This window comes from Sorex fumeus, unplaced genomic scaffold (genome assembly GCF_029834395.1).
Source record: "Sorex fumeus unplaced genomic scaffold, SorFum_2.1 ptg000098l, whole genome shotgun sequence".
In the NCBI taxonomy this organism is placed as follows: Eukaryota; Metazoa; Chordata; class Mammalia; order Eulipotyphla; family Soricidae; genus Sorex; species Sorex fumeus.
Genome location: NW_026606155.1, coordinates 63,816,879 through 63,961,057, shown reverse-complemented (window position 1 = coordinate 63,961,057; position 144,179 = coordinate 63,816,879). Strand labels below are relative to the sequence as shown.

General features: G+C 40.5%; 1 protein-coding gene and 2 pseudogenes across 3 annotated transcripts; 1 reads left to right on the top strand and 2 right to left on the bottom strand.

Moving 5' to 3' along the window:
- Positions 1 to 28,437: 28,437 nt before the first annotated feature.
- On the bottom strand, positions 28,438 to 124,154 carry HEATR5A (HEAT repeat containing 5A). Of its 3 annotated transcripts, none has more exons than XM_056133816.1 (36): positions 123,978 to 124,154; positions 121,967 to 122,178; positions 118,909 to 119,017; positions 114,135 to 114,284; positions 112,038 to 112,212; positions 107,625 to 107,785; positions 105,405 to 105,660; positions 104,523 to 104,678; positions 101,689 to 101,939; positions 98,653 to 98,764; positions 94,187 to 94,339; positions 90,420 to 90,519; positions 88,803 to 88,912; positions 85,229 to 85,392; positions 84,956 to 85,131; positions 79,584 to 79,689; positions 78,707 to 78,897; positions 76,331 to 76,487; positions 74,525 to 74,708; positions 72,559 to 72,728; positions 68,778 to 68,804; positions 66,444 to 66,582; positions 61,672 to 61,851; positions 59,489 to 59,728; positions 56,284 to 56,465; positions 53,205 to 53,273; positions 52,587 to 52,766; positions 48,175 to 48,397; positions 45,444 to 45,692; positions 39,955 to 40,082; positions 37,310 to 37,457; positions 35,347 to 35,619; positions 32,488 to 32,712; positions 30,813 to 30,964; positions 30,182 to 30,395; positions 28,438 to 29,882 (listed from the first exon to the last, which is right to left on the bottom strand). In XM_056133816.1, the coding sequence occupies exons 1-36, from the start codon at positions 124,101 to 124,103 to the stop codon at positions 29,578 to 29,580; spliced, it is 6,153 nt and encodes a 2,050-aa protein (XP_055989791.1). In that variant the 5' UTR covers positions 124,104 to 124,154; the 3' UTR covers positions 28,438 to 29,577. The 3 variants fall into 3 exon arrangements, with proteins under 3 accessions (XP_055989791.1, XP_055989793.1, XP_055989792.1); XM_056133818.1 differs by having other exon boundaries at positions 124,012 to 124,112; XM_056133817.1 differs by lacking the exon at positions 68,778 to 68,804.
- LOC130041565 (complex III assembly factor LYRM7-like) lies at positions 38,565 to 39,096 on the top strand (annotated as a pseudogene).
- On the bottom strand, positions 66,223 to 66,341 carry LOC130042207 (uncharacterized; annotated as a pseudogene).
- Positions 124,155 to 144,179: the final 20,025 nt, after the last annotated feature.

Below are 144,179 nucleotides of genomic sequence, written 5' to 3'. Positions count from 1 at the left end.
AATAGTCTGATTTTTTTTTTTTTTTGGTCTGTTTGCTACATTAGTATTACATTACATTAGTAACAGAATTCTGTCTATATCAAAGGTGGTGAGAAAGTTGTTTGAGAGAGAAAAAATAAACTTCTAAATTCCCTTATTCAATAATCCAACAGATTGGGGCCCTTTGTGAGCCTGTGCAGCTAGTCTGGAGGCTTGAGAGATAAACGTTTTGGGGAAACTTCCCTAAGTAGATAAGAGTCAGGTCCTAGTATTACTAAGAAGAACAGGATATCCTGACTTTAATAAGAAAGGGAGCAACAGGAGGCCTCCAGATGGGGGTTAACAGCTTTTCCTGTTACTTGATTTTAGTACTCTGTTCAAAGGCAAAACCCAGGGGCAGGAGGAATAGTGCTAGGGTAAAGTTTGCTTTGCATGCAGCTAATCCTAGTTAAATCCCCAGCACTCCATATGTTCTGCCCCCCAGTCTCGTCAGGAATGATCCCCTACTGCAGAGCCAGAAGTAAGCCCTAAGCACAGCTAGGTGTGACCTAAAAACAAAACAAAAAACAAAACAAAAAACAAAACAAAACAAACAAACAAACAAAAAAACCCAAAACAATCCAAAGCCAGAGGTAGGGAGGATGGAACACTCAGTGGATCAATGGATGGGAGTCACTGCCTGATACCCTGGAGCAGAGTGACCTCCACCTCTGAGCATAACCGAGTGAACCTCAAACACCCCTGGATGTGGTTCAATAACGAAACCAGAAAAAAAAAAATAACAGGATCCAGGACCTGGGAAGCAGCTCAGTGGTAGAGCACTTGCTTTGCATGTGTCAAATCCCAACACTGGAAAACAATAGCAGCAATAACAATAACCAGCACATCCAGACTGGAATTCTCAGAACATAAATCCCACAGTTGAGCTGATTTGATCAAGGCCACTGGCCCCGTGTTCCCTTCCCCTGAAGCTCAAAGCCCTGTGGCTTGCTTGGCACCTCCCCACGGCATGGTGGTTTCCATAGCTCTGTGTGTGCTTTTGTCACATCCTACTGTGGGGTTTTGCCCAGAGGCCTCTGTGACCTGAGGCAGGGCAAGAGCTAGTTGCTGCTGGACATCTTTCTCTCTTATGAGCTGTGAGTGTGTGCCCAGCTCTACTCCCTGGGACTCTGAATACGCGTCCCTAGGCGGCTGGGGGCAGCGTCTTCCCCTGACGGTGATAGCTCTTATATCAACAAGATTCCTCGGGACCAGTGAACACATCATAATACAAATAATTATCTTTATACAAGTAACCAGTGATAAAAACATCCCAAGGGGGCAACGACAGAACTCAGTGCCTTGGAAATAAGATTTCCCTAAGAGATTCAGCAAGGGCCAGGGTGCTAGGAGCTCAGTGCTGGACTGCGTGCTTGGCTCCCAGGACACCCTGGCTTCTCAGACAGAAGCGCCCGCCTCCTTTGATTCTTTCTCTCTCAGGGGCTGCTTCAAAGGGAGGCTGAGAGCTGATTAGGAAAGTCCCCTCGGACCTGTCTCCTTCCTCTAAGAAACAGAAAGGCAGAAGGACCTTCTCGCTTGGTAACCCTGTGGGACTAGAGCCTGAAGACACCTAAACACAAAACCACACAGTGTGTGTGTGGGGGGGGGGAAGGGCCACAGAGAGCTGCTGGTTTGTCATAGCCCAGGGATGCAAGTGAATGGGAGGATTATACCTATTTCTTCCCATCTAGAAGTCACTACAAGGGCTTAAAGCACTAATGCTTCTCATTCAGTCCCCTGAAGATTAATGAGAACACCTGAAGTCTGTGCTCTACCACTGAGCAACAACCCTGGTCGATAGTCATTTTAAGGTAAAAAATAATAATGACTATTATGCTGACCTATCAAAAGGACATGTGGTCGCCCACCTATGAGTGGTCAGACTTCTTCGTCAAAACCCTGAACAGTTTGAGGCTCTTTGTGTTCCTGGAGTGAGCAGATGCCATTGGGCTACACTGACCACACAACAGAGATGCATGGAGACGTTACTGGTGCCCACTCGAGCAAATCGATGATCAACAGGGTAATTGACAAGTGATACAGGTGATGCTGACCTAGTATTTCAGGGTTCATTGAATGTGATTTCTCAGAGCCAGAAAGGACAATCACTATATGTAGAGAGATGCTTGGGGCGTGAAGCCCACCCATGTTTCCTGGGCTCTGAGTGCAAAGCCCCATGCAACATCACCAGTGGGTCGGGAAGGTGTCTCTGAAGAAATCTGACAGAGCCATTTCCACACAGGTTCTTTTCCCTCAAGACAGAAGAGAACACTGAACATTCTGGGAGCCAGCAGGGGCTGGGCCCGGTCTTGCAAGTCTGGCTCACCTGTCAGGATCCCCATTCTGAGCTTGTAGAGGGGCTTGCCAGTGGTACCTTCAGAAAGGGAACTAAAACCCGTTGCTCTCCTTCTGCGGGACATTTTTATCTGCTTTTTCCACTCTTCTCCCCTCTTCTCCCATTTGTAACTTCTTGGCTTCTCTTTCATTCAGTGAAAGACAGTTAGCTGGATTGTCTTCTGGCCAAGATCCAAAATTCTTTGAAGGGTTCGACTCTCAGTGAGAGGAAGGCAGGTAAGCCTGGGGCAGGGACAGGTTGTGGGTTTTAAGGCAGTGGAGGAGAATGGGTTGCTGGACAGCAAATTGAATTCGAATGTATTTGAAATTGAATTTCTGTGTGTATTCCTTGAAAATATGAGGCGGGGATTAAGGCGCTTGCCCTGCACACAACTCGTTCCCTGGCATAACATAGTTCCCTAAATACCACCAAGAGTTAAGTCCTGAAACCTTTCAGTGTGACCCAAACACTCCTCACTGCAAATAAAATACCATTTATCAATTTAAAATATACGACTGGAGAGACAGTACAGAGGGAAGGATGCTTATCTTGCATACAGTTGACCTGGATTCAACAATCCCCAACACCTCATAAGGTTCCCTTAGGCTTACCAAAGTATTCCCTGAACTCAGAACCAGGATTAAGCCCTGAGCAACCATATATTCCTGGATACTGAGGTCAACAGTCTCAGTGCACATTGGTCTCACCTGTGAGCCTTATATGTGAGGGTAAGGTCCATGAAAAGCTCATGGTGTGTGAAATTCCCAGTATAATAAATATATTATGTGTGTGTGTGTATTTGGGTTTGGGGTGACACCCATCAGTGCTCTGGGCTTACTCTTGGCTCGGCATGCAGGGATCACTCCTGGTGAACTCAGGACTGTGTGCAGTGCTGGAGATCAAACACAGGTCAGCCACATGCAAAGTAAGTTGCCTGCTCCAATCCCCACAATTAGTTTTTTTTCAAGTTACAGAATAGATTACACATGATTTCCCGATTTACTTTTGTTTGTTTTTGGTGAAGCAAGATAGTTTTTATTGAAACTTACTTAGAAAGATGTGAGGGGAGAGAGTGGGAGAAGTGTATTCAGGAGAGAACACAGGCTTCTCCTGAGTGGAAATAGGCAAGCAAAGAAACATAAGAAACTATTGGTGGTAATTCTGGGATGGGATGAGGAAATCAACTTATACTTACCTTGATTTTTTTCTTATCTTTTTGGGTTAGGGGCCATACCCAGTCGTACATGGGAGCTACTCCTGGCTTGGTGCTTTGGTTCAAACACAAAGTTTATTTTTTAAAATATAATGAACAATGATCAAATACCCATCCCTCCACCAGAGCCCATTTCCCACCACCACCGATCCCAGTATCCCTCCCACCCCCCCATCCCCCTATCCCACCCTGCCTCTGTGGCAGGGCATCCCCATCTGTTCTCTCTCTCCTTTTGGGTGTTGTGGTTTGCAAAAGAGGTATTTAATGGCAATCATATTTGGTCTATAGTCTACTTTCAGCACAAAACAAAATATTTTAATGTACTTAAAAGGCTACTTAATCCACCATTCTGGAAACAATCAGTTTCTCTACTGTTGAAAATCAAGAATCTTCAAATGATATCTCTGTTCAGTTATATTCTGCCTTTTAATGACAGATTCCCCATTAATTACTTAGGTAACTGAACTGAACCCCTAACAAGAAGCATAAGTGCATTAAGCTCTTGTAGTTGCTTCTGGATGGGAGGAAATGGGTATAATCCTCAGATCCACATAAATCCCCAGTCTGTGATAAACCAGCAGCCCCCTGCCCGCCGCAAACACACACTGTGTGGTTTAGTGTTTAGGCTCTGGTCCCACAGGGTTACCAAGTGAGAAGGTCCTTCTGTCTTTCTGTTTCTTAGAGGAAGGAGACAGGTCCAAGGGGACTTTCCTAATCAGCTCTCAGCCTCCCTTTGCAGCAGCCCCTGAGAGATGAAGAATCAAAGGAACTGAGGCTAGGGGCAGGCACTTCTGTGTGGTTGAGAAGCCAGGACATCATGGGAGCCAAGCATGCAGTCCACCACTGAGATCCTAGCGCCCTGGTCCTTGCTGAGTCTCTTAGGAAAATATTTCCAAGTCACCCAGTTCTCATCTTGCTCTCTCAGCGGCAGGTGTGGGTGCAGGATGGTTATACTTACGCACTTGTTGAAGAGCAGGGGGGCTGAATAATTTGCAATGGTGTAGGGGTTCATACTCAGTTTTCGTGTGGATGGAAGACAGGGTCTCATGCATCAAATGCTTGTGCTCCACCATTGAACTATCCCTGGCCCCAGGAGTTATTCCTGAGGGCAGTCAGGAGTAAGTCCTGATCACCACCGATGATGGCTCCAAATCAAAATAAATGCATTAATTCAAATTAAAAAACCCAGACAGTGTCGGGTCAAAAGAATCAGAGAGTCAGAAGAATCAGGATAATCCAGGCTCTTTCTCCTTTTTCCATACAGGACTGTTTCCAGGAAGCCATGATTTGAAGAGCTCAGTTTCTTAGTGAGATTGATCTCCATGGGAAAGGGGAAACCTTTCTCTCCCCCTCACCCACCCTCTGTGCCCCACTTTTTTTTAAGTTGAATCACTTTGAGCTACACTTACAAAGCTTTCCTGTTTGAGTTTCAGTCATACAATGATCGAAAACCCAACCCTTCACCAGTGTACATTTTCCATCACCAAAGTCCCCAGTATGCCTCCCCCACTCCATCCCACCCCTCCCCCTGCCTCTATGGCAGACAATTGGAGGAAGCCTTTCTTATTTATTGCACTAAAATGAAGTTTTTGGTGTGGTGCTGGAATTGAACCTAAGAGTTTATGTGTGCAAGGCATGTGCTCTACTACTGAACCACACCCCTAGACAAAGTGCAACATTTTGGGGGGGCAGGGATGGAATTGGGTCATACCATTTGGAGCAACTCCTGATTTAGTGTTCAGGGCTTGCTCCTTAGTGGTGCTCAAAGGACCATATGGGACTGGGAATGGAATCCAGGTTTCCTGCATACAAAGCATACACACTAGGCCTATGAGCTCTCTCCACAAGAAGAGTCCTTTTTTCATGCTTGTAAAGGATCTAATGATCAATCTCTAGAATTTTTTTTTGTTTTTTTTTGTTTTAATCCATAACCAGAGGTGCTTAGAGGTTATTCCTGGTTCTGCACTCAGAAATTATTCCTGGCGATGCGTGGGAGATCATAATGGATGCCAAGGATTGAACCTGGGTCAGCCGTGTGCAAGGCAAATGCTCTACACTATACTAACTCTTGGTCTTCTGTGGAATTTTCTAAGCAGTAATTTCTGCTAAATTGGCAGAACCCTACCTTCATATTGACTAATTGTTGCAACATCTAAAAGCAGTTGTAGATTTTTCAGTCTGCCAGAGAAAACAGGAATTTTGCAAGACTTTCACATCAATCAGGCAGTCACTGATACGCACTAAAAGGTACAGAAAACCTACTTTTCTGGAAATTTTGGTAACACACTCAAGATTGAGTCCACATTAGGAGGCAAAAATGCAGATTTACTTTATTGCATACATTTGGGGACCAGGTCGTAGAACTCTAAGTCTTTTAGTCACAGCTCAAATACTGCATGCCATGACCTAGAATATTTGAGCCCAGAGAATTCCATACAGCTTCATCCATCCTTCTGGTTAGAACAGATTTTCCCACACTACGCCCATTCCTAGGTAGCAGTCCATTTGGTTGTGTTGTTACCAGGAAGCAGTGAATATCCTATTCTGGGTAGAAAATATAATATCACTTTTTCTGATACAATGTAATCTAGAGTGCCCAAGAAACCAGCCTTTTTCCCTCTACAAAATGGTGCCTTTCAGATTTGGTATGCATTAGATTTGGCTGGAGTGATAGCACAGCGGGAAGGGTGTTTGCCTTGCACACGGCCGACCTGGGTTCGATTCTTCCATCCCTCTTGGAGAGCCCGGCATACTACCGAGAGTATCCTGCTCACACGGCAGAGCCTGGAAAGCTTCCTGTGGCATATTTGATATGCCAAAACCAGTAACAAGTCTCACAATGGAGCCGTTACTGGTGCCCACTCGAGCAAATTAATGAACAACAGGAGGACAGTGCTACAGTGCTATTTGGAGAGGAATATATCTGTGGGTGCAGATTAACCACCAGATGGATGATTTAAGGAAACAAAAGATTCTTTCAGAGGACAAGAATGAGATGGCAAAAGGAACAATGACTAAGTTTCAGAGATCAGAGAAATTTGACCTAAATTGACCAAAACATGAGACGGGCCTAAGAGACAATAAGGGTCTAAGACGTTTTCCTTGCACTTGGCTAATCTGGGTTCAGTCTTCAGCACCTCAAATGGTCCCCTGAGTCTCACAATGAGTGATCCCTGAGCACAGAGCCAGGTGTGGCCCCAAAACTAAAATAAAATATGAAATAAGAACATTAGATAGTCTTTGACAAAAGCAAGCTTTTCTCCTAAATGTACCACATCTCCAAACATCATAGTTTGCAAGATTTACTCAAGGAAGGAGAACTTTGTTCCTATTCAGAGCAGAACATGTCCACACTCTGGGGTTGCCCAGAGGTTGAATCTAGGGCAGCACCACCAGCCTGACCAGCAATTTGCCCACTGCAATGCACACTCAGAGTCGAATCAGGCTGGATTGGATTTATGTGGTGTCTCCAGATCTTTTGTCAGAAATTCTTTCCCTTGCAGAATTTCCAGAAAGCTTCCTACCCACCCTCCAGTTCCCCAGAGTTAACAAAAGCCCAAGGTAATGAACAGGACAGGTGGCCCAATCTGGACAATTATGAAACCTTGGCCAATTGCCCGGGTGGACAAAGCAACCAGCACACGACGTTTAATTTTCTTACAGCCCATTAGGTAATAAATAATATCCTGAAACTGAAAGACAGTAAGGTCACATGTCCAGAGCCTTCTAATTTTGTCGATCTCTCCCAGGTTGACTGTGGAGCACTAAAAACATCTAAAAATATCTTCTGTAGATGCTAGCAGATCCTTCACTACTACTCACTTGGTATGTGTAACCCAGAATTTTCATTTGAGTCATGGTTACCCTCTGGATAATTAACTCTTGAACTGTGACTAAAAGTCCCTTGTTAATAGACTTAGTTAAGAGCTCATGGAAAGGTGAGAGGAGTAAATTTGTTTGAGGAAAATATTACTATTGGGTATGTACTTCTAAAACCAGTTTAACTTGATTCTAGAGTGTTTTTTATTGGTCAAGGGTGGATAAGAGACTTTACATAACTGGGGCTGGGGAGATAGTACAGCTGGTAAGGTGCTTGCCTTGCACATGGCTGACCCTGTCGAATCTCTGGCTTCATATACGGTTCCCTGAGCATTGCCAGGAGGGATTCTTGAGCACAGGACCAGGAGCATGAGCACAGCTGGGTGTGGCCCAACCTCCCTCCCCTGCCTCCCCCCACCAAAAAAGACTTTATGTAACTACTGACTTAATTTGCTGAGTGAGAGAAGTTTCTTGATTTGTCATTAAGTTCCTTAAATAGTTTGTGTTACTTTAGCTCTTTTGATTTTCTCCGTGAGCATTCTGTCACTGCTCAGTGATGTTTTGGAATGATGTTTTGAATGCAGCTGTTTTAGACTGAGAAAGAAATGGGGGCCAACATAGGAGTTGATCTTAAGCATAAAGCCAACATGAAATCAATCACATCAAAAATGTACAAGGCAATAAGGAAGTTTGCCTCTAAATTAAACATAGAGCTGCAGCAAGCTGCATCTCTGCTCAGGCTTCTCAGGGCCAGCTGGATGTTGTCCATAGCCCTGGCAGTGTGGCAGATGCACTCAGCATCTTGACTTCAGCTGTCTTCCCTCTTGAATCAAGTCACCCAAGGAAATTTTTTAAATTTATGTATTTATTTATTTATTTGGCTTTTTTGGTCACTCCTGGTGATGCTCAGGGGTTACTGCTGGCTATGCACTCAGAAATTACTCCTGTTGGTGCTTGAGGATGGGATGCCAAGAATTAAACCCAGGTTGGCCATGTGCAAGGCAAATGCCATACCCGCTACTATCACTCTGACCTGCCAAGGTCACTTTTTTGTTCTTATTTTTGGGCCATACCCAGTAGTGCTCATGGCTTACTCTTGGTTCTGCACTCAGAGGTCACTCCTGTTGGTGTTTGGGGGACTGTTTGTGCTGCCAGAATTGAACTCTGTGCCAGCCATGTGCAAGGCAACGACTTTATCCCTGTACTATCTCCACGATCCTCAAGAATCCTGTCCTTAAAAGGGTATTATTTATTTCGGTTTGGGAGCCACACCTGACAGTGCCCAGGAGCTACACCAGCCTCCATATTCAGAGATCACTACTGGCAGTGCTTGGGATCAAACACGGGTCGTGCTATTTGTGTGAAAAGCATGTGCTCTATTCTTTGAGCTGTTTTGGCCCAGTAATCCTTTTTCCCCCCCAAATATAGGACAACAGATTTAGTACTTAGATAGCAGCAGGGCTGGACAAATAGTATAATAGTCAAGGTGTTTGCCTTGTGCATGGCTGACTATGTTTGATTCCCAGCACTGCATCTGGTACCCCAAGCATCTGCAGGAGTGACCCCTGAGCACAGAGTAATGAGTAAGCCTTGAGTCTGGCCCCAAAATAAACAACAACAACAACAACAAAACAATAGCAGTAGAAATCAGTTGTTCAGTTTTTGCCTTTTGTTTTAAACTTTCAGCCTTCATTTGAAAGCTAAAGCTAATTTTATTTTTACAAAGTTGTTCACAATGGTTTATTACATTGAATATTCCAACACCAATCCTACCACCATTACACCTTCCTACCACTATTATTTCCAATTTTCCCAACCACCACCCAAGCCTGCCCCAACAGCAGGCCCTAAGTAATTTATTCTGTATTGCTTGTTATGAATAATTTGCTAAATGATTAAGAGAGATTTCCTTAGAAGAAAGTGTATGAAGATTGTTGTATCTCATCATGGAGTAATTGAACCCTTGTATAAGAGTTTTACTAATATGCTAAAGCTAATTTTAAATGCTCTCACATTGAACTGTGTCTCTTACTGCTGGTGGTTTTAAATACAGTGTTAACGGGCAAGGAGTCTTCACCGTATTGTACATGTGTCTGAAAAGGTCCTTGACTCACTTGAAAGAATGCATCCACCTCAACATTTGCTGCAGCTTCTTCTCATTAGTCAACTGTTTCTGAGTTTCTTTTCCATGGGGAAGCCCAAGAATCTGTCTTGCCTGAGTGTGCCATTCTTCACAGATGGCTGCTCCCGGGAGTGTGGGAATGTGCCTGCAGAGTCCCCTGAGTCACAGGTTAGGAGGCAGGAAGCTGGCCACCTTCTTTGCATAGAGCCTCGCCCTGTCTCTGTGACTCAGTCTCCACTCTCAAAAGGGCACAGATACCAAGCCCTGGAAAACACTGAGGCTCAGACCCTTCCAGAACCAGAACTGCAGAGAGCCTGTCCCAGAGGGGACATAACCATCCCATGTACCCGATTCCAAGAAACTTCCTGAGATAGGAAGCTGAAGCTTGGTTCCTAGGCAGTAATCCCCTAGCTGTTGGTCACATTCTGCTCAAGTATTTTGTGGAGAAGAAACTGAGACCCAGGAGGTTGACTTATCCAAGCCAACAAAATGAGTCAGTGGATGTGCAGGGATCAGAACAAGATGATTCTAGATTAGAGTTCAGTGCTAGAGTTTAGTGTGTTTTCAGTGTGGATCCTTCTTTATATTCTCACAATGAATTGCACACAGTAGGTGCTTAAGTCTTTATTAAGGTTGTTTTTAGTTCAAAGGAACTAAGTTTCTTTTGGGGGGGATGGGGGAGGTGTTTGAGTCACACCTGGTGGTGCTCAGGTCTTGCTTCTGGCTCTGAGCTCAGAGATCACTTCTGGCAGAATTTGGGGGACTATACATGGTGCCAAGGATTGAACCTGGGTCGGCCACGTGCAAGGCAAATGATCTACCCACTGTACTCTGGCCCTGGAGCTAAATTTCTTGCCCATTTTCTTCCCCTAGATAATGTGGGACTATTGGGCGCCATGGGGGTGCAAGTCACATCCGGCAGTACTTAGGGCTCTGCACTGAGGATCATTCCTTGTGGGCTTAGTGGACTGTATAGGGTGCAGGGGATCTAATCTAGATCAACTGAATGCAAGACAAGTGCTCTACCCACTGGTCTATCATTCCAGCCCTAGATACTGTGCTTTTTTTTAAATAAAGGAACATACATTACTAAGAACTGTGCTTTTGCTTTTTTTCAATTTATTTTAATATAAAAGTCACAAGTGTTGATACAATTCTAGAGTTGAAATTTATTAGATAACAAAGCTCCAATATTAAAACCAATAAGTATTCAAATAATACCAATAAGTATTCCATGGGAACACCTACAAGGGCGATTAGAGGACGCCCCAAAAGCCTCTATCACTCTCGGAGAGCCTGGCAAGCTACCAAGAGTATTCCACTCGCATGGCAGAGCCTCACAAGCTATCCGTTGTGTATTCGATATGCCAAAACCAGTAATTACAATGTGTCTCATTCCACTGACCCTGAAGGCATCACCAACATGGCAACGTTGAGAAGGATGAGGAAGGAGAGGCCGAAAAAATCTCAAGGCTGAACTAGGCTGCCAAAATGAAGGAAGACAAAAATGATCATTTGTACTTTCAATGCACGTACACTAGCATCAAATGCATCCATTGAGGACCTGATGGTACAAACACGAAAGATCAAGTACGACATCATTGGTCTGACCAAGACAAGAAGGCATCAATCACATCACGCCTTTTTCGACACTGGAGAAGAATTGTTCCTCGGAACATGTGATAAAAGAGGCGTCAGAGGCGTCGGTGTCCTTGTCAACACGAACTTGGCCATGAGCATTAATTCATTCGAATGCCTAACAACCCGAATCGGACGTTTACACTTGAATAGATGTGGCTCACTGCTGGCAGTTTCTGTCTTCGTTGTCTATGCACCAACATCCAATTTTGATGAAGGAGAAATTGAGAAGTTCTACATGGAGCTGGAGAAGTTCTATAAAGAAGACCACACCTTCTACAAGATCATTGTCGGCGATTTTAATGCCAAGATAGGACCAAGGAGATCAGCCTAAGAACTCCACTTCAGAACCCATGGCCTAAAATGGAACGAACAGGGTGAGAGACTGTCTGAGTTCATCATGTCGACAAAGACCACAGTTGCAGAAGGCCAAATCTAAACGATGGACATGGGAGTCTCCCGGCGGATGGTTCTACAACGAAATAGACCACATCATATTCAATAGACGGTTTTGCCAGAACAATGTCGCTGTTGTCCCAAAATTCCAAACGGGATCGGACCACATTCTCCTTCGCGCAAAATTCTACTTCACAGAGCGGGGAGAAAAGACTGCAAAGTTTAAGAAGAGAACTCCCAGAACGACCACCAACTGGGAGCTCTTTGGCACTATTGCGGCAACATGGGAAGATGCCATTGTTGACAACATTGACAAGGAATACAATCAACTGGTTCAGCACCTCCATGATTGTGCGAGGAACACCAAGAGAGAGATAGCCACAAAAAAACGCCTGTCTTCGAAAACTCTTGAGCTTGGCGCATGCCTTAGGCGAACGTCCGAGCTCGCAAAGCAGTGCAGAGATGCGATCAAGGAAGACCTCAAAGAGAGAAGAGCAAAAGTGCTGGTAGACAAATACAAAGACAGTCTACAGAATGGGAAAGGATATTCAGCCGGGTATCCTAGAGGAAAGGGCTGTTCAGATAGAGAAGGGAGCACCAAATAAAGGATGTTTGGAGGATCCTCCCAGGAGGGGAGATGCATGTAGAAAGTAGACTATGGACTGAACATGTTTGCCACTCAATGCCTCTTTTGCAGACCACAACACCCAAAAGGAGAGAGAGAACACAGGGGATTGCCCTGCCACAGAGACAGGGGGGATGGGGGGATGGGGGTGGGAGGGATATTATCCATGGTGGTGGAAAATGGGCACTGGTGGAGGGATGGGTATCTGATCATTGTATAATTGAAACCAAAGCACAAAAAATTGTAAATCTACAACTTTAAAAAAAATAAAATAAAATAAAAAAAAAAAAAGGAAAAAAAAAAAGTGCTGGTAGATGTGGCAGAAGCCCGGAAAAGTATTCGTAATGCCCGGCTGTCCTTCGCCAACTATCAGACCAAGATGACTGCCCCTCCGATGTCCTGATGGATCTATCACATCTTCCAGAAGGGCAATGGAGAAGATTATCCATGACTTCTACTCAGATCTTTTCGATATCCATGTCCACCTGCCCACATACCAAATTCCACAGGATGGATATGTCATTCATTCCCAGTGTTCTTCCTTCCGAAATCTGACACGCCATTTTGCCAGTAAAGAAATAAACAGCACCTGGCCCAGACAAGGTCAGACCTGAACACCTGAAGAACCTGCTGTCACTTGATCACTTGACTTCCCATTAATCGTCAATTTGCTTGAGCGGGTGCCAGTAATGTCTCCATTCGTCCCTGTCGCGTGCTAGTGTAGCCCAATGGCCTCTGTTCTCTCTAGGAACACGAAGAGCCTCAAACCGATCGTTCATGATCTTGATGAAGAAGTCTGACCATCTGGTAGGTGGGCGGCCATGTGGTCTTTCGACATCCCGTGGAATCCAGTCGGTAATGGCTCTAGTACAGTGGTTGTCTCCAAATCTCATTACATGTCCAGCCTATCTGATTTTTGATGCCTTGGCAAACAAGACAGCGTCCCTGATTCTTGATTGTCGACAGAGGTTGAAACTCCAGATTCTTTCTCTCATTTGAGTGAAACGTGATACTCTAAGCATAGCTCTTACAATTCCTCTTTGGGCGACCCAAATAGCACTCTCATCCTGTTTGCTTAGGGCCCAGGTCTCTGAGGCATATGTTAATGCAGGAAGAACAGTGGAATGAAAGAGATGTGCCCAGAGCTGGAGGTTCTTTGTCCTCTTAGATATTTCTTTGATGCTCTTGAAGGCATTCCAAACCGCTCTCTTCCTCCTGTGCAGCTCAGGTGCCAGGTCATTCATCATGTTGACTTCTCGACCTAGGTACACATAACTGTTGCATTTGGAGATGGTCGGTCCGTTGAGAGCGAATGGAGCATCAGGAATGAGGCTGTTTCTCATAAACATTGTCTTCATAAGATTCAGCTGTAGTCCGACCTTTCCACACTCATGGTCAAAGTCGGCCAGCATTTGTGCCGCTTGGCTAATGTTTGGTGTTATTAAAACGATGTCATCAGCAAAGCAGAGGTGGTGTAGTTGCCGACCATCTATCTTCACTCCCATTCCTTCCCATTCCAGTCATCGCATGATGTTCTCGAGGGTGGCACTGAAGAGTTTCGGTGAAATGGTATCACCCTGCCGAACCCCTCTCTTGACATCAATGATTACTTCTTTGTAGAATGGTGAGATCCTGATAGTGAATTTGTAATACAGCTCACGGAGGATCCTGATGTATTGAGTTTGAATGCCCTGATTGGTTAGGGCTTCAATGACCGCTTCCGTCTCAACAGAATCAAAGGCCTTCTTTAAATCAATGAACGTTAAACAGAGTGGCATCTTGAACTCCCGAGAAACCTCAATGAGCTTGGTTATCGTGTGGATATGGTCAATGGTCCTGAATCCTTTCAGAACCCAGCTTGCTCACGTGGTTGTCCTTCATCTAGTGTTCTGTCAATCCTATTCAGGATGACTCGAGTGAACAACTTGTAGATGACAGACAATAGGCAGATAAGGCGATAGTTGCCAATGTCATGGATGTCCCCCTTCTTGTACAGTAGTACAGTCCTGCTGGTTTTCCACTGGGACGGAACCTTGCATTCAGACAGGTAGTGTGAAGAGCTGAGCCAGCGTATAGATGAGTACCAACGGCAGGTTCTTCAGGTGTTCAGGTCTGACCTTGTCTGGGCCGGGTGCTCTTTGTTTCTTTACTGACAAAATGGCGTGTCGGATTTCGGAAGCGAGAACATTGGGAACGACATATCCATCCTGTGGAGTTTGGTATGTCGGCAGATTGACATGGATATCGAAAAGATCTGAGTAGAAGTCATGGATAGTCTTCTCCATTGCCCTTCTGGAAGATGTGATAGATCCATCAGGACATCGGAGGGGCAGTCATCTTGGTCTGATAGTTGGCGAAGGACAGCCGGGCATTACGAATACTTTTCCGGGCTTCTGCCACATCTACCAGCACTTTTGCTCTTCTCTCTTTGAGGTCTTCCTTGATCGCATCTCTGCACTGCTTTGCGAGCTTGGACATTCGCCTTAGGCATGCGCCAAACCAGGTTGGCGAATAAGCTCAAGAGTTTTCGAAGACAGGCGTTTTTTTGTGGCTATCTCTCTCTTGGTGTTCCTCGCACAATCATGGAGGTGCTGAACCAGTTGATTGTATTCCTTGTCAATGTTGTCAACAATGGCATCTTCCCATGTTGCTGCAATAGTGCCAAAGAGCTCCCAGTTGGTGGTCGTTCTGGGAGCTCTCTTCTTAAACTTTGCAGTCCTTTCTCCCCGCTCTGTGAAGTAGAATTTTGCGCGAAGGAGAATGTGGTCCGATCCCGTTTGGAATTTTGGGACAACAGCGACATTGGTCTGGCAAAACCGTCGATTGAATATGATGTGGTCTATTTCCTTGTAGAATCATCCACCGGGAGACTCTCATGTCCAACGTTTAGATTCGGCCTTCTGGAACCTTGAGTTACCATGGATGGTCTTGGTCGACATGATGAACTCAGACAGTCTCTCACCCTGTTCATTCCATTCGATGTGAAGTTCTTTGACTGATCTTCTCGGTCCTATCTTGGCATTAAAATCACTGACAATGATCTTGTAGAAGGTGTGGTCTTCTTTATAGAACCTCTCCAGCAACATGTAGAACTTATCAATTTCTCCTTCATCATAATTGGATGTTGGTACTCATCAAGATACTGGTTCAGTACTCATCAATACACTGGTTTGGCTCTTCACATGCTACCTGTCTGAATGCACATTTCCATCTCAATGGAAAACCAGCAGAACTGTACTATTGTACAAGAAGGGAGACATCCATGACATTCCACAACATCCATGGCCTTTGATTCTGTTGAGACTGAAGCGGTCATTGAAGCCCTAGTCAATCAGGGCTTTCAAACTCAATACATCAGGATCCTCCGTGAGCTGTATTACGAATCTCACCATTTTACAAAGAAGCGATCATCCACGTCAAGAGAGGGGTTTGGCAAGGTGATACTATTTCACCGAAACTCTTCAGTGCCACCCTCGAGAACATCATGCGATGACTGGATTGGGAAGGAATGGGAGTGAAGATAGATGGTTGGCAACTACACCACCTCCACTTTGCTGATGACATTGTTCTAATAACACCAAACATTAGCCAAGCGGCACAAATGCTGGTGACTTCGACCAAGAGTGTGGAAAGGTCGGACTACAGCTACGGGAAGTCAAGTGATCAATCTTACAAAGACAATGTTTCTGAGAAACAACCTCATTCCTGACGTTCCATTTGCTCTCAACGGACCATCTTGAATGCAACAGTTATGTATACCTAGGTCGAGAAATCAACATGATGAATGACCTGGCACCTGAGTTGCACAGGAGGAAAAGAGCGACTTGGAATGCCTTCAAGAGTGTTGAAGAAATAACTAAGAGGACAAAGAACCTCCAGCTATGAGCACATCTCTTCGATTCCACTGTTCTTCCTGCATTAACATATACCATATACCTGGGCCCTACAAAAACAGGATGAGAACGCTATTCGGGTCTCTCAAAGAGAAATCAAAAGAGCTATGCTTGGAGTATCACGTTTCATTCAAATGAGAGAAAGAATTCGGAGTTTCGACCTCAGTCGACGATCAAGAATCAGGGACGCTGTCTTGTTTGCCAAGGCATCAAAAATCAGATGGGCTGGACATGTAATGAGATTTGGAGATGACTGCTGTACTAGAGCTGTTGCCGACTGGATTCCACGGGACATCAAAAGACCGTGTGGCCGCCTACCTACCAGATGGTCAGACTTCTTCATCAAGATCATGAACGATTGGTTTGAGGCTCTTCGTGTTCCTAGAACGAACAGAGGCCATTGGGCTACACTAGCACGTGACAGGGATGAATGGAGACGTTACTGGCGCCCGCTTGAGCAAATCGACGATTAACGGGAAGTCAAGTGATCAAGTGTTAAAAATATTAATTTTTTATTTGTTTCTGTTTTAGGGCCACACCTGGCATTTTCCAGGAGTTATTCCTAGCTCTGCACTCAGGAGTTACTCTTGGTGGTTCTCAGGGGACCACATGTTATGTTGTGTGCTCTACCTTCTGTACTATCTCTCTGATTCCCCAGTCCCCCAAATAAGGTGTTTTTTTTTTTTATGTGAAAATTTTTACATCTTATCAAGGGGTTGTTAAGTCCTTACCTAAGAATTTGCTAAGCTATTTTTTGCTAGTTAAGGTTTCTGTGTTGTTTTTGTTTGTTTAGTTGGCTTCTGTGGTTACTTTCCTATCTAATTTTATGTGCTCCTACTGGAATTTCAGTGTTGAAGAATTAGGAGATGTTGCACAGCTGTATACACTGAGAAGAAACTATAGTTCTCAGCCTAAGCACCCGGGTGCCCAAAATCATTCGCAGTTTGGCATCTCTGTAGAGAATATTTGTAAAGTGGTGGAGTTGAGACCTGGCATGGTTGCAGTGGTGGGGTGAAGGTGCAGCCAGCTGCAGGGCTTTGACATGGTGGGTTCTCAGCTGCCTGCCCCTAGAGGAAGCCCCAGTTTTCAGCTCCGGGGACCAGTGTTTCCATGAATTTTAGCTGCTTGTCTTGCATCTCCTTGGGGATTTAGTCATGAATCGTAGAGCAGGGTCCGTGGATAAGTCAATGTGGCGGCCACTGTGGGAGGTGTGGGTGGCTTCTGGGGCTTCTGGAGGTACAGGGCAGTGGTGCCCCCCACTTCGAGAATACACCAGGGTTCTCAGCCTGGGCACCCAGGTGCTAAGGTCTATGCTTTTTGTAGATAGGATTATTCACTCAAGGTCAACATGAGTCAATGACGAAATCGGGTCTCTCTTAGACTCTGAACAGAGACAACAGGGAGGGAAATTCAGTAAGCAGAAGTGATTAAGAGAACAGAAGGGTTATGCAAAGCCCTGGAGATCTCTGTGTACTGGTCGGCTGAGCAACACTCCAGCAGGAGACACGCAGAAATATGATACATAGGTGTGAACACCAGAGAGAATGGACTAACTTCCCTGTCATTAGAGGAAGAGTGTGGATGAAAGAAAAACATCATTATTATTTTGACAAGATAATAAAGGTAACCATAGTCACATACACGTGGTAATAATCATGTGATGAACAATTTTTTATCACTTGATATTCATGTTAATATGTTTTTCAGGGATGTCAGAAGAACCCAACTTCCAGGAGAATCCTTTGCCCTCCTAGGTCTGAGAGCTGCAGGGTTTTATGTTTGTCTGTTTGCTACCCCCTCCCTGGACACTGAACTTTTAGTGAAATAGCATGGACTACTTGGAATGATTGTTCTGGTATATCTAGATCTTTATGATGTCTTATCTGCTGGTTCCATTTAATCCTGCAGTCTCAAATGCAAGAGGCATTGGTGCTAACCAGTCAGGGAACAGAGAGAGCATTAGGAATGTGACTTGCTGAGGATTTAGACTAGAAGTGACTATTGGAATCAAGGGTGCAGAAACATTGTTTACTGTAGCTGTCTTCAACAATTGGTTTTGTGAGGTAGGCTTGGCACTTAATTTCTTTCATTTGGGATGGTGTCCAGGAAGTAGAACATAGAGAGGGAGCAACATAAACAACATGGAGGTGACTAAGGTGTTTTGACACTCATTAGTTGGGTGTTACTCTTAAAATAGAAGTCAGGTACCTACTTTTTTATTCCACCACACCTTTCCTGCTGGTGAGTAGAGATGGAGCTCCTTGCTCTTCTGACTAATGCCTAAAAAAGCAGTTAACAGAAGTTGAGTCGACCTACTTTGCTACAGAATTTGCTGCAGTGTGGATCAGCAAATTTATTAAAGGCTGTGTTCCTGGAGCAACAGAGCCAAAGATCAGCGTGGGCACTTTCAAGAAAATGGACATGGGTCAGGGGAGCATCTCAGTGGCAGAGCCCATGTTTCATCTATGGGAGGCCCTGGGTTAAATTCCAACTGCCCTCTTACCCCAAAGGAAAAACAAACACAAGTGGACTTGTGATCAGCCATTAGAAACAAGGGGGATCGAGGAACAAATGGTGATTAAAGATAACAATTCCTTGCAGCTGGAGCACAGTGGGTAGGGCATTAACCTTACACAGGGCCGACCCGGGTTCGATTCCCAGCATCCCGTATGGTCCCCTGAACACCTCCAGGAGTAATTCCTGAGTGAAGAGCCAGGAGTAAGCCCTATGCATCGCTGGGTGTGACCCAAAAAGCCAAAAAAAAAAAAAACCAATTCCTTGAGTTTACAGATGCAGTTTTATGATAGTGCAGTAGCTGTGCATGTTTCGGGCCCCAAGTTTGAGCTCCAGCACCTGAAAAACAGGTGACTGTAGCACAGCGGGTAGGGCGTCTGCCTTGCACGCAGCCAACATGGCCGACCCGAGTTCGATTCCTCCGCCCCTCTCGGAGAGCCCGGCAAGCTACCGAGAGTATTCGATATGCCAGACACAGTAACAACAAAGTCTCCAATGGAGATGTTACTGGGCCCGCTCGAGCAATGTACCTGACAATGGGAATCAATTTTTTCTTTTTAAACTTTAGTCAAGTTTTAGATTGACAGAAAGTTGTGAAAGGAGTTCAGACTTGAGATACAGCATAGGTAAGTTTCATCCAGTAATATTACTTAATTGGTACATTTGAGCCAATGTTAATATTTCATTATGTACTGAAATTCATACTTTATTGAAATTTTCTTACTTTTTAGACTGGGATATAGAATTTTTATATTTTTGTGTTGTGTATTACGAAGAATCTTACGAAGACAATGTTTATGAGAAACAGTCTCATTCCTGACACTCCATTCGCTCTCAACGGAACCACCATCTCTGAATGCAACAGTTATATATACCTAGGAAGAGAAATCAACATGATGAATGACCTGGCACCTGAGTTGCGCAGGAGGAAAAGAGCGGCTTGGAATGCCTTCAAGAGTGTTGAAGAAATAACTAAGAGGACAAAGAACCTCCAGCTATGAGCACATCTCTTCGATTCCACTGTTCTTCCTACATTAACATATGCCTCAGAGACGCTATTCGGGTCTCTCAAAGAGAAATCAAAAGAGCTATGCTTGGAGTATCACGTTTCATTCAAATGAGAGATAGAATCCGGAGTTTCGACCTCAGTCGACAATAAAGAATCAGGGACGCTGTCTCATTTGCCAAGGCATCAAAAATCAGATGGGCTGGACACGTAATGAGGTTTACAGACAACCACTGGACTAGAGCCATTACTGACTGGATTCCACGGGACGTCAAAAGATCGCGTGGATGCCCACCTACAAGATGGTCAGACTTCTTCGTCAAGACCCTGAATGATCGGTTTGAGGCTCTGCATGTTCCTAGAACGAACAGATGCCACTGGGCTACGCTAGCACGCAACAGGGATGAATGGAGATGTTACTGGCACCCGCTCGAGTAAATCGATGAATAACAGGGGATCAAGTGATCAAGTGATCAAGTGTTGTGTACTGGGGCTACACTTAACTGTGCTTAGGGCTTACTCTGGAGACTGTGCTCAGAGGGATGTGTAGCTGAGGCTTGAACCCAGGCCTCCTGCATGCAAAGCATGCACTCAACCTGTTAAACTCACTCAAGTGCGGTTTAATTTACAAGGGAACTACCTATGATACAGAAAAAAATAACATGTTACAGGGCAGTTCTGACTATTTTCAAATGTACAATCTCATTTGAATCTCATTATTAAGTGTGTGTGTGTGTGTGTGTGTGTGAGAGAGAGAGAGAGAGAGAGAGAGAGAGAGAAATTTGTAGCTGACAGAGGTGAAATTCCATGTAGTAAATGATCTGGTATGGTCACACGGTGGGATGTTCATATAATGGTCAATGAGCAGAGAAAAACTACACAGAATCTTGTGTTCTGTGATTTGAAAAAGCATTGTGAATTAAGACAGCTGTGAATTTTTGAGCTATAAAGGTCTATTATCTACCATAATAAAACTGACCTACACCAGCAGAGCACTTTCCTTCCCTCTGAGTAGTTTCCTTACAGATAGCACAATGCTGGAAGCAAGGGCTGTTTGCTCTCTGAAGTGCTCCATCACTAGCTCCTTTGTCAAAATTGGAGATCTAAATCTTCCTAAACAGTTAAGGCCACATAACGAAGCACAACAAACACATTCTTTACAGAGATCAGCACAGCTAACAGGGATCCTACCAGAAGTTCCAGGGAAGGAGAAATTTCCAGTCATGCTGCTTCCATAGCTGGAATGCCAGAAAGGGACAGCAAACACAACCTCACTCTCTTGATGGATTTCTTTGATCCACAAACAATCTGAATTTATCTCTCACATGCAGGATATGAAGAAACCTAATGATGGAATAATGACTACCCAAAGGCAACAGGAACAAAGAACATGAGAACTGGTCTTCAGTAGGAAATACAACACTTGAGGGGCTGGGAAGGGGGCAAGGTCTATAGTGGAGGAAAGTGTTCAACACTTTGAACACTTTGTGACTGTCGTGCTGAAATAAGTGTTATGCATGAACTATCATTAACATTTTTACTATCAGCAACACTGTAAAACACAGTACAACACACACACATACACACACGCGCGCACACACACACACACCCCACCTCTCACAAAAGCAGACTGCTGGGTTGGGGGGGGACACTGGTCGAGGGAAGTGGATACTGGTGAAGGGATTGGGGTTGAAACATCGTATGCCTGAAACAGAATCATGAATAACTGTAATTTCATGGTGACTACATTAAAACTTTTTTTTTAAAAAATTGAATTTAAGTCCAATTTATCTCATGTTTTCGTTGACACTGGTGCTTTTGGTGCCACACCTAATAAACAAAGGACTTTTAAGGATTACAGCAAAAGGGCTGGAGAGATAGTACAGGGCTAAGGCACTTACTTGCACCTAGTGGACTCAGATTCAATCCCCAGCACCACACACAGCTCTCTGAACACCACCAGGTGTGATCCCCAGGCACTGAGAGAGTAGTAAGACCTGAGCCCCATTCCCCTAGCCCTGTCCCCTGAGCAAAAAAAAAAAAAACCAAAAAAACCCTCAAATAAAACCAACTCAATACAACAAGTAAAACTTAAGACACATACTTAAAAGAGAAAAACAGTTACGGAAAGGTTATCAAACGCCCCAATAAGATCACTACACAGGTTTTTCTTCTTTTGAGAACAGTTTGGTCCACAGTTGGTGGTGCTTGGGGGCTGCTCCCATCTAGGCTTGGGGACTATAGAGGTGCCCAGATAGAGTTAGGGCTGGCTGAACGAGCACAAGGCTAGTGTGGCCTAACAGGGGGGCTAGTTTCCACCTGACACTACTACCTCTCCAGATCCAGACAAGTTTAATTATTTATTTTATAAGGTTGTCCATGATTTGTTACATTCAATATTCCAACACCAATCCCACCATTCCCACCACCGTTATTTCGAATTATCCCAACCACCGTTTAAACCTGCCTCTATAGTAGGCCCTAAATAATTTATTTTATATTGCTTGTTTTAAACAATTTACTAATAATGATCAAAAAATGTTTCATTTGAAGATCAAGTGTGTGAAGTTTGTTGTACCTCACCATGGAGCCAGTAAACCCTGCATAAGAGATTACTAACATGTTACGGGTAAAGCCTTGTGTGTTTACATTTTGTTAATTGAAATTGGTTGCCTTCTACATCCCATCCCATCCAATGTGGTGTGCTACTCCTGGTTTATCAGTGATGTCAGTGATGGAGAGTTTGCAGCCACACCCTCCAGGAATTCAAAAATTTTCAGTGGGGTGATACAACTGGAGTGGAGTCAATTTTCTTTTTGGGTCACACCTGGCGATGCACAGCGGTTACTCCTGGCTCTGCATTCAGGAATTACTCCTGGCTGTTCTCAGGGGACCATATGGGATGCTGGGAATCAAACCCAGGTTGGTCGCACGTAAGGCAACACCCTACCCGTTGTACTATTGCTCCAGCCCCTGGAGTCAAATTTTTAACTGGAAAGTTTTTAATGAAGAACATGGAAATTTCCAATCTTTTAACTTGAAAGAATTGTTCTAAAAGGTTTAGACAAATGTTTACCCAGAGACAGACTCTCAGTGATATCTGGAAGTTCTATACTAAGAACCTTAATAGTTAAGTAAATAGTTTCATGTTAGAGAAATTTCTATACTTTTTACTCAGTACTGAGAAATCAAAATGGTCATGCAATTGATGAAACAAAGAAAGGACAGCAACAAATAATATAGGAAATGGCAGAGTAACAGCACAGCTGAAGGGAGAAAAGGAAGTGCATGGTTCAACCACTTCTCATTTGAGATGACTCACAATAGGCCTGTTGACCACTGAAACAAAAGCATTTCCATAATTTAGAAACTCTATTTTAAGAAGCTTTTGCGTATTTCAAATACCTGACACTTAAGGGAGGAAAAGGTCCAGGAAATTCAATAAAGCACAAATTCAAAGTTGCCTTTTTTGTTTTTATTTTTTGGAGGGGGAGCTTACATCCAGCTATACTTTGGGTTTTATTTCTGCCTCTATGCTCAGATATTACTCAGGGGCTCAGGGGACCATATGCAGTGCTGGGGATTGGAGTTGGCATACAAATGCCTTCACTCCTGTACTATCTCTCTTTTCCTCCAAAGCCACTTCATCAGTGTCAAAAACAACAGAGAATCTGGGGGTTCATGGCCTCACTGTGCAGTAGGGCCCCTCAGTTTGGGTCATATATGCACCGTTCATTCTGAGGCCCCCTTACCATTACTACCTTCAGGCCTTGCTGTATAACAGCCAACTTGACAAGTTGGTGGTGGGGCACTAGGGTTCCACCTGCCAGTTCTGGGCAGGATATACACAGTGCTGGGGAGCAAACTCAGGATCTAGTATGTTCCACCCCTGAGCCAATGTTATTATTAGCCACACCTCCAATGTCATTATTATTAGTCCCTCCAATGTTATTTTTTGTCTCCAATTCTGTTACTGTTTTTTGGGCCACATCTGGCGATGCTTAGGGGTTACTCCTTGTTTCGCACTCAGGAATATATCTGGTGAGGCTCAGGGGACCATATGGGATGCTGGGGATTAAATCCAGTCAGCTGTGTGCAAAGTAAATACCCTATCTGCTGTACTCTCTCCAGCCACTCCAATGTTACTCTTCTTAGATTTTTTTGGGGGAAGACGGGGGAGGGGTGGTGAGGTGGGAAGAACCAAAACTGGATCAGTACTAAGTTGGTTCTGGGCCTTCTGTATGTAAATCATGTGCTCCGGCCCAATGATCTCTCTGGTCTCGATGTTATTTTTTTATTGTTGTTTTAGTTTTTTGGGCCACATCCACTGTTTACTCCTGATTCTGCATTTAGTGATCACTCCTGGCAGGCATGGGGGGGCCATATGCGTTGCCAAGGAAAGTACCCCGGTCTGCCACGTGCAAGGCAAGCTTCCAACCCCCTATGCTATCTCTCTGGCCCCAAGTTATTTTTAGTTATTTCAGGGCTGGAGCAACAGTACAGAGGGCAAGGCACTTGTGTTGCACGCAGCCAACCCGAGGTCAATTCTTGTCATCACAATGGTCTGGAGCCCCACCAGGAGTGAACCCTGAGCAGAGCCAGGAGTAAGTCCTGGTCACTGCTGGGTATGTCCTAACTCCCCTTTCCCCTTCCTCCCAGGGTAAAATAACACTTTTTTGTTTTTAACAATCCACCTTTAAACAAAATCAGAACTTAATACATTTAGTCATATTATCTATTCCCCTAGAAATGTTAGAGGGAACATGATTTTTTAAAAAAATTTTTATTAGTGACACACCGTGAGGTACAGTTGTAGACTTAAAAATATTTGTGCTTGGGTTTCAATTATACAATGATCAAATATCCATCCCTCCACCAGTGCCCATTTCCCACCACCACGGATCCCAGTATCCCTCCCCCCCCTCCCCCGCCTGCCTGTGGCAGGGCATTCCCTCTTGTTCTCTCTTATTGGGTGTTGTGGTTTGCAAGAGGCAATGGGTGACAATCATGTTTGGTCTATAGTCTACTTTCAGCATACTTCTCCCAAACTGGGAGGATCCTCCCAACACCCTTTATTTGGTGCTCCCTTCTCTATCTGAGCTCCCTTTTCCCCTAGCATGTATGGCTGGCCTCCAAGCCATGGAGTAAAATTCCTAGTACTAATCTCGGCCATTCTTGGGTGTTAGTCTCCTATTTTGTTACTTTATGTTCCCCAGATGAATGCAATCTTTCTATGTCTGTCCCTTTCTGAGTCATTTCGCTTAACATGATACTTTCCATGTAGTACCACTTGTATGTAAATTTCATGACTTTGTCTTTTCTAACAGCTACATAGTACTCCATTGTGTAAATGTACCAAAGTTTCTTTAACCAGTTATCTGTTCTCAGGCACTCAGGTTTTTTCCAGATTCTGGCTATTGTAAAGAGTGCTGCAATGAACAAACAATTGCAGATGTCACTTTGACTATACTTTTTTGCCTCTCTGGGATATATTCCCAGGAGTGGTATTGCTGGGTCAAATGGGAGCTCAATTTCTAATTTTTTGAGAATCGTCCATACTGTTTTACAAAAGGGCTAAACCAGTTGGCATTCTAGAGGGAACATAATTTTAAAAACGTTTTCCAACAATATCAGACAAAACCTCTTTGGGCAGTGATTTGAAGAAATGTAACTAAAGACACATCAACAAGGAGTGTGGAAGCATTCAGAGAAGGCCTGGGGCATTCAGAGAAACACTCATCTTGAATCAAAACACCAAGGCACTGTTCTCTCTCTCTCCAGTGTGTGTGCATGAGTTAAAATAGGACCAGAATGACGGATCCAGAGTCTTCCTTCCAGTCTTAATTTACTCATCAATAAGATAATATTTGCTAATTCATTTGCATGCAAGAGGTCCTGGTTCCATCTCCAGCTCCAGATGGTCTAAGTCTGGCCAGGTGTATTCACAATGCCAAACACCTACCCAAGCAACAACAACTGATCTATTGGATGTGTCCCAATACAAAGCTCCTAACTTCAAGCCATTGAACAGAATGTTTTCCTAACCTTGTCATCCCAATAGCATTTTTAATGCAGACATTGCAGGAACACCACATTATTCAATGAGTATACATAATGTTGATCAATAAACTAAATAAAACTACACAGAACAATGAAATCTAAAAGCTCAATATTTTCTGAAAACTTAGCTCATCATTGGCCTTGTTACAAAGGAGTAAAGTTCTGAGTTTAAATTCATACAGCATCAGTGCAATTCTCAGTAGTCGCTCAGTACATAAATGTGGCTACATATGCAAGTTACAGAAGACAAAACTTTTCCTTTGGAGGAGAGCAGCCTGAAGAGATGTTAAGTACTCTATTTCAGGTGTAAGAGGATATATAAAATTCCAGTGGAACAAAGATGAATAAGCTATCACATTTTCTTGGTGTTAGCAGAGGTTAAGAAATGATACAGCCGAAGAGAAGGGCCACATGGAGGGCGGGATCCACAGCTCCCAGAGGGGGGGGGGGGGGAACAGGTTCCAAAAAGAGCCGAGATCATCGGGAAGTCCCAGATGGGGTAGGTACCGCGTCCCGCCTCCCCCAGATGGAACCCCGGTGACCAGAAGCCTCTACAAGCACAGCTCGAGTATGCGGGAACTAGGACTTTTCCTCAAAACCGCGTGGCTTCTTACACGGCCGCGCGACATCTCTCTATATACAAAGAGATCAATGGGAAGTAAACCACCCAACGTTTCTCCCTGAAAATCAGAGTTAAGTTTGGAGCACGGCCACAGCCCCAGAAACACAAGGACTTAATGCAGAACCCAGCAGCTTGGAGCAGAAAAGTGAATGGACTATGCGTTAATCCAGGCCATCATGTCTGCCCGGAGGGGAAAGGGTGTTGCCCCATTCGCCCTCTCTTCTCTGGAAAGAAGGATGGCGGCCACATGGGAGCCTTGTGGACAGCAGGTATGAGCCGGGGGTGTGGGGGCGACCAAAACCTCATGGGAAGGGGGGCGTTCTGGTCCGTCCTTCACGCCCTACCGAGGTCACCAGTTGCCCCCCATGAGCGGCTCTCCAGCACAGCCACGGCCCCAGAAGCACAAGGACTTAATGCAGAACCCAGCAGCTTGGAGCAGAAAAGTGAAAGGCCTATGAGTTAATCCAGGCCATCATGTCTGCCCGGAGGGGAAAGGATGTTGCTCCCTTCCGCCCTCCTCCCTCTGGAAAGAAAGATGGCGGCCACATGGGAGCCTTGTGGACAGCAGGTATGAGCCGGGGGTGTGGGGGCGACTAAAACCTCATGGGAAGGAGGGCGTTCTGGTCCGTCCTTCATGCCCTACCGAGGTCACCAGTTGCCCCCCATGAGCGGCTCTCCAGTACAGCCACAGCCCCAGAAGCACAAGGACTTAATGCAGAACCCAGCAGCTTGGAGCAGAAAAGTGAAAGGACTATGCGTTAATCCAGGCCATCATGTCTCTCCGGAGGGGAAAGGGTGTTGCCCCATTCGCCCTCTCCTCTCTGGAAAGAAAGATGGCGGCCGCATGGGAGCCTTGTGGACAGCAGGTATGAGCCGGGGTGTGGGGGTGACTAAAACCTCATGGGAAGGGGGGCGTTTTGGTCTGCCCTTCACGCCCTACCGAGGCCACCAGTTGCCCCCCACGAGCGGCTCTCCAGCACGGCCACGACTCCAGAGCACAGAAACCAATTTCTTAACTATCTGACTTTCAGTAGAAATACTTCCAGGGTCAATAAGTAAAATAGCAGAAATCCAAAACCAACATTTAATTCTTGAACCCAGCTGTAGAAAGCAAATCACTTCACAATGCTTTTTCAGCATGTCTGATTTGGGGGGGGGGGTTAAACTCTAAATAATAGTGGTGAATCTTTTATTGAAACAATGAATCTAATCAAAGCAGATAGAGTGTTAACTAGAATTCATCTGCCTCACAGGGACTGGGAGGGGTGGGGGGTGGGGTTTTATTGGGGTTCTTCATGATAAAAAATAAGTATTGGTAAAGGGAAATGTGTTTGATATTTGCATGACTGAGACCTAAACCTGAAAGCTTTGTAACCTTTCCCACAGTGATTCAATAAAAAAAAAAAAAAAAGAAATGTTGGGGCTGGAGAGATAGCACAGTGGGTAGGGCATTTGCGTTGCACGCGGCCGACCCGGGTTCGATTCCCAGCATCCCATATGGTCCCCTGAGCACCACCAGGAGTAACTCCTGAGTGCAGAGCCAGAAGTAACCCCTATGCATCGCCAGGTGTGACCCAAAAAGAAAAAAAAAAAGAAATGTAAACACAGGGTCGAAGAGGTAGTACAGCAAGTAGTAGGGTGCTACCCTTGAATGCAGCTGACTGGGGTTTGATCCCAACATCCTATATGGTCCCCTGAGCACTGTCAGGAGTAATCCCTGAGTGCAGAAGAAGAAGTAAGCCCTCAGAACCGCCAGACATGCTCCCAAACAAACCAAAACTAAAAATAGTGAAAAGAAGAGGCTTGAGATCTAGTACAAAGGTTGAGACCCTGTTTCAAATCTGGGTATATAATCCTCCAACACTGTATATGAACCCCTGAACAATAGTAAGAGTAGTCCCTAAGCACAGACCCAGGAGTAAGCTCTGAAAACTGAGGGGGTGCAATCTGCAAACCCAAACAAACAAACAAAAAAAGAGGAAGCATATGCTCAAATTCACGAGATAATAAGAAAAAGAACCCAAATACTGAAAACAAACAAACAAAAAAGAAAGAAAACAAATGGCTCCAAAGACTCCTCTGAGGAAAAATGCGAAATTAAAAAAGAGTATATTATTTATTTGCTCCATAATTCACAAAGCAGTTTAAGGGGGTAAAATAATTCCAAATGCAAGAATGATAAAGAAAATTAGCTTTATTTATGTAAATTAGAAAAATTGATTGTAGTGTTAGCATTTTTTCAAATGTTTTCATTCGGAAGAATTTACAAGAGATTTATACACAAACATAATAAAATAGAGTACATCACATTGTTCTTGCTTGACTCAGACTATTTTCTCAATTCTAAACATGTCCCTTCTCACTTCTGTTTTTGTTAGTGCTTTGTTTTGACACTGCCTGAATTTGAGTTTAACACAGAAGCAGGAGAGTCAATGACCACCAAGAGTTAAAAAATATTTCTTGACCAATATGACTTTATCATTAGATTTTTTGATATTAAAATATGTTTCAAGTTAAAAAAACAGTCACTGATTATTTAAATTTGTTGTACTAAATCTTGCATTTATATAAACCCATAGTTGATCTAAATATAGAAATAAGTCTATTATTAAACTTACTGGTATGAATGTTTGCCACAAATGAAAGTAAACAGAACTGTTAAGAACAAAGGTAACAGAAATTTCATTTGGGAAAAATAAAGACTCTATTCTATATGAAATGAGTAGGATTCATTTTTTGAATTCTACATAAGCAAAACTAGAAGACAGTAAAAAGCTTAATATTTATAGATACCAAATGTTAAGTCACTGTATATTGTAATCAATTTGCTCTATTATATATTGTATATTGTAAACCAAGTTTCTAAATAGCTTTCCAATCACTTATGCTATTTGAGAAATCTGAGAAAATTTAATATAATTATTGAATAAGCCAGAATTTTAAATATGCAATTTGGATACAATATAAATGCAGGTAATTTATACTAGAGACAAAGCTGTTATGTCATAGTATGAAGATTACCATGCATGAATAACTGTGAGAAGAATTTCATTTTTATAGCAGTAGATTGAGTAGGAAATTAAACTCTTTAACACTTTCTTGAAATTCCTGACAAGAATTCTGACAGAGCTTCGTGGGAGAAAGAAAAACCCTACCAAAAAAGTTTGCTGTTACTTTGAAAAGTCCTATCTATTTAAGTTAAAACAATAAACCAGACTTCCAAGTGCACTTATGTCTCAAATGTTACTTTTGTCCCAAGGGAAGGAAAGGAAATGATCAGTTATTAAGGTGCTTTCTGTAAGAGAGAAAAAAAAAATCACAGGAAATTGGTCTTTAACTGGATTGTTGAATTCTTTCCAGGGTTCTCAGTATTCTTGGATGTTGGTGTCTTAACTCTGACACTTTGACTGCTTTTTATAGCAACCTCAAGGCGAGTTTTTAGCGCTGGGGAAGAAGCCATCACACTTTTGAAAACTGAGGAGTACTGAGGCCCAAACTGCATGAGATTTTGCAGAGCAAAGTCATGTAAATTTCTCATTATGGAAGTTGCTGATTCCAGAGCATTCTCATCCAAAAGAAAGGAAATAAGGATGGGCAGAAGACAGGCCACCAGCTGAGAGCCTGGAAAGTAAACACAGGATGTAAGTTCTAGTAGGTTCAGGGATATAAATGTAAATAATAAATGTTCATTATATAAAACTTCTGTTTGTCCTCCTTATAGGGGGAGGGATATATAGATAATGCTTTGCACATGAATGTAAATGAAATCATCTATACACATTTTTCCCTTGAGGAAATACAATTCTTTCAATCTTATCTCCCAAATTAATATTGTATAGTATAAAAATTTGGGATTAATGTTATACCTATCTGAATGCTTTATTTTATGAGTGATACTCTACTTTTTAAGCAATACTTACGATGCTGTTCTTCTGCAACAGAGACCAGTGCCTCCAAGACCTTTATGCCTTCTTGAAAGATCTGAAGCTCAGTGGCATCCTCAGGTTTTCTCTTGTCTATTTCCTGAAGTTTTTCCACAATAGGGGATACTAATGAATGGATGTAAGGGTAGGACACAGTTGGATTTGGATATTGAAAAATGGAAAGTAGGAGCTGATAGGTTTTCATCTGAACCTATTAAGAGACAAAAACAGTATAAACTACAAATAAAATGTAAAGTACATTTTATAAGCAAAATTCAAAGGTGGATAAAAATACAGAAGTAAACTTTTAAGCAATCCCTAAGGAACAGGAGACAACTCAAAGGGCTGAACTGCATGCTTTGCCTGCCTGGCACGTTATAGTGCCTGAGACCCTAGGCACGAGATAGGTGCCCCCAATTATTTTGGTTTATCTTTCTCTACCTATCCTTAGGGTCAAAGAACAAGAATACTACTATTTGTCTTTGCCACTCCAAGAAAATTGAGTTCAAATCTGAAAATAAAGTATGAGTCTTGTACTTGTGGTTCGTGACAAAATAACAAAGAACAGTTTGGCAAGAATCTAAACATGTTTTTCTCTTAGGAGGATCTCTTGGCTAAAGACACTTACCACAGGATCTCTTATTTCAAGAGTAGCCTTAAATTTCTCAATGCAGCGCTTCTGCAGACAGGGGATGGCAGATACCTCTGGACTGGTCGACAGGACGAAGACTGTGATGGCCGTGAGCAGACTGATTTCATCCAGCTCTCGGTGTGCTCCTGCTATTGACAAGAAATGATCCCAATGCTGCCGCATTTACTCTGTCGTTTGGTGGTCATATATTCTTATTTTTTACAAAACAGATAAACACAACAAAACACTGATACTCTTCTTTTGGGGCCACACCTGGTGGTGCTTGAGAGTTTGGGATCAAAGCCATGTCTGCATGGAAGGCGTACAAGCACTGCATTCAGTGGATGGTCTCTCTGGCCCAGTACTGACGGATTTTAAAATTCCTGGTGATGGGCCAGAGAGATAGTACAGGGGTTAACTGCCTTACATTCAGTTAACCGAAGTTTGATTAAAGTTTGATTCCAGCACCATATATGGTTACTTCTAAGCATGAGCCAGGTGTAAGCCCCGAGCATAGCTGGGTGTGGCCCAAAAATTAATTTTAAAGAAAGTAATTGCAAAGCAAAGAACTGACGAAGAAATGACACTTTTCATAAGCCGAGATACCAGTTAACACATATAACAGGTCCTTGAATAACATTTCATCATACTGTTGGTAAGGGAAAACATTCATGTCCTGCCTAGGATCAGTGTGTGAAGGCTGCCATGTTCTCCCAATGTCTGTCCGTGTGGGGTTTCTCTGGGTACTCCCACTTCCTCCTGCATTTGAAGACCTACATGTTAAGTTCACTGTCCCAGCATTAGTAAGCAGTATGGGGGAATATTATGATGAAAACATCCTGTCCATGTCCTTTACTAATTTCTGCTTTAACCCTGTGCTGAGAGATGCTCAAGGGATCACATATGATAGTGTTCAGGGCTTACTGCTGGCAGTCTTGGGGGACTCTATGGGGCCCAGGGGACTGAACCCAGGTTAGCTGTGTGCGAGGCAAGTGCCCTACGTGCCCTACTACTTCTCTAATTCCCCATAGCACTGTAGCACTGTACTCCCATTGTACATCAATTTGCTCGAGCAGGTACCAGTAACTGTTTTTGGCATATCAAATACGTCACGGGAAGCTTGCCAGGCTTTGCCGTGCAGATGAGATATTCTCGGTAGATTGCCGGGCTCTCTGAAAGGGGTGGAGGAATCGAACCCAGGTCTGCTGCATACCAGGCAAACACCCTACCTGCTGTGCTATTGCTTCAGCCCTAGTCACTCCTATATTATCTTTATTTTCTTCATGGGCATGAACTCAAACTAGTGTCTCTCTTTGAAAAAAAAAAAAAACCAAACTCAATTCAGTTTTCTGTCAAGAGGAACCTATACTTGATCCTGAATTTATCTTGCATCTACATATAAAATACAGACCCCAAAACTGTACTTTATACTGTTGTATTCTTGTCATAACACTCTTTTATGACTATATTCTTAATGAATCTTCTTCCATTTTGCTCCATGAAACTCAAGATCTGTAATTTTAACCAGTAAACTGCTTTGACAACAACCAAATATATGTAGTCTTTAATCTCCTCTAGCCCACATTAATCGTTTGAACCAGGGTCAGCTGTACACAAGGTATGCACCTTCACTTCAGGAATTGAACAAACATTTACAAGTATTCTTAGTTACCTGTATCCCAACAGTCAAGAATTGTTGATAAAGCACTACGAAGAAGGTCGGTCCAAGCGCTATGGCTCTTTTCAGCTCGGGCCATGGGAGAAGATATTATTCCTTTCAGAGCCTGGAGGGAAGCTGCCACTGTTGAGGAGAGCTGGCCCCCAGGTAACCGTACAGCTGTTTCTCTGAGGACTCCAATTGTGAGGTACAAGATAGTAGGGAGAATTGAGATGCTTCCTGTAAGACAAATTTCAAAAACACTCTGCACTTCAGTCAATACATAGTTTCTTAAAAGAAAGATCAATGAGAAGACACATCCAAGGATGGTAGGTCTTCACATTTTTTCATAAACAATTATAAATGTTAAGATAATATAAGTAACAGATTTTTTAAGGGTTACTTTAGGTCAGTATGTGTGAAAATATTATATTATATAGTTATCATTATCTTTTGCTATCTGATTGGATAGTTGACAAACGCTGAATTAATTTTCCAAGTAAGGTAAAATATTTACAACATAAAACTTGCCATTTAAACTATCTAAAGTGTAAAATTCAAGGAGCAATAGTACAGAGGGCAGGGCATTTGCCTTGCATGTGCTGACTGGGGTTCAAACCTATTTGGTTCCCTGTGTTCCCCACTTACTCTCCTGAGCACCAACAGGAATGATCTCTGAGCACAGAGCTGGGTGTACCCTCCACTCCCGCCAAAAACCCCACAAAAAAACTTTTAATTCAAGTGTGTAGTTCGGTTTACTTAGTATATTCACAATGTCGTGTAACTATTACCACTATGTGAATTAATTTTGTTAATTCTTTTCAAAGAACTTTTAGTGAGCCACTCAATACTAAATATTAGAGTTTTCGCTAACATAAAAAAACAGTTATATTTAAGATTAAAGAGAAAAGGCAAAAACCTAAAGTAGTTGGAGTCAGAGCAATAGTATAGGGGGTAGGACATTTGCCTTGCACATGTCTGGCCCTGGTTTGATCCTGGGCAATCCATATGGTCCTCCGAGTCCTCCAGGAGTGATCCCTGAGTGCGGAGTCAGGACTAGCTATGACCAACACTGATATACATCCCGCAAGCCCCACAAAACAGAACAACTAAAGCAGTCAGTTAAATTTTCCCAGAGGCTACACATATTCCCTCTAATCCTCTGCTAGTCACTTTTCAGCCACTCCATTTTGCTCCATGAAACTCAAGATCTGTGATTTCAACCAGTAAGTTGCTTTGACATTAATCATTATATTTACATGTAATCATTAATCAATCAATCATTATATTTACATGTAGTACATGTGAACAAGAAATATAGATTTTTACATCAAATTGAAGTCAAAATAAGACAGAACATAAATGGCTCAAGGAAAATGTAAAAGATGTTTATCAACTGAGAAGTATCTGGTAAGTACTACATACCTATTATGTGCTACAAGGATTTCCTACAGGCTATAAAACTTTACTGTACACAGACATGTTTATCTTCAATGTGTGTAATAATTACATCTCTATGACATATAAAACAACATATTACACGTAGAAAAAATATTTAATTTGAATGTATAAACACATTAAAAAAAAACAGAGCACAACGTAAGTGAGTTTTAGGGAAGCTTTCAAAGATGAGGTAGGTCTGAAGCCAAACTTTAAAAGAAGGCGGAATTTTTAAAAAACAGAAGTGATGAGATTGCTTTAGGTCAAAAACAAAACAAAACAAAACACCAGGAACAATGGGTTGAGCATGAAGTCAGCTGGGTTTGAAAGTCACACACAGGCTTTTTCCACTCTAGAGAAGCCTGTGTACTCTCTCGAATACTTATTCCTCTCTTTTTGTTTCTCTTCACAACTAAGTAAAAAAATTTTTTTCTTTTGTTTTTGGGCAACACCAGCAATGGGCAGGGGTTATTCCTAGCTCGGCATTCAGTAATTACTCCTGGCAGTGCTTGGGGGACCATATGGGGTGCGGGGGACCAAATCCTGGTCAGCTGTGTACAAGGCACATACCCTACCTACTGTACTATGGCTCCAGCCCCTCTAAGATAAATTTCTTTCAGGGGGCTGGAGAGATAATACAGTGGCTAGGGTGTTTTCCTTGTATGTGGCTGACCCTGGTCTGGTCCCTGGCACCACACATGGTCCCCAGAGTAGTGATCCATGAGTGCAGAGACAGGAGTATACCCTGAGAACCACTGGGTGTGGCCCCCAAGCCCCAAAACAAAAAACAAACCAAAAAGTCATACAGAAGGAATAAGGAAGAGGGAAGTATAGCCTTAAATGCTATACTGAAAGAATGCACTTGATTCCAAATAAAACTGCATATGCTGACAAATGTGTCATCACTAAGGTAGGGAAAGCACATTTGACATTGCATACACTGCCTCCCCAATATGTACACAAAATAAAGCCCAGGTGCTCGTAATTGCCACTGATAATTAGTTAAAATTGTTATTAGTCACAGGGGCTGGAGAAATAATACTATGGGCAAGGATCTTGCCTCACATGTGAACAAGGCTTGATCCACCTCACATATGGGTGGTCTCCTAAGTTCCATCAAGAATAACACCTGAGTGTAGTGCCAGAAGTAAATCCTGAGCACATCATGTGTGGCCTCCCCAAACCAAAAAAACCAAAAAGTATTATTAGTCACAGAAGCATAGATCTGTCTATAGCACTTGCTGTCTCAACATTTACTTTCACCCTTTTAGTAAAGCAGATTACTAAAATGTCATGTTAATCACAAAAGATTATAAAACAAATCTAAAACTTTCAGGTCAGCATTAATTAATAGGGGATGGATTAGCAACCATTATCTCCACTATCTGTCTGCCCCTTCAGCGCCAAGTTGAGCAGGCAGAGTCCATGGCTTACCTTCCGGGGAGCACACGGCAGGCAGCTCTGCAAGGATGGCTAACGCAGCTGACACCAACCTACTTCCATCTTCTGACAGCACCTGTGGCTTGGCAGATTTCACTCCTGGGCTTCCCGTCAATTTAGGATTTAGTTCTGGGAGCTGTCTAACTAGGATGCACACACACAATTCCAGTGTTGCAAAAACCAAAGATTTTCCGGGCACAAGTCCTCCTGTGTCTTTTCCCTCTCCAAACTCTGGTAAGGTTTCTTTTTCAGCAGCACCATCATCAACTGAAAGACAGAAAGCATAGAGCAAATGCTTATTGGAGATGTGGAGTAAATGCTTCTTGATGGGTTTATTTCCAGTTGATGATAATTCGATTCATTCTTATGCCTCCATACTGCTTTTCTTCTTTTGTGTATTTTTAGGTCACACCTGGTGATGCTTGGGGATTACTCCTGGCTCTGTACTCAGAAATCACTCCTGGTAGGCTCAGGGGACCAAACGGGATGTTGGGGATTGAATCCAGGTCAGTTGCATCCAAGGCAAGCACCCTACCCACTGTACTATCCTTCCAGCCCCTCTTTCATTAATATTCAGACATCAGTCATTTAAATGTGTTGTCCCCACGGAGCGATGGGCTGGAGCGATAGCACAGCGGGAGGGCGTTTGCCTTACAAGCAGCCAACATGGCCCACACGAGTTTGATTCCTCCGCCCCTCTTGGAGAGCCTGGCAAGCTACCGAGAGTATCTCGCCCGCACGGCAGAGCCTGGCAAGCTACCCGTGATGTATTCGATATGCCAAACACAGTAACAACAAAGTCTCATGATGGAGACATTACTGGGCTCGCTCGAGCAAAATCGATGAACAACGGGAGGATCGTGACCCCATGGAGCGATAGTATAGAAGAGCAGAGCACTTGCTTGGTACATGGCCAACCTGGGTTTGATCCCTGGCATCCCAAGTGGTTCCCTGAGCTTGCCAGGAATGATTCCTGAGCACAAAACAGGAATAATCCCTGAAATTTTGAGCCCTGTGATACTCAGGGTTTAATCTTAACTCTGTGCTCAAGGATCACTCCTGGAGGTGCTTGGGGAACTCCGTAATGCTGGGTATCTAACAAGGGCTTGCCATGTACAGGGCAAGTACGTGCAAGCAAATACTATCTTTCCACTCTCTATAACTTTTATTTCATAGAATCCAAAGAAATTCTCGGAAACTCTCTAAGCCTTAAAATATTGTCTAGCTCAGTGTTTCTCAGCTGGGCCCATATAGCTCCCTGTGGGCCCCAGGATATTCCAAGGGAACTATAGGTGAAAATCATATAAACAAGGTTCTATCCCCAGCCAGGGCATGAAGCTAGGGTCCAACTCATAGGAGGTGACACTCACAGAAAGGTTGGAAGAAAGTTATGATCAGGAAAAGGTTGAGAAGCACAGGTCTAGTTAACTGAGGTTAATAATGAGAACCGTTAGCTAGAAGTTTAGCACTGACCTTGTGAACCCTCAGTATTGATACCTGCTGGACTAGAACGGGAACTGAGGTCCCTCCTATCCTCTATGAAATGCCATGCTAGCCTCCAACTTTCAATCTCTTTTTCTTTTTTGGGGTCACACCCTGCGATGCACAGGGGTTACTCCTGGCTCATACACTCAGGAATTACTGACAGTATCCAAGCTACTGTGCAAAGGGATAAATAGGAAGACTTAATGTCGTACCTTGAGATATTTCGTGTATTTAACAATGTTTCTCTTCTTTTGGGCCACACTTAGCGGTTCTCAGAAAACATATATGGAATCATGAATTGAAACAGGGTCAGCCATATGCTTATAAGGCAAGCACATTAACTGCTGTAGTATCTCCCAACAATAATTATATTAAGGACAACAGATAACTTAACCACATAAACACAAGCACAGTACTTTTTAATAATGATGGTACCTTGGGATAAATGGTGACATTTTAGATTAATAGTTACCTTCTGCACTTCGTCTTTTCTCCTTCACATGTTCCTGTGCTGCACAGATAATCTGCCTTACCACTTCCAACGAAGCCAACTGAATGGAAGGTGATTCTCTGGTCAAAATAACTCGATGGAGTACATTCAACAACTCGATACCCAAGTCCTATAATAGAAAATATTTTTAAAACAGTGAACTGGGAAGTACATCTTAAAAAAAAAACCCTATGTGAAATGCCATGACAAAACTCATAAAGAGAATGTAACATATTACTCACATATACACACAAAAAAGGGAAAGGTTTTGTAATACTTGCTTCACTTTAACCAATTCCACATTGATTTTTTTGTGTGCAAATCGTATAGGAGATGACACTAAGATAAAAAGGATGCAGATTCTGAACTGGAAAAATAAGATATTTCCAAGACAAGATGAGAAATTTGGCTAAAGAAATAAAAACCAATACAGTCTAAGACTTATATTATGGTTTTCTAGTAACAATAAAAATGCTATAGAAGTATGACACTGAAAGTGGATTGCAAATAAACCACCGAATGGCTCTCTAAAATAAAATACACTGAACAAATTACATTTCATTTTCTACTTTTCTATTGGTTACTATCTTTAAAGTATTTTTTGTTTTTAGCACCACACCTGGCAGTGCTCAGGGCTTACTTCTGGCTCGGTGTTCAGGAATCACTCTGGGTGGACCCAGGGGGATCCTATTCAGTGCCAGATCTCAACCAGTGTCACCTGCATAAAAGCAAGAGCCTTACCTTGTACTATCTCTCTAGTCCCGATTATACTTTTCTTAACATACAGAATAATCAATCTAGGTAAAGATAAAGGTAAAGGTAAAGGTAAAGGCCCTCCTGTTGTTCGTCGATTTGCTCGAGCGGGCCCAGTAACGTCTCCATTGGAGACTTTGTTGTTACTGTGTCTGGCATATCGAATACTCTCGGTAGCTTGCCGGGCTCTCCGAGAGGGGCGAAGGAATCGAACTCGGGTTGGCCATGTTGGCTGCGTGCAAGGCAAACGCCCTACCGCTGTGCTATCGCTCCAGCCCCCAGTAAATCAATCTAGAAAGTTTTAAATTTACACATGTGGAAGTCAAGTCAGGCAGGAACCTGATTATGCTTTAAATTTAATAAATGGTAAAGATATTAAGTTAAATAAGAGCCTCTATGAAGAAATCACACCATCATTTTTTTAAACATTCAAGAGGCAATGATATAATATACCAAGTGAGGTGGCAGCATTGCTCAGAAAGCCATGGGCCAGGCAGCCAAGGTTTTACAGCTCTTTAAAACAAAGCACAGGACCAGACAAGTTTTAAAAAATGATGCCAAAACCTTAACTAAGAGCAGCCAGGATAAAGATACACAAAGAATTCAAAAGGAATAAAAATGAAACTTTTCCTAAAAAAATAGAAGAGCTGGGGCTGGAGCAATAGCACAGCGGGCAGGGCGTTTGCCTTGCGCGCAGCTGACCAAGGTTAGATTCCCAGCATCCCATATGGTCCCCCAAGCACCTCCAGGAGTAATTCCTGAGTGCATGAACCAGGAGTAATTCCTGAGTGCATGAACCAGGAGTAACTCCAGCGCATCGCTGGGTGTGACCCAAAAAGAAAAAAAAAAAAAGAAGAGTTAACAAAAATGGGTTTCGTTTTTTGTTGAACTGCTAATTCAGAACATCAGTTATACAAGGTGTTCACACTGATCACAATACACTGAAACTGGTCCCTAGAAAAGATGTTCTTTTAAAAACTGTGTTGTACTGTAATTCACCAACTCAGAAAAAGTGAATTTTCTAGAATATTTCAGAATGCAAGTCTTTGTGCTTTTCCATTAAAAAATATGTAACTCCTGTAAAAGCCCTGGAAAAAAATTTTAATATACTAGTGACACAAGATGACAAGGGTTCTTGAGAAAATAGTCAAAGGAAGTGGCACACTTTGTAAAGTGATCTTTTTCCTATGGCCAGAACTGGGTCAGGCATTGGTGTCTGCCACCATCTATGGGTTAGCCAGCTTGGAGGGAGAACTCTGTTAACAGAAACATACAGTAACATACTACAGGAACATATCAGATTATCTTTTGGGGAAATGAAATAAAAGATACTAATGTGACAGGGTGAAGGACAGGCTGCACAGAAGCCACAGTGAAAAAGGAATGTCACATATAACTACTGGCTACTGTACTGGTGAGCATACTAAAGAACCTTCCTCATCACCATTCCACTGAGAAGTTTCTGATACTCTTGAATTGCTGGCACAGAGATAAGCACAACAGAAATAGAGACAGAGTGTAGTTGTCAGAGGCACAACCGCTCCTGGACCAGCACTATCATTCATAGTGTTCCAGTTCTGAGGCCTCACTGTGGCTTTTTTTTTTTTTTTTTTTTTTTGCTTTTCGGGTCACACCCCGTGATGCGCCTGGCGATGCTCGGGGGACTATATGGGATGCTGGAAATCAAACCTGGGTCGGCCAAGTGCAAGGCAAACACCCTACCCGCTGTGCTATTGCTTCAGCCCCTCACTGTGAGGCCTTTTAGCTTTCTTTTTACTTCTCAGTGATTACTCTCTGTTCACTGTAGTAACTAGAACCTATTTCTGTCATGTTTCTTGAAATCTCTAGAAATCTAACAAAAAACAAGAAATCACCTGATCACTGCCAATTTTTGATCTGGGCCAAGGAACATCTAGAAGGGCTTGCAGTGCATGCAAACAAGCAGTTATGCTTTCCATGGTTGCATCTGAGCGCAAAGAACACAGAAATTCCACACTGATACCTGTAGAAAGTAGAAAAAGATAGAAAGGCTTGAAATTTTTAATTTGATAGCATGAACAAAAAATCTGAGCAAAAAGGACTACAAATAAACCATAATGAATATAAAATAATAAAAGTGATAAAGCAGGTCATTTACTAGCCTTTTTTCCCCTTCCTGGTGCTAGGTTTGAGCCCAGCTGCAGTTACTTGCTGAACTGTTTTTACCTATACATACATAAAGAATATTCTCAAGTAGGGGTATGCATTATTGTGTGGTTGCGGAGATAGTTCAAAGATATAAAAACAAACTCATCAGACATCAGACTGATAGTCACTGCAGTACCATTCACAGTGTTCAGACCTGAATACCTGAAAAACCTGCTGTCAGTACTCATCAATACACTGGCTTGGCTCTTCACTCGCTACCTGTCTGAATGCAAGGTTCCATCCCAATGGAAAACCAGCAGGACCGTACTACTGTTCAAGAAGGGAGACATCCATGACATTGGCAACTATCACCCAATCTGCCTATTATCTGTCATCTACAAGTTGGTCACTCGAGTCATCCTAAATAGGATTGGCAGAACACTAGATGAAGGACAACCATGCGAGCAAGCCGGGTTCCGCAAAGGATTCAGCACCATCGACCATATCCACACGATAACCAAGCTCATTGAGGTTTCTCGGGAGTTCAAGATGCCGCTCTGTTTAACGTTCATTGATTTAAAGAAGGCCTTTGGTTCTGTTGAGACAGAAGCGGTCATTGAAGCCCTAGCCAATCAGGGCATTCAAGCCCAATACATCAGGATCCTCCGTGAGCTGTATTGCGGATTCACTACCAGGATCTCACCATTCTACAAAGAAGTGATCGTTAATTTCAAGAGAGGGGTGCGGCAGGGTGATACCATTTCACCGAAACTCTTCAGTGCCACCCTCGAGAACTTCATGCGACAACTGGAATGGGAAGGAATGGGAGTGAAGATAGATGGTCGGCAACTACACCACCTCCGCTTTGCTGATGACATTGTTTTAATAACACCAAACATCAGCCAAGCGGCACAAATGCTGGCCGACTTTACCGTGAGTGTGGAAAGGTAGGACTACAGCTGAATCTTACGAAGACAATGTTTATGAGAAACAGCCTCATTCCTGACGCCCCATTCGCTCTCAACGGAACGACCATCTCCGAATGCAACAGCTATGTGTACCTACGTCGAGAGGTCAACATGACAAATGACCTGGCACCCGAGCTGCGCAGGAAGAAGAGAGCGGCTTGGAACGCCTTCAAGAACGTCGAAGAAATAGCTAAGAGGACAAAGAACCTCCGGCTCCGGGCACATCTCTTTGATTCCACTGTTCTTCCTGCATTAACATATGCCTCAGAGACCTGGGCCCTACGCAAACAGGATGAGAACGCTATTCAGGTCTCCCAAAGAAGAATAGAAAGAAGAATAGAAAGAGCTATGCTTGGAATATCACGTTTCACTCAAATTAGAGAAAGAATCTGGAGTTCTGACATCCGTCGACGATCAAGAATCAGGGACGCTGTCTCATTTGCCAAGGTGTCGAAAATCAGATGAGCTGGTCACGTAATGAGATTTAAAGACGACCACTGGACTAGAGCTGTTACCGACTGGATTCCACGGGATGTCAAAAGACCGCGTGGCCGCCCACCTACCAGATGGTCAGACTTCTTCATCAAGATCATGAACGATCGGTTTGAGGCCCTTCTTGTTCCCGGAGCGAACAGATGCCATTGGGCTACACTGGCACGTGACAGGGACAAATGGAGACGTTACTGGCGCCCGCGCGAGCAAATTGACGACTAACGGGAAGTTAAGTGATTAAGTGATATTCGCTGCTGTACCATTCACAGTAGTCAAGAGTTGGAAGCAATCCAAGTGTCGAACAGATGAGTGGATCAAGAAACTGTGGCAGGCTGGAGAGACAGTACAAATTTCTTGCCTTGCACGCAGCTGAATTGGGATTAATCTCTGGCATCACATATGGTCTCCTGAGCACCACCGTGAATGGCACAGCTGTGGGACTAAGCCCTGAATACCACAAGGTGTGGCCTAAAGACCCAACCTTGACACCTACCCCCCCCCCAAAAAAAAACACACTGTTGTTTATCACTGTCACTGTCCTCCCGTTTTTCATCGATTTGCTTGAGCGGGCCCAGTAATGTCCCCATTGTGACAATTGTTACTGTGTTTGGCATATCGAATACGTCATGGGTAGCTTGACAGGCTTTGCCGTGCGAGCGAGATACTCTCAGTAGCCTGCCAGGCTCTCGGACAAGGGCGGAGGAATTGAACTTGGGTCATCCGAGTCAGATGCGTGCAAGGCAAACGCCCAAATTGCTGTACTATCACTCCAGCCCACTGTTGTTTACAAACACAATAAAATACGACTCAATGCAATTTGATGCTGGTTAGAACGGGAGAGTATCATGCCGAGTGAAGTCAGTCAGAGTAAGAGAGACAAACAGAATGATCTCTCCCATATGTGGAGTGTAAGCAACCTAAGGGAATTACACATGGCTGACATAATACCCTGAGAGTTGGCCTACAGGACGAGTTTGCCAAATAGGTGTGACAGGATCCTGAGACTCTGGTGGTGGGACACCAACTGGTGAGAGAGACTGGTGGTGAGTGTGGTGTTAAAACACTGTAAGCCTGAAAAAAATTCTATTATTAAAAGTACTGCAGGGGGCTTACTCTTCAAGCCTGTTTTCTCCCCTGAACACATATCTTGCTGGCTTGTCTGTTTCTTTGCTGGCTTACTTCCACTCTGGAGAAGCCTGTTTTCTCTCTTGAACGTGCACTTCTCCCTTTCTCTATCCTCACATTTTTCCAATAATTCCAATAAATATTTTAAAAAAGCAAAAATACAGTAGGGGCTAGAGAGAGAACACAGCAGATAGGGTGCTTGCCCTGCACAAGGCTGGCTAAGGTTCAATCCCTGGCATTCCATATGGTCCTTTGCACACTGCTAGGAGTGGTTACTAATGTAAACATCACTGGATGTGGCCGCAAAACAAAGTACTGCAGAGGAACAGAAAGATAGTACAGGAAGTTAAGATGTTTGCCTTAAATGTGCCCAACCCCAATAAGATCCATTGCACCACAAACAGCTCCCTGAGAATGGCCTGGAGTAAGCCCTGAACAGAGTTGGGCATGGCCCAAAATCAAAAAGCAAAATAAACTGAAACACTGCAAATCACAGTGCCAAAAAAAAAAAAAAAAAAAAAGAAATCAAGAAATCCCCCCCCCCGAAAAAACCAACCAAACAACCAACCTGTCCTGCCAAATTAGAATATATAAGAAATTACATTTGAGAACACAGTCTTGAAACTGAAGCTAAAATTTATTTTAAGATTATCAAGTGATTGTCAAGAGTGAGGCACAATACTTCACGTTTTGTTTCATTTTTATAGTATCTGATAAAGAAATATTATTTTGGGGTGGGGTTCTCAGGGATTCCAGCAATTCTTAGTGGTGCTCAGGGGTTCCTGGTTATTCTTAGTTAATCTGGCTGCCTCGGTAACTTCTAGGGCCCAAGGTAATGATGGTGGTTGGGGTCTACCAGGGTCACACCTGGTAATGCTTGGGGACTTTCAGGTATACCAGGTAATTCTCAGTTTAGAGTATTAAACCTGGAGGGTCAGGCACATGTAAGACCTTAACTCCTATGTCATCTCTCTTATTTCTGTTTTATCCCTCTCTGAGATAAGGAAATGAACACATACTTAATTTGGGGGAGGGGACAATTGTGGGTTTGGGGCCAAATGTGGCAATGCCTGGGAGTTAATCCTGGCTACAGCACTCAGAGGTCATTTCTTGCAGGTCTTGGGGATAGTAGGGTGTTACACTCAGGAAGGAGCAGTAATTTAAGTTCCAAGAACCATAACTTTTACTTAATTTGTTTACTTTTATAATCCTTACATTTAATCTGATCAGTAACTCTTTTATAGGTAATGATTAAAAAGGATAATTTCCTTAGAACTATATTAAATAAAAATCACACTGTATTAGGGCAGAGAGAGCTAAAAGAGTTGGAACATAAGCTATGTAGGAGGTTGGTTTTGAGCCCAGACACTGGTATGGTCTTAAATATGATGGAAACGACTCTGGAGTACCAAGCAGTAGTAGATTCTCTGAACATAGACAAATATGGCTCAAACACAAACAAAACCACTTACTGTATCTGTGTACATTTACCCATTAAAAAAAATTAAGTTTCAGGAAAAGGAGAGATAGTACAGTGAGTAAAGTGCTTGTCTTGCACACAGCCAATTCAAATTCTATTACCAGTAACCCATATGCCAGGAGTGATTCCTGAATGCAGAGGCTGAGCACTGCCCCTCACCCTCCCCACCGCAACCACTCCAAAAGGAAATAAGCAAATAAAAATCTTAAAAATTTAAGTTCCAGAGGCTGAAGTGATAGTACCGTAGGTGGAGAGCCAGGAATAAGCCTTGAACACTGCAAAGTATGGTCCCCAAACAAAACAAATTAAACTCTAGGAAAAGTGAAAAATGGGCTAAAAGTAAAAACAGTCCAAGCAACACCATAGAGCTGGACCCAAGAACTAAAGTGTCAGGCTTAAACCATAGGGCTGTGTATTGCCTGCCATGGATGCACTGTGGTCAGCACCACCATGGAAATACACATGCACCTTATTTCTTTCATCTTTGACGTCATCTATTTTTTGAAGAGAATTTTTATTTATTTGTTGCTTTTGTTTGTTTGGGGCCTCCTCAGTGGTGCTGGGGTCATCTCTGACTTTAAATGTTAGCTCATGACTCTACTTTTGAATAAATGTTCGCATATATGGTGGGCTGGAGCAATAGCATACACGTCTTGTGGCTGACCCAGGTTCAATTCCTCCGTCCGTCTCGGACAGCCTGGCAAGCTACTGAGAGTATCCCGCCCACACTGCAGAGCCTGGCAAGCTCCCCATGGTGTATTCGATATGCCAAACACAGTAACAAGTCTCACAATGGAGACGTTACTGGTGCCCGCTCGAGCAAATGGATGAACAATGGGACAACAGTGCTACAGTGCTACAGTGCTTGAGAAGTTGGTAAAAATAATAGTCAACGAATCTTTTGTTTTGAAGCTTGGTAGCTACTCTTGGTTCGGTGCTTGGACGCTGTTCCCAGTGGTGCGGGGGAAGCATGCAGTGCTTAAGATGAGATCTACCACTCTGAGTGCAAAAGCATGTTACTAGTCCTTTGTACCATACCCCATACCCAATTAGTGATTTCAATTTGAAAACATGTGTAGTTGTTCATTCAGTTATAGGTTATTTCTAACACCTAATGAGGAGTGGCCAGTACTGATAGCTGATAGGCAGTGAGGCACACTTGGACACTGACCTAGAATGAGATGGAACCTGTCGGTGTAGACATCCTCAGGAGACTTGACTGCAGCCCCGGATGAAGAACCCTGGCACATGGAAGTTGGAGTTACAGGCCTGGAGAGATTAGATGTTCCTTCATCTGGGTCAGCCACAATAAAACCTGTGCTCGTAAGCCACAGTGCTGTTGCATGGAGGATGAGTGCCCAAGAGTTACAATAATGAAATTTTGCATTTTCACTGGTTTCTGCTGTGTAGAAGGCACCACCTATGAAAAAGGGAAGGCAAGTATGTTCAGAAAGAAATAAAAAAAGAAAAATAAGATAGGAACTAAAAACTCATTTTCTCTATTCTCTTTTCCATCTTTCCCAAAGTTGCTTTGTAGCCCTTTCCAGTCAATCTTCTTATAACACAAAGCAGTTACTCAGCTACTTTTTAACTTTTATCACCAGGTAAGTTTTGTCTGTTCTTCACCTTTATGTACATAGAAAAACAGCACTTTTTGGTGTCCAAATATTTGTCTGACATGTTTTCTGGAGATTTAGTTCTGCTATTATGAGTGTTTTGTTTCAAATATTTTAATTTTCTAGGACTACAACAGCTATGTCATAAAGTTGGTATGGCTCCGAACTTTATAGAAATGTGCAGGATAACTCTTAATTATAAAATATTTTAAGCAAATAATGTGGTGTATATATTTGTGCTTAAAACAAATAGGAATACCTATTGAGTTATCTCCAAGAATAATTATTAATATTTGAATTTTCTTAAATAAATTTATTCTTAAAAATTCTAGGTTCAGAAAGATAGTACAGGTGTTAGGGTGTCAATCCCTAGCACCACACATGTATCTGAGTACTGACTGCCAGGAGTGATCTTGAGCAGAGTCAAGATTAAGCTCTGAGCACTACTGGGTATAACCAAACCTCTTGCTCCACCTCCAAAAATCTAAAACCTGGGGGCTGAGGAGATATTTCAAAGAACTGGAACGCATGTTTTGCATGTTAGTAAAGCCCTAGGATTGATCCCCTGCATGGTTCCCTCAGCATTGTCAAGGGTGATGCCTAAACAATCTAGACAGCAATAGCCCCTGAGGACTATTAGCTGTGTTTCCCTCAAAACAAAACAAAACCATCCCAAAATGAAAATTTGGTTGCACCAACACTTTTTCTTTTTCCTAAGTCACTGTGACACATTCTCAACTTTCACAACTTTCACAATAGGTGCTTGTATTCATAATTATGTATACTACTATATTGTGTTTATATGTACTTAAGAGGCAAAAATGAAGAAAACGTGATGTAGGTATAAGATATGGAAGTGGGGGCACTCTCTCTTGAACCTGCTTCTTTCTCTGTGTCTCTCCCACATAATCTTGTAATTCTAAATAAAACTGTTTTACTTAAAAAAAAAGAGAGAGAGATGGTTGTGGGGGCATGAGGTGCAATACAGGGGTTAAGGCACTTGCTTTCATTGTGCTGACCAGTTCAAATCCTTGGCGCAACATATGAATTTAGGGTCCCCGATCACTACCAGGGGTTACCCTTGAGCAGAGAGTCAAAAGTAGCCTCTGAGCACAGCTCTAGGTGTGTTCTACAAAAACCAGATATGGCAGTGGGCTATTTTGTGATTAAAATTAAAGTAAGGCATTATACTGGACTTATCTTCATAATTTGCTCTTCAGGCCAGAGAGATAGTATAATGGATAGGATACTTGCCTTGCATGAAGGTTTAATCCTTGGCACTGCATTAGGTCCACTGAGCTCTGCCAGAAGTGATCACTGAGCAAAGAGCTGGGAGTAAGACCTGAACACAGTTGGGTGTGGTCCAAACCAAATATACACAGACATATATGCAAAAATATATAATTTCCTTTTTTTCACCTAACATTTTTATATTTACTTACATTTATTTTCATGTATCATTTACCTGATGGCATTAAATAAAACTTATTTCCATTCTGTGCCATAAACTACACCTATACCTGTGTATAATCCCACTTGAAATTTTATTAGGACAATTGAATTTGAAATTTATGAGAGGAAAAAAATACATTCTGAAATGGAATAAGACTGTGAATAACTACTACCAAATATCTAATCTGTAACATGTGGTATTAATAAACTGTAAAACTAGATTCCAATCCAATTTCTTAATTCCATCTATACACATTCTAGTTGGATCAATGTATCAAAAACTGTATAAAAATACAAAACATAAAAGAATTACATTACCTTTTAAAAAGGCAAAAAAAGCTAATATATACATATAAATAAATAGTTAACACGTCAGTAGAATTATAACAAGTAGCAAGTTGAAAAAGGGCAAAAATATAAAAAGGTAATTATGGAAGAATGAACTTAACTCAGAACCTAGTACATCTAGATACTTCAAGACTCACAATAAATGGCAAAATGAAAAAAATACAACTTCACATCTACCAGATATACAACATATTGTCTATGACAACATGAAGTGAGTTGTAAGATGCTGAGATACAGAAATAAGTTGTTGTTTGGTAGAAAAATTGTGACCTGACCGCATCTTGTGAGGTGAAATGAGTATGAAGTAGGATCTAGAGAATTAATGCCTGGGTATCTACACTGCAGCAGGCTTCAAGTGCTTACTATATGAATGAAAATTATTGTGGAGAAATTGTTTTTGAAAAATACTATTAGCTGAAGAGGCTTTGAAAAATAAAAGTAACCAACTGTTGCTCTAGGAATTATGTAAATATTTTCCCTCTTTACCTTCAACTGGAAGCTGGGAGGCAAATTCTGAAGGCAAAGTTAAGAGAGCAAAATCTTGAAGTGCAGCAAGCCAGAGCCTGCTCAGGGTGCTCAGGTCTGCGTGAACTAGGTCGAGCAGGTCGTCCGATGGGTGGGACCCAGCTCTGACACTGTCTTCTGAGCAGGCAATACTCTTCAAAGGCTTTTTGTTGTTCTTATGCCTTTCCACAGCAATTATGTAGACCTGTAAAAAGTTGATCTGTCAATAGGAAAATCTTGTGCCTGCTGAAAAGTTGTACTTTTCATCTTAAGAGGCAAACATTTATTTAAAAAAATTTTTTATTGTTTTTTGTTTTTGGGCTATACCTGGTGATGCTCAGGGATCACTCCTAGTTCTGCACTCAGGAATTACTACTGGCGGTGCTCAGGGAGCCATATGGAATGCCAGAAACTGAACCTGGATTGACCACTTGCAATGCAAGTGCCCTACCAGCTGCACTATCGTTCTGAACCCAAACTCACTTTTTTAGCATACTGAACATAAAATGAATTGTAATCCAAAGAAAGTTCACAAGTATAACTATAAAAAAGCTGGGCAGAAAGTTTCAAAGGTTTTATGAGATACATTAGGAATATTATTTACAAATAAGAATGAGCAAGAGCAATAGAATGGTAAGTAGGGCATTTCTCTTGCAAGCAGCTGACCCTGGTTCTATCCCCAGCATCTCATATAGTCCCGAGTACCACCATTCCGGAGTGCAAAGCGAAGAGTAACCCCTGAGCATCACCCAGTGTGGCACCCACAAACCAAATGAACAAAAAACCAAACCAAAAACCCTAAAAGAAAAACCCCAAACTAAGTAAGTTTTCACAGTGCTGTCTTCCAACATGACAGCCAGTAATAATGGCCACAGTACTGTTTCCCTAGACCTAGTTATCGCCATGCCATCTATATCAACATAAAGCTCCAAAAGGCAATCTCTGAGCTGAAATAAATGAAAAATATTCCCCACCAAATTTTCAGGAAATCACTGAAAAAAAATTCTAAACAGATTTAACATGGTTTATTTAAAGGAATATAAAATGTTATTAGTAGTTAATATAATATATAATATAACTCTAAAAATGTAAAAGATGTTAAGTTTCTCAGAAGCCAAGCTAGTGGGAAAACTGACTAAATTCACACAATGTATCGTCTATGTCCAACTGTGACTACATTCATTGTGTTGGATAAGAGCCTATGTATTCTCCTAAATAGTCTGGAAAGATAGATACATGAAATAGACAATGTTAATTTTCAAAAAATCCCCAATTTTGAACCCCAAATGTATCTGATTTCAAGGATATCAGACATCAGATCATGAATCTCAATTTACACAGACCTTCACAGCTGGTCATTAAGTCTACTGAAGAGAGAACAGGAAGTTGTAGTAATTGGTTTAAACACAAGCACAGAGACTCAAATAACTAAAAAAGAACACTCTATAGCAGAGAGGGTTTTTGTAAAATAGGTTTTAGATATTATACAAATTTACTAAAAGTATATATTTAAAAGTACTAAATAGTTGATTGTTAAAGATCATTAGATCCAGCTTATTAAACCTAAACAGAACTACTTCCTAACTACTGTTTCCCTTCCTTAAAGAGGGCAAAAATAGGGATTCTACAATATTTAGGTTTTAATGAATTCTACTGGAGTGAACTCGTTCTGACTTTTTCAAAAAACTGAAGTAAAATAGTTTTTATTTTTCATTTTTATTTATTTTTGGCTTTTTTGGGTCATACCCAGGGCAATGCTCAGGGGTTACTCCTGGCTCTGCACTCAGGAATTACTCCTGGCAGTGCTCAAGCAGATGCCAGAGATTGAACTTGAGTCAGCCACATGCAAAGCAAATGCTCTGCCTGCTGTACTTATTGCTCCAGCCCCTCAAATAGTTTTTATTTAAAGAAGTTTACTTAGAGAAGAGAGAGAAGAGAAAGAAAATATATGTTCAAAAGAGAATAAAGCCTTGTCCAGAGTGGGAAAAAAAGCCTTATTTACATACTGATTAATTCTTTCAGTTGCTATCCAAGATTATATACCTTCATTAAAATGACAGAAGAGGAGCTGGAGCGATAGTAATGCGGGTAGGGCATTTGCCTTGCACGCAGCTGACCTGGGTTCGATTCTCAGCATCCCATATGGTCCCCCGAGCACCACCAGGAGTAATTCCTGAGTGCAAAGCCAGGAATAACCCCTGTGCATGGCCAGGTGTGACTCAAAAAGAAAAAAAAAAGACAAATGAGGGCAGAGAAGTAGTATGGGAGGTAAGGTGCTTGCTTTTCACAAAGCCAACCCCAGTTTGATACCAGCAGCATATAGGATTTTTTAAGCACCACCAGGGATCACTCTTGAGCACAGTGAGGAGTAAGCCCAGAGCATTGCTGCGTGTGCTCTCTAAACAAAAAGACAGATGAGGGCCGGGGAGATGATGTAAGGCATGCCCTGCAGTATCTTGTTTGATGCTAGCACAATGCAGCTACCTTGCGTATGTTTCCTATTCCCCTGACCCCTACCCACTGCCCCTGAAGTCCTGGCATCACAGGGCATATAGCGCTGCATATATCCCACCCCCAAGTCTATCCAGGTGGGAAGGCTGAACATTTCTGAAGTGCCTGTAAACACCACATCCATAGGCATCCAAATACATGTCCCAGTTACTGAGAGACTCCAGGAATGATCCCAGGGTCCCCTAAATACTGATTCTCCCCCAAAAGACAGATGATCCAAGACTGGCCAAATTTGGTAACTGTGGATTGTATTTATGGGTTCACTGTATACCACTTAGAAACATTTCCACTATAAATTTTACAATGATGTCACTTTCCCCTGTTTATAAAAACAAATAAAGAAAAATCAAACATCTCTAATACTTCTTTATTCTGGGAAAGAAAATAAATGCTATTTAATATTCAAATTCAAGCTATTTTAAAAAGGTTTTGGATGTGGCTTAGCAGGAGTGCTTACTTGCCTTGCATGTATGAAGCACTGGGTTTGAATCCTGACACTACAAAATAAACCCCAAACAAAATGAAAGTTTAAAAAAAAAAGCACTAAATCCAGCCCCCGCAACACACACACACACACACACACACACACACACACACACACACACACACACACACAGAGGTCATCTTGCCAGTAGAGAAACAGCGCAAGCATCACGTCTCTGAAAGATTATGATACTGTCAAATCTTCCCAGGTAGACTGGGCTGGGTTGAAAACTCTGGGGGCTTCCTGGAATGGGGGCTGGCAGATTTTCTTTCTGCCGAAGGCACAGTAGTCTGCAGCTATACCTGATCTCCTCTGACACAGAAATGGCCAAGCTCCACAGCAGAACCTCATCAAACTACCAAGATACTAAACTGATTCAGATCTATAGCTCTTGGACTGTGTAACTGCGTATGTGACTATGCAACATCTCAAAAATTCACTGTACTGTCAGCCCAGTAGGATAACAGCAAATCTGACTGGAGAGATGCATAGAAGACCACCAAGCTCAATTAGCCTAAATTATAATACAAAAGGCTCAGCTATTACTACCCACCACGGGAGATCCTCAGACAATGACTTTAGTAACATCAATGAGAGATATAACAATTATCACAAACTACTCTTGTTGGTCTAAGTTTTGATAATTCCATTTGCCTTTGTATTATAACATATAATATAAAGTAAACTTATTTGTACTTGCAAGGGGTAGGTTGGGGTGGTGGGTAGGAAACTGGTGTGCTGATTAGTGGGATTGGGGTTACAATATTTAATACCTAAAACAACTGTATTAAGAATGACTTGTTAAAATTTAAAATAATTAAAAAAAATTTAGAAAGTACTAATCTATTTGTAACACTATGATTTACCAAGCTCACTGCATTGCACTGCACTGTCCTCCCATTGGTCATTGATTTGCTCAAGCGGGCACCAGTAACTGATACTTGTTGTTACTATTTTTGGCATAGAGAATACGTCACAGGGAGCTTGTCAGGCTTTCCCGTGCAGGCAAGATACTCTCGGTAGCTTGCTGGGCTGAGAGGGGCAGAGGAACTGAACTCGGGTCGGCCGCATGCAAGGCAAATGCCTTATCCGCTGTGCTATCGCTCCAGCCCACCAAGCTCACATTCATAATAATTTAGATTTCAATAAAAATTAGTGTCCATTGGTTATTACAAAGTCTTTTTTTGCTTAATGCTTTTGCTTAAATCAGCAAGTAACAGGCAGCAGAGAACATTTCATAAAGCTTGACCAAATATCAAAGAGGAAAAAAGACTCGGATGCTGAAGGTTTTGATTAGCCTTAGGAATGAAACTGTGCTTAAAGTAGTCTGCTTACGGTTTAAGGTCTAAAGTTTATTAAAACCCTTCAAAATATCAGTTATAAAGTGAGAAGTACTGACCTCTGCCCAGGCTTTTAGCACAGCTAAGATTTCCATGGTAGAAGCACTCTCGTTGTATATATGACTTAAAGCTTCTTTTCCAGCTTGTATTTTTGTTAATGATGAAACAAGCAACTGATGAACTCTTCGGAGATCATTAAGGTCACTTACAACTCCACTTGCTATCCAAGCACTGCAAACCTAGTTTCAAAAAATAAACCAATATATACATATATGTGTGTGTGTATAATATAATTATATATATATAATTATAAATAGCTTCCTTGTGAGTTCTGCACAGTTTATGAACATCTCAGGTATTTAATCATCAAAGTCATCTTGCTATCTATAGAGACCCACTGGGATCTTGCTATTAGTGATAGCCAAAAGTTAGCATTTCAGGGCTGAAAAGACAGCTCAAAGTGCTGAAGTACATGCTTCGCATGCAGAAGGCAGAGCCAGAAGTAAGCACTAAGCACTGCAAGGTATGGCCCAATCCTTCCTACCTCTCCCCAGATAAAAGAAAGAAATGAGCATCTTGATAAATGGTTAAATAATTATAAACACAGATGATTGGTACAAACTGGAGGACTGCTTCCCAAGACAGGGTCTTTGTTCTTCAGCTTTAGCTCTGTTTACCTGACATGCTTTTGCCGTGACATCAGGGGGTGTCTCTGAAGAGAAGGCAGGTCTAAGTGCTGCTCCTACCTGGCAAGAAGTAAGAGGACATACCAAGAATCAGTAACACACAGCACACGCCGCCACTCTAATTAATGCCATTTTAAGTTTATTTAGAATAGTTTATCACAAACCTCTGTTGTATTTGCTTGTCCACACATCTCTCCCTGTTTTAGAGAACAACATCCCAGTTTCCTTTTGGGGAACCCCATCTCTCTCTAACTCTAAGCCCATGTTGTTACTACGGCGCTGAGAGCAGCATCTGGCTTCCAGGGCCCACAGAAGGAAAATCAAAGATCTGCTTTAGACTATTGCTGGGAACACTGGGAAAGAAGCAAATCTCCTCATAAGACACTCTTGAAAAGGGTGCTAGGAGAGTCATCTTGAAACAACTAGGAGAGGGTAAATAGAGATTAAGACCTATGCCAAAGAGTGCAGCACCAATTAAGATTCCTGAAAACAACCTGCTTAAGTGAGGTGTGACTGTAATTAAGATTTCTCACATTTGCATTTTAAGGATAAAGCAGATAACAGCACTATCCCAATTAATTGAATTACCACATTTTACTCTAACATGACAGTTTCAGATAACTTTATCCCTTCCTTCCTCTTTCTCCCTAGGCACATTCTGGCATTATCTGCTGACAAGACATGGTTGCAACTGCTCACTACTGAACAGCTCTGGTCCCCTAAACACTAGTCACCAGCAGCTGCCTCTGAATCATAATGAGAAGTTTGCTGGTGCATCACAGAATATGTAACATGACATACAAATTATTACCTTCCTTATTTTCCTAGACTAATCAACACCCCAAATACTATGGGTTTAAAAAATTTACAGAACCATTAAGAAAACCCTGGTTTCCAAATCTAGAAACAAACAAATAAACAAATAAGTTTTAAGGCCTTTAAGGAAATTACTGTGTTTCACTGCATTATCTTTGGAGACATTATACCACTTATATTTTTTTTGGGGGGGGGGAAGAGAAAAAAATGGTGTATTGTATGTATGTGTGTTGACTCTGTGAGGTTTTAAAAAAATTTGTGCTGGTACTTATACTGGGAGTGGGAGAGAATAAGTCAGTGGTGCAATGATTATGTGATGGTGACAATTATACACTGAAATATGGCACATATGATATCCCATCCTAGAATAGTCTGGAGATAAAACATACAAGTGGCCTAAATGGAATATAAAATAATGGTTTAATATTAAGTATCTTATAAAACATTTCACTACCAAATGGTTTTGTTCCCCCTTCACTTCCAAGAAATGCTTACTTATGAAAATTAAGTCTTTGGAGTTATAAAAAAATCCAAGACCTGGAGACACAGTAGACTGGGTAAGGTGTTCGTCTTGCAAGCAGTCAACTTGTGTTGAGTCATGGTATAGTACCTCAATACCACCAGGTGTGGCCCCAAAACCATGGGGAAAAAATTTAAGCATAAAATATATGTATTAAAAACAATTTTCTTTTCTTTTTATTTATTTATTTTATCAAATATACCTTTTTTTAAAAATTTTTATTAGTGAGACATCATGAGGTACAGTTGTAGACTTACAAATTTTTGTGCTTGGGTTTCAATTATACAATGATCAAATACCCATCCCTCCACCAGTGCCCATTTCCCACCACCACGGATCCCAGTATCCCTCCCACCCCCCCACCCCCCCATTGCCCCCTGCCTCTGTGGCAGGGCATTCCATTTTGTTCTCTCTCTCCTTTTGGGTGTAGTGGTTTGCAAAAGAGGCAATGGGTGACAATCATGTTTGGTTTATAGTCTACTTTCAGCATGCTTCTCCCATCCTGGGAGGATCCTCCCAACACCTTTATTTGGTGTTCCCTTCTCTATCTGAGCTCCCTTTTCCCCTAGCATGTGTGGTTGGCCTCCAAGCCATGGAGTTAAATTCCTGGTACTAATTTCGGCCATTCTTGGGTGTTAGTCTCTATTTTGTTACTTTATTTTCCCCAGATGAATGCAATCTTTCTGAGTCATTTCGCTTAACATGATACTTTCCATGTAGTACCACTTGTATATAAAATTTCATGACTTCATCTTTTCTAGGGTGTGGAGCGATAGCACAGTGGTAGGGCGTTTCGCTTGCACGCAGCCAACATGGCCAACCTGAGTTCGATTCCTCCGCCCCTCTCAGAGAGCCCGGCAAGCTACCAAGAGTATCTTGCCCGCACAGCAGAGCCTGGCAAACTACCTGTGATGTATTTGATATGCCAAACACAGTAACAATAAAAGTCTCCAATGGAGATGTTACTGAGCCCGCTTGAGCAAATCGATGAACAACGGGAGGACAGTGACTGTGACAGTGACATCTTTTCTAACAGCTACATAGTACTCCATTGTGTAAATGTACCAACGTTTCTTTAACCAGTCATCTGTTCTTGGGCACTCAGGTATTTTCCAGGTTCTGGCTATTATAAAGAGTGCTGCAATGAACAAACAATTGCAGATGTCACTTCAACTATACTTTTTTGCCTCTCTGAGATATATTCCCAGAAGTGGTATTGCTGGGTCAAACGGGAGCTCAATTTCTAATCTTTTTATTAATCTGATTTACTTTTCTTAATTTGTGTGTATATATATATATGTACTAACAGAAGACAAATTAAGAAATTATATATATATATATATATATTTTTAAGACAGTTTCCCCCACCCTATAATGTATAAGGTTCCCCCCCCCCCCATTGGATATTTATAACATCATCTGGACTATCCATTAAAGGCAGATGAGCTGTGGCCAATGAGGCATTTTTGTCTGCCCCATCCTGTACCAGAGTCAGACCACAAGATTTCACAGGGATCACATCCCACATCCAGGACGTAACATATAAAGGGCATGAGTTCTTTGACTTAAGCCACATTCCTGGCTTTTAAATTTTTATTTTCTTCTTTTGGTTTTTGAGATACTGAGTTTTCAACCATATGCAAGATATATGCTCCATCTCAAGAGTTACCGCTTCACTTAGATTCACAGACATTTTATAAGGTGTTCAATAAAATTTTCTAATGAAGTGCTTACATTGGCTTGATACTGCTCCAAAATCACATGTCCTGGAAACTCTGGTTCAGGAATAGTTGCAAATCTCCGAATAACAACTAACAGTGTTTCAAGGCCGGAAAGACGAAGCTGGTCACTGTGATCCGTGGCAGCCATGAAAGCCATACGAATTAAGTCAGCAAGGTGCAGCACCAAAAAGTCATCTACAAGATTACAATAACAATCAAGAAAATACACTGAGACCAAGATCTGTTAAGTGATAATTTCTACTCTTCATTATTTTAAAACTAAAAACAGGAGCCAGGAGGGATGGGTACTGGATCATTGTATAACTGAAACCCAAGCACAAAAATTTGTAAGTGTACAACCGTACCTCATGGTGTTTCACTAATAAAAATGAAAAAAAAATCTATAGGATGTTGCAGTTTCATTTCTAGCTATCTCTAAGTAACAAGAAAATAAATCATCCTTTACCAAAAAAAAAAAAAAAACACCAAAAAAAAAACCAGGGGCCAGAACAATAGTATGACAAATAGGGTGCTTGTCTAGCATGCAGACAATGCAGGTTGATCTCCAGCACCCCATGTGGTCCCTTGAGCACTGTTAGGATTAATTACTGAGTGTAAAGCCAGGAGTAACCCCTGAGCATCACTTGGTGTGGCCCAAAAACAACAACAACAAAAGGAACCCTACAAAAGCTATAAGCAAATTAACATAAATAACTTAATAATAACTTAACTTAAATAAATAAAATAAAATAAATAAAATAACTTAAAATAACTGCTAATGACAAATTTAATGAAAAGTTTTTCAGATTTTTCAGTTTTTCAGGTCACATCTAGCAGTCCTCAGGCTTATTCCTGGCTCTGCACTCAGGATCACTCTTGGTGGGGCTGGAGGAATCATATGAGATGCTAGGAATCAAACCTGGGTTACTCACATGCAAAGCAAAAGCCTTATTCATTGAACCATTGCTCCAGCCCCCCTTCTCCCCCGCCGCCCCGCCATTCTTATGAAAGTACATTAAACAGTAGTAGACTTTGGTCTTTCATGAATCAGGCAGTGATCTAACTATTCTCCTAATACCAAGTTTAGGCTAAATAACTTAATGATTAAAGACACTAGTAGTATTACGTAGTTCTTTATAGATTAAATTATCTTGCATTCATATGTCTTGTCACATACATAAATGTTGGGTATTATAAAAAAATTTCTAACTAAAAAATTTCTAACTAAAAATTATGTTCTTTTATTGCAACATATTAATAATTGAGATAAAAACAATTACTTAACAATGTCCCTATTAAAAATGTTTTTGTACAACTAACCTTTGCTAACTATAACTATATGTGGGATGTACAGCATGTATTAAAAAGCACCTATGATAAGCCAATTTTATACCTATCTGTATCTAGCACAGTGCTCACCACAAATTAGAGCTGATAAAGGTTAAAAAAATCATTAAAACATATATAATTCATACTCTAAGATAGAGCTGGAGCAATAGCACAGTGATAGGGCATTTTTGCCTTGCATATGGCCGGCCCAGCTGACCCGGGTTCAATTCCTCCGCCCCTCTGGGAGAGCCCGGCAAGCTATCGAGAGTATCTTGCCTGCATGGCAAAACCTGGTAAGCTACCCGTGACGTATTCGATATGCCAAACACAGTAACAACAAGTCTCACAATGGAGACGTTACTGGGCCCACTCGAGCAAATCGATGAACAATGGGAAGATAGTGCTACAGTGCTATTCTAAGATAGGCAGTTATAATATCCGCCTTTATAATTTGTTAAAGAATATTTTCTAGTCATTTTGATAACAAACACTGTGTTTCTGAATGCATATAAGTGATTTTTAAAATCAAACTATATATATATATATATATATATATATATACACACACACACATATATATATATATATATATATATATATATATATATAACAAAACTGGGGGCCAGAGCAATAATACAGTGAATAGGGCTCTTGCCTTGCATGTGGCTGAACCGGGTTCAATCTCTGGCATCCCATATGGTCTCTTGAGCATTGCCAGGAGTAATTCCTGAGTACAGAGCCAGGAGTAAGCCCTGATCATCACAGGATGTGGCCCCAAAACAAAACAAAACGAAACAAAAAGAAAACTGAATAGTCAAAATGGTTTTACAATCAAGTTTATCATATATTAATATAGGCTCAAATATTTAGGTAATATCCATAAAACAAAAATGAGCAAAACTTAAATATATTTTTGTACTTTTGTACTTATTTCTTTTTTTGCTTTTTTGAGTCACACCCAGCAATGCTCAGGGGTTACTCCTGGCTCTGCACTCAGGAATTAACTCCTGGCGGTACTCAGGGTACCATATGGGATGCTGGGAATTGAACCTGGGTCGGCCGCATGCAAGGCCAACACCCTACCTGCTGTGCTATCGCTCTAGCCCCACTTTTGTACTTACTTCTAAGTCAGAAAAAACTAATATACATGGACATTCTAGGAATATAATTATTTTCCATAAATTTAAGTTATTAGACTTATTTACTAAATGAATGACAAGTTAAGAAACTTAATCATTGAAACTGTATTTAGGGGGCTGGAGCAATAGCACAGCAGGTAAGGCATTTGTCTTGCATGCAGCCGACCCGGGTTCAATTCCCAGCATCCCATATGGTCCTCTGAGTACTGCCAGGAGTAATTCCCAAGTACAGAGCCAGGAGTAACCCGTGTGCATTGCCGATGTGACACAAAAAGCAATTAAAAAAAAAAAAAAGAAAAGAAAACCAAGAAATTCAACTGTATTTAGGGCTGAAGAAATAGTTAAATGGGCTGAAGTACAGGTTTTGCATGTAGGAGGTCCTGGTTCAATTTCTGGCACCATATATCCATAATCATCAGGAGTGACCATTAAGCACTAAGCAAGTCAGGAGAAGGTACTGAGCACTGATGGATGTGGCCTCCAAAAAAAAAAAAAAAACCCAAACCAAAACTGTATTTAAGCACTAACATTTCAAAGTAATTATATATTTTATGGCTAAAATTTACATAAATAACTATGTAAGTATGAATACTATGGTTGAAATTTACATAAGTATACTATGCAAGTACAAGGTCAAATCTTATAGCCAGTTTGAGAAAATGAGCTTTTAAAGTTTTAAGATTAATATTAAAAACAAACAGCATTTCTACTTCACATATCATTTAGTGTTTTTGTTATAATGCCACTTACTTCTTGAATCCTTTTTTTTCATTTCTTGTGCTAAAGCAACATCAAAATGTGCACTGTTTGAATTCTCACACTGGTTAATTATTCTACAGACACACTCAGCCGCAAACACTCTTGTTGCCCATCGGGGATTGGTGAAAGGATGGAATCTGTCATCATTTCTAGTGGTCAGAACTGAAGCATCATCCCCTTTATATCCTTCCTCATCTTGCACAGTATCCACACAAGTCATAGATGTAAGATCTTATTACCAAGAGAACACACATAATTACAATTAATTGAAAGATATGAAAGGAACACAATGTTCTTTTTATGAAAAAAAAAAAGAATACACATGACCTAAAATCTAGTCTAGTGTTATTGTTAAATATCTTTTAACAAAATCAATGATCATATCCACTAACCACAGATAACAGTAGTATCTAAAGAAATGCGCTATGTTCTTCCAGGTTAAAATAATAAAGTGCTAATTAATACGTTAAGTGAAAAACTGAATATGATATTAGATATTGGGATATTATCAATCCCCCATATACAGACAGAAGAAACACTCAATGAAGCTCAAAGATGTTTAGTTGGAAGTGTAAGGTAACATATTGGGAATGCTGTTTTATCATTTGTGATTTGAATGGATTTAAGATTTAAAAACCTACTATAAACATCCAAGTACTTTTCTTAGTACTGCTGTCATGAGTTTAAAATTGTTCTCAGAGATGGAGAATTACTATGAATTATTTCCTTTTTATATTAACTATTGTTAAAACCTGACCCAAAGTAAAATTAGTGCTATAATATTTTTATATATTTAAAATATGGGCTGGAGTGATAGCACAGTGGGTAGGGCATTTGCCTTGCACATGGCTAACCTGGGTTCGATTCCTCCACCCCTCCTGGAGAGCGTGGCAAGCTACTGAGTATCCCGCCCACATGGCAAAGCCTTGCAAGCTACCCGTGGCGTATTCAATATGCCAAAAACAGTAACAACAAGTCTCACAATGGAGACGTTACTGGTGCCTGCTTCAGCAAATTGATGAACAATGGGACTACAGTGCAGTGCTACATTTAAAATATACACCTATTTCAAATGAACTATTGAAAAGTAGTGGTAAACTGAACCAGGGAGAGAGCTCAAAATTTTGGTACATATGCTTGGCATGCAGACGCCCCGAACTTGATCCCTAGAATATCATGTTTCCCTGAACACTGTCGGATATAGCTCTGGGCCCCTGAATATTCCTGGGGTGACCCTGCTATCACCCAGCAATGCCAACTGAGTAATGAATCACATAGCCTGCACAACTGGGCTATGTATTGTTGAGAGTAGCCTCTGGGCCCCTTGAGCACTGTTTGGGAGATCCCTCCCCTCAAACAGTCATGTATTCTACAAGGTCTGAATCCATCTATATGTGTTTTTTGGACAAATTACTTAATTTTCCCAAGTCTTGTTCTCTCTTGTACAAAAAGTAATAATATGGGTCTGAGGGTTAGTATGTGGGTAAGGCACTTATTTTGCATGCAGACCAACACGGGTTCAATCCCTGGCACATATGGTCCCTAAGACTCTAGGAGTGATCCCTGAGTTCAGAACCAGGAATAAACCCTGTAACTGCTGGGGGTGGCTCAAAAACAAAAACAAAAAAGGTAAAGCAATAATACAGCCCAGTGACAGAATGGTACGTGAAACAGATTCTTATTTTTCTTTCTTCAGCTCATTAATTTCTCTTACTACAAGAATATCCATTATTAAGATGACAATATACTTTCCTCACTAACAATTTCTCACATTAGCAAAGACACTGGGAAAGACTGTCTTCTAACACTGAAACTAACACTAAGTGTAGAAACAAAGTCTGTTCTAAATGTCTTTGGTGAGTTTTTCTATCACGTTGATTTGATCAATCCCTAAAATATTTATTATATGTGCAAAAGCAATAGACAAATTAAACTCTACTTTTCAGTTCACTTTACTTTAGGAAAGTTATACAATACAAGAGAGGGGACAAAAACAAGCTTAACTTCTGGGCTTATACTGCTTAAATTGAATGAGTCCTTAGACACTAGAACTAAAATATTCATCTGAAGAAAGCAATAAACAATTAAAATTCAAATATTCAAACAAAACTGGCAAATTGTTTATATAATATTTTACTTCATATTTTATTATTTATTATTTCACCAATACTCACCAGCAGATGCAGCAAGTACATCTTTACAAAGCTTTAACCAAAAGGAGAGTTTATCCACTGCCATAGAGGTAAGCATATGATTTAAAGTCTCTTTGATATCATGGCATAATCTCTGATCTGTCTCCTTGTCCAGTAAGGTCAATAGCGCCCCTTCAAGGCCCACTTCTCTGATGTTAGCATCTGATAAGAAGAAAATCGATGATCTAAGTAACAGAAAACAAAACTGCCAGATGAGATACATAGACATTTGGTAACTATTAAGATATGTGCTAACACATTTAAAGAACTAGTCTGAATAATATGTCTTAACGTACTTAAATTGTAAATTCACTGTCCAGGATTTTTCGTGATATTGCATATCTTAAAAAATGTAATCTTGCTCAAGTTTTTGTTAAAATTATTGGATTCTACACATGGGGGCCTGAACATTACCAGGTGAGCCCTGGAGGCTCCTGAGCAAAACTGGGTTTGGGTCTGAAGGTATCCAGCACTGCTGGGATGGCTGAGGTAATACCACTATGGCAATGAGAGTTGGAAATCTGGAAAAGAAATGGGTACTGGACAAGAAATGGGTGCTGAAAGGAGGTAAAAGTACTGCATGATACCCTTTCACATGCAGTAGAAGTACCGCAACTGCAGTGCCTAAAAGCGAGGAGAAATATAAAGAGAAGAAAAGTGCCAAGAGGCAGGCTGGGAGGAGGGTGGGTGGGGGGAAAGGGAAGGCAGGGGAAACTGATGGTGGGAAATGTACACTGGTGAAGGGCTGGGTATTGGAACATTGTATGACTGAAACTTAATCACTAATAACTTTGTAACTATGTATATCATGTGATTCAATCAAAAACACTGTTGATATGAGGGATCAGAGAGGTAGTATAGCAAGTAGAGTACTTTTGCCTGGTGCTGACCTGCCTTCAATCCCCTGTATGGTCTCCCGAAACCTGCCAGGAATGATCCCTGAACAAAGAGCCTGTAATAAGTCCTGAGCATAGCCATGTGGCCAAAAACAAAGACAGAAAATAAACAAACAAACAAAAAAAGAGAAAGAAATTGGGTAATAGAAGAACCTGGTGATAGCCCAAATGGTTTGCAAGCTAGTGAGTACACCAGAACCCAGGCATACATGACATGGTTCCTGAGCACCACAGTGTGTAGCACTGTGATTATTTTATCCCTGAACTTAATTTCTTTTTAAAAAATTTTTTTAATTTTTAAAAATTTTGGGCCACACGTGACAGCACTCAGAGATCATTTTTTGTGGTGCTTGGGGGGACCATAAGGGATGCTGAGGATCTAACCCAGGTTGGTTGCATACAAGGCAAGCTATACAACTGCTCTGGTCCCTTGAAGTTAATTTCAAATAAATAATCATAATTATCTTTCCAATTCTGATACAAAGGCTTTAACATTTATTTATTTTTTGTTTTCAGAAATGTCCAGTGGCTGGCTCTGCACTCAGGAACCACTCCTGATAGTGCTTGGGGACCATATAGAATGCCAGGAAGCAAAGATAGGTTAGCTGCCATACAACCACTCCAGTCCTAGCTTTAAGATTTACTGACATGAGATGAAAACACACACCCAAAATGACTGTACTGAAGACAGTGATTTTATATATTTATGTCTATATCTATCTATCTATCTTTCTGTCTATCTGTGTGTATGTACATACACACATAATTTTTCACTTAAATTGGTTTTTGAACCACACCCAGCTGTGCTCAGGGCCTACCTCTAGCTCTGTGCTCACGGATCACTCCAGAGGTGTTCAGGGACCATCTGCAGACTGGGGACCAACCAAGGGTCAGATTATGGAGTCAAAATAAGGCAGAATAGTGGGCTGCCAGAGAGACGCTACAGGAGGGAAGGCACTTGCCTTTTTTGTGGCCAACCCATTTTGATCCCTGGCACCAAATATGGCACAGAGCAATGAATATCCCACTGAGTCTTGCTGACTGTGGCCCATAACCTTCCTCCTAATCAAAAATTTAAAATACTTACTTAAATTCCTAATATATATGTGCATGTACATGTGTGTATGTTTTGGGGTAACAGCCAGTGGTGTCCTATGTGCAAAGCTTGTACTCAGTTTGTTAAGTTATGTCTCTGACCATAATAGTATTTTTAAAAATTTGTTAATATTTTTAGAGAATCATAATAGATTTTGAACAGTTAAAGCAATCATAAGTAATCTAAATTCAAACTATATCACAAAGAAACAGTTTTTTATTAGAATAAAAATAAACTCAAAAATCAATGAATTAGAACTGGAAGACCATAAACAAACCTACATACTTATTAATATATAAAAAATGTTTTAAGATCATAGAATGGGGAAGGGAATAATCTCAACAAATCGTGCTGGAAAAACTGTCACATGTAGAAGAATGAAAATGGAGGGATTTGAGCAACAGCACAACAGGCGCTTGCCTTGCACAGAACTGACCTGGGTTTGAACCCCAGCATCCCATTTAGTTCCCAGAGCAACCAGGAGTGATCCCTGAGTGCAGAGCCAGAGTAAGTCCTGAGTGCCACTGGGTATCCCCCAAAAAACAAAAAAGAGGGGGGAAAAAAGGATGAAAATTGAATACACTCTAATTTGAGATTACCAAACTTATTTGGTTACCATCCCCTTCTCAGAGAAAGATGTACTCAGTGCCTCCTGGAATTCCACCTTCTATAAGTGAACAGTCTTGTCCTTAAACTGCACCCAGGGTACTTCTGTCTATACCGTGCCAACTATTCTAGTGCCTCTCAGGGGTTGGTATCACTTATTCTGGGAAACACTGCTATAACCCAATATACAAAAGCAAATTCAAAATGGACTAAAGACCTCGATAGAAGACTCAGAACAGTACACAGAAAATAACATTAATAAAACATTCCATGTTATCAAGCACTGGAGATGTCTTTGGGGACTTGAAACCAATCTCAGGAGAATGAAAGCAAAGATAAATAATTGAGGCCACATTTAATTGCATCAAATTGAAATACTTTATACAGTAAAGTATAAACAGAGAAAAAAATCCCCTACTGATCAGAGAAAATATCTGTACATCATCCATCAATAAGGGGTTAATTCAAAGGTCTATGAAGAATTCACTATAATTCAATAACCAAAACAAACAAACATCAATTCAACCACTTGGTAAGAATTACCAGCAGTCACCCCCAGGCTTCTCAGCTGTTCTGGGGAAGGGACTCTCTCACCCTTGAATAAATAAAAACAAAGCTACTCAATCAGAAAATAGGCTGATTTGAAGATAATTCTGCCGAACAGGGCATACTGACAGCTAAAAGGCATGTTAAAGATGTTCAATGTCACTAATTACCAGGATGTGCATATGAAAACCACAATAAGACATAACCTGACACCTTTGAAAATGGCTTATATCCAAAGGAACAACACAAGTGTTGATGCTAGTCTGGAAGAACCTTTTGCACTGCCAGTGGAATTGTAAACTGGTTAGTTCCTTTACACCACCAGGGGTCATTCATGAGCATAGAGCCAGGAACAGCCCCTCAGCATTCCAGGTTTGGCTCAAAATCATGTTGAAATCAGAGCTTCTATAAGACTGATTAAACCCTTTTTTGGGTGTCTATCTGAAGTCTATGAAAACACTACCATAAAAAGTTATATCCACTAAAATGTTTACTATACATTTATAACAGCTAAGATGGAGAACCACCAAAATGTCTGTGGGTAGGCTAATGATGATGTGGTACTGAGAAACAACAACAAACATTGTAAGAACGAGACCCAAATTACAATAACCAAACATAAAAAGGACTTTTAGAGACACATTGAGGGGAGGGAGGGAACCAGGAGGCACTGGTGGAGGAAAGTTGAACTGGTAGTGACATTAATGTTGGAGAAATGTATGCCTGAAAGTCAACTATAAATAACTTTGTAATTAAAAATATTTTTTGAAAAAAAATTGGTGTGGTATATAACCCGAAAACCATAGCACTGATTTAAAGACTTTAGATACTGGAACTTTCTGAAGTCTTAGACCTATTAAAAGTATGGAAACTATATACAGATAAGTAAAAGAAAGCTATTATATTAAACTTTTTTGACTTCCAGGAGTGAGGAGTGAGAGAATATGTGTTTTGTGCTGCCTCATAGGGATAAACCTAGGGCCTCACACAGGTGAGACATGCACTCTATCACTGACCTAAATTCAAGGTTCACAATGCCTACCATTTGTCCAGAGATCCACATCTAGGGATATATGTGACTCCCATGGCCATCTGTGCCAAGCCACTTTCCAGTCACCATATCTTCAAACTCATCAGCAATTAAATTTGGTAAAGGCCCATTTCTTAAAGATGTGGTTTTACTCATAGCCAGGGAACCTGAACTTAGCCCATGGTAGAGTCTCGATCACAAGACCCTTGTTCTGCAGACTGATGCACATGGATATGATGACTTGATCAACGTGGACTCTGACCCTGGTGCCCTGGGCTTTTCAAAGGTACCATATATAATTGTCTGGAGACAAACACTTGGGCCAGCATTAGAGTAAGATATGAATATCCACTGCAAAGGACTCTCTCCAAGATCCTGTGGGGCAGCCCATACAAGCCACAGCCTGTGTGTACCACTGCCAAGGAGGCTGCCTGCTCTTCGCAACCACTGCACACCAGTCTCCATGGATCAGCCGCATACTGTTTTTTGAATTTTACTGAAAAATTCACATGCATCTGTTTGCTTAAGACTTAAGACTCAGTCATTTGAGGTGGAGATAATGATGATTAAAAAGAATTACCTAGAGCCAACTCTTCTCTGCTATCTTTGGCAAGAGTAATGGCGTGTTCTGAAACTTCAGCTGCTTCTCTCTGCACAAGCTGACGTAAACAAGCCAGTACTGCTCTTCTCAATAACAAGTAAGGGCTACAAAGATTTACCTGAAAAAAATACCAATTAGGAGAATGAAAAAGCTGAAATTCCTAGTAACTCTAATAGTTTCTGAACAGCCTTTTGGTTCTGTCCAGCCACCAAATGGGCGAGTTGACATTTATTAAATACATAGATATTTCAGACCATTTTAGTAAATATTTTATTGCATACCAATACACAGAGGTACTAGATATGCAATATTCACAAACAAATCCAAGCAAAAACATCATAACAGAAGATTTTAAAATCTGTATTAAAAAGGGTTTTGAAATGAAAGAAATACAACTGAGAAAGAATGTATTTGCAGTTTATACATATGTGCTCATGTAGTTTATTATGTTCACAATTTTTTAGGAAAAAAATGTATAGATTCACATAAGCAAGATAGTTAAAATTAAAGTTAAAATGGAAGCTCTGGAGTCAAATTGTGTTAGTTTGAGACCTAGATTCATATTTACTATCTATGTGAGGTTGGGCAACTTATTTAACCTCTCTAACTCTTAATTTCTCACTTGCATACAGGAGATAATATCCCCATTTCATAGGACTATGGTGAAGTTAACACAAAGAAGCATAGAAGCTGGCAACAGTAAACTCTCACTAAATGTTAGTTATTATTATGCATTTCTATCAATCATATTCAAGTGCTATGCAGAGTAATATGTGAAAGATTTACTCAGAATATTTTTAGCAAATGTTCCCTAGATATGTTTTCTAGTGACACACAGCTAACAAATTATATACAAATGTATCTATAAGATGTTAGAAATAAAGAATAGTTCTACTTAGAAATGACTTAATACATTTAAGTAGCTAATTGTGCATACCTATGATAAATGATATTAGTGATATACCTTAAGTGAGTGATTAAAATAAATCAGGATTCTAAATACAAATTCTTACTCAGTGATTTCATAAACAGAAATAAAGCCCATATAATTTTGAAATTCATTTCGCTCAGATATGAAAGTAAAGCATTCAATGTAGTCACTGAAAATGAATTTGTCTTATGACAGTGGTTTTCAAGTGAATTTGAGAAATAAAGACATAAATCTTATAGTGATCTTTCAGTGTATGTGGAAAACACAATACTGAATTAGGTGAGCTTGTTAAAAAAGCATAGGCTAAATTCTGAGAAAAATAGTAGGTAGTGGCAGTTTTTGACATATAAAGAAAGAACATGCATTGAGCTAAAATCTAAATTTTATTAGAAGACAAAAAACAAAGTTTGTAAATATAACATTAATGAAAAACATAAACAGGTAATGGTTTATAAAGTAAAGTAAGTAAAGTGAAGGCCCTCCCGTTGATCATCGATTTGCTAATGGTTTATAAATACGTTCAATTATTCCCTGAAGTTGCAGAATGAACTCAAAAGTAGAGCGTAAAGTTGGAATGCCATTCACAAAAATGTCTAAAAGCAATGTCATTCCAGTACGTTTAAAAGATATGTTGTCAGAAACTAGTGTACAAAATAACAGAATTAAAATACGGTAAGATTAGATGTATTCATGCCCAAAACTACAGCTGAACTTAACAATGACAAAAAACCAGAAAAATAAAAAACAAAGCAAATCAAACAAACCCAAAACAAAACAAAACAAAACCACTCTTTAAGACAATTTTAAATTTTAAAGGAAAGTCAATGAATCTACTAATTTTAACTGGAGTTATACAAGCAAGTTATACAAGGCAGGTGGATGCATTTAATCAGGCTGGCCAAACAATCTTTCAGAAAAAGCATGCTTAAAAGTACTGTTTCTTTTCTGGTGGAAAAAACAAGACTGAAAGTTTTCATACAGAGCAATACAGGGTGCTTAATATTTCCATGTCATTATATAGCAAGTATATGGATAGATGAAAAGTGGGCCAAAGCAAACAAATCAAGCAAGCAAAATACAAATATTAAATGACTATAATTATAATTCCTTCGTAAAATTAGTATATTAAATAATGATGCAAAATTAAGTGCAAAGAGTGGGTGCACCAGCTGGAGGTTAGGGAGGGTTTGTTTACATTAGCATTAAATAAACACTATTACCATGCTAGTACATACTGGACTTTCCATTAATGATTAGCTTAAAGAAAGAGATGCAGAGGGAAACAAGAATATCTACAACCAAAAATAATAAGAGACAAATAACATAAACAAACAGCACCGCAAACCTCAAAAAAATTTAGGAATCAAGGGTCAGGGACCTACCAACAAAGAATTATCCAACAAGATCTCCTGCACAAAAACAAATGACAGTCCGGTCATGACAAACCAAAAGATATACACTAGGATGACTTCGACAACAGTCAGCTAAGCATTACATATAAATGTTGAAAGAGTTAACATTTAAAGTGGCTTAGCTTCAATTTTAAACATATGCCATAAACACTTTACTCCTCAATTTAAAATATGTGTCGATCTAAGATCCTGGAAACTATCAATTCAAGATGTAGATATCCAATATATAAAAATTAAAATGTGCATTTATGTAATGTTTTCCCTTAAAACCCCTCAATAAGCCTCAGTAACAAGACCAGATAAAGTAGACAGGAGAATGTGAGGAATGCCTTGTAATGTATTTACATGAACAGGCATCAAGCAAGGGACAAAGTTAATAGTCTACCTCATCACAAGCTATTTATTTCCTTATTCTCAGAAGCCAAGTTTAAATCTGGACTCAAAGTCGCTAATGTCGATAGATACCAACATCAGGATGGAAGTAGCATATAGTTAAAAAGAAAACCTATTAAGTTCCAGTAAGACTGTTTCACAGTAATAAAATATATTCAAAATATTCAAGGAATTTCTATGAATATGAAAACATTTCATGCTAAATAATTATTTGGAGAAAGGAAAACCTATTTATAAAGCTGCAAAATATAAAGCAAGATCAAGTTCCTTACTACAGAAAATACACTAAAATGCAACAAATTGAGGCTAGAGAGATAGTATAGGTGTTAAGACTGCATGCAGCTGCATTGGCTACGACCTTGGCATCACATATAGATCCATAAGCACTGTAAGGGTTACTCCTGAGCTCAGAGTCAGGAATAGTCCCTGAGCATTGCTAGGTATGATCCCAACTGCCTCTCCAATACAATAAAGTGTAATGAATTTAATAAATTTAGATTAAGTGCCTTACCAACCCAATAATTAAGATATAACATTAATACTTATACCAATAATGCCAGCATAAAATTGTTTCAGAGTTTAAATGAGTTTAAATATCATGAATAACATGAATATGATTTTAAATGTTTCTATGTATTTTCTCAATTGCTCTGAATGTATTTAAAGAAAATCAGATTATCAGCTACTATTCTTTATTCTTTTTTAATCCTGGGGGAAAGGTAATAAATTTAATTAGATCAAATTCATCATGAGTTAGTTTTGCCTTCCACTTCTCAATAAGCCTTATTTAATGGGTTGATGTTTCAGTTAGAGAAATTTTTAATTTTAATATTAAAATTTAAATTTCGGTATTATATGAATCGATGAACAATGGGAGGACAGTGCTACAGTGCTACTGTATCACTGTCATCTGGTTGTTCGTAGATTTACTCAAGCGGGTGCCAGTAAAATCTCTATTCATACCAGTCGTGGGATTTTAGCAGCCTCTCCTCACTCGTCTTTCCCAATGATTGGAAGCTCTTTCAGGGTCAGGGGGATCAGACCTGTTATCATTACTGTTTTTGGAATATCGAATACGCCACAGGGAGCTTGTTGCCAGGCTATGCCTGTGAAGGCAGGATACACTTGGTAGCTTGCTGGGCTCTCCGATATATATATATATATATATATATAGTTTCTATGATTTGTTTGCCTAATGTCTGAAACCCTTCAAATGTGGTGTGGTAATTATGGAAAATGGGTAGGAAGTATCTTATGATGTGTCTGGAAAGTGACCTGGAGTATGGTGGCGGTTGGATAGTAAAGGTTGGCGGCTGGGGCTGGGTCCCTTGGGGCGGGGAAGGCTCTCATCTGCCCCACTCTGGGGCACCCTGAGTGAAAACAGCCTGGTGCAGAGTCCCTATATTAAGATATTAATTAAAAAATTGTTTCAAAAAATGGCATTATCACTAACTGAAATGAGGAAAGAAAGTAAAATCAACTTGCACTGAAGCGAGTACTTTTCCAGTAACTGATTTTGGCAATAATTCCTTGAATATAAAGAATAACTGACAGTCTTGGGGAAAAGTAATTGAATAGTGAAAGTAAAATCCTTTCCCAGTAAGTGGTACTTTCTGTAATATGTATTTAACCCAAATCAAATAAGACAAAAACTAATCTTTCTACTGGAAATTTTAGTTAAATCATCTTTAGCTAAAAAGTTTAGCATAAAATCAAAAAAACCTGTCACTATCAAAATCAACATGCAGGTCGGAGGGAGGAGTGGGCCACACTCAACAGGGCTTACTTGTGATTTCGAACTTGAGGATCACTCCTGGAAGGTGCTCAAGGGAAACATAAGCAGTGCTGCAACCTAAACTGGGGTTGGCTGCGTGCAAGGCAACTGCCCTAGCTCTGTGGCCCAGATTTAAGCTGTTAAAATTGTTTTTTGATTGTTTATGCAGCATTTTGTTTTATAGACTTACTAGCTAAACGAAGGTAGAAGAGGTGATGAATCTTCCTGAAGAATACATAGCTAGACATTAGTAGAGTTCATGTAAGTCTTGCTCATAATAACAAAGACAGTAATAAACAATAAAATGAGAATTGGATAAGGAGTTCAAAACCTGACTAAACTTTCAATTATTACCTAGATGTGTTATCTTGGGCATATTATTTTTGGCTTTAGTCTGGTTTTAGGTCACACCTGGCAATGTTAAGGAATTTTTTTGGCAGATCCTGTAATCCCACTCAGAAGTTAATCCTACCTAGGGGACCATACAGCAGGATGCTGGGGATCAAACCCAGGTCAGCTGCATAAAAGGCAAATGCCTACCCACTGTATTATCTCTCTGGTCCTGAAAATACATTTGAAAAATGCTTGGTCTTTTATCTGAAAATGCTGCCTATTTTGCTTCAAGCTTGAAAATCAGTTGAAAGAAATGATTTTCGGGCTGAGGAGGTGGCTGGGGCTCAAGCCCAGCTTTGCATGCTGAGATTTGGGTTCTATGACAATGCAGGGATCCTGGAGAACAGAGCCAGAAGTTGCTCCCAGCACCACTGGGGTGCGGTTTAAAACACAAACTATGATTCCTAACTGTCATGTTACTAAAGACAGTGTGCTGTGAACACTGCAGGGGCAGAAAAAGTTAAAAAGCAATAGCATCAAGTTTTAATTCCAAATGTTAATTTCTGAGGTAAGTTTAGATAAAACATGGTGATGTTTCAAGCTAACTTTTAAGACCACTGATAACTATAAACTACCTCATCAGGAATTTATTTGCCTTTATCTTCTATATTCATTAGATACAACATTAGAATCCAGACTGAGATGTGAATTGCTATACAATTAAGAAAAAATGTCATTTGTCCATCTGAGATAGAAATAACTTTACACTTCATAATTTGGAGTATATATATATAAAAGATGCTACACATAATTTTTTCATATCCTATAGGGTATTTAGGATATTTAACCACTAAATACATGTTTAGTGATTATTCTAAACGTTAAAGTCTAATATAAACAGGACAAAATGACTATCTGAGAGATTTAAGATCTATCTGATGAGATAAAGATCAGGAATGTAGCCCAGAGATATGCTTGTAAGCATGGAGACTTGGGTATGATCGCCAGCACAGCAAGGATACAACCCCTCTTCCCACACACACAACCCCCAAATACAACGAACCTAAAGTGCTTTAGAACAATACAACCAATAAATGGCTATTGAAAAAATAGATGTGATAACAAAAAAGTTATTACCCCATTTCCCTAGACTTGAACTGAGGGAAAAGGGTCACTGCATACAATCTAAAGAATACTAAAATCCATTTCCAATAAAAGTGATCTAAGACTCATTTATAATTTTATACTCACACAGAGGCAGCTGACCAGGCTAGACAAGTTGACATATCTTGGAGCAAACATATGAAGCTGCTGAAGGCAAGAGATGGCCTGAGCTTGAACAAGACAGTTTGGGTCATCTTGCATTACCGCACAACCCAACAGACAGGAAGTTCTTAAGGAAGAAATTGAAGAACTATTACCTAAATGAAAACAGAAATATTTTTTATAATTGGTCTAGAAAATTAATGTGTTTGGACATTAATTCAAGTAATACAGCAAATATTGTACATGTGTGAGGCCCTGGGTTCGATACCTGGTACCCACATGGCCCTCTAAGCACGAAGCAGCCTATGTGTGGCTTCCACAACTATGACAATAATAAAATTATTCCTTAACCATCTTATAACAGATTTTAATTTTTCCCCAATGTTAAATTTAAAGATCCACAAAGCCAAAATAATCTAAGAGACAGATTTTTAGATTGTTTGCTACACTAGACTGAAAGCCTTATAGCAACACATTATTAAGCAAACAAGAACCCAAAATTCTCTATTGGTGTACAATATTTCCATTAAAAGCATTACATATACTTAACCCTGCTTAAATTTTGTTCAAGATTATTTTATATATAAGATAATATACTTTGCATTTGAATGAACCAGATATTTGGGAGGGGGTTTTGGGCTCACACCTGGTGGTACTCTGGGGATTATGCAGTACTGGGGATGGAACCTAGGACTTCAGTGAAGTATGCATTCCTGCTCTTTGAATGGAGTCCCTGGCTCCAGAACATTTATTTTTTATTTTCAGAATTATTTATTGAGATAACAATGCTATGAAAATTTTCATTTCATATCTATCACTTTAACTGTAAATGAAACACTTTTAGGACATAAACTCTCTCAATATGGTACCTGTCTTTTCTTTTAATTATTTTTTTTGGGGGGGGGGTCCCACAGCTAGCAGTGCTCAGGGTTTTCTCCAGGCACTGCATTCAGGGATCATTTCTGGTATGCTTTGGGAGGCCACAGGGGGTGCCAGGGATTGAACCCAGCTCTTCAGCACACAAGGTGCTGCCTCATACACTGTACTATCTCTCTGGCCCCTGTACCTGACCTGCCTTTTCAAGGTAAGACAAATCAGACTAAATGGAATTAAAATTAAATATATACCTATTGCTATGTGTAAAGAGGCTTTTCAAACTTTTCCTTTTACAAGAGAAAAATCGAAGTGAAGATTTTCCCAGATCGTGACATAAAGTAACAAAATAGGAGACCAATACCCAAGAATAGCCGAGATAAGTACCAGGTTTACTCCATGGCTTGGAGGTCAGCTACACGTGCTAGGGGAAAAGGCAGCTCAGAGAAAGGAGCATCAAATAAAGGGTGTTGGGAGGATCCTCCCAGGATGGGAGAAGCATGCTGAAAGTAGACTATAGACCGAACATGATTGCCACTCAAGGCCTCTTTTGCAAACCACAGCACCCAAAAGGAGAGAGAGAACAAAAGGGAATGCCCTGCCACAGAGGTAGGGTGGGATAGGGGGGCTAGGGGGTGGGAGGAATACTGGGATCCGTGGTGGTGGAAAATGGGCACTGGTGGAGGGATGGGTACTTGATCATTGTATAATTGAAACCTAAACACAAAAATTTGTAAGTCTACAACTGTACCTCATGGTGTTTCACTAATAAAAATTAAAAAAAAAATTTTTCCCAGATCATCCAATTAAGGAGTGACAGAGCTCTCAGTTTTTGTCCAATTTTTCAGTTTTTCTCCACTTAATTTCTAAGTTTCCCCCCCCATAACATTATTAACTAGAAGTCAAAATCTCCCTAAGACTATGTTCAACAATGTGTCTATACTTTTGAGGAAACCTTTTGTTAAATCTTACTTCACTGGTATTTCAATCAGTAATAGAAATAGAATTTTGTATATATATATATTTTTGAATTTTGTATATTTTTAATTTAAAATACCACAAAAGTAGCTGTGCATACCTTGTAGCTCTGGACCCAGGGTAGTAATAAGGGCATTCAAACATCGACCAAGACTTTGGTGAACCTCGCCATGAGTAGGAGGCACATTTAACAGCAACATTATAATGAGAGAGAGTGTAGGTTCCACATGCATATGTGGGCCAGCAGCATCAATTATCAGTGACAGAGAATGTAGTGCCCATGTCTGTGAAGGCAGAGGAAAAACAGTTTAAAATGTTATAGCAGCCCTCTCCTGGGTGTGGTAGAGCAACACTGTACTCCTGAAACATAAACATTAACAGCATTGTAAATTATGATACCTAAAGGACGAATATCATAGCAGCTAAAGAAAAATAAAAATACATCAAAATCTTCCTTTGCTCAAAGAAGTAATAAAATACATGCATGCTATTACAAATCCGGAAAGGAAAATGGAAATATTTAGGAGTTTAAGAAAACTTAAAAAATATCCACTAAAAAACCAACTCAGAAACAGGATGGCATATTTAGATAAATCTCAGCACTAAGAATTTCAAAATAGTGGTTGGTTGTGTAGCTAAAGGCTTAAACTAATTATAGTTTGCAAAAAAAAAACCAAAAATGTGTTTTTATATCTATACGGGAACGGAAATTTAAAATTTATAAAGATTCAACAAAACATGCAATAAACCAAGCCAATCTCAAAAACAGTATTGACAAAATCAGAAATAAAGGGTACAGACTTTATGGATTCTCTTAGAAGTCTAAAAGCAGTAAAAACTGGTTCATGGGTTTTTTAAAATTTCTTTTTAATGCAAATAAAAGCCACAACTGTTGATTCAATTCTAGAATTGAAACTGGTTAGATAACTCAGCTCCAATATTAAAATTAAGTATAAAAAATAAAATTGAAAAATCAACTTCTATGTGAAAATTGCTATATCCCATCATGGGGCTGTTAAGTCCTTGTCTAAGAATTTACTAAGTTGTCTGTTGCGAGCAGAGCCTTCTGTGTTACTGTTTTTTTGTTGAGTTTAGTTGAAAAGTCTGCCCTTTAGGAAACAGAAAATATTTTGCTAGGTGTGTGTGGGGTTTCTAAGTGGTGCTCAGGGCCTAGAGGAATAGCTAGAAATTTTTTTGGAAGTGTTTCATATTATTATTGATGCTGTGGCAATTTCTGTGTGAGTCAAGTTCACTACTAGAGAAAAGAGAAACAAATAGTAATGCAGCAGGAACTTATTGGTTGAGGTTCTGTGACTTACAGTACTGTTAATGATGGCTTCTCATACACATTAGCTATACTTGCCCAACTGGGTCACATGGTCCAGTGCTAGGGCCTGAGGAAACTGTTGCTTGGGTGCCATCCCGTGTTTAGGGACCACTAGGGCCACATTTAGCAGTGATGCAGAACCAAGAGGCGATGGGATCCAGTCAGAGTTAGGTGCATGCAGGGCAAGTACCTCAATTTCAGTGCTATTTCTCTGGTGCCTAAAATGAGAACATTTTATCTCTTTTTGCAACAGATGTGTAAGAAACCTTACATATGGGTTGGAGAGATAGTAAAGGGGTTAAAGTGCTTGCATTGCACGTGGACAAACCTGGTTCAATCCACTGCATATGGCTCCTGAGTACACCAGGGATGAAGCTCAATGGCTCAGTAGCATATAACTTGTGCATATGAGGTTGTGTTTGATCCCTACACGATTATGCCCTAAATAAAAAAACTATTAAAGTTACCAAAGGTTTGAGATGTATATTTAAGGAAGTTATTCAATTACTAATGAGCAATAAAAATAAGATGCATAATTACAAATCACAAATTTCAAAGACAGTCTCATGAGGCACTTACCTGCACATCAGGAGAAGTACTGTCTTGAGACAAAGTATGAAGTATTCCAATACAAGAATTCAAATGTTGAGAACTAATTCCTCCTAAATACCTATGCAGGGAACCCAAAGCCAAAGAGTGTCCTGTTCTGGTAAACACATCTCTTGCTGATTTGAGTCTGTATTTATAGAAATAAAAATAAAAACATGTAGTTTTTTAATACATGTAGTTTTTCAATCTGGCAAAACATTTTACGTGAAGTAAAAAAAATTGCAATATATTGTCAGTTGAGAGTCGTTTTTTAATAAAAAGTACTAAAAGTATCTTGAAAAGAAAACTTTTGTTTGGGGGCCACACTTGGCAATGCTCAGGGCCTGGGCCTGCACTTAGGCATCACTGCTGGTGGTGGTAAGTGGATCATAAGAGATGTCAGGATCAAATCTGGGTCGACAAGCACCTGCGTACAATCCCTCTAGCCCCCACAAAGAAAACATTTCATAGGAAAAAAGACAAATACTGTACGATCTGACTCGTATGTAGAGAAAAAACAAAGAAAGGGAAAAGAGTGCCTAATGGAAATAAACCCTGAGATATTGCCAACAAAACAGAATTTAGGGCTGAAAAGAAAGTAAAGAGGTGAAGGCATTTGCCTTCCATGAAGCTTATGCCGCTTTGATCCCAGGTACTACGTATGTTCCACTCCTCAGAGATATCTCCCCAGCCCAGAGCAATACGACTGTATTTTACCACAGTTGTCAAATTTTATGCCAATTTTTTTTTTTTGGTGCTCCCAAAAGGTGTGCAACCATTATGTAAAACTTTAAAAAAAAGCTGTGGTTTACTTAAAAATCATTACTTAACTATATTTGTTGTAAGATTAGTCTGCAGAGAATGAATTTGACAAACATATATTAAAACTGTATTATGAAGCACAAAATTAACCATCTATATCTGAAAATTTTTTGCTATCTCTGATTTTGTTATCTGATGCACAGTTTTCAGTGCCACTCATATGTGGCAATTTACTTCATTGTTCTCCCACAGTGAATTTTCAGATTCATCTAGTGTATTTGAAATTCCAATTTTTCATATTTTAATTGAAAATATTTGGTTTTCTAGGCAATACCCAGATATGCTCAGGGATAACTCTAAGCTCTATGCTCAGGAATCACTCCTGAAGATGGTGGAGGGTGAGAGGGTGGAGGGTGCCACATGGGACATAAAACTGGGGTCAGCTGTGCGCAAGGCAAACACTTGAATCCCTGTATTATCTCTCTGGCCCCAAATTCCCATCTTCTTGTAAGTTTATTTATTTTGGTTTTGAGGGACACAGCTGGTAATGCTCAGGGAGTTACTACTGGTTTTACACTCCTAGAGGTGCTCAGAGGAAAATATGGGATACTGAGAACTGAACCCCAATCAGCTGTGTTCAAAGAAAAGTGCCGTACCTACTGTACTATCTTCCCAACCCCTCTTTAAGCTTTGACATCTGTTTCATGTGATCCCAACTATTAATCACCCATATATACAACAGCTCTAATAATAGGAGCGCAGGGGAATAGGGTTTAGTCCTGGCTCTGTCCTCAGGGATTTACTCTTAGTGGTGCTCAGGGGATCATATGAGGTACTGGGAATCAAACCCGGGTTGACCACATGTAAGGCAAGCACCCTACCTGATGAACCATCTCTTTGGTCCATCATACCCCACCCCCCCAATACCCTCAATTTTGGTCCACATTCAGCAATGCTCAAGGATTACTCCTGGCTCTGTGCTTTGGGGTCACTTCTGATGGTGCTCAAGAGACCATAAAAAAGGTAAAGGCCCTCCCGTTGATCGTCGATTTGCTCGAGCGGGCCCAGTAACGTCTCCATTGGAGACTTTGTTGTTACTGTGTTTGGCATATCGAATACTCTCGGTAGCTTGCCGGGCTCTCCGAGAGGGGCGGAGGAATTGAACTCGGGTCGGCCATGTTGGCCGCTTGTAAGGCGAATGCCCTACCATACAATTTTTTAAATTCTAACCCAGGTCAGCCACGTGCAAAGCAAGTGCCCTACCCACTGTACTATCTTCTCTGGTCCCTTCTGCTGCTTACTTTTTAAGAAGTTGACAAACAGGAATATACCATCCAAAGAATATGTGATAAAACATTGGTATAAACCAATTTGTGGACTGAAAAAAGTAGGATACAACAACTATATAGTGACAAAGGGTTATTAACAGTTCAATGTTCCAAGAGGAGCATGTTGAAGAGGTCCTTTGTTTTAACTGAAAAATTTTGGAGACCACTGATGAACTTTTTTCTTAGCTGATTTTAAGAATAGTTTCACTCGTTCTGGCAAAATCAACAAGCTTTGGCCAGTTTTAACACATAGTCAAGAGCATTAAGGTTCACTTACTTGTCAAAGCTAACTTGAGCTAATGCAGCAGTAAAAACTCCATCATTAACCACTTGGGCTAATCTAGCCCATGCCTCTGCAGCTGTGCATCTCAAAAGAGGGTTGGGACTTTCTAGGGCTCCCATCACTAAAGCAAGGACAGGTCTTCTAATTTCTTCTGAACCCAAATTTCCCTTGGAGCCAGCCATGTACTAAAACATGCAAAAACAACAACAACAAAAAAAAACCCTTAAAACTGTAGTAAATTATTCTATGCAGCATAAAAAGGATATTATGGTTAATCATATAAAGTCAGAACACCAAAATCCAAACTGAACATATTTTTTTCATTCTAAGAACAACAGTACCAATAAAGTATCAATAAAGCCTAGAACTTTTTTATTTTTTTTTCCTTTTGGGTCACACCCAGCAATGCTCAGGGGTTACTCCTGGCTTTGCACTCAGGAATCACTCCTGACGGTGCTTGGGGGACACCGTATGGGATGCTGGGAATCGAACATGGGTCGGCCGAGTGCAAGGCAAATGCCACACCCGCTGTGCTATTGCTCCAGCCTCCAAAGTCTAGAACATTTTACTTAGATACAATTAAATCATAAATGTAACAATGAGTCAGATTCTGTTCACCTATGATAATCTTTGACAATCTCTGGTCCTGGATAAGCTTAGTAGATTAAAATACAGCTCTAAACCAAAACTATAGGTTAACTGGTAACCAACAAATTTTATATGAGAAAAAAACCAAAAGGGAATTCTAAATTCTTGAAACACTTTCATTAGAATAAAAAAAAACTTTTTAAAAATACCTTCTTACAATCTACTTGTTTTCCATATTATTAAAAATCAGACAAACATAAGATTTTTCAAAAAACAGAATTACCTTCAATAAGCTAGAAACTGAAGAAACAACATGTAATTGAACTACTTGCTGACGAGCTCCTTTTGTGTGCTTTATACTGTCCAAAAGTTGTTCCAATATAAGAACCCTAAAATCAGAAACAATAAAATTTGAAAGCAGATACTAAGACAGTGGATTTATTAATAAAAACTTAGTAAACCAAAAGGCAGTAGTAAGTAGCTATTGCTAATTTGTTTGATGTATAATTTTGCTGGAACAACTAAAATGAGAAAATCTATTGTTAAACACACTGGAAGCATTTTAGAAAAAGAAAACAGGACACTTAATAAAATTTTATCCAGTTAAGTTCAGTACTTTTGTAACTTGTAAACAAAGATATCTGTATCTGATAGTTATATTATCTTTTTTGTTCTTAATGCCAGAATTTATTGGATTCCTGCAAAACAAGTGCTTTACCTCTTGTACTATCTCTCTAGCCCCTACTACTTTAATTATAGGTGCAGTAACTGCCTACTTCAGATGGAATCCCAGTGACCAAGAGTTTCCACAAGCAAGGCCCAGGTATGCGGGTTCCAGGACTAAATCTCCAGGCAACATGGCAGCAGACGACCCAGGCTATGGCTCCCCAGGTCCCCACCCACCCAGCACACTGATTGTCCCGCCCACAATTTGCCTCCGGGTGCCATTTTAGTGCACCAATAGCCCTGGCCCAGAGATTCCAACTGAATCCCAAAATGGATTAGTAACATATAGAGATGTCTCTGGAACCCAACCATTTATAATCTAGAAATTTACATTTATAATCGTGGCTGTGCGAGCTCTCATGATATTCAAAACAAGCAATGGGAAATAAATTGTCTAGCATCTGCCCCTGGCAGGAAGGCTTAAATGGTTGTGGAAAAATTCGAGCAAAACATAATGCCCAAAATTAGAGAGAGAGTATTGGGGAAATTGTCTGCCACAGAGGCAGGGTGAGAACTAGGATGTGTGCATGATGGGGGGGATACTAGGGATATGGATGGTGGAAAATGTGCACTGGTGGAGGGATGGGTGTTCCATCATTATATGGTTGAATCTCAAACATGAAAGCTTTATAACTTTATCCCACGGTGATACAATAAAATTGAAAAAAAAAAAACCGTAATGTGGAGTTCATGCCCAATTCAGTCCGTTTAATCAATGCCTGAACAAATAGCAGTGCTCCTACATTATTTATTTATTTATTTATTTATATTTTGCTTTTCGGGTCACACCCGCCGATGCACAGGGGTTACTCCTGGCTCATGCACTCAGGAATTACCCCTGGCGGTGCCTGGGGGGGCCATATGGGATGCTGGGAATTGAACCCGGGTCAGCCACATGCAAGGCAAACGCACTACCTGCTGTGCTATCACTCCAGCCCCAGTACTCCTACATTATTTAAAAAAAATAATGGTGCAGTGAATTTTGTTGTAATTAATGAAAGGTAGCACAAAATCCCCAATTATATTTTAAAAACATACTTGGGGGTCACTTTAAACATGACACATTATTATTTTGTACTGGGGCGACAATAGGCAGTGTGGCTATTTCTGACTCTACCCACTAAACCATCTTTCTGGCCCCAGACACTGACATTCTTTTTTTTTTTTTTAAATGTAGGAGTACTGCTATTTATTCAGCCACTGATTAGCTGATTGAATTGGCCATGAACTCCACCTTACTTTTTTTTTCCCCATAGTTTAATTTTCTTCTTATATTTATTTATTGAATCACTGTGGGAAAAGTTACTAAGCTCTCGGTCATACAATGATCAAACACCTCTCCCTGCACCAGTACTCATTTTTCACCACCAAGAACCCCAATATACACCCCCCCCCCAACCCTCCCAATGCTTGTGAGGCAGATGATTTTCACTTAACTCTTCTCTACATTGATTACATTCATTATTTCGACAAAAGATGCACCATTATTGTTTAGAATTTCCCCCCCAACAATCAGAATTACTGAAAAGGAATTGTGAAATACTTTGTTTTCTATAGCTGGTTAATGAGAATCATATAATGTCAATTTTGGATTTCTGCAAAGAGCCAGATAATTACGAAATTGGTTTCTGTGCCTCTGATGTTATGGCTGTGCCGGCGAGCCAGTCATGGGGGGCAACTCATGACCTTGGTAGGGCATGAAGGAGGAGCCAGTACTGCCCCCCTTCCCTTGATACTGCAGTTGCCCCATCACTGCCGTCTCACACCTGGCTTCCCAGTAAGCTCTGAGGCAGTGGCCACCTTGCTGCAGGGGTGGGGGAAAGGCAGAAGGGAGAAACACCCTTTCCTTCCTGGGGAGGCATGGTGCCATAGTTTAACGCATGGTCCATTCACTTTTCTGCCACAAGCTGCCGGGCTCTGGACTAAGTCCTTTTGCCTCTGGAGCCATGGCTGTGCTAGAGAGCCACTCGTGGAAGACAACTCGTGACCTCAGTATGGAGTGAAGGATGAGCAGGTACCACCCCCCTTCCCATGACACTGCAGTTGCCCCTTTACCTCCGGCTCATACCTGGCTTTCCAATAAGCTCCAAGGCGGAGGCCACCTTGCTGCTGGGGGGGAGGGAGGGGAAGGAGAGAGAAAGGCGGAAGGGAGCAACACCCTTTCCCTCCCGGGGAGGCATGGCACCATTGTTTAATGCATGGTCCATTCACTTTTCTGCTGTAAGCTGCTGGCTATGGATTAAGTCCTATTGCTCTGGAGCCATGCCCACGCCGGAGAGCCGCTCGTGGGGGGCAACTCATGACCTCGGTAGGGCATAAAGGACGAGCTGGTACTGCCCCCCTTCCCATGAGACTGCAGTTGCCCCGTCACCGCAGGCTAATACCTGGCTTTCCTATAAGCTCTGAGGCGGCGGCCACCTTGCTGCCAGGGGGAGAAAGGTGGAAGGAAGCAACACCCTTTCCCTCCCAGGGAGGCATGGCGCCATAAATGCATGGTCCATTCACTTTTCGGCCACAAGCTGCCCGGCTCTGAATTAAGTCCTTTTGCCTCTGGAGCCAAGGCCATGTGTGCGGTCCAGATGCATTTCTGCCAAAAGTTGCTGGGTTTCGAGATTTGTTTCTAAGTCTCTGGGATCAGGGCCATTAATCAGCTTGATCAGGAGTCAGAGAGGCCGTTTGGAGGTGGTGACTCGGGGTCTCGCTGGGATGGGGAGGAAAGGGCCTGATTCACCCCCATCTGGTGAGGCCCCGTGTGTCTCGTCATGCAGGCCCAAGCCTGTCTGTCCAGTGGCCTCTGGAGGATGACGGTCACCAGACTGCCAAGGGGACCAGGCCAAGGCACAAAACCTATTCCCACCTGGAGTGGCCCAGCCAGTAACCTACAGCAGGAACAGGACACATTTCTGCCGTAAGTCTTTGCGTTCCGAGGTTTGTTTCTGAGTCTCTGGAGTCATGACCATTAAGCAGTTCAATCAGGAACCAGAGAGGCCATGCCTCCAATTATATAGCTGAGCCGGAGGTGGTGTGTGGGTGTGTCTCCCACATACCTAACTTTTGGCCATTTACTTTCTTGGTAAACTTTGCCCCAAGTTTTTGGGGTCTGGCCAAAGGCACAGCAGCAATTTTGGGGTATCTGGAAGTCTGAAGGTGCCATCAGGTTGCTGATACACTTGCCTCACAGGTACAGATTGACCTGCTGGTAGCACCATACCTCCACAGTAGGTTACTGTTGCCAGGTCACCCCAGGGGGGAAAGGGTGTTGTCACTTCCTCCTGCTCCCCCTTGGCTGCTAGGTGGCCGTCATCCTCCAGAGGCCATTGGACAGTCAGGCTTGGGCCTGCAGTGACAAAACTTGTTGGGCCTCATGGGATAGTAGTGGAGCTAGTCCTGTCCTCCCCACCAAAACGAGACCCCAAGTCATCGTCCACGAACGGCCTCTTTGGCTCCTGATCAAGCTGTTTAACGGCCATGATCCCAGAGACTCAGAAACAAATCTCGAAACCCAGCGGCTTTTGGCAGAAATGCGTCTGGACCACGCAGTAGGTCACTGTCGCTGGGACACCCCAGGGGGAAAAGGGTGTTGTCCCTTCGCCTTCTCCCCCTAGGTTGCTCAGTGGCCACCATCCTCCAGAGGCCACTGGACAATCAGGTTTGGGCCCTCAGTGACGAGACATTTTGGACCTCGTGGGATGGGGGTGGAGCCGGCCCCTTCCTCCCTGTTCCAATGAGACTCTGAGTCGCCACCCATGAATGGCCTTTCTGGTTCCTTATCAAGCTGCATAACGGCCATGATCCCAGAGACTCAGGAGCAAATCTCAGAACCCAGTAGGTTTTGGCAGAAATCTCTCCAGATTTAATTTAATTTCGGAATTTCAAAATCGCGCAGCCACTACTATAGCCACGCGACATCATGTCATTCATAACCAGCAGAGAAAATTCCAAATTGTCTACTGTTGCCTTTTCAGCAGATCTGAGTGTTGGGGTAAAATCTCAAATAATAACGGTGGATCTGGTGTCAAAATATTAAATGTGTTCAAAGTAGAGAGAGAGTAATGTGGAAATCATCTGCCCCACAGGTAGGGGGAGGGTGTGGGATGGGGTATACTGGGGTTGTTGGGGTGGAGAATGGGCAACTGGTGAAGGTACGGGTGTTTCATTGTATGACCGAGACTTAGACCCGAAAGCTTTGTAACTGCTCTCACAGTGATTCAATAAATAAAATTATAAAAAAAAAAGAAAGAAAGGTCCTTAGTTGCCTAGATCAGGCTTTAGGTGGGGTTACTGATGCTGGACTGTCATTAGATGTCCTTCTCTATCCAGAACAAGAAAACATATCTAGTGTGTGATGTAAAATGTTTCTTGTCTTGAGTGACCAACTTTGGGAGTAACTGTTTATAGATCAATAGATAATAAAGCTTAACATTTTTTGATTAAAAAAACCCCAGAAACTAAGAGTTTTTCTTTGTTTAACAGCTTATGAACCATTTTCTTTTTTTTTTTCTTTTTCTTCTTGGGTCACACCCAGCAATGTACAGGGGTTACTTCTGGCTCTACACTCAGGAATTCCTCCTGGTGGTGTTTGGGGGATCATAGGGTATGCTGGGAATTGAACCCGGGTCGGCTTCGTGCAAGGCAAATGCCCTACCCGCTGTGCTATCGCTCCAGCCTCTGAACTATGTTCTTGTGTCATTAGTTTTTCCTTTGGAGTTTCAGTTAAGCATGAGCTAGGTTGTGGGGTAACTGCAGTGGTCTAGCAATTTCATTTAATTAACCATTTCTTATTAAATAGTAAGCAAATATAAGTAAGAGTCTTTCTCCCACTATCACCTGTCATCTAATGAGATTTCTGATGAAATTCTTCTACCAATGGTTTTCTATTGACTGACCAATCACTGATCCAGGACAGATGAACTACTGAAGACTGTTTACCTTTGAGCTTCTCCCACATGAGCAGAGACAATTCCAAAGAGTTTGACTGCAGAATTAATAATCGACAATATTGGAGGTAGGGGCTTAGGCACGGAATCTCCTTCTACACCTTCCTCATAAATAGAATAAGGGTCATGTTCAAGACTCCCACAAGCAACACCATTACCAAGCAGGAGCTAAAGAGAAACAATAATATGTAAGTTTTTGAACCAGTATTCAGAGATTGTAATCAACCCAGGAGTTATTGAAAACAAACTAACAACTCAATAATACCTGTTCTTCAATAAATCTATGGTCAGTCTCCTGTAGCAAAGGACTTAATATCAGAAGATCATCTTGATGACAAAGGGATGGAAGTAAAAATGAGGATGCTGCCACCTGCACATCGGGGGCAGTCAAATCTGCAGCCAGCTCTCTGAGGATAGCGCAGAGGTTTCCTGTAGAGTCAGAAGGGATGGGGTAAAAGCAAACAGCTATTTGGTACTGGCATAAACTGGCCCGATTACAGAGCTAAATCTAGGTTGAGATTTAAACTACACACTGGGCAACTTTAACCTATCATGGTCGAAGACTATAAATCTCATTCCTGAAAAATGCCTTCCATTTAAATGGTCAAATTTATACTGTCAGGATAAGGTTACGAATAAACCTTAGGGGGCTGGAATGGTATACAGAGGGTAGGTGCTTGTGTTGCACACAGCCCAGGTTTTATCCCTGGCCAATATGGTTCCCTGAGCATACCAGGAGTGATCCCTGAGCACATAGGCAGATGTAAGCCTCAGGTGAACACTGCAGGATGTGACCCCAAAACAAAATATTACAAAAAAGAATAAATCCTGCCACTACGCAGTGAGGTATGACCCAAAATCCTGGGGGTAGAGAATCCTGGAGTTAGACTAATAGTACAGTGATAAAGTGTTTGCTTTGTACATGACTGACCCAGGTTCGATCCTCAGCACCCCATATGGTCCTCTGAGCCTGCCAAGAATGAATCCTGGATAAAGAGCCAAGAATAAGCCTTGAGCACTTCTGGGTGTGCCTCCCCCCAGGCCAAAAAAAGTCCTGAAAACACACCTCAAAGTATGGGTGTATGGTATTATCATTTAAAATAAAATAGTAATACATAAGCAAATAGGAATGGATTGAATAAAAAGTTGCATTTATTTTCAAGGCACAATTTAAAAAAATTAAGTATCAGACATGTCTTTATTCTCTATTTGGAACATTTTGTATTTTGGGCCACACGCAGTGTTGCTATGTGGCTGCTCTTGGCTGTGCTCAGACCATACACAGTTGGGGATCAAAGTCAGGGCTCCTGCATGGAAAGCACGTAGTCCAAGCACTATCTCCCCAGGTCCTTCACTAAAAGTGCTTTTATAGGGGCCACACTTAACAATCCTGAGGAGACCATGTAGTGCTAAGATCAAACCTAGCACTTTACACCTGCAATACATCTGGTTGCTTTATCACTTGAGTCACATTCTCAGCCTAGATATGTCTTCAATATTAAAAATCTCAGACATATACAAAAGCAGACACAACAAAATTATCACACTCTAAACTTCCCCAGAGCTCAATGTTTCATTTTGACGGATGGGATCCATGTTTTACGGTAACCACCAACTCCCCATACATGGTTTCACTACCCTTATATATTATTTTAAAGTAAATATTTCATAATTTCATCTACAAATATCTGAGTATCAATGAGTTAAGATTATTGAAAATATAATTTTACTATATATTATATTTAAAAAAAATCACTTAATCACTTAATCACTTAATCCCCGTTATTCATCGATTTATTCGAGCGGGTGCCAGTAACGTCTCCATTCATCCCGGTTTTATTTTTTTTTTTAAATCCAGTAATTAAAAAAAAATAAATACAAATTTTTTACTTTCAGTGGTTTCATAATCAGTGGACATGTAAGTAAATTCTGTATCTTGCAGATAATCAATATATCTTAAGTTTGTTTCAACCTAGAGATCTAGCTTTCTGCCCATTAAAAAAAAAAACCAAGTTTTTGTTCTGTAGATATGTCTATAGTTTAATGTGCATAATGACAAAACACGGTTGTCTCTCTTCATTTTGAAAAGTCAACAGCATGCTAACTAAAGTTACCATTTCAAAGATATTTATTCTAGTTTCTAGTTTCTGATAGATTATCAATATAATTTTTTTGTTTGTTTCTGGGCCACACCTGGCAGTGCTTAGGGCTTACTCCTGACTCAGGTCTTAGGGTTCACTCCTGGAAAAGCTAAGAGAATCCATATTGGGTGGATGAAAATGTTTCAAGGAGCTGGAGAGATAGTTCAAAGGTTAAAAAACATTTGCTTAGGGGCTGGAGTGATAGTACAGTAGGTAGGGCATTTGCCTTGCAAGTGGCCTACCTAGGTTCCATTCCTGGCATCCCATATGGTCCCCTGAGAGCCGAAAGAAGTAATTTCTGAGTGCAGAGCCTGAGCAGTGCCAGGTGGACCCAAAATGCAAGAGAACAAAAAACCAAACAAACAAAAATATACTTGCCTAGCACGTGACTCTGGTTGAACCCTAGCATGGAATATAGTCCCCTGAGCATTGCTAGGCATTGCTCCTGAGAACAGTCAGAAGTGCTCTCTATGGCTCCAAGCACATTTGAGTCCCCCACATCCCCCGAAACAAAGAAGAAAATACATCAAGATCAGAAAAAAAATAAAACAACGCCACATTTTCCACTGGAAACAATTTTCAACTATTACCTCTTAAATAAGCATCTTAAGTTATTCCATAGAATAGCAATAATTTTTCCTAACACAGTATTTTAAAATTATGACCAATTTTTGGACAAATTTACGGATTAATTTTATTTATTCTTTTGTTTTTGGACCATACCCGGTGATGCTCAGGGATTATTCCTGACTCTGCACTTAGGAATCACTTCTGACAGTGCTCAGTGAGCCATATGGGATGCTGAGGATCAAACCTGGGTTGGTCACATGCACGGCAAATCTCAATAGCCCTTTGGATTAATTTTAAAGGGCAAATTTACCAACTGCTGTGATTCCACTAAATTAAAGTCATCTTTGAGCTTACTAAGACCAAAATATTTTAACTTTATAACATCAATTATATCTTGGTAGAACAACATTCCACTTCTTTCTGGGAAGAGTTAATAATGGAATAATGAAAGAAAATACATAAATAACCACTCTAAAAGGTAACCAAGTCCAAATTTCTAATAGATTTACGTTATATATTTTAGAAAATTATAGTAGTATAAAATTAAATACCAATTTTTCTGACTCATTCTCTATCACATAGTAAAACTAGGGATTCTTTTCTTCCTAAAAGAGAAGCAAGACATGTGGAGGGACAAATTCATGATAGTCTTTTTGTTGTTTAGGTCACAGTAAGTTGTCTAGTAGCCCAGGGGGCTACTTGAGGCTCAGTGTGCAGGGATTAATTTTGGCAGTGGTTGGGGAATTGTGTAGTGCCAGGGAGTGAATCCAAGGCTCCTGCATACAAAGCATGTGAACAGCTCTTTGTGTTCTTTTCCTGGCCAGAAAATTTATTTTATATACTCCCTAGTGGTGCCTGAGGGCAAGCACGCCTACACCTCAGTCTGCTATGGCTCACACTCAGGATTTCATACTTGCCAAGCTTGTGCTCCAGTCCTTTGAGCCCTTCCCAGTCCAGTTCAGAATACTGGAAATACAATGACTTTTTAAACTTAAAAGTGAAGAATATGTGTGTTAAAACTGTACTCTAAACCTGATAGCCAATAGTTAGGCATTTATTACATTTATTACTGTAGCTAGTCATTGTACTAGCCACATATAGTAAAACATTTATGTCTAAGGCACATACCTTCATAGGTTTCAGGAGGCAATAGAATCAACAGTTCATAAAGCCTTTGTCTATAAACTATTGATGGTATTTTCAAAGGACTTCCATAGGCTTTCAGTATTGAAGAGAGCCTTAAAATAAGAGAAAAAAGACACCATTTAAAAGGTAAAATATATGAAAGACAAAAATAATAGACAAAATGAAAGATGTAAATTGTATCCTACCAGAGTCCCATTAAAAGTGTTTTTTGAGAGAATGGAAAGTGGCAGAATTTAAAGACATAATAGCCACTTCTTCAGAATTACTAAAAGGCATGAATTAAAGAAATATAAATGAAGTAGGATAAAGAAATCCACAAACAGGGCTGTGATATCATTCGGCAGCACATCATTCAGCAGCACTTGCCTTGCATTTGCAAGACCACGGGTTCAATCACTTTCTTCCTAAGTGAAAGAAAGGAAATCACAACTGACAGTTTCAAAACTTATTTACATTAAGCATATATTATGATGCTGGGGCTCTGACACAATTTACCAGCTTAAAGCACTGTCAGGGCTGGAGAGAGATATTATAGTTAAAACACTTGTCTTGGGGGCTGGAGCAATAGTGTAATGGGTAGGCTTTTTGCTTTGCACACAGCTGTCCCAGGATCATTCCTGGTATCCAATATGGTCCCCCATGCACCTCCAGGAATAATTCCTGAGTGCAGAGCCAGGAACAACCCCTCAGCATTGCTGGGGTATGACCCAAAGAGTCCTTCTCCCCTTACCAAAAATGAAGGTGGAAAGAGTAATATTGTGGGAATACTGTGGGAACTTAGATAACTTCAACAGTATTGTTAAGGTTCTGGTTTAGTGGTAACTAAATCCAGGGCATTGTCTGTTTTTGGGCCACCTAGCAATGCTCAGGGGTTATTTTATAAATAAATTTTAAGTGGAACACAGGCACATTTATTTATTTATTATCTATGACTGCTCTGCCATCAGTGTTCCGGTGCAACAAAGATGGAAACATTTACTATTTGGTCCTTTGGGTCCTTTGCAGCAAACTTTTGCTAATGTCTGCTGCAGCTGTACTAGACTCACAGGTATGCTCACTTTATTATTATGTGTCGTATCTTAAACATACATATATGTATATGTTTTTTAAAAATGTGTTTCTGTATAGAAAAATGTATCACTACATACTCTGGGAAAAGATATCCAAATATCTTTTAATAATTTGGAAATTATAAATGTTGAAAATATATACTGTCTTTTCCAGTTTTTAACATACCAGACGTATGAAAAATATAAACAAAAATCTGAAATTATTAATAAGCATCTGATTCTTAGGAATACAAGATAGCACTAACAAACCAATAAAAATCATTCCTGAAAATGCTAACAGGCTTTAATATTCAATTTTTTGGTGAATTCTGTTATAGCGAAATATATTATCCATAATGTAACTTTCCTTCCATTTTAATGTTTCTTTCAAGTTCACAGCTTTAAAAAATGTCACAAGTCTTTCCCTTGTGGAAGAAAAATCATTCAACAACCATAGAAATCATACCCTATTAAAACCTTTAAATATATACTCAGAGGACAACTGATTGCTATTAAATTTTTTTCACAAATTGAAGTAGCATGTCCTTACTGGGTAAGCAAATCTACAGCACAAGGTAGTGGTGGAAGAAGACGCTGAATTACTTCATCAGTAAGGAGATCACCACAGTGGGAAACAAAGCTCTTCATAGCTGCAAAAACAGAACAGATTTTATGAGGCAGAATGTAACGAACCATGAATAAAAACATTCAATTATAGTACAGAGCTTGGATTTTTATCAGAGGAATAAAGAATTGTGTTAATCTTGAACAACAAAAATAACCCACCTGAAACTCTAGAATAAATGGGAAACTGGTGTCTTCTATGTCTATTCCAACTAAAAAAAATTTTTCCTAGAACTAAAGTAACCAACCAATAACCAACTTCACATATAACGTTCATGGGAATAACCTTAGTCCTTGAACTCAGAGGTGAAGAAATTAGCTTAGACCTTTGAGTTTGCCAATTTTACAAAATGATTTGACAAGTTAGCATATTAAGTTTTTTATAGATGTCATTGAATCATAAAAGATTTTTATCTGTTTTTTGGGACCATACCCAGCAGTGCTCAGGGCTTACTTTTGGCCCAGCACTCAGAGATCACTCCTGGCAGGCTCAGAAGACTATATGGGCTGTCGGGTATCAAATTCAGGTCAGCCAAGAGCTAGGCAAATGCCCTATTCGCTGTACTATCTCTCTGATCCTCATAAAATCTTTTATATAAATTATTTCATATGTTGAATAAAAAGAGTATCATATATAAAAATTATTTTGGTCCATAACTGACTGCTCAGAGAACAATATGTGGAACTGGGGATTGAACTGGTGCTGGCCACATACAAGGCAAGTGCCTTAGATCTTCCCTGTACTATCTCTCTAGACCTAAAAACAAGTTTGCTTGTTTTTTTAATTTTTATTTATGACAAACCAAGAGGTACAGTTGTAGACTTACAAATTTTTTGTGCTTGGGTTTCAATTATACAATGATTAAGTACCCATCCCTCTACCAGTGCCCATTTTCCACCACCATGGATCCCAGTATCCCTCCCACCCCCCATGCCCCCTATCCCACCCTGCCTCTGTGGCAGGGCATTCCCTTTTGTTCTCTCTCTCCTTTTGGGTGCTCTGGTTTGCAAAAGAGGCCTTGAGTGGCAATCATGTTCAGTCTATAATCTACTTTCAGCATGCTTCTCCCATCCTGGATCCTCCCAATACCCTTTATTTGGTGCTCCCTTCTCTATCTGAGCTGCCTTTTCCCCTAGCACGTGTGACTGGCCTCCAAACCATGGAGTAAACCTCCTGGCGCTTATCTTGGCTATTCTTGGGTGTTAGTCTCCTATTTTGTTACTTTATGTTCCCCAGATGAATGCAATCTTTCTATATCTATCCCTCTCTTCCTGACTCATTTCATTTAGCATGATGCTTTCCATGTAGTACCACTTGTATGTAAATTTCATGACTTCAACTTTTCTAACAGCTACATAGTACTCCATTGTGTAGATGTACCAAAGTTTCTTTAACCAGTCGTCTGTTCTCGGGCAGCAAGATTTTTCCAGATTCTGGCTATTGTAAAGAGTGCTGCAATGCACAAACAAGTACAGATGTCACTTCAACTATACTGTTTTGTTTCTCTGGGATATATTCCCAGGAGTGGTATTGCTGGGTCAAATGGGAGCTCAATTTCTAATTTTTTGAGAACCATCCATACTGTTTTCCAAAAGGGCTGAACTAGTTGGCATTCCCACCCGCAGTGAAGGAGTGTCCCTTTCTTGCCACATCCGCGCCAGCACTGGTTGCTTTTGTTCTTTTGGATGTGGGCCAATCTCTGTAGTGTGAGATGATATCTCATTGTGGTTTTGATCTGCATCTCCCTGATGAGTAATGATGTAGAGCATTTTCTCATGTGCCTTTTAGCCATTCGGATTTCTTCTTTGAGAAAGTTCATTTCGTCACCCCATTTTTTGATGGGGTTGGGTGTTTTCTTCTTGTGTTTTCTTCTTTGAGAAAGTTCATTTCGTCACCCCATTTTTTGATGGGGTTGGGTGTTTTCTTCTTGTGGAGTTCAACCAGTACTTTGTATATTCTTGATATCAACCCCTTGTCAGATGTGTATTCGGCGAATATCCTTTCTCATTCTGTAGACTGTCTTTGTATTTTAGCCACTGTTTCTTTTGAGGTGCAGAAACTTTTTAGTTTAAGATAGTCCCATTTGTCTATCTCTGTTTTCACTTGCTCAGCCAGTGGCATGACATCTTTGAAGATACCATTAGCTCGATGTCATGGAGGGTTTTGCCAACTTTGTCTTCAATGTACCTTATGGATTCCGGTCTTATGTTGAAGTCTTTAATCCATTTTTATCTTACTTTTGTACATGGTGTTAGGTAGGGATCTGAGTCCATTTTTTTGCATGTTGCTGTCCAGTTTTGCCAGCACAATTTGTTAAAGAGGCTTTCCTTACTCCACTTCACATTTCTTGCTCCTTTATCAAAGATTAGATGATTCATTGGTCTGCAGCTCTGCCTTTGTTCCAGTACCATGCTGTTCTAATTATTACTGCTTTGTAGTAGAGTTGATGTTAGGGAGGTTGATTCCTCCCATTTTCCTTTTCCCAAGAATTGCTTTAGCTATTCGTGGGGGCTTATTGTTCCATATGAATTTCAGGAGTGTTTGTTCCATTTCTTTGAAGAATGTCATGGGTATCCTTCTAGGGATCGCATTGAATTTGTACAATGCTTTGGGAAGAATTGCCATTTTGACAATGTTAATTCTACTGATCCATGAGCAGGGGATATCTTTCCATTTCCTCGTGTCCTCTTTTATTTCCTGAAGTAGCGTTTTGTAGTTTTCTTTGTACAGGTCCTTTACTTCCTTAGTTAAGCTGATTCCTAGGTACTTGATTTTCTGGGGTATAATTGTGAACAGGATTTTTTTTTTTTCATGTCACTTTCTTCTCTCTCACTCTTTGCGTATAGGTAAGCCATGGACTTTTGGGTACTGATTTTATAGCCTGCAACTTTACTATACAAGTCTATTAAAACAAGTATTTTTAAAGTCTGTTTTAAAATTACATTGTTTCCCTTTAAAAAAAAAAGTGGGGTGGGTGGGGAGTGAGTTTGAGCCATTCCTCCTAGTGCCCAGGTGCTATTCCTGGCTCTGTATTCAGGAATGACCCCTAGAGGTGTTTGGGGCCCATTATGTGGTGCCTGGGATCATAACAGCCTACATGCAAGACAGGCATCTTACCTCCTGTACTATTTCTCCAGCTTCTCCTTTTTAAAGAATAAAATGCATGAATAAGCAACCAATAAAAATCAGTATTTTCATGTCTTTTCAGGGATCCCTCTCTTGTTTAAAGTTATATGGTTGATATTATTTTAATGTTTTACATATTACTGAATGAGTTAATAATAAAAGAATGAGTTCATATATATAAACTAAATGGACATTATGTTTAATCAAAGCTCACTCCAATTCAGTAGTTCTAAAAAGATGAACCTGAACTATCAATAACTTTGTAAATCATGAATCTTTAATTGAAAAAAAAGAGGAATGAATGACTACTTAAGACAAGGATATTTTGCCATTTCTCAACAGGGCTATACTAATAAAGCATGCATTATCCAAGAATCAGAACCTTAAATTTAGTTTATTTTATCACAATTAATTGTTATCAAGTAGTCGATTACATTTCATTTAATTAAAAAAAGTCACCAGAGACAGCAGATTTTTCCTGTACGTTAAGATAAACATGCAGAGTAAAGATAAAAGAGTAGGGAAAAGCCAGGGGCGGGGTAAAGAGAAGACTGAACTTAACCTACCACAGAGTGCACCAGCTCGTCCTTCCAACGTTACCTGCCATGTAAACGAATCTCCTCGGCTCCTTTCTGTCTCTAAGTCTTTAGGAGACACTGGAAAGACACACTTCCACAACAGCAGAACTCGAGCAAGATGATGACTAACAACGGAAGGGCCTGAAATTTATTGAATTTGTGTTAAAATACTGAAAGTGGCTGCTCTTTGGTTTATATTATTTTTGGAAGGGGCTCTCACAAGCAGAGTACTGGGTTACCACAAGTGATACTCAGATTGGCAGTGCTCAGGGAGAATATTCAGTGACTGTAATCGAATCTGGAATTTCCTATGTCAGGCATGTGCTCTAGCCTTTTGAGCTATCTCCTTGGCCCTGAAGTGGCTACTCTTTAAAATCTTATTGAAAGGGGTCAGAAAGGTAGTACAAGAGTTAAGACACTTGCCTTGCATGTAGCTAATCTGGTTCAAACTCTACCACTGCATAATTCCCTAAGAACTAGTCCTGTGCAGAGAATAGCAAGGAGTCCCCAAGCACTGCAGTTGTGTCTAAAACCTCCCAGCTTCCACTTTCAAAAATCCTATGAAAATTAAGTACTTCTTTATCTCTTTTTTTTAATACTTCTCTCTTTATTTTTATTTTTATTATTTTTTGCCTTTTGGGTCATACCCAGCAATGCTCAGGGGTTACTCCTGGCTCTGCACTCAGGAATTACTCTGGCGGTGCTCAGGGGACCATATGGGATGCTGGGAATCAAACCCCGTTTGGCAATGTGCAAAGCAAACGCCCTACCCACTGTGCTATCACTCAGGTCCCCAATAATTCTCTCTTTAAACATACTTTATTTTCATTAGTTTCTGTATTTCTCAGTCCTCTTATTTTTTCTTACTTTTTGGTACATTATACCAAATAAACTACTACCAGAAATACTATCTGAAGGTAATGAATCACACCTCAAAGAAGTAAAAATAAAAAAAGAACAACAACGAAAAAGCCAGTATGGGCCTGTACTGCAACTCTATGATAAAGCTCTTCTTTATCCTATGATGTGAAAGGTCCCAGATTTGAGTGCCAACACTCACCCATCCCCCCCACCCCCCCAAAAAAAGAAGAAAGGGGCTAGAGTGATAGCACAAAGGGTAGAGCATTTGCCTTGCATGCGGCCAACCTGGGTTCGATTCACAGCATTCCAGAGCACTGCCAGAGCCAGGAGGTAACCCCTGAGCATCGCCAGGTGTGACCCAAAAGCACAAAAAAATAAAAAAAGAAAGAAAGAAAGAAAAGAAATAATCAAATCCGAGCTCCAAGTGCCAGCTCTTTCACTACTGCTGAGATCCCTCTGCAATTTAGTCTCTTTTACATACACAATAAAGCTATAGCTGTAGTGATAGCACAGTGGGCAGGGTGCTTGTCTCACATGCAGCCGACCTATCACTACACATGCTGCCCTGAGCACCATCAGAAATTGTCACTGAGTGCAGAGTCAGGAATAAGTCCTAAAGCACAGTCAGGTGTGGAAAAAACACAAAACCAAAGAAAAACAGGGCCAGAGCCAGAGAGATAGTACATTGGCTAAGGTACTTGTCTTATGTGTTGTCAACCTGGGTTTGTTCCCTGGCACTGCATATGGTCCTCTAACCATAGAGAACACTAATGCTCAAACCTCGGTACAAGGCAAGTGCTCTACCCATTGCACTATCGCTCCAGCCCTAATATGATTTATTTGAAAGTAAAAATTACAAATACAATTTTAAATGCGATTTTTAATGTTTTCTTTTTATTAATCAGAACACTTTTTTTTTTCTTTTTGGGTCACATCCGGCGATGCACAGGGTTCATGGTTCATGCACTCAGGAATCATTCCTGGCAGTGCTCGGGGAATCATATGGGATGCTGGGAATCAAACCTGGGTCAGCCACATGCAAGGCAAATGCCCTACTCACTGTGCTATTGCTCCAGCCCCAATCAGAAAACATTTTAATGAAAATTGCAACTATAAATTAAAATTTCCACGTACCTGAAACTTTGCTATTATGAGGGCCACGCCCAGTTAACAGGGGACCGTCTGGGGTGCAGAGTATCAAACCCAGGTTAGCTGCATGCAAGGCAAGCACCCTACTCACTGAACTCTCTCTCCAGCCTTGGTATGAAACTTTTTAAAGCACTAGCAGAATGTAAACCTAGATGGGGAATGTTAGTAGTAAATGGTTTATCATCTACTATTTTCAGTTGATCAGACAAAACTGTTTTTCTTTCTCCCTTCAGGAAACTGATTTATGTTGTGAAAATTTCCATTCAAATGTTACTCACTATCAGAAGATGATGATGGATAACCATAGATAAACTGGATGTTGCAAACTTCCTACTACCTGCATAAAATTCTAAACAACTTTGTGGTATGATATAGGTTTATGTTCTGTACATAGTTTATATAAAACATATGTATTAACCACACTGAGTCTGAGGGGCACAATATTTGAGTACACTGCCAATCTTTATCAGTGTCACAGAGAACTACTTTGAGAATACGACAGTTTATATGAGTAAGAGTATCAAAATAACCAGTATGAAACACCCAGTAAAGGCAAATAAAGCTTAACTATTCTCAAGATGTGGAATAATTCCTGAGTGAAGAGCCAGGAGTAATCTCTGAGCATCACTGGGTGTGACCCAAAAAAGCAAAAAAAAAAAAAAATTTATGCCAGAATCCTACAAACATTTTCTGTTGACTAGCTAGTAATCATTTCTGACTTTGGAAGTCATTCAGCCTGTTTCAAGTAATCAACAGTGCCACTCTGCAATGTCTAAAAGTCATAGACAACAGAAATATGGTTGTGGTTGAATAAAATGTTAATGAGTACTAAAAAGTGGACTTTCATATAATCTTCAAGTGCCAAAAAATATTTTTTCATAACCATCAGAACTGTAAATACCAGTGCTAGAGAGATAGTACAGCAGGTAGGGTACTTGCCTTACACACAGCTGACCCAAGTTCAATCCCTGACACCCCATCTGTTCCTCTGAGCCCCCCCAAGAGTGACTGGTGAGCACAGAGCCAGGAGTAAGCACTTTATGATGTGGCCCCAAAAACAAAACAAAAAAACTTTAAATATCATTCTCAGCATGCAGACTATATAAATCAAGCAAGCAAGCCAGTGAACTTAGTCCATAAATCTCTTTAATCAATTCAAGAATATTACTGAAAAAAAAAAAGAATATTACTGAAGGTGGTCCTTCATTTATATTACTTACTCCACTTGATGCCTATTAGGTTAAATTATTACTCAGGTATCAAATGAATTAATGTTCAAATTCAGTTTTATATATTAGAAATAAATTTTGACTTATTAAATCTTAAGTCGAAAATAGACTTGATATACAGCTTCCATGAAGAAACAAAGTTACTTTCATGGTTCTAAGATATAAATAATAGTCATGAACAAAACATTGGAATTTTAAAACTTAATTTTAACATATTAAAAAATCTGTTTTAAATGATTGCCACCCAGTGTCTTCTGCAGACCACAGCACCCAAAAGGAGAGATAGAACAAAAGGGAGTGCCCTGCCACAGAGGCAGGGTGCAATGGGGGATGGAGGGTGGGAGGGATACTGGGATTGGTGGGGGTGGAGAGTGGGCACTGGTGGTGGAATGGGTACTCGATCATTGTATAACTGAAACTCAAGCACAACAATTTGTAAGTCTACAACTGTACCTCATGGTGTTTCTCTAATAAAAAAAAAGATAAATAAAATAAAATAAAAATAGCAATAGTAACAGAAAAAAAATTGTTTTAAAAAGGCCCTATCCTCTTCAATACAAATTATCTTATTAATACTAAAAGTTCTCAAAATAATTATATCCACAAGATTCAGACTATGTTCTATTGCTTATCTTTTATACTGTGGATCTTTTTTTTCTATGAATGAGTATGATTTCTTAAAAATCACGAATCATTCAGTGTTAATTTTAAGCCCGATCTTCACACAAGATACGAAAATGCTTTTTCACTGTTTTTATTTCTGACCCTCTCCCGGTGTGCTCAGGGCTTACTCCTGTCTCAGTGCTCAGGAATCACTCCTGGCAGAGTTTGGGGAACCATTATGTGGTGCTGGGGATTCAACCCAGGTTAGCTCTGTCCAAGTAAGCACCTTACCCAGTGTACTACTGCTCCAGCCCCTGAAAACGTTCTGAACATGGAGTACATATGGCTTACCAAGGAGAGTGCTAGGAATGTACTTCTTTCATTCCTTCTTTCTAAGGAGCAAAAAAGACTCACACATGCAAGATAAAATATCTACTTCTGAGTTACTTCCTCCACCCTATTCTGCAGTCAAATGTTCTACCACTGAGTAATACCCCTGCTCCATTTGAATCCTGGTAATATGAAAACTAGTCTTATCAAATTATATACTAGAACATCACATGCAAAAACCACAAAGCAGTTAAATTATACAAATGTTTCACAAACTGTTACCTAATGTCATCAAAGAAGCAATCAACAACCATCCAGCTTGAGTGCGCTGAATTGAAAGGCGACTATTTTGAGCAGCAGAACAAAGCAAATCTTGTGCTAATGTCATAATAACCTAAGATAAAAAAACAAGGTGGGAAAAAGCTTATCAGTTTATAATTTGTCAAGAATGAAAAATTAACTCGGTACTTATATATAAATCATAGAGAGAAATCTATATATATATACAATATATATATATATATATATATATATATATATATGCTTCTCGGAGAGCCTGGCAAGCTACCGAGAGTATCCTGCCCACACAGGCATAGCCTGGCAAGCTCCCCGTGGTGTATTCAATATGCCAAAACCAGTAACTATAAGAGGTCTCATTCCCCTGACCCTGAAAGAGCCTCCAATTGTTGAGAAAGATGAGTAAGGAGAGGCTGTTAAAATCTCAGGGCTGGGACGAATAGAGATGTTACTGGCATCCGCTCAAGTAAATCGACGAACAATGGGATGACAGTGATACAGTGATACATATCTATATCTATATCTATATATCTATATATATATATATAAACGTCACGGGGAGGTAAAGGCCCTCCCGTTGATCGTCGATTTGCTCGAGCGGGCCCAGTAACGTCTCCATTGGAGACTTTGTTGTTACTGTGTCTGGCATATCGAATACTCTCGGTAGCTTGCCGGGCTCTTCGAGAGGGGCGGAGGAATCGAACTCGGGTCGGCCATGTTGGCCGCTTGTAAGGCGAACGCCCTACCCGCTGTGCTATCGCTCCAGCCTGGCAAGCTCCCCGTGACGTATTCGATATGCCAGACACAGTAACAACAAAGTCTCCAATGGAGACGTTACTGGGCCCGCTTGAGCAAATCAACGATCAACGGGAGGGCCTTTATTTATTATTTATTTATTATATATATAAACATAAATGATACTAGGTCAAGAGACAGGCTTTGTACCCAGCTGACTTGGTTTAGGTCCTTGGTACTGCATACGGTTCATCAAACCCCACCAGGAGTGAGCCCAGAGTTTAGAGCCAGGAGTTAAGTTCTGTGAGCCCGCTGTGTGTGGACCCAATCCAGACCAAACTAACAAAAGGTGATAAAGGCTGTCATTTCATACAAACCAGAACATCTCAAAATGAGCTATACTGCCCTCTGGGGGTTGGGGCGGTAACAGCTGCCATACAATTGGACAGCCTTGTCTGTTCACTTAAAGTTAGATATTTGGAGGGGCACTGAGGGATTTTTGTTTTCCCTGAAAAAAGAGGCAATAAGCTAAATAAGTTTGGGAACCTCTGAGTCTCTATCACAGTACATCAATCATAGCTCACCACTCCATAGTATATCATTCAGGAAACCATTTTTAAAGAGAGAAATTTCAAGGTTAAATACTGGTATATTAGGTCATACGCAGCAATCCTGTAATTCCTTAAAAAACTTATAAAATGATAACTTTCTAGGACTGTACAAGTTTAGCTATTTAGGACTTAGATATTTAAAATTTTTGCTTTGTTGCTGCAGTTTGAAGTCTGCAAAATTTTTGTGCTGAAGGTTGAATATTTGACTGCAGCATGCCGAGCAGTGCTGTGGTAAAAACTCTTAACCTCATATATACAAGGCAGTTGCTTTACCATGGAATCACATCCCTTGGCATGAATTTACTTTTATTAGTTTCTAAGCAAAATTAATTTTTCAGTGTTTTAGATCTGCGGTTACTAGAACAAGTTTTCTCACAGAAATCTCCGTTTATAAAATTTTGACAGCTCTACATTTTCTGCACGGTAAAATAGTCCTTAAACTGTCATTTTCTGTTTTAGAACTACAACAGCTCCACAGAATCCTCATCCCATTTTGGCTGGAAATGGTATTTAGATACATAATCTAGACATTAGGCACTTTCCCTGCTAATTGATATTGTTCTTGCATCTTTTCATTGAACAGTGATATTTGTGAAAACACAGATCTGTCATGGTAAGACACAACTTTACAGGATCATTTGGATATTTTTAATTCAACATAAAGAGTTTTTAACTTAACAATTTTTACTGTTCAGCTGCAGAGCTGGATTTCTGTTTAGCTTTTAAGATACAGGGTGCTGAGCACCTGTGTTCCTGGATCTGCGCTCAGAGGTCACTTCTGGCAGGACTCAGGGACTTTATGGAGTGCTGGGGATGAACTTGGGTCAGTTACATGCAAGACAAAAATCCTACCCAATGTTACAATCTCTCCAGTCCCTGCAGTTATTTTATATAAAATATCTTGGTTCTTAAAAACACTCTGTACTTTATCTTACTATATACAAATTAATTTTTAAAATAGGTCACCAATATCACTAACTATAAAAATATTAAATATCCTTTATGATTTTTTTCTTTTCAAGTTCTATTTTTTTAAATTTTGGGGTCACACAAAGAGATGCACAGGGGTTACTTTTGGCTCTGCACTCAGGAATTACTCCTGGTGGTGCTTGGGGAACCATATGGGACACTGGGAATTGAACCTGGGTTGGCGGCGTTCAAAGCAAAAACCCTACCCACCGTGCTATCGCTCGCTCTAGCCCCTCTTTTATTTGTCCTTTACGAAGCAATTTTGGCTATACCCAATGGTACACGAACTATTTATGGCTCCTGCATACAAACTATGCACTCAGCCAGTTGAGCTATCTCCCCAGCCTCTACAATGCAAAATTTTAATTTATTTTTGCTTTTTGGGTCACAAACCTGGCAATGCTCAGGGCTCACTCCTGGTAGGGTACAATGCACTTTCAAATGCACTTCTAGGGCAGAACCAAAGATGTAGTAAAATAAGGACCGAGAATAAATGAGGTTTCTAAATAGAAATATTTCTAATAAGAAGCATAGAAGCACACCTATTTAAATTGGGAGAAGACATTATTTTACAATCCTTTTATTGCCACAGTAATTATATTTAACATTAAGTAGCAGAATGAAGCTCATTACTTTACAAGATGATAATGTTTTTAGGAAACAAAGTTGAAATATCATCATTGTATATTATAAATAAAATCATTACCTTGCCTTTTCCATGAGGAATTCCTAGTGGACAATGTTTTACTGCCCCCAACAAGGCTGCCACAGCAAAACTAAAGCCAGTCACTGCTTCAGGTGAAGACTTAAGTACAGTAAGACGTTCAAGGCATCGATCTAAGAGAGGTGTTAGGTAAGAAGGCAATGCCACAGCAATGCAGTGTAAACACCAAGCTGCTGCTAGTCGAACAGAAATGCTAGGATGAACAATAACTGACATGACATTGTCAAGAATGCCTGGAAGGACAGAATGAAAAATGATTACTTAAGCTGCACGGATGAAACTCAGCTACAGAAGAGTCAAAAGAACAAGCACTCAAGTGGAGATATTTATTAACCTTTTACAACAAAAGTTAGGATTTTTTTCTAAAAATGGCACATAATTATAATTTCTATATCCAAGAATTATGTCACTGTCACTGTCACCATTCCTGTCCTCCCGTTGTTCATCAATTTGCTCGAGCGGGCCCAGTAACACTGTGAGACCTGTTGTTACTGTGTTTGGCATATCAAATACGTCACGGGTAGCTTGCCAGGCTTTGCTGTGCAGGTGAGATACTCTTGGTAGCTTGCCGGGCTCTCTGAAAGGGGTGGAGGAATTGAACTCCGGTCAGCCAGGTTGGCCATGTGCAAGGCAAATGCCCTACCCGCTGTGCTATCGCTCCAGCCCAAGAACTCTATCTAACATATATCATGAAAAATGGCTTAAATAAAGTTTCTCGGCCTTTTGGCTAAGATCAAGTGTAGTGTAAGGTAAGGTAAGGTAAAGGCCCTCCCGTTGATCGTCGATTTGCTCGAGCGGGCCCAGTAACGTCTCCATTGGAGACTTTGTTGTTACTGTGTCTGGCATATCGAATACTCTCGGTAGCTTGCCGGGCTCTCCGAGAGGGGCGGAGGAATCGAACTCGGGTTGGCCATGTTGGCCGCTTGTAAGGCGAACACCCTACCCGCTGTGCTATCGCTCCAGCCCAAGAACTCTATCTAACATATATCATGAAAAATGGCTTAAATAAAGTTTCTCGGCCTTTTGGCTAAGATCAAGTGTAGTGTAAATAAAGTTAATAAACAGAAAAGTTTTATTTTTTGAATAAGCCAATGTTCTGCTTGAGATCATTAATTTGGTACTAGGAAGTATATACAATCATTAAATAATAAAAACACATTGACAAGAAATTCACTCCACCCTCCTTAAGAAAAATCACTCTATATTTATCCTTGTAATTAGTATACTTCCTACTGCCATATTTCTCTCATTTGAAACAAAATCAAGACCACAAAATCCTTATTAGGCTATTATGAAGACTGTGAAGTCCACTACAGAAAAATGTCTGCAGGCTTAGGATGTAGGCCAGCTACACTGCATGCTTCATATATATGAGGCACAGGGTTCAATCTTGCTATCCTGCCCCCTCTCAAAAAAAGTTTAAGAGAAAAGTCTATATTCATTGCATTCAACCTATACTGTCATTAAAACATGTAACAGTTCTTGTTGACTGCAACTTAAATAACACATGTTCTAGGATAAGTAGTTTCTGAACAAAATATAATGTTAACCTTCTGTCTGAAAGAAATCTATCTTAAAGGTCAAAATCCATTAAATTTTTTGGTTGTTATTTAAAGAAGTCACAAAAGCTCACATATTATACATTGCCATTTATATAAAACCTCCAGAACAGACGAGCTGTAGAAAGTATCAGTGATTATTGGGGACTGATAGATTGGGGCACGCAGGGCTCGTCTGGGATTTGAACCCGGGACCTCTTGTATCCAAAGCGAGAATCATACTCCTAGGCTGGAGCAATAGCACAGCGCGTAGGGCATTTGCCTTACACGCAGCCGACCTGGTCAACCGAGTTTGATTCCTCTGCCCCTCTTGAAGAGCCCGGCAAGCTACCAAGAGTATCTAGCCTGCACAGCAAAGCCTGGCAAGCTACCCGTGACGTATTCGATATGCCAAACACAATAACGACAAATTTCACAATGTTACTGGGCCCGCTTGAGCAAATTGATGAACAACGGGAGGACAGTTACAGTGACTGATTGGGGAGGAGAGTGACTACTGAGTACAGGACTTAGGATGAAGAGAACATTCTTGTTTTGTGCCACTTCCAGCAATGCTCCAGGGTTATTCCTGGCTCTAGACTGAGAAATTACCTCTAGTCATGCTCAAGGTAACATATGGGATGCTGGGAATTGAACCCAGCTCAGTCACATACAAGACAAATGCCCTAACCTCTCCCCAACTCCAATGAAGAAAAATTATGAAACTGCTCAGTGATTATAATGCCATTACTCTGTGAATATGCCAAAATTTCTAAACTGTGTACCTAAAAAGGGTAAACTTGATGGCTATGAATTATCTTTCAAGTGACCAAATAATTTCCAAAGAGAAAAAAAAAAACAGAAACAACTTGAAAAAAAATTTAAGAATCACTTGCATTAGCATATAGAAATTGCAGGTGAAAGTTAAGGAGTTTAGGGTCACTCTGTTTTTTTTTAATATCTTCAAAAGGAAGGAGGGACTTGGAGAATTTTTAATAACAAAACACAAAAAAAGCCCCATGTAACTACATATTCATATTTTATTTTAAATATTAATTACACCAAATCTCACAATTTGTTGTGAGATGTTACTGGTGCCTGCTCAAGCAAATCGATGAACAACAGGACAGTGCTTATACAGTTCTTATTAATTATACTAAATTCATGAAATATGTCTGGAATGGAATCCATAATGAACTATATAGGATTTCATTTTCCAAAAAATGATCTAGCATAAAAGTAAAAAAATATTTAGATAAGATGATAAACAACAGATACCTGTACTTGATTCCTGTATCAAAGGTGCAGCTGTGGTGCCAAGACTATGTATGAGATTTCCGAGTTCTTGTAGAGCACACACCAGCATGTTCTGGCTGGCTGCTACTTCAGCAGAGCCAACACGGGTTTCCAAATTACCATCACTTACAACTGCATCTGACAGAAAAGAATCACACATCATTGTTTTATTATTAAAATCATCAAAGTGGTTAAGAATTAGAACTAGAGAAGTATAAAGGCAGCATTACTAACTCCACTTGATCTACAATCTAATGCAAGAGCTGCAATACAGAAAATTGCATAAAGAATTGAACTAAAATAAGTGATTTGGTCTAAGCAACCAATCAAATATACTTTATTATTCTTTCAGCAAGTAGGAATTCATGGACAACTAAAGAATATTTTTAAAAAACAGAAGAGATTTAAGTCAGTACATGAACTGCAATGAACTTTTAACAAAACCAATGCATCAACTTCCATACGGTCATGAATTCTGAGGCACATTATAACCAGCTTCTAAGATTTGTACATAGATATGAAGAGTTATCACTAAGTCCGATAATTTGTCCCATCTACATTTTGGCTACTTTATCATGAAACAACTGACAACTATCTTATAGGTTTTTTGGTACTAATATTAACAAAAGGCCAGCTAAACATTTCCAAAAGGAAATTCTTTTGTTTTTGTTTTATTTTGGTGTCATATCTGGTGGTGCTCTGGAGCTACTCTGGGTCTGTGCTTAGTTAGGGGTTGCTCTAAGAGGTTGTCAGGAAACCATGTGGTAACCTGGGCCTCCTGCATTAAAAGCACATGCTCTACTCTCTCGAGCTACCTCGGGCCTGGGACAATTCTAAAAAGTTATAGACTCAGTAGACTCATACCCACAACTTTCTTTAGCTTCCAGAGAGCCTGGCAAATGTCCTTGGCAGCAGCAATTTGAGCCTTTTCTCCAAGAAGGCTGCCTATAGTTGCTCGGAGAATAAAAGACACACAACGGCGACCACACACAGCATCCATCTGGGTTTGGGTGGCCTTAGGATGTGACGGTGACACAAGACTTAGAATATGAGAAAGAAATGTTGTAAAATTCCTCTCTAACCACGCTCCTCCTAGTGTTGAAACAAATACGACGTAAGCCTAAAAAAAAATAAGTTTTATATTCAGAATAAATTCAGTTCTATGTTCTCTTCACAAAAAGTTACAGAAAAAATTCACATAATTTTAAAATTTCTCATTTAGTTATTTGAGCTAAATAAATATATCACTGTTTTGTCCTACCATATTGAACTACATGGACTTTCAACTGAGATTTTATTTATGGTGCCTGTCTTATTTTGGTCATACTGTGCATAGTTTCAGTAAAGTCAGCTAATATTTAAGTGTGCATGCTTCTTTCAATAATTATTCAAGTTCCTTAACATTCCTTTTGTTTTGGAGGGCCATAAATGGCTGTGCTCAGGGGTCACTCCTGGTAGACTTAGGGAACCATGTGAGGTGCTATTGGTTAAACCCAGGTCAGTCACTTAAGGTAAATGCTCTACCTACTATACTATTGCTTTGGCCCTCTTTAACATTCTGATCAAGAAAACCCTCGTCAAATTTAGAAATACATTTTAAGTATTTACTATGTTCTAATACCGTAACTCCAAACTTTAGAAATCTGAAAGTTTATAGCGATGAATCGCTGCTCTTCATTTTCATGAATGCTAAGGATTTTCTTACACAATCTGTTTTTCAGAAAGTTTACAATTATATTGGAAAATCTTACATTTCTAATATACAGAATGAAACAAAAAAAACATAATGTGAATTATGTTTGTGGGCTCAACAGTAAAGTGTATGCCTTGCCTTTGGCGAGACCTGAGCTTAAGCCCAGACACTAAAACTAAAATTTTTAAAAAGTTTTATTTAAATTTTATTTTTTTAAAGTTGTTCACAATGATTTATTAAATATTCCAACACGAGTCCCAACTCCATTATACCATCCTACCACCATTATTTCGAATTTTTCCACTCCACCCAAACCTGCCCCTAAAGTATATACTAAATAAGTTATTTTGTATTGCTTATTATGGATTATTCACTAAAAATGATCTAAAAAAAGTTTCCTTAGAAAAAAAATGTGTGAAGAATGTTGTAACTCACTCTGGAATAATTAAACCCTCGTATAAGAGATTACTAATATGTTGTAAAACAAAATTTTTATTCGGGTTCTGAGAGACAGTACAGCAGTTAAGGTACTTGGCTTTGCATGTGGTCAATTTAGGCTTAATCCCTGGCATCCTAGATGGTCCCCTATGTTCCACCAAGAGTAATTCTTAGTGCAGAATCATGAGCAACCCCTGAGCATCATCGAGTATGCCCCCAAACCAAAACAACAAAAAAAAGTTTTCCCCTTTAAGATAAATGAGGAACTACAGACCTTCACACTGGTATTATCTAAGATACTTTATTCAGGGTTTGTACTTTCAAATTTTAAGATCAAGAATTTATATTCATGTCATTAGATTATTTGCTGTACTCAGTATTTATGGGTTAAAAATCATTCCAAGGCAAATATAATATAGTACATGCTGAATAGACTGTACCTAGCAGCCTACATCTAAACTACACAGTACACCCAGACACAAGGAAAACCACTAAGACACATGAAAGTATAAAGATAAGAAACAATTTTAAAATGTTTGTATCTCAAAGGAAAACTAAAGACTCATTATTAGGAACTGAAAACACATTATGGATAATAGTCTCTTTAACTAGTTAAAGGTAAGGTTCTCTCACATTCTAGTTTTAACTTCATCATTTCTTCTTATAAATTTGACGGCATTCACTCTTCATAGTATCACTTTTTTTTTTTCTTTCTTTTGTGACAGAGGTGGTGCTCAGCTTGGTGCTTGGGAGCTGCTCCTGGTGATACTCAGAGGATAATGCAGAGCTGTGGACTGAATGTGGTCCTCTAGCATGTAAAGCATGCACTCTATCCAACTTAACTACCTATCTCCCTTGCTTCTAATGTCGCTTCAGACTAGTGTCAGATATTAAAACTTTAATTCGTTACTGCCACTGAGAATTCTATGTGGATGCTGATTTGTGACTCTAACCTGAGTAACTCCAACTCGAACATCCTTACTGACTGAACTGGTTCCCTTGAGCATGTCTCCACTGGCTCGAAGAAATCCTGAACTCCCACGTAGAAACCCTGTTCCTAGTAGTTCCAGAACTTCCTCCAAAGATACTTTGCGAATGCTTTGTCGTGAAGTTGCTATAACAAAGAACAAAACATATGATTCATATTTTATAGGTGAAATTTTAGCGCATAATCTTGATTTACATGTCCTTGACCAGCATTTTTAAAAAAACTTAAATTCAAACAAAACAGAAAATTATACACTGTAATAAAATTGTAATATGCAATATAATTTTAATATGCAATATCATACACATTGATATATAAAACTGTTCAAGAAATAAGAGGTTAAATCATACCAGACCTGGGTGGAGGAAAGGAGGAAAGAATAAAAAAAAAAATCATAGCAGACCGGAAACTAACCCATACCGACAAAGTCTGCATCACTTTAGAATTATGGCATATGACATTCTTTTCTGGGGCTGGAGCGATAGCACAGGGAGCAGGGCATTTGCCTTGCATGTGGCCGACCAGGTTCGATTCCTCTGCCCCTCTCGGAGAGCCTGGCAAGCTACCAAGAGTATCTCGCCCTCGTGGCAAAGCCTGGTAAGCTACCCATGATGTATTTGATATGACAAAAACAGTAACAAGTCTCACAATTTGTTGTGAGATGTTACTGGTGCCCGCTAAGCAAATCGATGAACAATGGAAAGATAGGACAGTGCTATACATTCTTTTCTACTAGCTAAAATGCTGACTGGTCTTTTAAAATAAAGGAAAATAGTTCTCGTTCTCCATGAGCAAAATTGTTACACAATGCTTCAACAATTCTTCTAAAATACTGAAAGTCATTTTATTTTTCCAAATGCTGTACAACCCTTAATGAAACATAAAACTATGTTCTACATTTTAAAATTCTCAATAGCAAGTAACACTTTTTAAAATTCCCTTAGTCACTGAAGAAATCAAAACTCAATATAACAATTCAATCTGTCATAGGCTATAAGAAATAGAATACAGGTAGAATATTTGTCTATATACTGCAGAATTGATACAGAAAAGTCTTTTACCTGTGAATATCAAAGAAAAAATACTCTCTCTTAAAAACAAAACATGCTAAAAAACCAACAGGGGGGGCCAGAAAGATTATAATTTGATTAAGGTGCAGCCTTACAAGTGGCCAACCTAGATATGATCTCTGGTCCTCTGAGCCCAACCTGAGGAGTGATCCTGAGCAAAATCAGTAGTAAGCCCTGAGCACTGCCGATTGTGGCTCCCAAACTAAACAACTGCCACCAAATAAACCACAAAAATCATGGATCTGTTTCCTCCCTTTCATTCCTTTGAAAAGTGGTCACAGGCTCTGACCCTTATTTATCAACTTAAGATATATACAGTGGAGAAGCAATCTTATTAACTAAAATTAAGATGGAAATAGCCACCAGAAGCAAATAATGTTTACACTGACATTTGGGAGAACAGTGAATAATACAAAATCCATTTCTTGATGACTCATCAGTTCAAAGGAGGTGAGACAACAGTAGATTTAGTCACAAAGTATGTATTACAATATGTTAAACAAGAATTTAAAGCATGCAAAAAAAATGAGGTCAGGATTTCTCGTGTTGGTAAAAATGGTGTTTGGGATTTTAAGTACAGGGTGGGATTTTTTTGAGCCAGGGCTGTGTTTCAATGACATAGCAAATGACTCATATATGTGAACTTCCAGATTTGATCCTCAGTACCACAAAGCAAATAAGGAAAAAAAAAATTATGGGGGTGGCAGGGTGAGAAAGGGAGGGGGCAAGAGAGGGGGAAAGGGAGAGAGACAAAATGAGAGAGAGAATCTTTGACAGGTCTCTTTGTTTTGGGGCCACACCTAGCAGTGCCCAGAAGCCACGCTGGCTCTCTGCTTATGCTTGTGACCACTCCTGCAATGCTGATGACTGAACACTCATCTCCTACATACGAAGTAGTTGCTCCAGCCTGTTAAGCTATCTATCTCTCCAGCTCTGAAAAGAGGGGACCTTAAAGACCGTTTGAGAGTAGTGAGGGAATCAGGAATGGGGATATCTGGAGAAGAGTTCAAGGCAGAGTAAAGAGCAAAGGCAAAAAGGCCTTGAGGTGGGATATAATGCCTAGTGACTTCAGGCAGAGCGATGTGTACAGATCAGTGAAGAGATCTAGAATGAGGCAGGTCAGAATATAAAAGTGGGAGAGAACAAAAGACAAATAATCTTATAGACTGCATAACTGATGAGTGAAGTGAGGTGCCTTTGGCAATCTTGAGAAAAGAAGAAATATGGTCATTTTCCTGCAATGATGCAATAAGACTATAGAATAGAGTATGCAGAGACAGAAGCAGAGAAGCACATCAGGAGCAACTTAGTCATTTAAGCAAAGAGACAAGAAAGAGGTATTTCTTTGCTTGCTTGAATCAAGGTGGTACAATGATCCTTGTCTGGATATTTTTATACATTTGTTTTATAAGAATTTTTTTGAAGTTACAAAAAAGCTGCAAGAATTGTGTAATAAACTCCCATATATCCTTCAGCTAGAGTCTGCATATTATCCTTTATTCTTTTCACTTTTTTTTTTTTAATACCAAGGGTCCAAGAACAGATGACTGAATAAAGAGACTATGGTACATGTACACAACAGAATACTACTAGGCCATAAGAAAAAAATGAAGTGATGCAGTCTGTTCCTTTGTGGAAAGAACTGGAGGAAATCATGCCAAGTGAAGTCATTCAGAAGATCTCTTTCATAATGGGCTATTAAGAAGCACAGTAAGGGAACACAGATGACCAAAAGCAACAGAACCAGAAAACTGGTCTACGTAACTGAGCTTATCTTGGTATGGAGAAGGCAGGGAGCTTGGGAGAAAGAAGGGTATACTTCTGGGGCTGTAAGGGACTGAGATAATGGTGTAGGGAAGTGTACTGGTGGAAAGGGTTGGAACTTTGTACTTATGAAACCCTAACAATGGTATTATAAGTCACGGTGACAAATATATATACTTTCATAATTCAAATATATCATATATATATTTAAGTATTGCCAGGCATAAAGTCAGTCTTTCCTTATGTTGTTAATAATCTGAATAAGTGAATAAGGTTAGGTCAACCAGATGGTCCACTACAAAATGCCATTTACCTCTTTGTAGTTAACCATGCAAACTGGATGGTGATATTTTAAGACAATACCAGTATCCTGTAACTCATTAATTATCAAGAATGTAATAAGATTCCTAGCTGCATAAGGAATTGTAACATTGACTGCTAATAGATTTAATGTCTATTCCACTTGAATTTATTAACTTTCTATCATAAGACAGGGCTTCTCTTCTCTTCTTACTTGTTTTCAGTATGCACTCATATTCACTTTTCACTTATTAGATTATGAACTATTCCACCAATTGCAATGTCTTCAGTGAGCTGGCTAGTGGAAGCTGATTATAGTTTTTAGCATAAGATATTCCATACTCCTCTTTAGACTTGCCACTACCCTGACTACAGAAGTAGCCATTTCTCCAAGGACTCCCAATATATATAAGACTACCCAACAGAACAGATATTGAATGTAGGGTAAGGAGTCAAAGGTAACTTTACTATCTTTAGTTTGAAAACCTACAAGGACAGAACTGTCATCAAATTAGATTAGCAAAATTTACATAAAGCAGGTTTGTATATGTATGTGGGAAAGGTGATCATGAGTTCATTTTAGGACAATTTAAATGGAACATGACTAGACATCCAAATAGAGATATCACATGGCAGTTGGATATGAAAGTCTGGCACTCTGGAGAGAACAACAAGCTATAGATTTAAATCCAGGGACCGGAGAGATATTACAGGGGTTAAGGCACTTGCATTGCATGCTGCCTTGGTACTGGTGTGGCCCAAATCACGTATATGTAAAAAACTCCAGGCACCTTTGATAAATAGATGATGTTACAACCATGAGATTTGGATTTCATCAAGAGACTGAACACATGTAAAACCAACTACTAGGCTTGGGTCTTTTCTATAAGACAGGAATCTCAAAGAAGACTGAATTAGAATTTCCAGAAGACAGGAATCTCAAAGAAGACTGAATTAGAATTTCCAGAGAAGAGGAAGGAAAACCGAGATCCTAAAAAGACAAGTAAAAAAGGGCAAGGAGGAACAACTTGAATTTACTGTTGCTAACAGTTCTGTTATCTCCCGTGATCCGCTCAATTTTTTAAAATAAAAACTTGAGATCTTCAGCAATGTTTACAAATTAAAATTGATATATACTCTGCTACTTCAAAAGGAATAATGGGAAGCAATATTGTTATGTTTGTTTTAATCAACTGAGAAAAATAATACTAAAAGATGTTCTAAAAATAAATATATGAATTTACCTGCTCCTGGATGTTTAGAAATTAAAGCTTTAGCCAACACCGTGCCTAGAAGTTTTGAAACTGAAATCCGCACATCATAATTAGAACCTTCAAAGGATTTAAAACATAATGTAGCCACACTGTCCAAGTCTGTACTCCACATAAAGACGGCCTCATTCTGAAGTTCAAGGAGACACTATTCAATTGAAAAAAAAAAGAACAACAAAAAAAGAAAAAACCAAAACACTAATGAATAACTAAACATATCCGACAAGCTCAGATTTATTCAAGTTGCAGAAAGTATCAAGATCTAAGAAAATAATACAAATCCAAAACTATCTGAATAATAACGGCAGAAACAATAAATGCTAATTGAAAGTCATACAAATTAATCTACATAAAACAATGTATAATTAATTCCACAAAGGAGGGAAGCAAATCCATGAAAAATGTCTTTAGGGGCTGGAGCGACAGCACAGCAGGTAAGGCGTTTGCCTTGTATGCGGTCAATGCAGATTCGATTCCCAGCATCCCATATCGTCCCCCAGCAATGCCAGGAGTAATTCCTGAGTGCAGAGTCAGGAGTAACCTTTGTACATTGCCGAGTATGACCCAAAAAGCAAAAAAAAAAAAGAGAGAGATAGAGAAATGTCTTTAAAAGCTATCTCTTGGTAAGAACAACCACGATGTAAATAAAATTTACTGTGCAAGCAGTGCTCAAGGATCCCAAGAGCAATTCCCAATAATTCTTGGCCGCCCAGGCCAGGGTTCAATGTTAGGCCCAAGGATCAAAAGCTGCCTGGGCTCAGAAGTAGCCCTAAGGAGAACCCAGTGTCACCCTAAAAGCAATCTTGGGCTTTATGGGTTATATCCTGCAACTCTTAGGGGACCGTGTGATGCCAGGAATTGCACTGGAGTCAGCTGCATGCAAGGCATGTCTTAATCCCTATACTATCCCTCCATCTCTTAACCAATAATGTTACGAATATACTGGAGCTAGGAGCAAGTACAAATACCTAGCATGCACCTGGACCTGAGTTTCATATCTACCGCCACCACATGGTCCCCAGAGCACTGCTGAGTACAATCCTAGAGGCCCCCAACACTGCTAGAGCAGCCCAGGTAATCCCTGGCATCATAGAATCCAAGCAGCACTGCAATATTGTGCCCTCACATTGTACCAACACCCGGTTGGCCAAGAATCGCTACTGGGGCACCCAGACTTCCTGAACAATGCTTGGAGGGGTCCCCCTAAATAAAAAGAAAAAAAAAGTCTTGACTAAAACAAAAAATAAAGGGGTGGGCCAGTATAAAAGTATAGCAAGTAGAGCACTGGCCTTGCACAAGGCTGACCAAGGTTCTTTCCCCTGTATTCCAGTGAGCCCTGGGTGTAGAGCCAGGAGTATGTGTGAAGAACCACTAGGTAGTGATCCCCAAAACGAAAACAAACATAGGGGGTCAGAGATAATACATTTAATACATTTGCCTCACATGCATACAACCTGGTCTGCCAGGAGTGATCCCTGAGCACAGAGCCAGGAGTCCAGAACAGCACTGGGTGTGGCCCCAAAACAAAAAATTTTTTAAAAATTTAAATATACAAAACTCCCCAAATATAAACAAACTTTCAATATTGTGACAATTACATGTAAACTTAAGTTTATACAACTAGAGACAGAAGGCACAACAGAGTGGGATGAATACTTAAAGAGTCTGGAAACTAATTCAAACCTCCTAACTGAATGTTACTATCTGAAGAGCCTTCCACAATCTGCATTGATTCTCTGGACTTCAGTTTTTCATATGTTAAATGAGCTCAAGATCAGTACCAAGACTGTATCTCTATGATGACTACTAGTTGTTACAGGAATAAACTGCCCTGTTTTATTTTTTCCCCTTTAGTATTTTTGGGTCATGCCCCATGGTAATCAGGGGATACCTCTGACGCTGTGCTCAGGGGTCACTCCTGGTGGTGTCTGGGTCACCACGCAGTGCCAGGGATTACACTGGGGCTTCCTGCATGCTAGCATGTGTTTAGCTCATTGAACTAGTTCTCTGGCCCATTTTAATTTCCTTTATATTAATACTTAGAAAAATCTATTTATCAGACCATTTCACCTTTGCAGCAGCACAACGAACAGCCATGGATCTATCTGTTAAACAGGTTCGAGCAGCTTTATAAATATCTCTGTGGCAAGGTGCAGCAGCAGGTCCCAGTCCATTCAGTATATTCTGCAGACTCAGCATAATCTCATAGCGACCTTGAGACTATCAGAGAGGGGAAAAAAGGTAGACAATAGAAAATAATTCGCCAATTTACTTGTAAAGAACTGCACTAAACACTGCAGTTTCCCTTATAGTAGAGACATAGTAAGATTACTACACCAATCAACCAACCAAATCTGACATTAGGAAACAGCAAGGGAGCCAGCAAAATGACTCAAGTAGCAGAATGTGTTTCGCCTGTGTGGACCTGGCTTTAATCCCTGCACCTCATGCCCCCAACCCAGCACCCTGGGTGTGGCCCTTAAGGCTGTCCTGAATACCGAAGGTCGAAGGTTGTGAGAACCCCTCCAGTGGACCTTTATCTCTAGCTGTGTGCACCCAGTATACTTTCACAGCAATTAATGGACAAAAGGGAGGGTGAGGAGACAGCTCAAGGGTCAGAAGCACATGCTCTGCACAAGTGCATGTACAAAGACCAAGTTCCATCCAGAACACAAAATGGTCCCACCAAGCACTGTTAGATAAAGTCAAGCATAGGGTCTGGAGGCCCCCACCACCACTAGGTCAAAGCAGCTCTAAATCCTCAGGCCCCGGCATTGATCCATCTGCCTGAGTCGCTAAGTATAACTAGGAGTGGTGCCCATGCCTTCTGAGCATTGCTTGGAGGGTCCTCTACTCAAAAGAGAAACAAACATTAATGGATGCTATTTTATGAAACGTTTACTAACTTGCAAAGTACTCTGCGTATGTGTATATTTTAACATAATACAAATCCAGAGCTGATATGATCATGAATAACCAGAAAATAAGTCAGTATGTGGGTAAGCATTTAATAAATAATTGCTTCAATAGGAGATAGTAAAGGAAGTACACAGGATCTGCCAACCTCTCAAGTTATATACAGTATCTACTACTGATACACAGTACCCGCTAAACAGACATACATATCATCTACTGGTACAAGAAATTTAACTTGTATGTTAAAAGTTTGGGCTTTGGATTTAATACATTGGGTTGAATCTTGGCTGTGACACTTTTTTAGCATGTGACTTTAATTTGCTCTTATTTATTTTTTCATCAAAAAAATTAAGTTAAGGGGCCAGAAAGATAATAGCATGATTAAGAGCCTTGCCTTGCATGCAGTTCAATTCCCAGCACCACATGGTCCCCCCAGCGTCACTGGGAGTAACCCCTGAACACCATCAGGTGTAGACCAAACCTCCCCTCTGAAAAAAAGAAAAAAAAAAAGAAAAAGAAATAAAACCTCACAAAGCCAGTAGGAGGAAAAAAAAGCCTCTGTGGGCAAAGTGTTTAAAAATTATACATACATACATAGTGTAAACATGGTGCTTAGTACATAGTAAACATATAAGAGATAGGGACTTTGCATTACTCATGTTTTACTACATGCTCCCAAATAATCCATAGCTCAGGTCTCTGCAGAGCTATGTAAATAAAATCAGAGTAAGAAAAAGATGAACATCAGGTATTATTTTCATTTTAAAGTTGCTAATTTATCTTTGTTCAAAGGAGTTCAATAGTAATTATAGGTGACATAACAAAATGAATGCTGGTCCAAAGAGCTAGTACAGTGAGTAAGGCGTTTACCTTGCATACGGTTGACCCAGGTTACATTCTTTGTACCACATATGGTCCCCCAAGCACTGCCAGGAGTGATCTCTGAGCACAGAGCCAGGAGTAAGCTCTGAGCACTGCTAGGTTTTGCCCCCCAAAACCAAAAAAAAAAAAAAAGAGTGCTGATGGGATACTTATGAATTTCATTTTAATGCAATTTAGTAAGTTGTCTACCAGTGATGAATAATCTATCAAAGGTAGAATTCCTTGTGATAGCACCAGAAAATTGTCACACTTGAAAATAAGTAGGGAAGCAATATTTACAAATAATTTAGAAATAATTAAATATTTAGAAATAACTAGTTTCCGAGATCTACACAGTAATCCTATTTACCATGGAGCAAAAAATATTCTAGCTTAATCAATGGAGTTGTAAGAAAAAAGTTTATAGTTTTCATATTTCAGTAATAAAGGTTCCTAAAAGTATATGAATTAAAAAAAAACACTTTTATTATTACTCTCTTCTGAATCACAATTTTTAGAAAACTGCCTGTGAGAAGTGACACACTGCATAAATTCATCAGTTTTATGGTACAGACCTGAATTTTGGAAATTCTTGCATGAGCTCCAATTTTTTTTTAAAATGTAGGAGTACTGCTATTTATTCAGCCATTGATTAGGCTGATCGCATTCGGCATGAACTCCACCTTACTTTTTTTCCCTTTTTTATAATTTTATTTATTGAATCACCGTGAGAGCAGTTACAAAGCTTTCGGGTTTAAGTCTCGGTCATACAATGAAACATCCGTCCCTTCACCAGTGCCCATTTTCCACCAGCAAAACCCCCAATATACCCCCATCCCACACCCTCCCCCTACCTGTGGGGCAGATGATTTCCACATTATTCTCTCTCTGCTTTGATTACATTTAATATTTCAACATCAGACCCACCATTATTATTTGAGATTTTATCCCAACAATCAGACCTGCTGAAAAGGCAACAGTAGACAATTTGCTTTCTATTGCTGGTTATTAATAATATATGATGTCACGTGGCTGCAATAGTGGCTGCGCGATTTTGGAATTCTGAAATTTTGACACTGAAATCTGGAGGGATTTCTGCTAAAACCTGCTGGGTTCCTAGATTTATTCCTTAGTCTCCTTGGATCATGGCAGTTAAGCAGCTTGATCAGGAGCCAGAGAGGCCTTTCATGGGCAGTGACTGGGGGTCTCGTTAGGGTGGGGAGGAAAGGGCCAGCTCCACCCCCATCACGTGAGGCTCCATGTGTCTCATCACTGTGGGCCCAAACCTAACTGTCCAATGGCCTCTGGAGGATGGCGGTCTCCGAGCCACCAAGGGGGAGCAGGTGGAGGGACAGCCGGCCCTTTCCCCCCTGGGGTGGCCTGGCGACAGTAACCTACTATGGGGTACGGACGCATTTCAGCCAAAAGCTGCTGGGTTCTGAGATTTGTTTCTGAGTCCCTGGGATCATGGTCATTAAATGGCTTGAACAGGAGCCAGAGAGGACTTTCGTGGGCGGTGACTGGGGGTCTCATTGGGGCGGGGAGGAAAGGGCCGGCTCCACCCCCATCCCGTAAGGCCCCATGTATCTCGTCACTGCGGGCCCAAACCAGACTGTCCAGTGGCCTCTGGAGGATGGTGGCCACAGAGACGCCAAGGGGGAGCAGGCAGAGGGATAGCAGCCTATCCCCCCTGGGGTGGTCCGGTGCCAGTAACCCATTGTGGGGACTGGAGGCATTTCTGCCAAAAGCCGCTGGCTTTCGAGATTTGTCTTTGAGTCTCTGAGATCATGGCTGTTAAGCAGTTCGATCAGGAGCCAGAGAGGCCTTGCCTCCAATTAGATAGCTGAGCCGGAGGTGGTTTGTGGGTGTGTCTCCCACATACCTAACTTTTGGCCATTTACTTTTTTTTTTCTCTCCCCTTGGCCATTTACTTTCGGTAAACTTTTCCCAAGTTGTTGGGGTCTGGCCAAAGTCACAGCAGCAATTTTGGGGTACCTGAAAGTGCTCTATTCTTCTTAAAACTTAATGCATTTCACATTTGAATTTTTCCGTATCATTTTGAAAATATGTGCCAAAGTCTGAAATTATTTCTAATTTGTTCTACAGTTTTTCCAAATCAGGTAAGAAATTTAGATGGGAGTTTTCTATATAAAGGAGCTAAGTTATTATCTTTAAATATTATTGAAACATACTTTTCAAAATTTTGATGTATGAACATGCAAATGAAATACCTATAATTCAAACTGATGAGTAAAATCTTTTCTGAGGTGTAGGAAGGACAGGGTGATTTCTCTTTTATGTGTACATATGCTAAAACAAAAAAACTACAACCGGAAGGAGATCATGGTTATCTAAGAGGACAAATGAAGAAACAGATTAAAAAAAATAAGGGCATTCCCCAGTGATGGTGCCAAGATCAATGAGGCTAAGAATATACTCCCTCCACAATCCCCTGCAATAAAGGAGATCCAGAGCCTATCATACCTACATCCTCCACACTTGTTTCCATCAGATTATATACCTTTTCCCTTCTAATGCTAGTATAATACTAATTCATCCACAAGTATATCTTTATAGTTCCAATTATATAGTGAGGTTCTTGGTACAAAGTGGTATCAAATAAAAAAAAATGAGGCAAGGGGAAGGAATTGGGTCTTCCAGGAAAATACCTAGTTTTTGCCCATGTGGATTTATCTGAATATGCAAAACTCTTTTTCATGATTGCTTTCTACCTAAAATCACAACACAGTAAGAGATACATGGAACACCAAGAAATACTTTATATATTTATATCATGCACATGTACATTATTTATAAAGGTCTTTTACTGGCCAAAACTCTATAAAATACTTTTTTGTTTGTTTTTTGGGTCACATTCAGCAATGCTTGGGGGATACTTCTGGCTCTACACATAGGAATCACTTACAGTGGTGCTTGGAGGACCATGAGGGATGCTGAGGATCCGAACCCTCATCAGCTGTGTGCAAAGCAAGAGCTCCATCAAGCTGTACAATCACTCTAGCCCCCAAAATACTCCTTTTAGTCTTTTAAACTTGTAATTACTTACCTCAGCACTCTTCATAGCTTTAAGAATATTCCCCAAGGTATCAGTAAAGGTGTTACCCAGCACTCTACCCAACTTCTTGTACAAGGAACCCAAACACACCACAGCAGCACTGAAACAACATTTAGGTTAGAAATTAGTGATGGGTGAAAGATTCAGAAATATGAAAGGTGATTAAAAAATAAAATTTCCCCTAATGCAATCCTATAAACTGATAAGACACTCAAATGAATAAAAAAACTTACACTTAAATGACAAGAACTTTAAAAGGATGAACTGATCTTAAATAATCTAAATATTAACCCAAACATCTCATTCCATACATTTTATAAAACAAAATTCTGAAAATATATTATGGTACTGAACGTTGATACAATCAAATATTGTCCTCCTTGTAAAAGAACAGAGAGGGCCAGAGACATTGAGCTCAGCAGACTGGAGTTGAACAGTGGAGGCCTGCGTTCAAGCCCTGGGACTATATGATTACACAAGTCCCAAAAGGAGCAGCCCCAGTACCAGGAGTACATGCTGGGCACTGCCAGGTACAGTCCCTAAAACAGAAGAGAATGTAGTTAAATTCCTGCCTTCTTTGCATGTGAGGATCACTGAGTTTGACCCTGACAATGAAAATAGAAAACAAGACAAAAGGAGTTTACAAAAAGAACCCCACAAAAGAGAAAGAAAAAAAATAGCAAGGGAGATCTCGCAAATAGTGAAAACTTTGAATCCAGAAGCTACCAGTTTGATTCCCAGCACTACAAGGCACCTGAGCACTGCAAGAAGAAACTTCTAAGCATCACCGTTTGGTGATGGCCAGAACTTTATTTAGGTGTGGCCGAAAAATAAAAACAAAGATAAAAACCAAGAAAAACTATTCTTAATTTTTTTATGAAATCTGAAAATTTTATTAAAAAAAGTACATTTAGTTATACATTCAAATTAAGACCAACAAAAATATCTATAAAATTACTGAGTATTTTTCTATTTACTAGAAAATCTAAAAAGTAGATGTTTACTACTTATTCCACTTCTAAAAACTAATATGCTAAAAGAGTATCAAAAACATGAAGAACTATGGGGGCCAGAGTAATAGTATAGTGGGTAAGATGCTTGCCTTGCATGTGGCTGACTCAGATTAGAACCTGGCATCCCGTATGATTTGCCAAACCCCACCAGAAGTGATCTTTAAGTAGAGCCGAGAGTAAGTCTTGAGCAAAATCAGGTCCAAACAAAAAAACTTAAAATATAAAATATCACATTCTTACTGATAATATTTAAGCAGGATAGTTTTGATTTTCAAACCTAAATTTCAAATACATTGTTTCATATTCTTGAAAACATGACCCTACGATGCTGGGAGGGGTCCAGGACAATTCCTACAAATGTGGGTGTTGGGGTCCATTTAGGGTCATGACAGGGAGGCAAGGCTGAGTTTTCAGAAAGGATCAAATTCAGAGCTTCAAATATGTTAAGAAATGTGTTTTACCACTAAAGTGAGTTATTACCCTGGATCTCAAATACTTCATATACATATGAAGAACCTGGGTCTCTTGCATGCAAACCATGAAATATATTTTTTAAAGGTGTTTTTTAGGGCTGAGGTTGTAACTCAATGGTAAAGCACTTGCTCTGCATGTATGGGGGCCCTAAGTTCAAGATGAAATACTGCAAAAAAAAAAAAATAAAAGACACCAAAAGAAAAATGTTGGCTATTTTTATTAAAAAATTAATTAGAGTAAAAATTAAAACTGGAACAAAGGCAGAGCTGCAGACCAATGGAATGGGGTTGAATATATTGACATCTCTCCCCAAACATATGATCACTAATCTTTGATAAGGGAGCAAGAAATGTGAAGTGGAGCAAGAAAAGCCTCTTTAACAAATTGTGCTGAAAAGATGAAGTCATGAAATTTATATACAAGTGGTACTGCCTGGAAAGTATCATGCTAAGCAAAATGAGTCAGAAAGAGAGAGACAGACATAGAAAGACTGCATTTATCTGGGGAACATAAAGTAAGCAAAGTAAAGGCCCTCCCGTTGATCATCGATTTGCTCGAGCGGGCCCAGTAACGTCTCCATTGGAGACTTTGTTGTTACTGTGTCTGGCATATCGAATACGTCACAGGGAGCTTGCCAGGCTCTGCCGTGCAGGTGAGATACTCTCCGTAGCTTGCCGGGCTCTCTGAGAGGGGCGGAGGAATCGAACTCGGGTCGGCCATGTTGGCTGCGTGCAAGGCAAACGCCTTACCGCTGTAACAAAATAGGAGACTAACACCCAAGAGTAGCTGATATAAGTACCAGGAGGTTTACTCCATGGCTTGGAGGCCAGCCGCACATGCTGGGGGAGAAGGCAGCTCAGATAGAGAAGGGAGCACCAAGTAAAGGGTGTTGGGAGGATCCTCCCAGGATGGGAGATGCATGCTGAAAGCAGACTATAGACTGAACATGATTAACACTCAATGCCTCTTTTGCAAACCACAGCACCCAAAAGGAGAGAGGAAAAAAAAGAGAATGCACTGCCACAGGGGTGGGGTAGGATGGGGAGGATGGAGGGGTGGGAGGGATACTGGGAGCACCGGAGGTGGAGAATGGGCACTTGTGGAGGGATGGGTACTCAATCATTGTATAACTGAAACCCAAGCACAAAAATTTGTAAGTCTACAACTGTACCTCATGGTGTTTCACTAATAAAAATTTAAAAAAAAACAGAAAATTAGTACAGCTGAATTTTTAATCAGTTTCAGAAGAATCACAATTCTTTTTTCTTCCTTCGTCCCCCCTTCTACCCCCCACCGCCTCCCCTACAGTAGGTGCCAAATCGGTAACACTTGGCCTGGGGTCACTCATGGAACAAACAGGGCCTAATTCAAGGAAAAGGGTTAGGGAACCAGTAATGCTGGTAGTATGGATGCATTTGGTGCCAGGGATCAAACTCAGGGCCAGTTATGTGCCAACAATTTGTTCTGCAATTTGAGCTATTTTTCTGGTCCCAGTTCAGGTTCTTTATACAAGACTCAAGGAAGAACAATTTTGTCTTGGTCCATTTCCATGTTTAACTTACAGTTTAGTGGGAAGATAGCTTGGAGAATCATCTTTGCTCCGAATAAGATCATTACACTTATCGATTGTCTCATAGACAGAGAATGTGTCTCCAATGCTATAGAGAATGCTTAGATTCTTAGCAAGGAGTTTTCGGGTAGGAGGCCCTGGGGAGCTGTTCAACAAGGATAGAAGCTGTTCAACAAGAATCTTCTGTTTTTCTCTTACATCATTCTAGAAAGGTAAGAAAAGAGACAATCCAAAGTGAATACAAGTAGCACTGCACTGTAGCACTGTCCTCTCGTTCATCAATTTGATCGAGTGGGCACCAGTAAAATTTCACAACAAATTGTGAGACTTATTGTTACAGTTTTTGGCATATCAAACACGTCACGGGTAGCTTGCCAGGCTTTGCTGTGCAGGAGAGATACTCTCAGTAGCTTGCTGGGCTCTCCGAGAGGGGCGTAGGAATTGAACCTGGGTCAGCTGCGTGCAAGACAAATGCCCTACTTGCTGTGCTATAGATCCAGCCCGAATACAAGTAATCCTCTAATATATTTCTTTCATATATTTAGGAACAATTAAAAAAATATCTAGAACAATGCAAAATTATTTTGGCAAAAATTACAAAGTTGGCCGGAAGGTTTTCACATCACACAAACAGGTAGTTCACTGTCCTGTTGCTATCTCTAAAATATAAATTCCCAGTGAAACAAACATAATGGAGTCTGTTATAGACAGGAGCTCTGTTTTTCCCTAAACCTTTGCTATGATTGAAAGGTTAAGTCAAGGGGGCTGGAGTGATAGCTCAGTGGGTAGGGCATCTTCCTTGCACACGGCCAACCCGGGTTCGATTCCCAGCATCCCATATGGTCCCCTGAGCACCGCCAGGAGTAACTCCTGAGTGAAGACCCAGGAGTAACCCCTGTGCATTGCCGGTGTGACCCAAAAAAAGCAAAAAAAAAAAAAAGGTTGAGCAAATTCTGTATTTAAATTAAAAAATCTTCATTAAGCCTCTGCCTTGTACATATATCTAAATAAACAGCAATCTTAACAATCTGCAACTGGAGCTGATCTTGTAATGGCTACCCTTTTACCTTGAATATATTCCCCTAAGTTTAGTGGTTTCCTATTTTACAAGCTTATAAAAATATCTGCTTGCTGCTCTTTGAAAGAAAAAGATACTATGATTATAATCATATTTTATCATATCAAAATAAAGATATGATTAAAGGTATTCAGGTGCAACGACCCAAGATTCCACAATTAATGTCTTTTATTGTACAGTCATTACTATATAAGACAGTAGCCTTATTTTAAAAAGATTTATGTAAGATTACAAATACCACTTCACTTCAGACTCCAGTCGATCAAATATAGCATAATGTTAACAATTACTGAAAGAATATAGGTGAAGGGTATAAATGATCACTTTCTCTTTCCGTATTCACTTCATAAGCTTCTGTCTACACCCAAGTGCTTTTAGGAAGGGAACATATTTTCTCAAATACTCTTCAATTCGTATTCATCTTAAAAAGTTCATACTTTTTCTGGGTTTTTTTTGAGGGGGAGGAGGTACACTCCCAGCAATGTTTAGGTCACTCCAGTTCTGTACTCAGGAGTCTCTCCCAGTGATGCTGAGTATATGATAGCAGATGACACTGAAACCAGGCCTCCTATGCACAACATATACTCGATCCACTTAAGTCTCTTTCTCAAGCCTAAGAGTTCATACCATAATATGTGAAATCAGTATACTATATTATTTTAGCACAATACCGAGCAGTTTTATACATATGGACATAATACAAGCTGTAGGAGGGGATTGAGATATAGTACAGTGCGTACGACTGTTCTTTTTGACCCAGGTTCTATCCCTGGCATTATATATAATATATATGCCTGCCAGGAGTGACCATGAGTGCAGAACCAGGAGTTACCTCTGAGCACTACCAGGTGTGGCCCAAAAGACAAAGCCACAAACAAACAAAACACAAAAGAACATCAAAACCAGTTATTAGAAATTAACCTACCCTGCTGGTTGCTAACAAGAGCTTCTCCAAATACCTGAGCCAGTCAAAAATAAATTCTGCCTTCTGAACTTCACCTAGTTGACTGTATGCATCTTCATTGAGCAGTAAGTTATGAGCTAATTCCATTCCTTGTAGAAAATTCTAACTGATTGGGACTTTTCTCATTAAACTTCAGTGAAGAGATCTGAGGAAAAATCTGTAATAGAGGAAAATAATGTATTTAAAAAGAGCAGTTATAAAGGCAGACATTTGTAATAATGGAAATCTCCCAAAGAGCACAAAGATGGCTGAAGGGAAAGATGTTTTATCTTGCAGGCAGCTGACCCTGGTTCAATCCCCAGCACCATACATAGTTTCCGGGGAACTGTTAGGGGTATTCCCTGAGCACAGAGCTATGAGTAGCCCCTGAAAGCCACCAGTTGTGCCCAATCACTGCCCATCCACAAAATGAAGAACACAAAGTATAACTAAATGTATTTATCTTTTATAGTGGCCCTAGAGTAAAACTAAAATACAATAATTCTTATTAATATTGTCATGAAATCACCCTTCATGGTCTGTATACCTTTCCAAGAGAGCAAAGAGGCAAAATATACTACTATATAAGTATAGGTACACATATATTTAAATATATTGTTGTGGGGACCACAATCATGGTGTTAGGGGCTTTACAATACCTGGGGTTAAATCTAGGACTTTGTACATGCAAGACATGCTCTACCGTCACTTGAGTCGTAATCAACACAATAGTTTTACTAGCATTCAAATGTAAAAGTTCATTAAAAAGAAAAGACATTCCATTAAAATTCTAAAAATTTTAAGGTTAGATTTCTCAAATGTTTGATTTTCATTTTTGAAATACACACATAAAAAGTGTATGTGTATAGTAAAATTAGTGTATGTAACATGTGTCAATATACTAATAAATGTCCAGATGGTCATACCTCCTAGCTTAATTCTATGATAAGGCTTGCCATTTCTGAGGTTTGGTATAAAATACAGATATTCATGTTGTAATTTACCTGGAAATCCAAACCAGGAGCAGAATTCCCATTAGCATCTCTTTCCCCTAAACTAACAAAGACTTAAAAATTTTTTTGTTGTTGTTTTATGTAGGAGTACTGCTACTTATTCAGCCACTGATTAGCTAACTGAATTGGGCATGAACTCCACCTGACTTTTTTTCCCCTTTTTTATAATTTTATTTATTGAATCACCATGAAAGCAGTTACAAAGCTTTCGGGTCTAAGTTTCGGTCATACAATGAAACACCCGTACCTTCACCAGTGCCCATTCTCCACCCCCCACAACCCCAGTATACCCCATCCCACACCCTCCCCCTACCTGTGGGGCAGATGGTATCCACATTACTCGCTCTCTACTTTGATCACATTCAATATTTTGACACCAGACCCACCATTATCATTTGAGATTTTACCCCAACACTCAGATCTGCTGAAAAGGCAACCATAGACAATTTGTTTTCTATTGCTGGTCGTGAATAACATATGATGTTGCATGGCTGCAGTAGTGGCCGCACGATTTTGAAATTCCAAAATTTTAACACTTAAATATGGAGGGATTTCTGCCAAAACCTGCTGGGTTCCAAGATTTGCTCCCAAATCTCTGGGATCATGGCTGTTAAGCAGCTTGATCAGGAGCCAGAAAGGCCGTTCATGGGTGGCAACTCGGGGTCTTATTGGGGTGGGGAGTAAAGGGCCAGCTCCACCCCCATCCCACAAGACCCCACGTGTCTCATCACTGTGGGCCCAAACCTGACTGTCCAATGGCCTCTGGAGGATGATGGCCACCGAGACGCCAGGGGGAAGCAGGTGGAGGGACAACACCCTTTCCCCCTGGGGTGGCTTACCAACAGTAACCTACTGCGTGATCCGGACGCATTTCTACCAAAAGCCGCTGGGTTTCGAGATTTGTTTCTGAGTCTCTGGGATCATGGCCGTTAAGCAGCTTGATCAGGAGCCAGAGAGGCGGTTCGTGGGCAATGACTAGGGGTCTCGTTGGGGTGGGGAGAACAGGACTGGCTCCACCCCCATCCCATGAGGCCTAACAAGTTTCGTCATTGTGGGCCCAAACCTGACTGTCCAATGGCCTCTGAAGGATGACGGCCACCTAGCCACCAAGGGGGAGCAGGTGGAGGAACAACACCCTTTCTCCCCTGGGGTGCCCCGGTGACAGTAACCTACTGTGGGGTCTGGACGCATTTCTGCCAAAAGCCAATGGGTTTCGAGACTGGTGTCTGAGTCTCTGGTATCATGGCTGTTAAGCAGCTTAATCAGGAGCCAGAGAGGCCATTCGTGGGCGATGAGTTGGGGTCTCATTGGGGTGTGGAGGAAAGGACCGGCTCTACCCCCATCCCATGAGGCCTTTCATGTCTCATCACTGCGGGCCCAAACTGGATTGTCCAGTGGCCTCTGGAGGATGGCGGCCACTGGGCTGCCAGGGAGAAGAGGCCAAGACACAAAACCTCTTCTCACCTGGGGTGGCCCAGCACTGGTAACCTACTGCAGGGACCGGACACATTTCTGCCAAAAGCTGCTGGCTTTCGAGAATTGTTTTTGAGTCTCTGGAATCATGGCCATTAAGCAGTTCAATCAGGAACTAGAGAGGCCATGCCTCCAATTATATAGCTGAGCCGGAGGTGGTTTGTGCGTGTGTCTCCCACATACCTAACTTTTGGCCTTTTACTTTCTTGGTAAACTTTGCCCCAAGTTTTTGGGGTCTGGCCAAAGGCACAGCAGCAATTTTGGGGTACCTGGAAGTCTGAAGGGGCCATCAGGCTGCTGATGCACTTGCCTCACAGGTACATATTGACCTGCTGGCGGCACCATACCCCCAAGACTTAAAGATTTTTTAAGAGACCCACCTCAACTAGTTTTAAGTCTCTTTATCTCTTTAAACTTTGTTGTGAAAGCATACAATTTTTCAAGGCATTTATATGATGTTGTATAGGGATTGTAGCAATAAAAATCTAATGTAACGTTCATTTCTGTTGTGGCAGATTATCACAAGACAGAGAAGGTTCTTGGTTTTTTATTTTTCTTTTAAATTCATGTATACAAATCAGTGCCTTTCCACATAAAAGGAAGTATATACACACAGAGTTTTTAAGATTCCACTGTAGTTACAGAAATTTTTATTTTTAGGACGTGCATGTTCCAATCACTGTCACTGTCCTCCGGTTGTTCAAGGACTTGCTCAAACGGGCCCAGTAACATTGTGACACTTGTTACTGTGTTTGGCACATAGAATACATCATGGGTAGCTTGCCAGGCTTTGCTGTGCAGGCAAGACACTCTCAGTAACTTGCCGAGCTCTCTGAGAGGGGTGGAGGAATAGAACTCAGGTTAGCCAAGTTGGCTGTGTGCAAGGCAAATGCCCTACCCGTTGTGCTATGGCTCCAGCCCCATGTTCAAGTATGCATGTTCAAGTATGTATCAGTAAATTAACATGATATTTGCAACTCAATTTCAAATGGGAAAGTGAATAAATTAGCTATAAAATAGGGATTAATTTTTTATAGTATTAGAAATTGTTTATATTTTCTTTATTGATTGAGCATTCAATTGGTGGGTGTAGGGTTTTTTTACTGAATCACCGTGAGATATAATTACGAGCTTTCATGTCTGAGTTACAATCACCCAATTATCAAACACCCACTCACCACCAGTGCACATTCCCCCACCACCAATATCCCCAGTGTACCCATTTCCCACCCTCCCACTGCCTCCATAGCAGACAATATTCCCCATACTCTCTCTCTACTTTTGGGCATTATGGTTTGCAATATAGATACTGAGAGGTTATCATGTTTGGTCCTTTATCTGCTTTCAGCACACATCTCCCATCCAGACCGATTACTCCAACCCTCATTTTCTTGGTGATCCCTTCTCTATTCCAGCTGCCTTCTTCCCTCCGTTCATGAGGCAGGCTTCCAACTATGGAACAATCTTCCTGACCTTTGTATCTACTGTCCTTGGGTGTCAGTCTCATGTTATGTTATCTGATACTCCAGAAATGAGTGCAGTCCTTCTATATCTGTCCCTCTCTTTCTGACTCATTTCACTTAGTATGACACTCTCCATATCTATCCAGTTATAAGCAAGTTTCATGACTTCATTTCTCCTAACAGCTGCATAGTATTCCATTGTGTAGATGTACCAAAGTTTCTTTAACCAGTCATCTGTTCTCAAACACTTGGGTGGTTTCCAGATTTTGGCTATTGTGAACAGTGCTGTAATGAACATACAGGTACAGATGTCATTTCTACTGTGCTTTTTTGCATCCTTGGGATATATTCCCAGAAGTGGTACTGCAGGGTCATATGGAAGCTCAATTTCTAGTTCTTGAAGGACTGTCCATATTGTTTTCCAGAAAGGCTGGACCAGTTGGCATTCCCACCAACAGTGAAAGAGCGTCCCTTTTTCCCCACATCCACACCAGCACTGGATGCTTTTGTTCTTTTGAATGTGTGCCAGTCTCTGTGGTGTGAGATGACATCTCATTGCTGTTTTGATTTGCATCTCCAATATGGATAAATTTTAACAGGTTAATATAATAATTATATAACAGTTTAATATAAATAGTAATTTTATTACTATTCAATTTTCTTGTGTATTTTAATTATCAATAAAAAGTTTCAAAAATTACTTAAGAGGGCATTCAGGTAGGAAAGGAAGAAATCAAGCTCTCACTATTCGCAGATGATATGATACTCTACTTAGAGAACCCAATAACTTCCACCAAAAAACTCCTAGAAACAATAGACTCGTATAGTAAAGTTGCAGGTTATAAAATCAATACCCAAAAGTCCATGGCTTTCCTATACGCAGTGAGAGAGAAGAAAGCAACATGAAAAAAACAATCCCATTCACAATTGTGCCCCAGAAAATCAAGTACCTAGGAATCAGCTTAACTAAGGAAGTAAAGGACCTGTACAAAGAAAACTACAAAACGCTACTTCAGGAAATAAAAGAGGACATGAGGAAATGGAAAGATATCCCCTGCTCATGGGTCGGGAGACTTAACATTGTCAAAATGGCAATACTACCGAAAGCATTGTATAAATTCAATGCAATCCCTATAAGGATACCCATGACATTCTTCAAAGAAATGGAGCAAACACTCCTGAAATTTATATGGAATAAGCCCCCACGAATAGCTAAAGCAATTCTTGGGAAAAAGAAAATGGGAGGAATCAACCTCCCGAACTTCAAACTGTACTACAAAGCAGTAATAATTAAAACAGCATGGTACTGGAACAAAGGCAGAACTGCAGACCAATGGAACAGGGTTGAATACACTGACATCTCCCCTCAATCATATGCTCATCTAATCTTTGATAAAGGTGCAAGTAATGTGAAGTGGAGTAAGGAAAGCCTCTTTAATAAATTGTGTTGGCATCACTGGACGGCTACATGCAAAAAAATAGGCTCAGAACTCTGCCTAACACCATGTACAAAAGTAAGATCAAAATGGATTAAAGACCTCAACATCAGACCAGAAACCATAAGGTACATTGAAGATAAAGTTGGCAAAACCCTCCATGACATTGAAGCTAATGGTATCTTCAAAGATGCCACGCCACTGGCCGAGCAAGTGAAAACAGAGATAGATAAATGGGACTATCTTAAACTAAGAAGCTTCTGCACCTCCAAAGAAACAGTGACCAAAATACAAAGACAGTCTACAGAATGGGAAAGGATATTCACCGAATACACATCTGACAAGGGGTTGATATCCAGGATATACAAAATACTGGTTAAACTCCACAAGAAGAAAACATCCAACCCCATCCAAAAATGGGGCAATGAAATGAACAGAAACTTTCTCAAAGAAGAAATCCGAATGGCAAAAAAGCACATGAGAAAATGCTCTACATCATTAATCATCAGGGAGATGTAGATCAAAACCACAATGAGATACCATCTCACACCTCAGAGACTGGCCCACATTCAAAAGAACAAAAGCAACCTATGCTGGCATGGATGTGGCGAGAAAGGGACACTCCTTCACTGTTGGTGGGAATGTCCACTGGTTCAGCCCTTCTGGAAAACAGTATGGACGATTCTCAAAAAATTAGAAATTGAGCTCCCATTTGACCCAGCAATACCACTCCTGGGAATATATCCCAGAGAGGCAAAAATGTATAGTCGAAGTGACATCTGCACTTGTTTGTTCATTGCAGCACTCTTTACAATAGCCAGAAACTGGAAGAAACCTGAATGCCCAAGAACAGATGACTGGTTAAAGAAACTTTGGTACATCTACACAATGGAGTATTATGTAGCTCTTAGAAAAGATGAAGTCATGAAATTTACATACAAGTGGTACAATATGGAAAGTATCATGCTAAGCGAAATGAGTCAGAAAGAGAGGGATAGACATAGAAAGATTGCATTCATCTGGGGGATATAAAGTAACAAAGTATGAGATTAATACCTGGAGCAATAGCACAGCGGTAGGGCGTTCGCCTTACAAGCGGCCAACATGGCAGACCTGAGTTCGATTCCTCCGCCCCTCTCGGAGAGCCCGGCAAGCTGCCGAGAGTATTTGATATGCCAGACACAGTAACAACAAAGTCTCCAATGGAGACGTTACTGGGCCCGCTCGAGCAAATCGACGATCAACGGGAGGGCCTTTACTTACTTACTTACCCAAGAATAGCTGAGATCAGCACCAGGAGGATTACTCCATAACTTAGAGGCCAGCCGGGTATCCTAGAGGAAAGGGCAGTTCAGATAGAGAAGGGAGCACCAAATAAAGGATGTTTGGAGGTTCCTCCCAGGAGGGGAGATGCATGTCGAAAGTAGACTATGGACTGAACATGTTTGCCACTCAATGCCTCTTTTGCAGACCACAACACCCAAAAGGAGAGAGAGAACACAGGGGATTGCCCTGCCACAGAGACAGGGGGGATGGGGGGATGGGGGTGGGAGGGATATTATCCATGGTGGTGGAAGATGGGCACTGGTGGAGGGATGGGTATCTGATCATTGTATGATTGAAACCAAAGCACAAAAAATTGTAAATCTACAACTTTAAAAAAAATAAAATAAAATAAAGGGAAAAAAATTACTTAAGAAATTTAAAACACACAAAAAAAGCGTTATCTGGTTTAAAAAAAATATCATCACTGGCTGGGAAGACAGTGCAAGCACTGGTTCAATCTCTGGCACTGCACAGACCCCAGCTGAATGTGGTACTCATGACCCCTTAACACTGCCTGGTCAAACTATATTCTCAGACTTTGGCATCTAATCATCCAGCCTGGATGGTCTAGTATCCCTAGGAGCCTCCTTAAAGGATTAGTCTCCTTAAAGGATAGTCACAGGGCTAGAATGTATACTTTGCATTCAAGGGGGTTTTGGGTTTTATCCCTGGCACCACGTGGTCACCCAAGCACAGTCCAGAGTGACTCCCAAGACCGAGTAAGGAGTAATCCATGAGCACCTCAGGGTGTGTTCATCAAACAAAATAAAAACAAAGCCACAAACTGGTATTCTATAAAACTTGATCAAATCTGGCTTGCATTGTATCGGGGAGAAAAAACCCAGTTGCTAACGCTTTCATAATTGAGCTTCAGTCATACAATGATTAAACACCCATCCCTCTACCAATGCACATTTTCCACCACCAATGTCCCCAGTGTCCCTCCTGCCACCCCTACCTCACCCCACCCCTTGCCTCCGTGGCAGGCACCTTCCTTCTTAGTCTCTCTCTACTTTTGGGCAACAAGGTTTGCAACACAGATACTGAGATACAATACAGATACACAAACTTTTAAATGAAAATCTGGGTCAATGTCCCCATTCAGCCCTAACTGGCTGAATCTCCAGGGCTCTCTAGCAGGGCAAACTTGCCACTGAGCTTGCCTTCATCTCCTATGTTGTCAACTCCAATAGGTATTTAAGTTTTCAATCTTTGTTTCCAGCATCTTGGAGCTTGAGCCAAAGTTCCAGATTCTATAACTCCATCATTGTCTGCAGAGCGAAACACAGGTGTCACACTTTCCACTGCTGTGCCTGGGCACCACCTGAGTCATCTTGGCTGTCCCCTCACAATTAGTACTCTCTCCACATAGTGAATTATCACCCATGACACAGCACTGGCAATCTAAATAACAAGTATGTATTATATTACTGCCAGGACAAGAACAACACAAGTAATGGGGTTAATTCATTTCTACAGGGATAACAAGAATTTTAGTTTTGGGGTAGGGGTGGGGGAGAGGGAAAAACTTTTCCTTCTTTTTTTCTTAAATTTTTATTAGTGAAACACCATGAGGTACAGTTGTAGACTTATACAAATTTTTGTGCTTGGATTTCAGTTATACAATTCCTTCATTTCTTGAATTCTAAAAGCAAACTTGCCAAAATAAACATAATTAAGGATAAAGTCAAACACAAGCAAAATAATTTCTGGAAGAGTCCTACTAAGTATACAGAAGGTTTATTTATTTTCAGAAATTGCTTTTACACACAGCAACAAAGAAGAAAACTGGCTGGAGAGCCCTACAGCTCCCGGAGAATGCTCCGGGCCCCAAATAGAGCTGATATCACCGGGAGGTCCCAGATGGGGTAGGTGCTGTCTCCCCGCCTTCTCCAGATGGAATCCTGGTGACCATGAGCTTCTACAAGCAAGGCTCTGGCATGCGGGTACCAAGACATTTTTTCCTTATATGCAAAGTGATCAATGGAAAGTAAATCAGCCAGCATTTCTCCCTGAAAATCAGGCTTGAATGCTGGTGGGAAAATGTGAGCAAAAGATAATGCCCAACCGAAATGCATCTGGACTGTGTATTTAACTATGGTGCTATGCCACCCTGGGAGGGGAAGGGTGTCTGTCTCTCTGCCTGACCCCCTCTGCAGGAGGGTGTCCTGCATTTTTTAGAGCCTAATGAACAGCCAGGTATGTGACTGTTGAGAGGCACGTGGGGCTTCATGGGATGAGGGGTGGAATCGGCCTTGCTCCTCAACATGACAATGCTCCGGGTTGCCACCCTCAAATGCCTCCTCCGGCTTCTGACCTACCATGAACCCAGAGGCACACATACTCATCTCGGAACCCAGGGGCTTCTGGCAGTAATCCCTCTAGGTTTATTACTAAAATATTAGAATTCCAAATTCGCGTGGCCACTATTGTGGCCACACAACATCATATGCTCTTCATTATCAACATTAGAAAACAAATTTTCTAACGATGCCTTTGTGGCAGGTCTGAATGTTGGGGAAAATTCCAAATAACAGTGGTGGGTCTTTTGTCGTAATATTGAATGTGATCAACAGAGAGAGAGAGAGAGAGAGAGAGAGAGAGAGAGAGAGAGAGAGAGAGAGATGGAAATCTGCCACAAAGGTGGGAGGTGGGTGGAAGGGGTGTATACTGGAGTTCTTGGTGGTGGAAAATGTGCACTGGTGAAGGAACAGGTGTTTGATCACTGAATAAACGACTGAGACTTGAACTGAAAGGCTTTGTTACTGTTCTCACGGTGATTCAACAAATAAAAAATTAAAAAAAAAGAAATTTCTTTTAGTATATATGAGTGTGTGAAAAAAATCATGAGAGAATATCTTGACACCTCTAGGGTAAGAGTTCTATTTTAAGAACCAAATTATCCTTTATAGAGGTCATTAGAATCGCTGAAGAAACCATTTTCCCCCTTACGCAGCAACAATATTGTGGTGTAGAATGATCTATTAAGAAGTAAAATAGCTAACACAATGCAATCATAAATAATTCAGTAAGAAGCTTGAGATCATAAGCAGGGCATGAAGTTATTTCCAATGCCCTCAATACATTTCCCACATAAATTACTCCTAAATAAAATAGACAATTTATATTGCTAGTTCTACATCTAAACTTCAAGTCAAAATGCACCTGTAATCTCCACATATGTACCCCCAATGTGACAAGCAAATGCAAGTAACAGTTGCTTTTGCTTTTACCTGAAATTTCAGCTTTAAGATGAATACAAAAGCAATCTACTGCACAACTTAATAAAGCATAGCAGACTCACTATACTTGCTGAATATTTTTTCTATTTTCCATTTATGTTTCTCTTTAAATTACAGTGATTATTAGTCTGAACACATGGAAAAATATTTTTCAAAGTAGTTATGCTATATGGGAAAAATAAAAAAACTGATGTTTCAACTGTAATGCCAGTCATTAATTTTAACAGTAGCTAACATTTAGTAAACACATACCAGAAACTACCCTATATGCTTTACATTTATTTTCTTGAATAATCTGCAAAACTGTCTATGAGGAAGCTATATTATTAGCCTATTTAAAAATAAGGAAACTGAATCTGGAGTGATAGCTCAACTGATTTGAGTACATGCTTTGCATATGGGAGCCCTGGATTCAATCTCCAGCACTGCATGGTCCCCGAGCACCACTGGGTGCAACCCCCAAAGAGTCAGGACTAGCTCCTGAGCACTGCTGGGTATAACTCAAAAAACAAATAAATAAAATAGTAAAATAAGGAGACTGAGGCACAGAGAAAAAACAGCTTTCCTAAGTTTAAATAAAACCTGGTCATACACTTAAGCAATCTGACTCTAGATACAAACATAGATGCTTTAATCACTATATACCATCCTATCACTCTAACATATGATCAAAATATACTGAACCAGGAATGTAGCTCAGTAGTAGAGCACTCACCATGCATATACGAGGTCATGGGTTCAATTCATAGCGCCAAAGTCTCTTGAGTCCCCCAAGCAGGAAGCAGCCCACAAGCAGCACCAGACATAATCCAAAAATAAACAAGCTAAAAGATATACTGTGCTACCATATCCTTTTAGTCACTCAAACCCCCAAATGTGATAGAAAAGCTAGCCAATTTTTATAATGCTTAGATTAGAATCAGAAGACAATTTGTAAATAGTACATTAATTACAGATCATGGCTCTCTTATTCAAACATCAAATTCAAGTAGGTAAAAAATGTGTGTGCACCTTTAACAATCTGAAAGACCCAAAATGAAACATGCAATTTTTTTCAGTCCTGATAAAGCATTAATATAATTTTCAGTTATCTAGAGAATTTCAGACACAAAACAAGACAGTTTTGTTGTACAACTTTGTAATTTTTTTCTTTTTAGAGCACAAAAAAACCAATGAAACTAATTTCAGAATGTATCAAGTGCTTTAAAATTTAAAACTGTTCCATATTTCAATTTCCATCATAGCAGGTTTCTGAACAATGTTCTCTAGCTCAATGCTATTCTGTTTTAACGCTGGCAAGAAAAAAAAAATCAATTTCCAGTTTAAGTCATTGTCCATGTTGCCATTTGCATGTTCTTCCCATGCAACTCAGAGTTGAGTAGTATGTGGTGAGCACTGCCATGGAAGAGCATCCCTCCAGGGCTGGTTCCCTCCACACACACCCTGAGATGCTAGGAGCTGATGACCCTGCACAAGATTAAACGAAGTAGAAAACTGATGAATACAAATTATTGTTTAATATGAAAAGTGTTTTAGATCTTTAGTTTGAAGAGTTTGTGATGCTTCTGTGATCAAAAAATGCTAGTAGAATTTAACTTTTGGGGGCTGGAGTAATAGCACAGCAGGTAGGGCGTTGGCCTTGCATGCGGCCTGACCCAAGTATCCCATATGGTCCCCTGAGCACGGCCAGGAGTAATTCCTGAGTGCATGAACCAGAAGTAACCCCTGTGCATCGCTGGGTGTGACCCCCCCCAAAAAAAGAATTTAACTTTTGTTTTTATCAATCAGCTTATCTTTCAAAACTGGTTTTATGATACATTATTTTGCTTGAAGTAACCATTTTTAAGAACCTACTGATAATGTTAGATATGCTATATTTTGACTTTCACTTCTTTCAAATTATATCACAACTTAAAATTAGCTGGTCCCTCTTGTCTCCCCACCCTGATGGGCCCACAAACTGCCCCCGGCTACTACTTAAGCTCCTAATGGCTACGATCCAGAGACACACAAAAGAATCTCAGAACTGAGCAGCTTGCTGCAGAGATCTCTCCAGACCCTGATTATCTAAAATTTTGGAATTTCAGGAGCGCGCAGCCATTCTTGCGTGCTCTTATGTGACATCTTATGCTTTTCATAACAAGCAATGCAAAATAAATTGTCTAGCATTGCCTTTTTGGTAGGTTTGAGTGGTGGCGGGAAAATTTCAAATAATAATGGTGGGACTGGTGTTGAAATACTGAATGTAATTAAAGTAGAGAGTATTGTGGAAATTGTCTGCCACACAGGCAGGGGAAGGGTTGGGATGGGGGCCGGCCCACTAATGTCTCCATTGTGAGATTTATTGTTACTGTGTTTGGCATACTGAATACTCTCAGTAGCTTGCCAGGCTCTCTGAGAGGGGTGGAGGAATCGAACCTGGCTCGGCCAGGCTGGCTGCGCACAAGGTAAACGCCCTATCACTGTGCTATCACTCCAGTCCGAAGTTTCAAAACTTTTTTTTTCTTTTTGGGTCACACCCAGTAATGCACAGGGGTTACTCCTGGTTCATGCACTCAGGAATTACTCCTGGCCTTGCTCGGGGGACCATATGGGATGCTGGGAATTGAACCCGGCTCGGACTTTTTTTTTTTGCAAGGCAAATGCCCTACCCACTGTGCTATCACTCCAGCCCCAAGTTTTAAAACATTTTTAAAAAATTAATTTTAATCAAGAAAGATGCTTATTCACTTAATCCTAAGATTTCCATTTGTGATTCGTGCTTTATAAAACTACAGGATACACAGTAAGAATTCACAAATTATATAGCATTTAGTCATTTAACCTATTTCCTAAGAAAATCTGCCCTGAGAGGAGCTCTTTTTGTTACTTATACTTTAAGTATCTGTACACTGCCATGTAGTTGGCTTGCTGACACACTTGGCTACTAGACTATTTATTGAATTCAGTATTTAAAAAACTGACATTGAAGTAAACTATTTATACTTCAAAATTCTTTAACAGTTTTAACTTGATTTCTAAATGTAGTCTATCTTTAAATCTGAAATACCTTTTTCCCCAAGCTATAAGAAAATCATTTTATTTTTTAATTGAGGTATAATAGTTTACAATAGTACTGAAATAACTGTTGTATTTCACTGAAATCACTGCAGTGCGGCTACACTAGTCCTCCACCACAGTCCCATGGCTCCTCTACCTCACCCTTCTCAGGTTACCAGTTCTACTGCTCAAGTCTCAGGATTTGTTTCTATTGAGGACTGTCTAATCCCTTTGTTTCTCTCTTTTGTGGGTGGGACAGGGGTGGAGTATGGGCCACTCCTGGCAATGCTCAGGGCTTATTTCTGACTCTGAGCTCAGGAATTAATCTTCCAGATTCCAGGAACCATCTGGAGCGCTGAGGATTGAACCAGGTTCAGGCAGAGTCTGGCAAGCTCCCCGTGGCGTATTTGATATGCCAAAACCCAGTAACAATGATGGGTCTCATTCCCCTGACCATGAAGGAGCCTCTAATGTGGCACTTGCTAAAATCTCAGGGCTAGGACGAATGGAGAAGTTACTGGTGCCTGCTCGAGGAAATCGATGAACAACGGGATGACAGTGATACAGTTGTATGCAAGGCAAGTGCCCTATCCACTGTACTCTCTCCAGTTTCATTATACTTCATCAAGTATTTACCTTTTTCCCTTATTTATCTCACTTAGCATTACACCCTCCAATTCCACCCAAATTTTAACAAGCCACAAGATTTCATCTTAGTAGTATTCCACTGTTATAGTAAAAGTAAAGTAAAGGCCCTCCCGTTGATCATCGATTTGCTCGAGCGGGCCCAGTAACGTCTCCATTGGAGACTTTGTTGTTACTGTGTCTGGTATATCGAATACGCCACGGGGAGCTTGCCAGGCTCTGCCGTGCGGGCGAGATACTCTCGGTAGCTTGCCGGGCTCTCCGAGAGGGGCGGCGGAATCGAACTCGGGTCAGCCATGTTGGCTGCGTGCAAGGCAAACGCCCTACCGCTGTGCTATAATTTCTTTATTAATTCACCTGTTGTTGGGCACTTGGGTTGTTTCTATCTCAGTTATTATAAATAAATATACTTCTAAATTACATTATAATTTACAGTATATACATTATATGGGCTGGAGCAATAGCACAGTGGTAGGGCGTTTGCCTTGAGTGCAGCCAGCCTGGCTGAGCCGGGTTTGATTCCTCTGCCCCTCTTTATGTCATTTTTACAAAATTTTTATAAAGTTGTTTACCATAATTTATTATTCCCTATTCCTACACCAATCCCAACACCACTACACATCCCCACCACCATTATCTGGAATTTTCACACCCAGGCCTGCCCCAAATAGCAGTTTCCTAAATAATTCATTTTGCATTGCTTGCTACGAATAATTCTCTGAAACTGATCAAAAAGCATTTCCTTAGAAATGTATGAAGATTGTATCTCATCCTGGAGCCATTGAGCCCTTGTATACCATGCTGTTATAGGTTGATCCTTGTGTGCTCATATTCTTTTGAGATTGAGTGCATTCTACCTTACATCCTAGCCAATGTGTGCTACTTCTGTTAAAACAGTGGTATAGAGTATGAGATGTTTCAAGGCCACAAATGCAGCTCCAGGAATTCTAAAATATTAAACAGGGGATACAGCTGGAGTTATCTTTCTTTTGGGGGGGTGGGTCACACCCGGCGATACTCCTGGCTCTTCACTCAGAATTACTCCTGGTGGTGCTCAGGGGACCATATGGGTTGCTGGGAATCGAATCTGGGTCGGCCGCGTGCAAGGCAAACACCGTACCCACTGTGCTATCACTCCAGCCCTGGAGTTAAATTTTTAAATGCATGGTGATTTTGGGGTCTGAGGCATCTCTGCAGCTTCTTGATCTCTTCTGAGATTTATTTGTGAGTCTCTGGATCATGGCCCGTTAATGCGCTTACATAGTGCCAGGCATGACTACCAGGCTCCCAGAAGAATAGTGAGATTGGGGAAGGTCACCCATTTCCGACTCCGTGGGAGCCTGGAGATTTCAGACACAAAATCTCATACATAAGTTTTTCAATAGATTCATTCACAGATGAGGCTCATTGGAGCCTGTGGAGATTGGCTGTGAGCATGGTGTGCATTATTACACACTGTATTATTACACTGTCCTCCCATTGTTCATCAATTTGCTCGAGCGGGCCCAGTAATGTCACCATTTTGAGACTTGTTGTTACTGTGTTTGGCATATTGAATACATCACGGGTAGCTTCCCAGGCTTTGCAGTGTGGGCGAGATACTCTCAGTAGCTTGCCAGGCTCTCTGAGAGGGGCGGAGGAATCGAACCCAGCTCGGTCGGGCTGGCTGCATGCATGGCAAACACCCCACTGCTGTGCTTCTCATTTTACTGACAGAAATAATGAGTTAAAAAAAAAATTTGTTCAAAGGCAGAAGACCTAGGTTTGGTTAGATCTTTAGCACCTAATATGGGCCCCCTGAGCACCTCCAGCAATAACTCCATGAACAAGCCAAAAGTAGATTTTCAAGCACTGCAGAGTGTAGTCCAATTTCTCTTCCCCAGGCACCTCTCCTCACAAAAAGGAAAATCTGTTCAAGGTTAAGTTGCTATTTGAGAAGATGAAAGATCTTCAAGGCCTGTATTTGTCTAGATTCAATCAATGCTCCTAATCCTTTAACTATTTCAGTCTCTATTATTATACACAATTCCTGTCATAGCTACCGAAGCAAGGTAATCTTTACAACTTTACAGTTCTTTCTTATCACTTTACTCTCCTCTCATGGTTCCAGTTCAAGTCTTTATGTCAAAGAGTGAGATCCTAAGAGACACCTGTGCCCAAAGAATACTTTTCACCAATCTTAGTAAATACAACAGTGTTACTTTAGTCTCTGGCTACTCTTTACAACTTTTATCACTATTCATTATAGGTATCAGCTTCTATTTCCTTCTGGAAACAGATTTTTACTTTTAGAAGTAGTAAAAGGCATATAATAACAAGAAAAATTTTGGTTAGAGAGATGGTTCAAAGGGCTATAGCACATGCTTTACCTGTGAGCACCCTTGTTTCAATCTCTGTTAGTGCATGGTTCCAAGAACACTTATTGGAGTGGCCTCTGCCCTCCACTACCAGCTGTGACCACCCCCTAAAAGAGAAATTTTGAACTCCTATCTTCTGCCTTACTCATGTGAAAGTCACTATATAAGCATTCTTAATATTTATAAGGATAAAAACAAATTTTTTTTAATCAACAATTGTTTTAAAGATCATGAACTTTACTGATACAAGTCTCTTGGTTCCTCAAAGCCTATTTGTTCTTGTAACATTTTCATTCAATAACTAAATGAATAATTCATTAGTTTATTAGAAGTTGTCTATGTTGGAGTAGAGCACCTTATAAAAAGGGAAGGAGTGTGGGCCAGAGAGACAGTACAATGTCTCTCTGTAGGGTAGGATATTTGCCGTAACACATGGCCAACCAGGATCTGATCCCCAGTACCCTATATGTTCCCCCGAGTACTGCCAATAATTTCTAAGTACAGAGTCTGGAGTAAACCCTGAGCACCGCTGGGTGTGGTCCTAGAACAAAACAACAACAACAACAAAAATAAATAAAAGGAAAGGAACAAATCCATGGAGAACAAGATATGAGAACAGGCATCTAATACAGTACTGATATTATAAAGGTCTTTCCTCTATTTCTATTTAGGCACAGTAATTTATAATACAGTTAATTGTTTTGGCATACAACATTCTAACATCACAGCACCAGTGTCAGCATCTCTCCACCCTGTCTCTATCCACTTAGCACCCACAGTTCTGTAGGCTAATTCTCTGGGTCTATTACCACTGATCTTTTTGTTATTTTTTTAAAAACAATCTTACCAGGTTTTAAGAAATCATGATTGGCTATTAATTACCTTACTAATACATATACATTGGTGGGGGGTTCCTAGGCAGCTGTTCAGGAGTTCTTCCTGCTCTGTACTCAGGATGAACCCTGCTTATGCTTGGGGGGACAATATGTGGTGCAAGGGTCTAAATTGATATCCATCAGTACTATCTCTCAATTCCTAACGTAGAAAAAAAAATTGGGGGGTAGTGGAGAGTTCTACCACACCCGACAGTGGTCAGGGCTTACCCCTGGTGGGGCACAGAGGACCATATATGGGGCCCGGGGCCAAAGCGGGTCAGGTGCATGCAAGGCAAGCACCTTACCAGCTATATTCTCTCTCTAGCCCCCTTAATATAGATATTTTGAAGCAGCTATTATGGGGCTGCTTAGCACAAAAGCAAATTGTAGAAGATGCCTTTACTCTTCAATTATTCCAACAGTTGAGTGGAGTTTACCCAAGAAGCCAGAAAATCTCAATATTTCAAAGTTAATCTATTCTTGTATTTGCTGCTCATGGAATCTGCAACCAACAACTTCATTAGAATTTCCTCCTTTCCTCTTTGAAACTTGTTCATGGCCCTTAAATCCGACTTAGCATTTACAAATTTACCCTGAGACCAAATTATAGCTTGACATTGTCAATGTATCTAATTGAATACCACCAATGGGATACCTAGTCTTGGACTTAGGCACATTTCTGATCCTGGTGTCCTTGATGGCTGACCTTGCTACTTCTCCCTCTCCAGCAGATGCCTAGCTAGGTTTTTAGCTATCCAAATAACTTCCTGGAACAGCTCCATATTACTGCACCTTCTGGGTACAATTGTCATGATCCACCTAAGTAATATAATGAATACACTACCTGTTACCTCAAACTTCCAAGTTGTTCTGGAGCAGCAGTGCAAAAACACTGATATTTCTGCAGCAAGATAAATAAATCCACATACATGGAAGAACGAGTGACTAAAAACAGCTTCATATAAATTTCATATTACACTTTTCCCCTCTTCCACTAGTGAAGGGGGATCAACCAAGGTTTCACACATGCTAGGCATGTACTCTACTACTGAATATCACCCCCTGCCATCAAATCATGTTTGCTATCAAATAAGTTCAGGAAAATACTTTCAAAGCACTGTAGAGACAGTATTGATGTTATAGATGTTAAGGTGCTTGCCTTGCATGTGGCCTGTAGGATAACATTTGGTTTGGCCGCTTGAAGCTTGTGTTTGTTGACTGCCCTCCAGCCTGTCAATTACCTTGGTCTCCTGATCAGACTCTGACTTGTAAATATTGTCTTTCTCTTCTCCTTATGTCCTTTGCAGGGCTAATCTTTCAGAGCAGTTGCTTTTTGTATGGATATAGGAAGACAGTTTAAAAAGACAAGCCTGTGGCTTGGGAGTTGATTGACTCCAGATAATTTACCTCCTGGACATCTACTCTCTCAACTTGGGCCTTGGTTGCCCTTACTTTCTAGATCCCCAGAAGCAGGGTCCCAACGAGGGACTGGATGGGCCCAGCGGTGAGCTATGAGCATCGAAATGGGCCTGGTCAAAATGCCCTAATTCTTAACTATAAGTTAAGAGCTTGGTTATGGATAAATTCTGTCATGATCCAAAAGTAATAACTAGATTTGAACCCTGCAGTGGTTAGGAATGATTGATCCTGCCTGAGCACTGTAGTCTGAGTTTGTGGTAAGATGTTTCCAGGAGAGTCACCCTATAAGCCTAAAAGTGTCTATTACTGTGTTCATACAGAATGGTAAATATTAGGAGAATTAAAGATGCTAATTAAGTTGCAGGTCTAAGGAGAGGAGAAACACCTAACAGGTGTTTGGGCTGTAGCTGGCCAAGAAGTTTGAAAAAATATTTTTGATCACGCTTCCTGTGGGGAGGTGTGGTTGGGGGACGGCGCGGTGAGAGGATAGAAAGAGCTGCTGCAGGAAGCAAGGGGGGATTGTTGAGAGAAATGGATGGATGGATGGATGGATGGATGGAAGCAGACAGAGATAGAGGAGATGGATACAGCAGAAAGAAAGAACTGTGCAATTAGACAGAGACACAGAGAGAGAGGGCTGGAGAGAGCTGGGAGACATGAGAGACTGAAAAAATGGCAACTAATCAGCAACCAGTTTGGCCCTGGTTCTTCCTTCGTCTGTCCAAGGCAAAGCAGTTCGAGAGCACCGAATGTTAGCAGTGAGAGAGAGCCGCCTGGAGAGGCCACCAACAAACATCCTTTCACATGTCACCCCCACACTCATGAGGGGCATACACAGCCCTTCCCTCCCCCTCACGAGCACAGGATTTGATATTTCACAGTGGCCTATCCTGGTTTGACTGTTGGTATCATCAGGAATGATCCCTGAGCAGAGCCAAGAGTAAGCCCTGAGGACCACTGAGTGTGGCACCAAAACAAAACAAAAAGACCTCTTATTGTTTCCTAGACTCCACAACTAAGATTAGGAATTTTGTATCTGTATCTCTTTTCTCCAGATTTTCTTCCATGAATTTTAAAAATATTAGTGTTTAACTGGGTAATTTCAACTTTCTGATAACTTTACATATAAAACTGCATCTATTCATCATATCAAAACCAATCATACAAAAACCAACAAAAGTAACAGAAAGGTATATATTATTCTGCATTTATCCACAGAGAAGCACAATTTGGGTAAATACAGCATGTTTTAAGATTAACAAAAGTGGGCTGGAAAGCTAACTCAACAGGCAGAGCACATATTTTGCATGGAGGCTCAGAGTCTCTCCTTGGTAGGACATGCTACCAAGCTCCTCTGGGAGCAACCCTTAAACACTGAATGGGAATAGCCCAAGAGCACTGTCAGCTGAAGACCACTCCAAAAATATAGCCAAAAATATATTCATTAGGTTAAATATTTAAAATTGCCACACACTCCTTTCCTATCATATCATAAGCTCCAATTTCTTAGCAGGTAACATTAACAAAAGAGCACTGATAGAGCTATTGCATGCTTTTTTTCTTGAAATAAAATCTTCTTAAGTGATTATTAAGTCAAGTATGATTCCTGATACAAGCTCCAGTTTCACTCAGCTGGACATCTGGTTAGAGTTTTAATTTCCCATGTGGGCCTTACTACACATAAACGTTTGATTCAATGTTGATTGTGACATCTCAATAATATTCTAAGGGGGTGTAGCTGAGTGGTACAAAACAAGCCTGATGTTTATGAGACCCTGAGTTCTAGTTCTCTCTCCCTGTTTCTCCTGTCTCCTCCCTCTTCCTCTCCTTTCCCCCCTCCATCTCATTCTCTCCCCCTCCCCACTATCTCTACCTCCCAATTTTTTTAAAATCTCT

Coding starts and splice junctions, on each gene's coding strand:
- HEATR5A (XM_056133816.1), bottom strand. CDS start 124,103: ATGGAATTAGCTCATAACTTACTGCTCAATGAAGATGCATACAGTCAA. Junction 101,940..104,522: donor GATACAGGAATCAAGTACAG/GTATCTGTTGTT, acceptor CTGTCCTTCCAG/GCATTCTTGACAATGTCATG. Junction 94,340..98,652: donor TGCTTCTTTGATGACATTAG/GTAACAGTTTGT, acceptor AATAAATTTCAG/GCCCTTCCGTTGTTAGTCAT.